Genomic DNA, 142,777 nt, shown 5'->3' with positions numbered 1-142,777 from the left:
CTAGACCCCAGGCCGGGCAAAAGGAGACAATCCCAGTGTCCAAGGGCCTAGAAATAGTCTGTTTTGTGGGAGTAAAGGCCACCAGGGACTGTGAAAGTGGCCACCGGACATGTGAGAAATCCTTGGTGTCTGATGATGGGTTCTTATCGAGGGCAAATGACCACAGTGGGCGGCCTGAGAGAGGCCAATGCTCAGCTGGCTTTGATGTCACACATCTTGTGGCCTCTCTACATGGATGCAGTGTTTCTCTATGCAGCACCCACTGGCCGGGCCTCACGTCCCCTGTAAGCAAATGCTTGAAAGCCACTCTTGACAGCAATTGTGAGAAGCCCCCACCGCAGGCCGCCTTTGGGGCAGGCCAAGATTCAGCATTACTCAGAGCTTCCAGTACCTGCATAAGTTCAAACAGGAAGCCTGGTTTTTCCTCTTATGTCAACAACAGCCTGTATTCTCTGTTCTGGCCTCTGAGCTCCCTCATGGAGTGGGTTTCTTGGGGTGAAAGTTAGGGTATCAGTGGCCCTTGAGGCCCCACCAGCAGATGCCTCTGCCAAAAGCAACTCACCTGGGAAGGCCTGGGGCTTTGTGCTGCCAGGCCTTGGAAATGATCTAGCAATCTAAGGCTTTGCAAACAAAGGGAGGATCTGGCTGGGCACATGGTAGGCCTCCAACTAATTTACATTGAAATGCAACCTGTCCCAAAACAAATGCCACTTCTCCCAGATTCCTGGCTCAGCAAATATCACCTCCACCTGCTCCCTTGAACCAGACACCCTGAAGGCACCTCCCGGGCTTTTTTGCTCCCTCATTCTCCACCCCGAGTGGAGACTAAGTCCATCTGTCCTTCTCCCTCAGTTTCCCAAATCCTCCCCCTCCTCCCCCTGCTCTCTGTCATGGTTTTCGTCCAGACCCCTGATCCCCCTCAGACGGTGATGCCACTCTCTCCTCACTGTGTCGCCTGGTCCCATTCCACGTATGGGCCACACAGTGGCCAGAGCATCTTTCCTAGATGCTTGAGGGGGCCAGGCGTGGTGGCTCATACCTGTAATCCCAGCACTCTGGGAGGCTGAGGCGGGAGGATCCCTTGAGCACAGGAGTTGGAGATCAGCCTGGGCAACATAGTGAGACCTGGTCTCTACAAAAAGATTAACAAAATTAACCGGGCATGGTGGCATGTGTCTGTAATCCTGGCTACTCTGGAGGCTGAGGCAGGAGAATCAATTGAGCCTCGGAGGCAGAGGCTGCAGTGAGCCAAGATGGCACCACTGCACTCCAGCCTGGGCCACAGAGTGAAACCCTATCTCAAAAAAAAAAAAAAAGAAAAAAAAAAAAATAGACTGAGCACAGTGGCTCATGCCTGTAATCCCAGCACTTTGGGAGGCCGAGGTGGGCTAATCATCTGAGGTCAGGAGTTTGAGGGCAGCCTGGCCAACATGGTGAAACCCTATCTCTACTAAAAATACAAAAACTAACTGGGTGTGGTGGTGGGCACCTGTAATCCCAGCTACTTGGGAGGCTGAGGCAGGAGAATTGCTTGAACCCAGGAGGTGGAGGTTGCAGTGAGCCAAGATCGTGTCATTGCACTCCAGCCTGGGCGACAAGAGCAAAACTCTGTCTCAAAAAAAAAAAAAATAAAAATAGATGCTTGAGGGACGACATCACAAATGGACCTTCTTACTTATTATCTTGCACACCTGCTATGTGGCAAATGTAAAGCCCCTACTGGGCCCAGGGTGGCCTTCCATCTGTCAGAACTCATCCTTGCTCCCCAGTGTGCTCTCTTTGCTCATTCTGTGAACACCCAGGTGCCTTGCGGTGGTGGGTCCCTAAACAAGCCCCAAGTCTTCCTGTCCTCCTGGGCTTTGTGCAGTGCTCTGAATAGGCACCTGCTCCCAGCTGCTGCCTGCCCCTGGGCCGCACAGTGCACCAACTCTCACCTTTCAGCCGAATCCCTCACCTCCCCCCTGTCCTGCCCCACCCACTTCACCTTTCCTGACCACAGCTGGAGTGGGTCTCCCTCCTCTGTCTGTGTGTGCAGCTCAGTTTTGCATGCACCTCCCACGGGCATCTCTAGCCTGTCTGAGGGCAGGGGTCCAATTTGGCTCTGTGTCTGCAGGCCAGCCCAGCCCGGCCCTGCTCAGTCAAGGAGGGTCTGGCATAGAGCAGGTGTTGGGCAGTGTGTGCTGGATGGCCACCTCTCTGTGCCTTTCATAACCTCAAGGGATCAGACTGGGCCTGGAAGCATCTTGTAGCATGTGACAGACTCCACCTCTCCCCTGCCTCCCAGGCTCTCTGATGCAGCTTGCTTTAATAAGGAAAAAGTCCCGTGGCATTGATAATTGGTGGGCAGGGCCAAACGGAAGGGTCTTTTTTCAGGGAATTTCTCTGAACATGGAATACCTTTCATATCCTTCTCTGGCTTTAGTAGGAGAGCTGACCTGTGGCCAAGGCTGGAACACTCAGGCAACCCACATTCCATTTTTGTGGAGCTCTGAAGAACATATTACTGGACTCCTAGAAAAATGCCTTCCCTGCCCCGGGCTGGGTAGGTGCTTGGGGGGCAAAAGGGAGGCCTAGCTCTTCTCTGTGCCTCAGTTTTCTCATTCTGTACAATGGAAAGTACCTGCCTCATAGGGTTATGATGATGATTAAATGAGCAAGTATGCATTAAGCTCTTAAACAGAGTTGGACACACATTAGTTCTGATCATGTTGGTTTATGGGGCATCCCAGCGTGATGGGAATTGTACAAGTCACAGTTTGGGAAGGTCAGATCCCATGCACATGAGAACAGTTCATAGATCCCTCTCTCCTGAGGAGTAGGCTCCATGAGGGTAGAGGCTGCATCTGACACATGGTAGGTGCTCAGCAAGAGTTTGCTGAATGGATTTTCAGACCTGGCTGAGCTGAAGTTTTTTTTCCTGTGGCAGGGAAGAAAGGCTTTGGTAGGCAATTGGGAGAGTAAAGAGGTTTAAGGGTGAATGTTTAATCCCTTTTTTTTTTTTTTTTTTGAGATGGAGTCTTGCTCTGTTACCCAGCCTGGAGTGCAGCGGTGCAGTCTCGGCTCACTGCAGCCCCCACCTCCTGAGTTCAAGCAATTCCTGTGCCTCAGCCTCCCAAGTAGCTGGGATTACAGGTGCACGCCACCACGCCTGGCTAATTTTTGTATTTTTAATAGAGACGGTTTTGCCATGTTGGTCAGACTGGTCTCGAACTCCTGGCCTCAAGTGATCTGGCCGCCTCGGCCTCCCAAAGTGCTGAGATTACAGGGGTGAGCTACCGTGCTTGGCCTTCTTAAATGAAGAAATACTTAAATTGCTTATTTACAAGGGTAGTGCTAATTAGTAATAATTATTATCTGGTCATTAAATTAGACCTGCCTCCGGATCTCCTGTTAGGTACCCACAGAGGCCCACATCAGGTGAAGAACAGGCAAACTGTACATGTTTAAAATAACCTGATCAGCTCCCAGAGAGCCAGGTGGTTATCTCTCCTGCCTCTTCAGCCTCCTGTACCTAAGGACTCTGGAGTCTTTGGATGGTATGATATTCTATCTGATCCAGCCCCCTGCCTTACAACTAGATGCACATAGCCACTGGGAGGAGGGCCGTGTCTTGAGCCCTTTGAAGGCTGTATGGTATAAGAACTCTCAGCGAAGGATGAGCCTGCCTGGGTATGGAGTCCCTCACACACACCATAGATCTTCCTGGGACCTGAATCCACTGGGTACTGGGCTGTGCTGGGTGCTGGGGTGAGAGCAGTGAGCTAAGCAGACTCAGCCTTGCCAGTACAAGACTCAGGGTCTGGGAGGGGAGATCGGGAGACAGACATGCACAAACTTTAGACACACCAAAACACATATGGCAACAAAGGAAATGTCTGAGGTGACAGTGAAGGCTGACCTTGCAGAAAGTGACCTGTGAGTCTGGGGCACTCAAGAAGGCCTCCACACGATGTGAGGATCCAGCAGAGATCTGAAGGGTACAAAGGAGTTATCAAGGTGAGAGAGGGCTGGGCGTGGTGGCTCACGCCTGTAATCCCAGCACTTTGGGAGGCCGAGGCGGGTGGATCACCTGAGGTCAGGAGTTCAAGACCATCCTGACCAACATGGTGAAATCCTGTCTCTACTAAAAATACAAAATTAGCCAGACATGGTGGCATGTGCCTGTAATCCCAGATACTTGGGAGGCTGAGGCAGGAGAATTGCTTGAACCCGGGAGGCGGAGATTGCAGTTAGCAAGATCATGCCATTGCACTCCAGCCTGGGTGACAGAGGGAGACTCCATCTCAAAAACAAAAAAACAAAAAAACCATGAGAGGGGTTGAGAGAGAGTGTTGCAAGCTCAGTAGTGCATGAGTAGTGTTGTCAAGAGTATTGTGAACAGTATGAAAACAGTAGCATGGGCTGGGCACGGTGACTCATGCCTGTAATCCCAGCACTTTGGGAGGCTGAGGCCGGCGGATCACGAGGTCAGGAGATCGAGACCATCCTGGCTAACACGGTGAAACCCCGTCTTTACTAAAATAATACAAAAAATTAGCCGGGCCTGGTGGCACGCGCCTGTAGCCCCAGCTACTCGGGAGGCTGAGGCGGGAGAATCACTTGAACCCGGGAGGTGGAGGTTGCAGTGAGCCGAGATTGCGCCACTGCACTCCAGCCTGGGCAACAGAGCGAGACTCTGTCTCAGAAAAACAAAAAACAAAAAACAAACAAACAAAAAACCAGTATCGTGTATAGTGTGTGAATAGTAGTCAGTAGTGTATGAATAGTAGTGTGAATAACAGTATGAAAGCATTGTGAATGTGATGTCAATAACAATGTGAATAGCAGTGTAAATAGTGTGTGAATAGTAGTCTGAATAGTAGTGTGAGTAGTGTGCTAACAGGAGTGTGACTAGTGTGTGGATAGTATTGTAAATAGCAGTGTGAAAGTAGTGGGAAAGGCAGTGTGGATAGCACTGTGAATTGCAGTGTGAATAGTGTGAATGGCAGTGAGAATAGCATGCAGATAGCAGTGTGAATCGTATGAATAGTAATAGCATGAATAGTGTGCAAACAGTGCAAATAGAAGTGTGAATGGTAGTGTGAACTGTGTGCAAATGGTATATAAATAGCATGTGGGTAGGAGTGTAACTAGTATGTGGCCAGTACTGTGAATAGTAGCAGCGATGGTAGTATGAATAGAATTATGAATGGTAGTGTGAATAGCATGTGAATTGTGTGCAAATCATAGTGTGAAGAGTGTATCCAGACTGTGTGCATAGTGTATGAAAAAGCTCTGTGGCCTGCTGAGAGTCCAAATGGCTGGAAGAGCTGCACCACTGAGCAAAGTTATGAGTAGAGAGGAGGGCTAGGACCCAGGTCTGGGGTCTGGGGCAGTCACTGTGGCATCCATGACTGTGCCATTTGCTCTGTCTAGGTTTTCCTGGCAAAGGAGCCTTTGATGGTGGATGTCTTCATGGCACATGTGAGGACCATCAATACCAAATCTCCCTTCATCTGCTTGGAGTTCCCTGCATCAGTACATGATCCCTTATAGGGCAGGGTAAGCATTGTTCCTCAGGTTTCTTTTTAAAACTCTAAGTGCTATTGGGAAAGGGAAGCCAATGGTCCTCCCACCACTGAGTGACTGGGGCTGGGTGGGCTAAATCTGGAGGAGCAGAGGCCTGGGAAGGGTGAGGCTGCCACAGGTACCTCATAGGTTGGTTGACCAGGCCTGACTGGTGGCCTGTAAGGCTGCTACCTGGCAACCAAACCTCTGTCCTGGACTTGCACTATGAGCCCCTCTTCCCTCTTCTCAGGGTGATCTCGCATTGGTGAGTCAGGGTCAGATCCCTGGGGCCCAACTCCAACCCAGGCTCTGTGTCTGACATGAGGTTACAGAACACCCCCATGCTAGCATGTTTGCTCCCAAGTTTAATGTCCTTTTTCAAAGTAGATGTAATTTCAAAGCTTTAATTAATTAATTAATTTATTTATTATTATTTTTTTTTTTGAGATGGAGTCTGGCTCTGTGGCCCAGTGTAACGGCAGGATCTTGGCTCACTGCAAGCTCTGCCTCCCGGGTTCACACCATTCTCCTGCCTCAGCCTCTCGAGTAGCTGGGACTACAGGTGCCTGCCACCATGACCAAGTAATTTTTTGCATTTTTAGGAGAGATGGGGTTTCACCATGTTAGCCAGGCTGGTCTCGATCTCCTGACCTCACGATCCGCTCTCCTCGGCCTCCCAAAGTGCTGGGATTACAGGCGTGAGCCACCGTGCCTAGCCAGCTTTTATTCATTCTTAGGTTGACTTTCAGTGACATATATAATACAAATAATGGGAAAAAACATAACATTGTTAAAGCTAGAGTTCTCCCATCTCTGTCCCCCACTTAGGGTTATCGGTTGGATGTGTCTTCTTCCAGTCTTTTTAAAATGGATTTTCACTGATAAGTATGTAGATATAAAAATAATTTTGTTTGGGATATACACACACACACACAAGTCTGAGTTATATGTATTATTCAGCAGCTTCCTTTTTCAGCTACTGGTACATGTTGGAGATCTTTGCACATCAATGTATGTAAACGTACTTCCTTCTTTTTAAATGACTGCTTAGTATTCTCCAGTGTGTATTCCATAGGTTATTTGCCATTCTCTCTCTGATGAACATTCACATTGTTTCCAGATTGTCACCATCACAAGCAACACTGTAGCAAACATCCTTGTGTGTGACTCAGCCTAGGTCAACTCAAGGATGGCTGTTTTGTTTGGTGATGAGGTCTGCATCAGAGGAGGTATTCAAGTAAAAGGTGAAATAATATGTCTTCCTCAACCCACAGCAGTGATGCTCAAACTTTGTTGGATATGGAAACTACCTGGAGAGCTTTTTAAGCTATACATTGGCGGGCCAGACCCCTGGAATTTCTGATTCAGGAGGACTGGGATGAGGCCTGAGAATTTGCATTTCTAGCAAGTTCCCATGCAATGACCCTGGTTTAAGGACCTGACTTTGGGAATCTCTGCCTCAGGGTGTTAGCTGCTCAGTCTCTACTTACTTGAAGAGTCACATCATCCTAGGAAGACAATATTCAAGGAGAATTAATCCTGGGCCCCTCCCTCTACTAAGAGGTAGGCGCCCTACCTGGCATCCCTTTGGGAGGCAGGGGCTTCAGGGCACTGGTAATGGGTCCAGAGGTCTGGCTAGCACGGCTGCCGGGTCAGATGTTCCAGCTAGGCCTAAAAGCCTAGGACCTCTTGACTCTTGACATAGCCTGCAGGACCGTCCTTTTCTTGGCATCCAACTGCCCACCCCCGTGCAGTGAGCGACTCACCGCATTCTTCCCTTTGGAGCCAAATGAAGGGTTCTGAGGCTGGCAGCGAGCTGTTTACACAACATGATTGGGAAGTGCTCTGGGGTTTTCATAACAGAAACAATGGGAGACCACATCCCCAGAGAAGGTCTTCTAAAAGTCTTGAGGTTTCAAGACCCTGATGTTCTCTTTGTTCCCAGCTGGACTGCAGGAGGTCACGATGGGGTTGGAGGAGATCATCACTGGGGCAGAGGTAGGAGGAAACTGGAGCTTGGACCCTTGGAACTAAAGACCATCCAGAAAGACTTACTGCCCTTCCTGGGCTTACTTGGTGGCTTGGACACTTCTGCACCTGAGGATGGTCCAGTTGCAGGCTGAGGGTCAGACCCAATGGGCATTTGTCCGGTGTTTCTGCCCAGAGCAGAGCTGTGTCACCCTGCAGTTCACAGAACTCCTGGTCCTTTCCCCGCAGTGTGCTGTCCATGAACATCAGCCACCTTGATCATGAGAAAGAGGATTCCCGTCAACTTTAGGTTCCTCTGTTTGTTGCAGGTAGCAAAGGGAGGTGGGAAGGAGGCTCTGTTACCTACCACAAAGTGACCACAAATCCCGTGAGATGGATGGAAGCTCCTTTGGAGCTCCTGAGAGCTGCAGCAGGTCCTGCCCCTTCAGTGGGACAGAGTCTGGCTCCAGTTATAATCCTGGGCAGTAATGTTTGGGGTACCCTCTCTCTCTCTTTGGGTAATGTATAAAGTCTTGTCTCTCTTGACTATTGTTCATGGTTGTAAGCCCAACATCTAATATATAGTAGGTGCCTAACAGTCCCTGTTGAATAAATAATGAGATGAAGTTCTTAGAAGGTGTCTGCAAGATGGACTAGCCTTTGCATTCCCTGGAATCGGTGGGCTGGACCCTAGGGCGAGCTGCTCAGCTACTTGAGAACCCCTTTGCATCGCTGCTGCTGTGGGGCACTGGGTTCCACTACCAGAAACAACTTCCACGCAACCTCAGATGCCAAAGGAGCCCTGGGGGGAAACTCCAGCCTCCTATCCAGGGGTTACCCTGGGACAGGCCCACCACAGAGGAGCTTGTACAGAGAGGGGAGACTGGCTTCTCCCTTCCCAAGGAGGAGTGGGGGGAGTGGATCTGTGACCATTATGTCAGCATTTCGCAGACCCCAGGTCCTCCCACACGGGCTAATGGCAAGGCCATGCTGTGTCCAGGATCCAGCACCCCACCCCTCAACCCACAGCCACCCTCCAACTCCGCACTAATACTGGAACTGGGTGGGGGTGGGGGCAGAGAATTTTAATTCTTTCAGACTCAAAACTTAACTTCTCATTTCTTTCAAGACACTCACCCCTCACCCAAAAAACGAAAGTCAAGGCTAAGGGGAATTCTGCGTGGTGGAAAAGCTTAAGGTGTTACTTTTGGTCTGGGTGAGGCTGGTCATCCGCATTTACCACACGCAGCCAAAAGTGCCGGAGGCTGAGAGCCCTGAGGCTGAGGGTCTCTAGGTGGGAATGACAGGGTGGGGTGGACGCATGGAGAAGGGCGCTCCCCCGAGGCTGGGCGAGGAGGATGTCGCCACCTGCACAGCTGGCACGGCTGGGCCCGGGGTTGGGGAGAAGGGGCGAGTCCCTCTGTGGGCCTCCAAGTCCAGCCCTTCCCCTGCCGCCCTACACGCGGCGCTTTGAAGTGGCCGCGCTGGCTGCCCCCTCCCGCACGGCGCCGCCCCCGCTGCGTCCGCACCTTGGCAGTGGCTGAGCGCCTTCCAGGGGAAGGGGAGGGTGGCACCCGCTGGGAACTCTTTGCAAACTCATCCCCCAGGAAGGCTGGGCCGAGGAGCCCCTTGGGGGAATCCGCCTCTGGGGTCGCGGGGTCGAGGTGTGTTGGGTTAACCCCTAACACTTCCTGAAAGATTGGTCACCCCTCGGGACTCAGGGTGGGACATGAGAGCCCCCACCCCTAGGTTCCTCTGCTGGGCGGGGTTTACGCCCCTGGGAAGCGGCTGGGGATGGTGACGCCGGCACCAGTTTCCTGTGAAAATCCTACGAGCCATTTTGGCAATAAATTTGTACAAGTTCTTTAAAACTGTGCAGACCTCTGATCCAGCACCTCCTTGCTGCCTAGAAAATAATCGCAGATACGTGCAAAAAGGTATGTGCTATGACGCATTGGAGCATTGCTTAGAACTGGGAAACGGTGGGAATATTCAGCAGTAGGGATTATTATATTCACTAATAAACTAATAGTTTACCACTGGCCAGACAGCATTGGAGAAAATCCGAGACTTCAGATCATGAGTAATGATGACATAGAATATTTACTATGAACAAAAAAAATGCTCTTGACATTGTTAACCAATAACTATATAAGCCTGTATGGAAAAAAGACTGGAAGGAAATAAGACAACACATTCTTAGTAGTGGTTCTCTCTGGGTGCTGGGAGTAAAGGATGACTGTGATTATCTTAGGCGTTTCTGAAATGTTTAATACTCTACGCCATAATCATGTATTTAAAAATAAATGCTGTTTAGATAAAACCTTAGTTCAGCCGGGCGTGGTGGCTCAAGCCTGTAATCCCAGCACTTTGGGAGGCCGAGGCGGGCGGACCACCTGAGGTCAGGAGTCCGAGAGCTAGGCTGCTTTCGGACTAGGGTGACTAGATAGGGTGAAACCCCATCTCTACCAAAAATTAAAAAATTAACGGAGCATGTTGGGAGGCACCTATAATCCCAGCTACTTGGGAGGCTGAGGCAGGAGAATCTTTTGAAACTGGGAAGCAAAGGTTGCAGTGAGCCGAGATCACGCCATTGCACTCCAGCCTGGGCAACAGAGTGAGGCTCCACCTCCAAAAAAAATAAGAAAGTAAAGGAATAAAAGAATGGCTACTTCATAGACAGAGCAGAGGGCTGCTGGTTGCCCATTTGTATGGCTATTTTTTTTATTACATGCTAAACAAGGGGTGGATTATTCATGCCTCCCTTTTTTAGACCATATAGGGTAACTTTCTGATGTTGCCTTGGTATTTGTAAACTGTCAGGGTGCTGGTGGGAGTGTAGCAGTAAGGATGAAGACAGGTCACTCTTGTCGCCATCTTGGTTTTGGTGGGTTTTGGCCAGCTTCTTTGCTGCAAACTGTTTTATCAGCAAGGTCTTTATGACCTGTATCTTGTCCCGACCTCCTATCTCATCCTGTGACTTAGAATGCCTTAACCATCTGGCAATGCAACCCAGTAGGTCTCAGCCTCATTTTACTCAAGATGGAGTTGCTCTGGTTCAAACACTTTTGACACATCCATCAGCATGCAAACCAGCCCTAACCCAACCCAAACCCTCAAAGGTAGAGAAAAAAAGAGAAACGCTGAGAAGCAGGAGTGAGACCCCCTCACTCCCCAAAGGCCATAGTGTGTTGTCCTAGAGGTTCTGGGTCTGATGATTCAACCTTTCTTCGATGCCATTCAGGAGGCCTGGGTGGTAGAGGAAGCTTCCAGGACTTGTCAGACATTCAGCTTCCTTCCTAATAGGTGGTGATCAGCTGGCTATGGGAGAGACCCCTCACCTCTGAGGGGATCAGCATTCCTTCTTCCTGCCCTGCTCCACCTTCACATGTTCCTCTGATTAAGAACAGTCCTGAATTATTAGGTGATGGCTGGTGGAGAAGTATTGAGAACTATATTCTCCCAGGATTTATTCAGAGGGTTTGGACTATTGCCCATTGAAATGGGCCCCTCCATCCTGCACCATAAGGTTTAGAGAACACTAAAAAAATTTCCCTTATCTCCAGTCAGCTCTGGTGATCCTTTGAAGTTTTTGTTTCTAATTTGGCAGATTATTACTGTAAGTCATTTTGTGCTTCTGATTTCTTTAACATTCATTTTTTTTCTTCTGAAAGCACAGTAAAACATGGGGGGTGGCTGTGTGGGTGGGAGTCTTGCTGGGACTCCCAGAGAGGACTGCTACTAAGTAAACTTTGCTTTTACTAAAATGGGCATGCGAACACACATACACACACACACACACACACACACACAGAGTCACCTCCCAGAGTTTTTTTCTGTTCTAAATTCACTTTAGATAAGTGTACTGATTCAGCCTAGAGATTTTTAAAAGACTGAAAAGAAATGAGAAAAGAAGACCAAGATGCACAGAGGATAGAGTAAGTGGAAGAAACACCTCTACTATTAATTTCGGCAGAAGACAATGGAGAGAATGGGGAAGAAGCAATATGCAAAGAGCTGACAGCTAATAATTTTCCAGAACTGATGGGTCTGTGACTCCTCAGGCTGAAGAGGCACAGTGGTTTCCGAACAGAGAAAATATAAATCACTTTATACCTAGCCACGTTGTAGTGAAACTTCTTGACACCAAAGACAATGAGAAAATCCTAAAAGAAACCACAGAAAAAAGAAAAATTACCTACAAAGAAATCATAAGTAAACAGCCTTCTCTTAGCAACAAAAGAGATCAGAATAATATCTTCAAAGGGCTGAGGGAAAATAATTGTTATCCCCAAATTCTAAACTAAAATACGTGTTGTTCAAGAATGAGTGCAAAATAATGACGTTTCAGACAAAAAAAAAAAGCATTGAGAAACATTTTCACATACATCCCCTCATTGAAAAAATTGCTGAAGAGTATTCCTCAAAAAGAAAAAAAAAAACTGATAGGAGTGGAATGGAAGACACAATACTAAGGAGAAAAAGAATATATGTTGGGTAAATCTCATAATCCTTGTGTGTAAAACAACAACAATAATGATAGCAACTAATTGGGAGGGTTTAAAATGAGAAAAAAAATAAACTGATAGGTAACAATAATCAAGAAGATGGAGTAGAACAATTGAAGTGAAGCATTCTGTTTTTGTTTTGTGTTTTTTTTCTTGAGATGGAGTCTCCCTCTGTCGCCCAGGCTGGTGTGCAGTGGCGCGATCTATGCTTACTGCAACCTCCACCTCCCAGGTCCAAGTGATTCTCCTGCCTCAGCCTCCCACGTAGCTGGTATTACAGGCTCACACCACCACAACCTGCTAATTTTTGTGTTTTCAGTAGAGACAGGGTTTCACCATGTTGGCCAGGCTGGTCTTGAACTCCTGACCTCAAGTGATCCGACTTCCTTGGCCTCCCAAAGTGCTGGGATTACAGGCCTGAGGTATCATGCCCAGCCAAAGTGAAGCATTCTAAGGTTCTTTTGTTGTTTTGGAAGAGAGTGTAACATAAAGTGAATTGATCATGAAGCTAGGGAAGTATAAGCTGCAAGAGCAATTTCTGTCTCCTTCTCCTCCTCCCTCTTCTTCTCCCTCTCCCTCTCCCTCTCCCTCTCCTTCTCCTCCTTCTTCTTTTTTTTAAAAAAGAGAGCTTCCAAATTGAATAAGCTTCAGATCCCATAAAACCTGGATCTGCCTCTGAGGTAGCATTAATATTTTATATTTGGACTTTATTAAGACAGTTCTATGAGTTAAAAATATAAGGACAACTACTAAAAGTATAAAAAACAGAATATATAACTTTTTTTTTTTTTTTTTTTTTAGAATATATAACTTCTAACCTGCTAGGGAAAATAAAGATAAGAACATTTGATCTGGCTGGGAGCGGTGGCTCACGCCTGTAATCCCAGCACTTTGGGAGGCCAAGGTGGGCATGTCACCTGAGATCAAGAGTTCAAGACCAGCCTGACCAACATGGAGAAATCCTGTCTCTACTAAAAATACAAAATTAGCCAGGCATGGTGGCATATGCCTGTAATCCCAGCTACTCGGGAGGCTGTGGCAGGAGAATCGCTTGAACCCGGAAGGCAGAGGTTGCAGTGAGCCGAAATTGTGCCATTGCACTCCAGCCCAGGCAACAACAGTGAAACTCCGTCTCAAAAACAAAACAAAACAACTTTTGATCAAACCAATCAAAAGCAGGAAAGGAAAAGAAGCAAAGAAAACACATTATAAACAAAAAATACAAACTAGAATGGCAGATATGGCAAAATTTATTACTTAACCCTAGATATCTGTTCTCCCTTTCTAGCATGGGAATGGATATTTTTGGCCAAGCAGATTTAAAATCTATTATACATCCCTCAGCCTCTCTTACAGATAGATCTGGCCAGTGGTATGTGACCAGAAGTGACATTGCAATTTCTGTGTTGCCATTAAACGGGGAAATTCTCTTCTATTCCCTTCTCTTTCTCCTTTTCCTCTTCTAATTGGCTGGAATTCAGGTGTAATAACAGGAGCTACATCATTTATCTTGCACCAAAAGATGGAAGCTGTGTATTGAAGATGGCACAGCAATAAGAAAGGAAGAGAGTGGGCCCCTGATAATTTTGTGGAGAAGAGCTATCACACTAGCCAGGACTTTTATGTAAGAGTTAAAAATTTCATCTTGTTTAAGCCACTTTTAATTTGATTTCACTGCAAAAGCAGCTAACCAATATACTAACACATGTAGCAGGTATAAATTATGTTAGAAATTACAGTAAAAGTAAATGAAGTAGACTATTTAAAAGATAGTGATTTTCAGGTTAGAATAAAACAAAAACAAAACAAAATAAACACAGACATGCTCATTTGTTACATATTGTCTGTAGCTGCATTCACACCTTACTATCAGAGTTGAATAGTTACAACAGAGAATGTAAAACGTCAAAACTATTTACTATCAGCTGGGCACAGTGGCTCCTGCCTGTAATCTCAGCACTTTGGGAGGCTGAGGTGGGTGGATCACAAGGTCAGGAGTTTGAGACCAGCCTGGCCAGCATTATGAAACCCCATCTCTACTAAAAATACAAAAATTAGCCAGCACTCTCCAGCCTGGGCAACAGAGCGAGACTCTGGCTCAAAAAAATAAATAGATAAAAATATTTACTATCGACCAGGCGCGCGGTGGCTCACGCCTGTAATCCCAGCACTTTGGGAAGCTGAGGCAGGTGGATCATGAGGTCAGGAGTTCGAGACCAGCCTGCCCAACATGGTGAAACCCCATCTCTACTAAAAATACGAAATTAGCCAAGCGTGGTGGCGGGGGCCTGTAATCCCAGCTACTCGGGAGGCTGAAGCAGGAGAATAACTTGAAACCAGAAGGCGGAGGTTGCAGTGAGCCAAGATGGCACCACTGCACTCCAGCCTGGGCAAAAGAGTGAAACTCCATCTCAAAAAAAAAAAAAAAAAATTTACTATCTGGCCCTTTACAGAAAAAGTAAGTTTGATGACCCCTGAACTAATTCATAAAGCAAATTTTAACAAATATCAAAGAATAGCTATCATACTGACTATATTATCTCATCTTAATGAAATAAAACTAGAAGTTAAAACAAAAGAGGCAGGGCACAGTGGCTCATGTCTGCAATCCCAGCACTTTGGGAGGCCGAGGTGGGTGGATCACAAGGTCAGGAGTTTGAGACCAGCCTGGCCAATATGGCAAAACCCTGTCTCTAAGAAAAATACAAAAATTGGCTGGGTGTGGTGGCGCATGCCTGTAGTCCCAGCTACTCGGGAGGCTGAAGCAGGAGAATTACTTGAACCCAGGAGGCAGAGGTTGCAGTGAGCCAAGATGTGCCACTGCACTCCAGCCTGAATGGTAGAGTGAGACTCTGTCTCAAAAAAAAAAAAAAAAAAAATTAAAACCAAAGAGATAGCCAAAATAACCCCATTATATTATATTTGGATGTGTGTCTAAATAATTCATAGGGAAAAGAGGAAACCACAGAGAAAATTACAAAACATTTGGAAGTGAAGGTCATTAAAACATCATATAAATTTTTTTTGGAATCAGCTAGAACAATGATTAGAGAGAAATTTATATCCTTTAAAGAATATATTAGAGAAAGAAAAAGACTAAAAATTAATAAGCTGAGTATCCAGTTCAAGAATTAGAAAAAGAGTAACAGGATAGCCTGAAGAAAGTAGTAAAAAAGGAAATAAAAAAGGAAACTAAGGCCGGGCATGGTGGCTCATGCCTATAATCCCAGCACTTTGGAAGGCTGAGTTAGGCAGATTGCTGGAGCTCACAAGTTCAAGACCAACCTGGGCAATATGGCAAGACCCCATCTCTACTAAAAATACAAAAAAATAGCTGGGCATGGTGGTGCACGCCTGTGGGTCCCAGCTACTTGGGAGGCTGAGGTGGGAGGATCACTTGAGCCCAGGGAGCAGAGGTCACAGTGAGCTGAGATCACGCCATTGTACAGTAGCCTGGGTGATAGAGCCAGAACTTGGCTCAAAAAAGAAAAAAAAAAAAGAAGTTACAGAAAAACTGAATAGTTCTATGTTAGTTCTATATCCCTTGTATCAGTTATCTATTGCTGAGTAACAAATCACCCCCAAAACATAGTATCTTAAAACAATAATCAGACTAGGTCCGGCAGCTCACACTTGTAATCCCAGCACTTCGGGAGGCCGAGGTGGGCAGATCATCTGAGGTCAGGAGTTCGAGACCAGCCTGGCCAACATGGTGAAACCCCATCTCTACTAAAATACAAAAATTAGCCAGGTGCGGTGGCAAATGCCTGTAATCCGAGCTACTTGGGAGGTTGAGACATGAAAATTGCTTGCACCAGGAGGCGGAGGTTGCAGTGAGCCGAGATCGCACTACTGCACTCTAGCCTGGGTGACAGAATAAGGCTCTCTCTCTCTCTCAAAAAAAACCCAAAAAACAAAAAAACAATAATCAGTCAGCTGGGTATGATGGCTCACGCCTGTAATCTCAGCACTTTGGGAAGTTGAGGCAGGAGAATCGCTTGCCCAAAATTACAGTGGAAGAAAAAAATTGCAATTTTATATTCAAGATGCCATGATTGTCTATATAAAAAATTCATGGGCTGGGCACAGTGGCTCTTGCCTGTAATCCCAGCACTTTGAGAAGCTGAGGCAGGAGGATCACTTGAGCCCCGGAGTTTGTGACCAGCCTGGGCAACATAGGGAGAACCTGTCTCTAAAAAAAAAAAAAATTAGTACAGGTGGTATGCGCCTATAGTCTCAGCTACTGGGGAGGCCGAGGAGGAGGGGGAATCGCTTGAGTCTGGGGGTTTGAGGCTGCAGTGAGCTATAATTGTGCTACTGTACTTCAGTCTGGTGACAGAGAAAGACCATGTCTCTAAAAATAAATAGATAAGTAAGTAAATGAATAAATAAAAATAAGACAACAATAATTTTATTTGCTCATGATTCTGTGGTTAGCAGTTCAGGCCAGGCACATCTGGACAGTTCTTCTGCTGGTCTTACCTAGGGACACTCTGGCAGTGACCACCATCTGGCAGCTCTTCTGGCTCTGGACAATCCAGGATGCCCTCCCTCACGTGTCTAGCAGTTGGTGCTGGCTGTCAGCTGAGTCACATGTTACCATCAGGTTATTCCAGACTTCTTGTGTTAGCAGAAGGATTCCCAGCAAGCAGCAAAATAGAGCAAGCCCCAGTGCACAAGTGTTTTTCAAGCCTCTGCTTGTATCACACATGCTAATGTCTCATTGGCCAAATTATAACAAATCTTGGCCAAAGCAAGTCACTGAATCAATGTGGGAGGGATTATACACAGGTAAGGATACAGGGATAGAGACAGGGATGAGGGTAGGGAGGCTGTTACTATAACAATCAACCAAGACTGTTAAGTAAACATATAAATCAACCCTCCCTAAATACAATGTGGTAGTCCACACTGGATGTTGGAACGGAAAAAGGACATTAGTGGGAAAACTAATGGTGGTGGTGAAATCCAAACAAAGACTGGAGTTTAGTTAATAGTAATATATCAATGTTAATTTCTTATTTAGAGAAATATACCATGGTTATATATTCATATATTAACTTGAGGGGAAACTAGATGACAGATATAGGGAAACTCTGTTTACCATCTTTGAAACTTTTTTGTAAGTCTAAAATTATTCCAGAACTAAAAGTTTATTTTAAAAAAGCAACAACTTTCCAACATACTGGGAAAATATAGGCCTATGTAATTTTATGGGTGATTTTTGCCAAATTATTCAAGGAACAGATATCCCTCTCTTATTTAAACTGTTTCAGAAAATTCAGGCTGGGGGCAGTGGCTCATGCCTGTAATCTCAGAACTTTGGGGGGCCGAGGAGGGCAGATCATTTGAGGTCAGGGGTTTGAGACCAGCCTGGCTAACATGGTGAAACCCCATTTCTACTAAAAATACAAAAATTAGCTGAGCATGGTGGTGGGCGCCTGTACTCCCAGCTACTCAGGAAGCTGAGGCAGGAGAATTGCTTGAATCTGGGAGGTAGAGGTTGCAGTGAGCCGAGATTACGCCATTGCACTCTAGCCTGGGCAACAGAGCAAGACTCCCTCGCAAACAAAGAAACAAAAACAAAACAAAAAACAAACAAAAGCTGTTTCAGAAAATTGGAAAAGAAGGAATGCTTCTTAATTATGAGATTAGTATAATCTTGTTTGGTCAAGGGCAATATGAGAATATTATAGGCAATCTCATTTGTGAAGAGAAAGGCAAACTTCCTGAATGTGTTAGCAAATTGTATATAGATACACACATGCAAACACACATGCACACACCAGGGATACAAGGACCATTTAAAATTAGAAAACCTAAGGTAATTTGCCAAATTAACAAAGTAAAGAAGAACAATCATATAATCATCTCAACAGATGCAAGCAGAAAAAGCATTTGATAAAAATTTCGTATCACTCCTTGTAAAAACTCTTGACCAGCCAGGCACAGTGGCTCCAGCCTGTAATCCCAGCATTTTGGGAGGCCGAGGCAGGTGGATCACGAGGTCAGGAGATCAAGACCATCCTAGCCAACATGGTGAAACCCCATCTCTACTAAAAATACAAAAATTAGCCGGGCATGGTGGTGGGCTCCTGTAGTCCCAGCTACTCAGGAGGCTGAGGCAGGAGAATCGCTTGAACCCAGGAACCCGGGAGGCAGAGGTTGCAGTGAGCCAAGATCATACCACTGCACTCCAGCCTGGACGACAGAGCAAGACTCTGTCTCAAAACAAACAAACAAACAAAAAACAACAAAAAACAACTCTTGACCAATCCAGAATTTAAGGAAACTTCCCAAACCTGAGAAAGGGTATCTACCAAATACCTACAGCAAACAATATCCTTGATGGCAAAATATTTTAAGCATTTCCGTTAAAATCTGACATGAGGAAAATCTACCTGCTACCACTGATACCACTCAACATTGTGCTAGATGTTTTAGCTAGCATAGTAAGATGAGAAAAAGAAATTCAAAGAATAAAAATTACAATGGAAGAAAAAATTGCAACTTTATGTGTAAGATGACATGATTGTCTTCATAAAAAATTCAGGGGCTGTGTGCAGTGGCTCTTGCTTATAATCCCAGCATTCTGGGGGGCTGAGGCAGGAGGATCCCTTGAGCCCAGGAGTTCAAGACCAGCCTGTGCAACACAGGGAGACCCCATCTCTACAAAAAAATTTTAAAATTAGCTGGGTATGGTGGTGTGTGCCTGTAGTCCCAGCTACTTGGGAGGTGGAGGCGAGAGGATTGCTTGAGTCTGGGAAGTTGAGGGTGCAGTGAACTGTGATCTTACCACTGCATTCCAGCCTGGGCAACAGAGTGAGACCTATTCCAAACAACAATAACAAAAAATTCAGGGACTTTACAAGTGAGCTGTTTGAACTAAGAACAGTTTAGTTAGGTGGCTGGATATAAAGTCAGTACACAAATGTGAAATAAAAATATTTAACAATTATATCCAGGAGGGAAGATGAGGAACAGGAAGAACAGGATGGAGGATGGGGCTTTAGCCATAGGTATAGTTTGTTTCTTTAAAAAAAAAAAAAAAAAAAGGAGGCTACATGTGGTGGCTCATGTCTGTAATCCTAGCACTTTGGGAGGCCGAGGTGGGCAGATCACTTGAGGTCAGGAGTTCGAGACCGACAAGGTGAAACCCTGTCTCTACTAAAAATACAAAAAATGAGTCAGGTGTGGTGGTGTGTGCCTGCAATCCCAGCTACTCGGGAAGCTGAGGTGGGAGAATTGCTGGAACCTGGCTGGAGGTTGCAGTGAGTTGATTGCACCATTACACTCCAGCCTGGGTGACAGAGTGAGACCCTGTCTCAAAATAAAAAAAAAAAGAAGAGGAGGAGATCTGCAACAAATAAAGCACAAGTATGTCTACTATATTGTTTTCATTTGTTGAATGTTTCCATGTAATATACATAATACGTATAGAATGATATGTGCAACATATATATGATTTATAAGGTATAATTTCAAAATAAGCCTCATGACCCTTACAACTAACTTAAAAACTAGAATTTTACCAAGACCATTTTACTATCGTATCCTCCTTCCCCATCCTTTGTCTTCCAGCCTACAGGCAAGCTCTATTCTGAATGTTGCAGTTATAAATTCTTTGATATTTTAAAATAGGGTTTGAGCTATCATATTATTTTCTGTACTTTTCAATGTGTTTGAAATGCTTCCAAATTTTAAAAAATGCAAAATATGTCTATTCACAAGTGTATCACATATCTCTAATAAGAAACACTATTATTGGAAAAGAAATGTTTGGAAATGACTAGGAAGCTTTTTGGTTTCCTAATGTGTACCGACCTTACTATTCATTCATTCATATTTCCTGAGCACCTTCCTGGTGCCAGGCACTGTGCCACGTGCTGGGGATGCAGACACCTGCATTGGGCGGGTGGTCGATCCCCGGCTGGGATGAGGTGCGTGCAGCACATCAACATGGTAGCTGGAGCACAGTTGCACTCAGTGGTGACTAGTATTATTATTATTAGTTCCTAAGAAATGGCACAAAGCTTCCAGCTGCTGAAATCAGGATCAGTTTCTGACTCTTGGCTTTACTGTGCCCAACATGTGTTCATTAGAGTCTGTATCTGGCTTGTTCCATGTACTTGATGAGGCCAGCATCACTAGCAGGGGCCCTGGGGTGTGGGAGAGGATCTCTGTGGAACAGCCCTGGAGAGCATGCAGTGTGCAGAAGGCCTGTGGATTTTAGAGATGCTTAGAGTCCTGGGGGTGGGTGTGATTGCTCCTGAAGGAGACACACAGTCTCCCTGGGCCTCTGCCCAAGCCTGGCTTTGGCTCTCATTCCTTGCTGTTTGTGCCTCTCTGCGTCACCTTCAGCCACACAATCAAACATGTATAACAAAGAAACCCAAACAAGACATCAAATTCGGGTAGCATTTAAGTTTGCTGTTGCTGAGAATGAGTTCTTGAACCGAAAGGAATTTTGTTGGGGGCAGGATTGAGGTGGGGGTTATAGGGTGTGGTTGGCTTCCTTATACTAACACAAAATAATGACCCAGTTCTCTGAAAATTCTGGAAACCCTGCTGTCATGGACAAAGATGCCCAAATGGCTCGGGGGTGTGCTGATGCTCAGAGGCCTGTGGGGTCAGCTCCTGTTTGGTAGGAGCTCATGAAACAGTGCGACGGGCTTCTAGCTTCCTGGCCCTATGAACAAGGCTGCTCCAGGCCCTCCCTGGGTGTGGGGATGTCTTAGAGGGGAGGACCACTTCCCTGGGGCCACCGCCTACAGCATGTGGGAGGCTCTCCCATAGTTTCACTTGAAAGATGCAGACTGAAAGTGTGCCAGGCTCTGATGCCAGCCGCTTCCTCTTGGTCTAGAGCCAAGGAAGCCCTGGGTCAGAACATGTCCAAGCCTTTCTCCTGGGATCACATCACTGAAACTGTGCCTTGGCTCTGTGTCCTGGGAGCCTGGGAGCCTCACGTTGGCTGGTGGGGAGGGAAGCTGTAAGAGTGCCCAGTCTGCTGCTCCTGTCTGGGCCTTTCTTTCCTTACAGCCCTAAGCCTGGAGCTCTGGAGCTCCTTGCCAGCGTTGCCACCCCATAGGCTGGCAAAGCCTGCTAGGACGGAAGGCCTGTAATTTGTGACTCATGGCCTGTCGCCGACCATGGGTTGGCAAGCCACAATCCAGGCGGTGCTGAATCACTCTGGCTTGCCTGTTCTGCTGTCATGCAGGGTGCATAGACTCTGCATTGGCACGCGGGCATGAGGAGGCGGTTATTGTAAAGCCCACCCTTGATGGCTGGGTGGAGTTGGGCTCAGCTCCTGGGGAGAGGGCAAGGTGGGGCCAGGGACTGTTTGCTGGGGCTGCAGCTCCCTGCAGAGAGGCTTGTGGAGAGGCCTTGGAGTGCCGGTCACGTTGCTGTGTCAGGTTCAGACACCCTCTGCCTCAGGAAGGTCGTGCTTGCTCAGGTCCCCTCAGTCCCTGGGAATGACGGGCTCCGTCTTTGCTCTGTTCCCTATCTGGCCCTGATTAGAATGCAGTTTGCATGATCAAGGCTGGTGCAATGCATGGTCTGCCTGAGGTCTCTCAGGTGGCCTTAAGAGTCAGAGTCCCTGGGCTGGGCGCAGTGGCTCACATCTGTAATCCCAGCACTTGGGAGGCCAAGGCGGGTGGATCACGAGGTCAGGAGATCGAGACCGTCCTGGCTAACACGGTGAAACCCCTTCTCTACTAAAAATACAAAAAAAATTAGCCAGGTGTGGTGGCGGGTGTCTGTAGTCCCAGTTACTTGGGAGGCTGAGGCAGGAGAATGGCATGAACCCAGGAGGCGGAGCTTGCAGTGAGCCGAGATCGCACCACTTCACTCCAGCCTGGGTGACAGAGTGAGACTCTGTTTCAAAAAAAGAGTCTGAGTCCCTGGCTGGCCAGGGACAGCCCGGCTGCTGACCTGGGCCCACTGGCCACTCACTCAGCCTTTTTTTCATCATCAGCTTACAAAACAAGGACAGAAGTCAAAATAGTGAGAAGCGACCGGGCGTGGTGGCTCACACTTGTAATCTCAACACTTTGGGTGGCTGAAGCAGGCAGATTATTTAAGGTCTGAGACCAGCCTGGTCAACATGGTGAAGCCCCATCTCTACTAAAAATACAAAAATTAGCTGGGCATGGTGGCAGGCGCCTGTAATTCCAGCTACTTGGGAGGCTGAGGTGGGAGGATTACTTGAGCCCAGGAGGTGGAGACTACATTGAGCCAAGATCATGCCACTGCACTCCAGCCTGGGTGACAGAGCAAGAACTTGGTCTAAAACAAAACAAAACAAAAAACAGTGAGAAGCACCTTTTATTTTTTTCTGCCAATCAGACTGGCAAAAAATTTAAAGGACTAAAAATATCCAGTGTTGAAGCAAATGTAGGGAAATGGGTACTGCAATGTGGCAGGGGCAAGGGGGTCAAGACTGTTTCTGAAGGGCCATTTGGCAGTATCTGTTAAAATTCAAAAGACACATATCCTTTTTTTTTTTTTTTCCAGATGGAGTTTCGCTCTTGTTGCCCAGGCTGGAGTGCAATAGTGCAATCTCTGCTCACTGTAACCTCTGCCTCCCGGGTTCAAGCAATTGTTGTGCCTCAGCCTCCCAAGTAGCTGAGATTACAGGCATGAGCCACCACACTTGGCTTATATATATAGATATAGATATAGTTTTTTTTTTTTTTTTTTTTTTTTTGAGATAGAGCCTCACTCTGTCGCCCAAGTTGGAGTGCAGTGGCGTGATCTTGGCTCACTGCAACCTCCGCCTCCCAGGTTCTAGCAATTCTCTGGCCTCAGCCTCCCAAGTAGCTGAGATTAGAGGCATGTGCCACCACAGCCAGCTAATTTTTGTATTTTTAGTAGAGATGGGGTTTCACCATATTGGCCAGGCTGGTCTTGAACTCCTGACCTCAAGTGGTATGCCCATCTTGGCCTCTCAAAGCGCTGGGATTACAGGCACGAGCCACCGTGCCCAGCCTTCACTTGGCTAATTTTATATTTTTAGTAGAGACAGGGTTTTACCACGTTGGTCAGGCTGGTCTCGAACTCCTGATGTCAGGTGATCCACCTGCCTCGGCCTCCTAAAGTGCTGGAATTATAGGTGTGAGCCACTGTGCCCAGCCAAAAGACACATACACTTTAGACTCAGCAGTAAACTTCTGAGAACACTTCATATAGAAAAACTTGGGCCGGGCACGGTGGCTCACGCCTGTAATCCCAGCACTTTGGGAGGCTGAGGGGGGCGGATCACCTGAGGTCAGGAGTTCGAGACCAGCCTCAACATGGAGAAACCCCATCTCTACTAAAAATACAAAATTAGCCGGGCGTGGTGGTGCATGCCTGTAATCTCAGCTACTCGGGAGGCTAAGGCAGGAGAATTGCTTGAACCTGGGAGGCGGAGGTTGCGGTGAGCCAAGATCGCACCATTGCACTCCAGCCTGGGCAACAAGAGCAAAACTCCATCTCAAAAAAAGAAAAAGAAAAACTTACACAATAATACAAAAACATTTTGCAATCCCAAGAATAACACAAAACACAAAAAGTTATGTTCAAGAATGTTCACTGGGGCCGGTGCAGTGGCTCATGCCTGTAATCCCAGCACTTCAGGAGGCCAAGGCTAGAGGATCACTTGAGCCCAGGAGATGGAGGCTGCAGTGAGCCATGATCGCACCACTGTACTCCAACCTGGGCAACAGAGAGAAACCCTGTCTCAAAAAAAAAAAAAAAAAAAAAAAAAAAAAAATTCACTGCAGCTTTATTGGCAATTGTAAAAAAGTAAAAAAGGCAACAGCCTTAATGTTCATCAATACAGTGATGTACACACTCAGCAATACAGTGATGTACACACTCAGCTACTCATAGCTGCACATCTTTATGTACTGATTTATGTGAAAATCATATCTTGTAAGGTAAAAATCACAGACCCCTAGATCTTTTTTTTTTTTTTGAGATGGAGTTTCACTGTTGTCACCTAGGCTGGAGTGCAATGGTGTTATCTCGGCTCACTGCAACCTCTGCCTCCCCGGTTCAAGCAATTCTCCTGCCTCAGCCTCCCGAGTAGCTGGGATTACAGGTGCACGCCACCATGTCCAGCTACTTTTTGTATTTTTTTAGTAGAGATGGGGTTTCACCATGTTGGCCAGGCTGGTGTCAAACTTTTGACCTCAGGTGATTCACCCGCCTCAGCCTCCCAAAGTGCTGGGATTACAGGCATGAGCCACCGCGCCCGGCCGATCTCTGGATTTAATATGATCTATTTAGGTAAGCAAGTTCTCTCTGTGTGTGCATGCATGTGTGCTTGCATGCCCATAGGAAAGGTCTGGAAGGATGTTAATGGTGCTTGTCTCTGGGAGGGGCTGATAATAATTGAGATAATGGGAGACTTTCACTTTTTAATCTATATAGTTTACAGGCATGTATTTACTTTTAAAGAAAAAGAAAAAGACAATTAAAAACAAAATAAGCAGCCGGGCGCGGTGGCTCATGCCTGTAATCCCAGCACTTTGGGAAGCTGTGGCGGGCGGATCACCTGAGGTCAGGAGATTGAGACCACGGTGAAACCCCGTCTCTATTAAAAAAAAAAAAAAAAAAAAAAAAAAGATGCAAAAAATTAGCTGGGCGTGGTGGCGGGTGCTTATGGTCCCAGCTACTCGGGAGGCTGAGGCAGGAGAATGACGAGAACCCGGGAGGCGGAGCTTGCAGTGAGCCGAGATCGCACCACTGCACTCCAGCCTGGGTGACAGAGCGAGACTCCGTCTCAAAACAAACAAACAAACAAACAAACAAAATAAGCACTTGTCCTCACATGTCATGAGGACCAGAATGCATGTACATGTATTTGTGCATGCCTGAGACACAGGGAAATCTCCTCCAAGCCTGAAAACTCTTGCCATGCCCACCTTCCTCAGATCAAATCACCCCATAGCCACCACAGCGGGGTCCAACTGCCATTCCTAAGAAACAGACATCCCATATCCACCCTACACCCCACCCCTGTGGCTTCCTGGGGGCCACCTGCCCATCTCCCAGAGCTGCCAGCCTGTCTCCTTTGTGGCTGCTTCCCACTCTATCTATCCAGCATTCCCACCCCATGCAGCTGAGCTGTGGGCACCACCAGGGCAGCCATCCTGCCTTCTTTGCTTTCCATTTATGTGCACAGAGAGGGGACTCAATCAATGTCTGGTGATCGACATACTACTGAACAATAAAGGAACCACCAGAGTTACACTGGGTGGGGACGGACCTCTGAGGTCACCTAGCCCACTTGCCTACCCGATGCCCAAATGCCCTCTGCTCGCCACCTCTAGCAATGGGGCAGTAACCACCTTCCCAGGCAGCTCAGTGCCCGCTTCCTGTGGTAAGTGGTTTGTCGGGTTAATCAGGAGGAGGGCCAGTAACTGAGGCACTTCCCAGTTTGGTTGAAAGACTGTGGTCCGGTCGGGCGAGATGGCTCACACCTATAATCTCAGCACGTTGGGAGGCCAAGGTGGGCGGATCACCTGAGGTCAGGAGTTCAAGACCAGCCTGGCCAACATGGTGAAATCCTGTCTGTACAAAAATACAAAAAAATTAGCTAGGCATGACGACAGGCGCCTGTAATTACAGCTACTCCGGAGGCTGAGGGGGAGAATTGCTTGAACCCGGGAGGCAGAGGTTGCAGTGACCTAAGATGGCGCCACTGCACTCCAGCCTGGGCAACAGAGCGAGACTCCATCAAAAAAAAAAAAAAAAAAGGAAGGAAGGAAGAAGGAAAGAAAAGAAAAGAGAAAAGAAAAGAAAAGAAAGACAGACTATGGTCAGTTCTCAACAGGGAGAGTCTAGAAGCTTGCCAGGGTGAAATGAACTACCTTCATTTCTCCAGCCAGGAGAGCCCTGAGCCGCTGCACCTTGTTCCTGCCCGCTGGAGATTCATCCAGTTCCAGCAGAGCAGCCCTGCCCTAGCCACCATGCTGGCAGAGTAAATCAAGCATTAAAAACAAACTAATTAGTACTTCAGGGCAGTTTCATTCAAAAAATTACCACACTGAGAAGGTGTCTCATTTAGAACCGACTTAATTAAAAGACACTTTGTAAATTCCTGCAACAGATGAGGACAGTACTTTCCAGAAACGCCATAATTGAAGTGTTTTACTGCATATACCAAATGGTTATTAAATCCTTAATATCATAATTCCTTAAGAATGCCATTGTCAGTGACAAACAGCAACTCGCACAACAAAGGAGCTGATTGTTCCCTCCTCTGGCCCGTAACCCACAGGAAGTCATAACGTAAGACTTCCCTGTTGCTGTACTTGGTTCTTTGCATTTTTAATGAGTAGGAGTAAATGCCAGCTCTGGGAGGAATCCACCATAAAGATAAAGAATGGAAAGAAGCCCTGTTTCTGACTTGTTGACTTGTGGTTTAGGGAAAAAGGCATCTTCCCTAGGTGAGGGCAGGCGCTGGTTGACTGTCTGCCGTATGGGTGGGCTGCCCTGACTGGGTAGCACAGAGATGCTGAGTAAGTTGCCCAGCAAAGTGGAGTCTGGAGAGAAAGTCCCACCCATGCAATGTGGAATGGCCTGGAATGTGGCTGAGGGGGACAGGATGGGGTGTCCATAACCTGTTCTGCTTCCCACCAGGCTTCCTCCCAGAGCAGCTGCCCTGGGGCGAGGTCCTCCAGGTGTGACTCCATGCAGGCTGCGCTCAGTGCTTCCTCCTGCAGGATCCTCCTTCCTGGTGCCTGCCCCTGGCACGGCTCACAGGAGCCCTAGATAGTGATGGAGGGTTGGGCAATGGGTCCATTGACCCACAGCAAACTGACAAAATGCAGAGTATCCCCAGGCATGGTGGGTGCGGATTGGAAGGGGATTGTTTGTAGAATGGAGGGCTTTTCAGAAGGAACTGAAAGCCATCTTTTTTGCTGACTTGCTGGGTGACCAGGCAAGTGGCATGGCCACTCCATGCTTCATTTTCCTCATTTAAAAAGAAGGTGGTGTTACCAGGGCCTGGATTTGGAGTCAGTCTGATCTGAGTTCAAACCCTGCTCAGTTATGCATTGTGGTATTTGGGGCTTCTGTTTCTTTTATTTCTTTCTTCTTTTTTTTTGAGACAGAGTTTCACTCTTGTTGCCCAGGCTGGAGTGCAGTGGCGCTATCTCAGCTCACCGCAACCTTCGCCTCCCGGGTTCAAGGGATTCTCCTGCCTCAGCCTCCCAAGTAGCTGGGATTACAGGCATGCACCACCACACCCGGCTAATTTTGTATTTTTAGTAGAGATGGGGTTTCACCTTATTGGTCAGGCTGGTCTCGAACTCCCGACCTCAGGTGATGGCCCACCTCGGCCTCCCAAAGTGCTGGGATTACAGGCATGAGCCACCGCATCCGGCCAGGGCTTCTGTTTCTTAACCTTGCAAAGTTGGGGGAGCAGCAGTAGCTCCCCACGGCATGGTGTCGGGGCTAAATGAGCATGTGTGTAGAGCACCTAGCACAGCGCCTGGCCCATGGCAGTGCTCAGGAAGTGGACTGAATAGGGGAGGGAGAAACATCTTTCCTTTTAACCTTCTAGGTTCTCAGCAGGGACCCATAACAAAAGACAGCTTAAGAAGAGAAAAGCATGCATACTTATTTAATATAAGTTTTGGCTGAGCACGGTGGCTTATGCCTGTGATCCCAGCACTTTGGGAGGCTGAGGTGGGAGGATCACTTGAGCCCAGGAGTTCGAGACCAGCCTGGACAACATGGAGAGACCTTTGCCTCTACAAAAAATACAAAAATTAGCCAGGCGTGGTAGCACGGGAGGATTGCTTGAGCCTGGGAGGTCGAGGCTGCAGTGAGCCAAGATCAAGCTACTGCATTCCAGCCTGGGTGACAGAGTGAGACCTTGTCTCAAAAAAAAAGTTTTACATAACACAAGAGGCTTCATAGAGAAATGAGGACCTGAAGACAGTTAAACCTGCATTTTGTACCAGGTTTAATGAAGAGTGGAGAGTTGTGGGAAAAGGTGACAGGACAAAAGAGAATGAGGTCAGTCAGAGTAGCAAACTGGGCAAAACCAGGAAAGCTTGACCCTTCAGATTTCTCTTTGTCTTCAGAGGTAAGAAGACACATCTTCCTTTCCTGCTGGTGGAGGGAGGGTGCCTTTCACATGAGGGGTTATGACCTGCTTCAGGGGAAGGTCAGAGCGTCCTTCTTGCTTGTACCCGCTGTTGCTCAGATTCCTTCAGCTTAAAATATTCGGCATTATGTAGTGGCTCACCCCTGTAATCCCAGCACTTTGGGAGGCTGAGGTGGGCGGATCACCTGAGGTCAGGAGTTCAAGACCAGCCTGGCCAACATGGTGAAACCCCGTCTCTACAAAAATACAAAAATTAGCTGGACATGATGGCAGGTGCCTGTAATCCCAGATACTCGGGAGGCTGAGGTGGGAGAATCACTTGAACCTGGGAGGGAGGTTGCAGTGAGCCGAGATCATGCCATTGCACTCCAGCCTAAGCAACAGAGCAAGACTCCATCTCAAAAAACAAACAAACAAACAAAAACAAACAAAAAAAAAACCTTCCCAGGCACCAGGAGTAGGGTGTCCTGAACCCTGTTGATTGGTATTGATGATTAACATCATTTAATATCTGTAGGAAGAGAGATATGGAACAGATGGTGTCACATCCAGGTATTGAGCAAGTAGACTGGCTGACTCACTCAACAAGGTTCTTACAAATGATCAAGCTCACAGAAGGGCACTGCCTGAAAGGGAAAGGCAATGGAAGAAGCTCTGGCCCCAAACCAAAATGCAAGTGACTCTGGAGCAGTCTTTTGTTTGAAGAACATTGGTTAGTCTGGTTGCCCTAACCTGCAGAAGCATCCCAGGGTGCCTTCTTCACTGTAGCCCAGGCCTAGCCCACTGTGGGTGCTTCCAGAGCTGCTGTGGACTCTGAGAGCGGGCTCAGCATCAGAGCTGGGTTGGGACCATCGAAATCTGGAGGGCTGTGGCAGAGTTGGAGTCAGGGCCTGGCCCCCCTGGCTCCTGGGCAGTGCTCCTTCTCCATCTCACTGTCTGTACAGTCCAGGCAGCTGTTGGCCCACAGGGTGCCTTTGAGGAAACTGGAAGAAGGTGCTCTGTCCTCCTCTAGCTGGAGGGCATGGGGTGGATTTCAGCCTCACTGGTTCCCTGGGCCAGGTGCCTTTGTGCAGGGCACAACACATACAACTGTCTAAGGCCTAATACACTGCCAACTCTTCCCTCAGCCAGGAGTTCACACATGCCCTCAAGAAACACCAGAGGCCTCTTCACTTGCAAGGCCCTTCCTTATCCCCAGAAACTCCTGATGGCTTTTTTGCTGGGAAGGGGTGGATTGTTTTATCCACCTGAGCCCCTGCTCCCATCCCCACCTTGACCGTCACACTCGCCCAAAGCCAACTCAGCAAACACAGACATGCCCAGTGACACCCTCGTCTCCAATTTGACATGTTTTTAATATTCCACTTGAAGAATTTTTGCATCCTTTGAGTTTTTCAAGAAGTTTCTTAGGCTAATTCCCATTAGGAGAATTCTGTCTTAACTTCAAGTCAACCAGTACATTGTGGAAGCTTCTAAGAAGTGGAAGACTTTGAGAGAAAGTCATTCATGTGGAGAAGAACGGGCAATCATTCCCCTGTAATTTAGGAAGACATCGGCCTCTCTATTTCACACTCTCAGTATTTTGCATTATCTTTCATCTCTCCCCCTGCCCAGAGGAAACAGTTGCCGGGGGGGCTTGGAAGTGTAAATGGGGCTTCTCTTCAGTGCATCCCCCAAAGGATGTGCTGAAGAACTAACGCATTGAATAATTTAAAAGCAAACTGTACAACCACTAGAAAATAGAATTATTAACTTCTGTAGAAGGATAAAGTACTTCAAATCAGGAAACACTGAATAATATTGAACAAGAGAAGGTGGTGGATTGATTGATTGATTGATTGATTGATTGATTTTCTTTTAGATGGAGTCTTGCTCTTTCACCAGGCTAGAGTGCAATGGCGTGATCTTGGCTCTCTGCAACCTCCACCTCCCAGGTTCAAGCAATTCTCCTGCCTCAGCTTCCTGAGTTGCTGGGACTACAGGCACCCGCCACCACGTCTGGCTATTTTTTTTATTTTTAGTAGAGACAGAGTTTCACCATGTTGGCCAGGATGGTCTCGATCACTTGACCTCATGATCTGCCCGCCTCGGCCTCCCAAAGGGCTGGGATTACAGGCGTGAGCCACCGTGCCTGGGCGGTGGTGGATTTAGTATATCTAAATTTTCATATGTAAAAGCTAAACTAAACAAAGTTGAGTGGAAAAACACACCTCAAAAGCTTTAGGCCAGGAATGGGGTGGCTCACACCTGTAATCCCAGCACCGTGGGAGGCCAAGGGGGGCCAATCACTTGAAGTCAGGAGTTTGAGACAAGTCTGGCCAACACGGCTAAACCCCCATTTCTACTAAAAATACAAAAATTATCCAGATGTGGTGGTGGGCGCCTGTAATCCCAGCTACTTGGGAGGCTGAGACAGGAGAATTGCGTGAACCTGAGAGACGGAGATTACAGTGAGCTGAGATCACACTACACTCCCTCCTGGGCAACAGAGTGAGACTCTGTATTAAAAAACAAAACAAACAAACAAACAAAACTTTAGAAATGTTTGTACCAATTGAACTAGTAATTAACTTTCTGGGGAATTTTTGCTAATGAGTAACCCTTAAATATGGAGTTGGGTTATGCATCAAGTTGTTTATTGCAGAATTACTTATGACAATAAAAAATAAAACCAGAAAATAATCTAAATTTGCAGTGATTGAGGAATATCAAGAGGTGGGCGAGGTGGCTCACACCTGTCATTTCAGCACTTTAGGAAGCAGAGGTAGGACGATTGCTTGAGGCCAGGAGTTGGAGACCATCCTGGGCAACATAGAAAGACCTTATCTCTATTTATTTAAAGAAGTTAAAAATTAAAATTAAAGGATAGTATGAAATCATTTTAAATGCTATTTCTGAAAATATTCACAGAGAGTCAGTGATACGTACTATTAGGAAAACAGTCTTGACATCAGCCAGACCTGGGTTAGAAATCCAATGCTACGCGTGTGTTTTGGGACTTAATCTCTCTCTAAGCCTAAGTTTACACATCTGTAAAATGAGGATAACAGTAGTGGCTACCTCATAGGATTACTGCATCACGTGAGATAATGCATATAAACTACTTAGCACACAGTAAGCCCTCAATTGCCACATATCATGATTATTATTACTTTTGTGTGACATAGAAACATTATCCATGTTGGTTCATTCATTCATTCACTCAGCAAATATTTACTGAGGTACCATTTGTGCCAAGTACTGCTCTACGTACTGGAGCTGCAGCAGTAAATAAATTAATGCTAAATGAAAACAGAGAAGGTATGCATGCAGCACGAGCACAGATATGTTAAAAAAAAAAAAATGCCTGGTGGGGGATAAGGACTAGAAGAAAGATGTCCAGCGGGGGATAAGAGCTAGAAGGAAATAGATAAGACACTGTTTGATCTGGATTGTCTTTGAATAATGAGGGCATTGGGTGGTGTTTCCTTATGGCCCAGTTTTCTTTAATGAGTATTTCTCTTATGAGTAGTAATGAAGTTTCCATACATTTAAAAAGTCAGGCCAAGCACGGTGGCTCATGCCTGTAATCCCAGCACTTTGGGAGGCTGAGGCGGGTGGATTACTTGAGCCCAGGAGTAGGAGTTCGAGACCAGCCTGGGCAACATGGTGAAACCCTATCTCTACTAAAAATACAAAAATTAGCCAGGCGTGCTAATGCACACCTGTAGTCCCAGGTACTTGGGAGGCTGAGGCAGGAGAATCGCTTGAAACTGGGAGGCAGAGGCTGCAGTGAGCCAAGATTGCACCACTGCCCTCCAGCCTGGGCGACACAGCGAGACTGTCTCAAAAGAGAAAAAAAAGGCCTGATGCGGTGGCTCATGCCTGTAATCCCAGCACTTTGGGAGGCCGAGGCGGGCAGATCACGAGGTCAGGGGATCAAGATCATCCTGGCTAACAGGGTGAAACCCCGTCTCTACTAAAAAATAGAAAACGTTAGCCGGGCGTGGTGGTGGGTGCCTGTAGTCCCAGCTACTCGGGAGGCTGAGGCAGGAGAATGGCGTGAACCCGGGAGGCGGAGCTTGCAGAGAGCCAAGATCGCGCCACTGCACTCCAGCCTGGGCGATGGAGTGAGACTCCGTGTCAAAAAACAAACAAACAAACAAAAAGTCAGAGAAAAATGATGGTGCTTGTTGACTAGCCTCTTATGACGCAATATCATGCCGTCATGTTCATGTGGATGTCGTGAAAAGCAGGGCACTGTGGTGAACTGTGCCTCTGGGACCCGCCTCTCGACATCCCCTTCAGTGTGCAGCTAGCCTCACTTGCCCTGTGGTGACAGCACTGGGCCATGTGCAGATTTGCTTTGCCCATCTCTGCATTGCACAAACAGGTACACTGAACCAAAAAGGAAAACAGAAAAAACAGAACAAGAAACACCCCAATGGGTTGCAACTGATGGATGGTGCCTGCAGCACCGTGAGCTGACAAAATACTGCTTAGCATATGGCAGTGAGGAGGCAGCACCAAGAGGGGCCCAGGAGGCCCAGCAGCCTCTGCTGCCAGTTTCCTCCTGTGCAGGCTGAATGGAGTCTCTGGGGTCTGGAGTTGGACACGAGAGCATTTGTCCTCTCTCCTATAGGAATGGTCCTTTTCTGAGGCCCCACTCATGGCTTGGGCTCTGGAAGCCTTTCCAGTCCTTTGGCAACCATCCCCACCTCCTGTGTGGAGATGCATGGACAGCACCTCTGAAGTGGCCCTCTTTCTGTGGCCTCTCTGTGGGTGCCCCTTCCCTCAAGGTACCACCTGCCTGCGTCTCTGCAATCACTTGACACCCAACCTTTTATTAACCAGGGTTTCTGCCCTCCCCCAGCAGGCAGCTTTTCATGCAAAAAGCATCCCTTTGTTCCCTTTCTATGACCGACTTAAGTATCAAAGGCTTCATTCACTGGGGAGTTTCCAGGAAAGTGACCCCCCTGGCTCGGTCTACTGCTTTGGGAGGGGCAGGAGAAAGGTCAAGGGCATTATCTCAGTTACCAGCTCTGCTAGTCCGAGTATAGTTCCTTCCCTCTCCCTGCCCTCACTTCTCCCATTTCTACATGAATTAGGGTGTGTCTCTGGGCAGGGTGGCAAAAACATTGCCAAAGCTCTAACAGTGCAGCCACAAAACAGGCTCCTTGTACCCTCGAAACAGGCCACATAATGGCTCCTTATCATTGTCCCCACTTTACAGATGAGAAGATCGAGGCCTGGAGGCACTAAGCCACATGGCCAAGGTCACCCCACTGGTAGGTGTAGAGTGGAGATGAAACTCAAACCAGGTGCTATTGACCACTCTGTGTATAGCATTTTTTAGGAGACAAGCTTAAATGTGTGTTGTGGGGTAGTCCTTTTCCTTTCCCCTGAGGCGCTGCCCAAAACAACCCAGAACTGGGGGACCCGCAGCCTGAGTTCTGGCCCTTGGTCAAGCCCATCAAACCTTGGGCATTTTCCTCCATTTCTGGTGTGGTAGGCAAAACACTGTCCACCTGCCCCAAGATGTCCACATCCTAATGCCTAGACCTGTGAATATGTTGTTACCTTATATGGCAAAAGGGACTTTACAGATGTTTGCAGATGTGAATACATTAAGAATCTTAGGGCCAGGCATGGTGGCTCATGCCTGTAAACCCAGCACTTTGGGAGGCTGAGGCAGGCAGATCACTCGAGCCCAGGAGTTCAAGACCAGCCTGGGCAACATAAGGAGAGCCCGTCTCTATTTTTTAAAAAAATTAAAATGAAAAGGCTGGGCATGGTGGCTCATGCTTGTAATCCCAGCACTATGGGAGTCCGAGGTGGGTGGATCACGAGGTCAGGAGATCGAGACCATCCTGGCTAACACGATGAAACCCCATCTCTACTAAAAAATAGAAAAAAATTAGCTGGGCGTGGTGGCAGGTGCCTGTAGTCCCAGCCGCTTGGGAGGCTGAGGCAGAAGAATGGCGTGAACCTGGGAGGCGGAGCTTGCAGTGAGCCGAGATTGTGCCACTGCACTCCAGCTTGGGTGACAGAGTGAGACTCCGTCTCAAAAATAAATAAATAAATAAATAAAATAAATAAAAATGAAAAAAAAAAAAGAAGAATTGCCGGGGTCGGTGGCTCATGCCTGTAATCCCAGCACTTTGGGAGGCTGAGGTGGGCAGATCACCTGAGGTCGGGAGTTTGAGACTAGCCTGACCAACATGGAGAAACCCTGTCTCTACTAAAAATACAAAAATTAGCCAGGCGTAGTGGTGTGCCTCTGTAATCGCAGCTACTCGGGAGGCTGAGGCAGGAGAATCACTTGAACCTGGGAGGCAGAGGAGGCAGAGGTTGCAGTGAGCCGAGATTGCGCCATTGCACTTCAGCCTGGGCAACAAGAGTGAAACCCCATCTCAAAAATAAAAAAAGAATCTTGGGATGGAGATACCATCCTGGATTATTCAGGCAGACCCAATGTCACCCCAAGGGCCCTTCAAAGAGGGAGGCAGAAGAGTCCGTATTAGAAGAGATGAGACAATGGAAACAGAGGCCAGAGACAGATTTGGAGATGCTGCTGGCTTTGAACACGAGGATGACGTCCTGAGCCAAGGAACGTAGGTGGCTCCTGGAAGCTAGAAAAGGCAAGGAAATGATTCTTCCCTAAAGCCTCCAGAATGAAGGCAGCTCTGCAGGCACCTTGGTTTTAGGACTTCTGACCTCCTGAACTGTCATAGAAGACATTCTGCTGTTTTAAGCCACTAAGTTTGTGGCACTTTTTCCAGCAGCAGTAGGAAGCTGATACACTGGACTTCAGCTGTCCTCTCTGTAGATAAGTTGGGTGGCTGGCCAGATGGGCCACACGCACTGTGCTTTCTTGACTGAAGCTGATGAGTCCAGGCCAGCAGGGCCTAAAATTGTTCTGATTTTGTGGACTTTCTTTGGGAATCTGGTTCTCTGGCTGTTCTTCCTCCCCCATGGAAGGAGATTTGTCCGCTGTGGCTTTGAAGGGTTTTGACCTGTGATGTGATTGGGAAGCACAAGGAATGGGAACTTCACAGGGCCAACCTTGTTGGGAGTTTCTGGGCCCCCTGCTCTGAGCCTTGTCTTGGAACCAGCTGCCCAAAAGGCCAAAACTGCCCTCTGGCTCCCAGGCCTAATTACAGCCCCTGCCTAGGCCTCCCTTCCCCAGGATGGCCAGGGTTGAGGGGGTTTCACATGGTGATGAGCTCCTTGAAGGCTCTGAGCTCTAGGCAGCCAGTCTCTTCTGTGCCCCTAGCTCTGGCGCAGTACCTAACATGGGGTAGGAGCTCAAGAAATATTTGCTGAACGAATAAATAATTCAGTAGCACACATACACAGACACACACACAGCTTGGCACATCACACAGTCTTTTCTATACCTAGATGCATACCTAGATAAGCACCTACATACCTGTGCACACACACACACAGATAGCAATATGCACACACAAACACACACAGATAGTTATGTGCACACACACGTGCACCAATGGGTATGTGCACACAGACACATACAGATATGCAAATTTGCCATGGAGCCCTATTCTGAAGGAAGAGAGGACACTTCTGTCTACTAAGGGAACTGAAATGCCAACTGGCTTAGCAGGGCCTTGGAAGTTTTTATTAATCCATAAAAATCCCTCAGCTGTCTGGGGAGCCTCCCAGCAGCTGAGGAGGTCCCCCGACAGGAAGGATGGGGCGGATCTCCCATTGATGGGGAGGAGACCCAGGTGTTGGCTGCTGTTGGAGGGGCCGTTGTACAGACACCTGCATATGATGGGAGCTGGAGCTAGGGCGGAAGGGGCTGGGAGCACAGATGTCTGAGTTGGCCCCCAGCAAGGGGAGATGGGCCTCTGAAGTTCAGGCTGCCAATCATAACCTACCTTGGATCTTGGAGGAGGCCCAGCTTTTGGACAGCTATACAGAAACGAGGGGGTGTAAGCTCAACATTCCATTGGTAAAGGGATAGGGATGGGAGGCAGGCTACTGAGCAGAAAACAGCGCCTGCTCTGGAGTTGGAAAGGCTTGGTATGAGTCGCAGTCTGTACTCATCAGCTGGGTTACCTTGGGCTGGTTGATCAGTGTCTCTTTGCGTCAGCTTCAGCGTCTCTGAAATGGGCGAATGAGGGCACCTACCTGTCAGGGCTGGAGTGAGGATTAGGTGACAGAATGGAAGTCAAGTGCTCCATTTATCACCAAAGAACTAAAAAAATGGGAGCTTAAGAAAAATGGAGGCACTGGATAAAAGTCTACCTAGGCTGGGCGCGGTGGCTCACACCTGCAGTCCCAGCATTTTGAGAGGCCAAGATGGGTGGATCGCTTGAGCCCAGGAGTTCAAGATGAGCTTGGGCAACATAATGAGACCCCATCTCTACAAAAAATACAAAAATTAGCTGGCCATGGTGGTGCACAACTGTAAGTACCAGCTACTCAGGAGGCTGAGGTGGGAGGATCACTTGAGCCTGGGAGGTCGAGGCTGCAGTGAGCCGTGATTGCACCACTACACTCCAGCCTGGGCAACAGAGTGAACCTTGTCTGGGGGCGGAAAAAAAAGAAAAGTCTACCCAGCCCATCCTAGGGCAGAATAACCAGAGAGGAGGAGGTGAGAGTCCTTTCCAGCCACCTCCTAGGTAATCCCGCAGTCTAGAATTTTGCTCTGGTTGGGCTAATTCCTGGGACGGGTGTGGCCCAGCGCTGCCCTGGTCCTAGCCCTGCCTCTGGTGCTAGCTTGCTGTGTGACCTGGAGTATGTTGCTTTGCTTCTCTGAACCTCAGCAGCTCCTTTTCTCTATCATGGATAGTTGTGAAGCTCACATGAGACTGTGTATCTGAAACTATTCGGAGAGGTGAGAAATCCTCACTCAGAGGGGAGCATCTCTGGTCACCCTTGGACAGTCGAAATTGATGATATCTCTTTGCTAGGCCGACAGGCCCACCATTCACCCTGAAGCCTCGATCACTCTTCTCCTGCCACTCCTGCCCCAGGATCATAGTGTTCCCTGAGGCTCTTGGCAGGATCCAGCGGCATCAGTTGGACCTCCCTGGATCTGCCCCTGCTGCTCCCATTCTTTCATCCAAGCTCAGGAAAAGAAAGGCCCAGGCAGGGTTTCCACCAGTCTGTCTCCCACAACCCACATACTCAGTGCCAAGGGGGAGCCCCAGAAGTCTGGAGCACTCTGGTTTCTGTCCCACTGTGTGCTTTCCTCTGGAGGTGGGGGACCTGGGGGAGCCCAGTTTCATTAAGAAGCATAAGTTCAACAGGCAGGTAAGATGGTGCCTGGCCGAACTCCCATTAAAAGACCCAAAGCCAGGCACAGTGGCTCACGCCTGTAATCCCCAGCACTTTGGGAGGCTAAGGCAGGCGGATCACTTGAGGCCAGGAGTTCAAGTTGGCCAAAATGGTGAAACCCCGTCTCTACGAAAATAGAAAAAGTAGCCAGGCACGGTAGTGCATGCTTGTAGTTCCAGCTACTTGGGAGGCCGAGGCAGGAGAATCGCTTGAACCTGGGAGGCGGAGGTTGCAGTGAGCCAAGATTGCACCACTGCACTCCAGGCTAAGAGACAGAGCAAGACTCTGTCTAAGAAAAAAAAAAGAAACAAAAACAAAACCAAAAAACACCCAGTGCTGAATGGGCCCTTGTGGTCATCTCACCTACTGGCTAGGAGTTACCACGGGGCAGGTCACCTAGCCTGGGCACCCAGCATAGGCCTGTGGGCAAGGGATGGCAAGACAGGATGGGTGGGGGCCGTGAGGTCCAGGGTGTCCCCACACTCCTCCATGGTGAGGAAGGAGGTCCGGACTAGTGACTGGAAAGCTTGTCCCTATCAGGGCCTGGTCCCCTCCAAGCCCACAGTGCCCAGGATGAGTGAGTGTGGCCATGACCCTGAGCCCACCATGGCAGCTGTTGACCCCAGGCCATCAGTGCCTGGTCAGTAGACAGCCCTGCTTCCGACCTTCCCATGCTGCCCCTTGACTCATTCTGAGAGCATTGCCACAAGGGGTTCTGGCCTCCAAGTTCACCTTTGGTTTGGTTTCTGCTCGGGCAGCTCAGAGCAGTTTTGTTTTCAAGTGCAAACCCACAGAGCTGCTTTCCCCTTTCTCTGATCCCCCAAAACAAACAAAGGATGTTGGTCTGCATTTTGGTTTGTTTTGAAGCTGCAGAGGAGAGTGAGGGAAATGGGTCACCTCAGGAGCTTCGAGGGTGGCCAGGCCAGCCAGGGAGTGTGGGGTGGTGGCCAGGATGGCGCCTTCCTCTGGAGGACTGACTGGCCAGCCCACCCTGGGTGGGCCCTGCTCCCAGGGAGCCACTCACCAACAGGGATGCTTGGAGCTGGGGGCTCCTCATGGGGCCATGCAAAGCGCCCTGTGTGGAAGGCAGGAGGCCCAGGTCCCAGGCATGGCTCCAAGACCCCTTGCTGTGTGATGTTAGGCAAGGCCTGCCTTTCTCTGAGTTTGAGTCTGGTGAAATGAGGCGCACCAGCTCTGTTCCACCATCTCTCCCATCCCTGCTGGAGTGGGGAGGGGGCACTACAGAGTCCCATGCCACTCACAGCGCTGATGTCCATGGCTCCCTGAGCAGCTGGTCCTGGGACCATTGGATAAGCACCTTATATTCTGCTAGGAATTTGGCCATCAGGGCTGGCCTTCTCTAGCCCCAGACCCATTCCTTCACCTTCCCACTGGTCAGCAGAGGCCCCTACACTGCTTGGTTTACATGATCCATGGATGTGCCCCTGCTGGGTCTGTGGCCCCTCCCATAGTGGGTGTAGGTACCTGAAGCAGTAAAGATTAGGTCAAGGAATTTTCAGCAGCAACCTCTTTTCTGACATCCCCCAAAGAAAGAAGTCCCCTGAGCAAGGTGAGCTCTGTCATTCCCAGAGCCTGCAGGTGACCAAAGATGTTCGGAAGGAGCCTGTGGGTCAGCCAGGTCTTTGAAGCATCAAGAGAAGGAGGTGGTAATGTTTTCCCTTGAGTAGGATCAGTAGCAGGGGGTTGAGCAAAGTGAGTGCATTTATTCCAGAACAACTGAACTGGATCCCAAGGACAATATTTTAAATTTCTTCATTGAAGTCCATCTGTTTCGACAGTTCTTCATCTTTTGCATTATTAATCCTTTTAGTGAAAGCTACAGATTCTCTTCTTGGGGGAAAAACACACACACAAAATTTTGCACCACATTTAAAAAGGTTCGCAGCCCTCCATGTGTAATTCTTGGGAAGTTAAAGTAAATCAGGGAGAAATGACTTCATAGAGTGACCCCTTTCCCAACTGGGGAGGAAACACTATTGGATAGCCTGGGTTGTTCTTCAAAGGATGTTTTGGAGAGACACAGAATCAATTGCTCCTTTTATTTTTTAATTTTATATTTGAGACAGAATCTCGCCCTGTCGCCCAGGCTGGAGTGCAGCAGTGCGATATTGGCTCACCGCAACCTCCACCTCCTCAATTCAAGCAATTCTCCTGCCTCAGCCTGCCTCCACAGGCACGTGCCACCATGCCCAGCTAATTTTTTTTTTTTTTTTGAGACGGAGTCTCACTCTGTCACCCAGGCTGGAGTGCAATGGCGTGGTCTCGGCTCACTGCAACCTCTGCCTCCCGGGTTCAAGCGATTCTCCCACGTCAGCCTCCCGAGTAGCTGGGACTACAGGCACGTGCCACCACACCCGGTTAATTTTTGTATTTTTAGTAGAGATGGGGTTTCACTATGTTGGCCAGGCTGGTCTCGAACTCCTGACCTCGTGATCCGCCCACCTCGGCTTCCCAAAGTGCTGGGATTACAGGCATGAGCCACTGCTCCTGGCCTATGCCCAGCTAATTTTTATATTTTTAGTGGAGACCGGGTTTTGCCATGTTGGCCAGGCTGGTCTCCAGCTCTCGACCTCAAGTGATCCACCAGTCTTGGCCTCCCAAAGTGTTGGGGTTAGAGGTGTGAGCCACCGCGCCTGCCAATTGCTCCTTTTAGAATGGGAGTGCTAACCTCAGGGGTCTCTCTCTCAGGTGCCAAAAGAGGAGATGCCTTTTGTGTGGACCCATGGAACTGAAGCCTCCGTCCTTGTCCCTGGAAGGGCCCAATTTTGGGGTTCCAGGAGCTCCTGCGCCTAACAGGGTACTGTCACCCTGTGGTTTTTCTTAGTTGACAGCTCATAGGTGCTTGGGAATGTGCTGTGTCTGCGTTCCAGACTGCGGGAGCAGTCTGGAAACTTGGCTGTAGACAGACATGCCACCCTCCTAAGGTGAAAGAAACCTGAGTGGCCAGAGCCTAGTGTTTGCTCCCCTAATCTGAGAGCAGGGAACTCTGCCTCCTCCTGGAGACTGCAGGGTTTGGGAGCCGGGAGATGGCCCATCTCGCTTCTTTGGTCAGCTTCTGGCGCCACCTCGTGGCTAATTCTCTAATAGCAGCCAGGTCTCATTCTGGCACAGAGGGTTCTCAGTAGAACCACCAGAGGGAGCTTTAAAAATACGCATGTCTGCCGCGCGCGGTGGTTCACGCCTGTAATCCCAGCACTTTGGGAGGCCGAGGCGGGCGGATCACGAGGTCAGCAGATCGAGACCATCCTGGCTAACACGGTGAAACCCCGTCTCTACTAAAAATACAAAAAATTAGCCGGGCGTGGTGGCAGGAGCCTGTAGTCCCAGCTACTCGGAAGGCTGAGGCAGGAGAATGGCCAGAACCCGGCAGGCGGAGCTTACAGTGAGCCTAGATTGCGCCACTGCACTCCAGCCTGGGCGACAGAGGGAGACTCCGTCTCAAAAAAAAAAAAAAAAAAAAAAAAAAAACCACGCATGTCTGGGGCTTCCAGACCAATGAAACAATCATCTGTTTCATTGGGGCCTAGCATCAGTATTTTATTAGGGCTCTCCAGATGACATCAATGTGAAACCAGGGTTGCGAATCACTGTAACAGCAATAGGTTGGTTCCTTGGTCTTGGCCCACTGGCAAGGGAGGACGGTTGAGGTGGGGAGGAAAAATTACAAGGGCTTTAATGGAGAATGTGTTTCACTTTGCTTGCATGGACCTACTTGGCGCTCTGGAAAGCACGGAGGTCAGCGAGTAATGAATGCCGCAATACAGAATGTTGTAAATAAAGCGCCTATTGTAAATAAAGTGTCTATTACTGGGCGTTTACATTAGCATCTGTGGGCATTTCCATGGGCCCTCTATGGGCATTTGTTCGTTTTGTGTCTATCTCAATGATAACATTTAAAAGTCAACATATAAACACAACTTGGCTTACCTGGAAGGCTATTAACTGACTTTCTCTCCTGGTTTTGGTGTCCAAAATGACTTTGGAATTTACCATCCTATTGCTGCAAAGCAGAACTACTTTAATTGTCACGGGGTAATTAGCAAAGTGTAAAAGGATTTACTTGGTGAGGGATGTGTTTGAGCCAGACAAAGACAAAAGACTTGGCAGAATTGAGTTATCTTTTCAAAATATTTTCATGTTCACAAAACAATGCTGTAGCTGTTTTGAACTCAAAAGTACCTGCCCCATGCTGTCCCACACATATTACATTGAATGATATTTGTGGGGGGTGGGGTTGAGGGAGGGGGTCGTGGATAGGAAATAAAATCCCAACTCCTGGCCAGAGCAGGCAAAACCCTGTATGCTCTGCCTCTGCCTTCCTTTCAATCCCCACTCTTACACTCCATGCTTACTGGCTCCCCTCCAGCCACACTGGGCTTTTTGCTGCCTCTCAAACATGCCAACTTGTTCCCATCCCAGGGGCCTCTGAACCTGCTGTTTGCTTTGCCTGGGGCACTCTTTCCCCAGATATTTACGTGGTTTGCTTTCTGAGTTCTTTCAGGCCTTAGCTGTAATGTCAGAGGCCTTTCCCAATCACCCTCATTAAATTAGGACCCCTGCCTAATTCTTCTCCCCATTTTGTATTCTCCATTGCACTTTTCACTGCTTGAATTGTATTGTTTATGTGCTTGTTTCCTTGTTTATTGCTTGGGAACCCACATGTGTTGTAACTCCTTGAGGGTAGAGGCCATGTCTAGCATTTACCATAATTTCCCCAGTCTCTGGCACATTGACATGATTTAATAAGTATTCTTTTACAAATTCTTGTATTTTGGAATAATTTTAGTTGCAATGATATTACAGAGTTATGGTATATTTTCACTCTGATTGCCTTAATGTCAATATCATATATAACTGTAGTACAATGATCTATAAAAGGAGTTAACATTGATACAATATGATTCACTAATCTACAGGTTTTTTGTTGTTTTTGGGGGCTTTTTTTGCAGTGAGAGAAAGAGGCATTTATTGCAGGACATCAGGCAAGGAGGATGGGGAGCTCACGCTTAAGACCCAACCTCCCTGGTGGCTTACAAGCAAGGATTTTTAAAGGCAGGGGTACATTTCAGGAAAGGAGAAGTTACAGGCCAATGTGTAAACAAACATGGAAGCTATACATTGGTTTAGCCCAAAAAGGTGGGATATCTTGAAGCAGGGGCTTACAGGTCATAGGTAGATTTAGAGATTCTTTGATTTGCAATTGGTTGAGGAAGGAAGACTTTGTCTAAAAAACTTGGGGTCAGCAGAAAGGAATGTTAAGGTTTGGCCTTAATATAGGCTAGTTAAGATCAGGAAACCCATTAATCATCAGGGGTGCTATGCCAGTCAGGTCACCACAGCAATCCCTAATGCACTAGGTCAGAGTGACCAGTTTAGCAAATTGATGGCCTGCAGGTGTCACTTTCTCCAAGCACCTTGGGAAGAAATTTAGAACACAGGGCAGCCATCAGAGTTCGGTCCTCAGTTCCCCCTTATCTGAGGTCCACATGACAGCAATGGGCATTTTCCATCTGGTGGGCGTCCAGGTTTCTGAAAAACAAATCTGTTAGGATTGTTGCTTTATTGGGCCTCGTTTCTTCCATCTGACTTTCACTTCTTGTCCTGCAGTGTCCATCTTGGTCTGTGGATGGTTGCCTGTTTGTGCTGTGGTCGTTCCTCTGTTCTCCTGCACTTGGTTACTTGTTAAAGGGCACCTTCTGCATCCTCATCAGCCTGAGGAACTGCTAATAATGTCATATTAACAGTCTGTGTATTTGCTTCAGTTTTTTTGTTTGTTTGTTTGTTGTTTTTTGGTTTTTTTTTGAGACAGAGTCTCACTCTGTCGCCCAGGCTGGAGTGCAGTGGCGTGATCTAGGCTCACTACAAGCTCCACCTCCCGGGTTCACGCCATTCTCCTGCCTCAGCCTCCCGAGTAGCTGGGACTACAGGCGCTCGCCACCATGCCTGGCTAATTTTTTGTATTTTTAGTAGAGACGAGGTTTCACTGTGTTAGCCAGGATGGTCTTGATCTCCTGACCTCGTGATCCGCCCGCCTCAGGCTCCCAAAGTGCTGGGACTACAGGCGTGAGCCACTGCACCCGGCCTTTTTTTTTTTTTTTAAAGACAGTGTCTTGCTCTGTCACCCAGGCTGGAGTGCAGTGGTGTGATTATAGCTCACTGCAACCTTATACTCCTGGGCTCAAGGGATCCCTACAGATCTTACTAGAAGTGCACTTAACCTACTAATGTCCTTTTTTCTCGTTGGTGTTTTAGTCCAAGGATCCCACATTATGTTTAGTTGTCATGTCTCTTTAGTGTCTTCCAATCTGGGACAGTTCCCCAGTCTTTCATGACCTTGACACTTATGAAGAGTGTTGGCCAGTTATATTTTGAATGTCCCTCAATTTGTGTTTGATTTTTTTCAGGATTAGACTGAAGTTATGCATTTTAGCAGAAATACCACAGCTGCTATTCTCAGAGGACGGTATCAGGAAGCACATGATGTTTATGTGCCTCCTTTCGGGTGTTATTAACTTTGATCACTTGGTTAAGGTGGTACCTGCCTGGTCTCTCCACTGTGAAGCTACTATTTTTTCTGTTTGTGATCAATTAAATATCTCGTGAGGAAATAGATGGAGATGATCCAAATATTATATTTCTTGTCATATTTTGGCTCACTAATTTCAGCATCCATTGATGATTCTTGCCTGTAACAATTCCTGCACTGTTTGGCAAATGGGAATTTTTTTTTTTTTTTGAGATGGAGTCTCACTCTGTTGTCCAGGCTGGAGTGCAGTGGTGCGATCTCGGCTCATTGCAACCTCTGCCGCCAGGGTTCAAGTGATTCTCCTGCCTCAGCCTCCCTAGTAGCTGGGATTTCAGGCACCTGCCACTGCGCCAGGCTAATTTTTGTAGTTTTTAGTAGAGACGGGGTTTCACCATGTTGGCCAGGCTGGTCTTGAACTGACCTCATGACCCACCCGCTTCAGCCTCCCAAAGTGGTGGGATTACAGGCGTGAGCCACTGCGCCCGGCCTGGCAAATGATGATTTCCTATTTGCATTATTCCTTCTGCATTTATTAGTTGGAATTTGAATGTAAGGAAGAGCTGTCCCTTCTCCATTTATCTAATTGATTTTTAATTTCCATTAGTATGGACTTATGGACATTTATTCAGTGGGTTATCATCCTTTATTATTTATTTTGTTGCTCAAATTGTTGCTGGTGTGTTGGCTTAAGCCTGTAATCGCAGCACTTTGGGAGACCAAGGTGGGCAGATTGCTTGAGCTCAGAAGTTCAAGACCAGTCTGGGCAATATGATCAGACCCCTTCTCTACAAAATGTATATTTTTAAAAATTAGCAGGGTTTTGTTGTGCATACCTGTAGTCCCAGCTACTTGCGAGGCTGAAGTGGGAGGATCACTTGAGCTGGTGAGGTTGAGGCTGCAGTAAGAGGTGATGGCACCACTGCACTCCAGCCTGGGTGACAGAGAGAACTTGTCTCAAAAACAAAACAAAACAAAAATTGTTCCAGATTTGGCTTATTACTTTGTTTAGCACATCCTTAATTCCCAGGACGGCAAGATGTGCCAGGTTCATCTTGTACTTCTCCTGCCTCAGCCCAGCGACCAGCCATTTCTCCAAGAGCCTGGTCCTTGCTATTGCAGCACAGTGCTTGGAAACCGAGATCTGGGCATTAGATGTCCTCATTGTTGGGAGTGTCATTGCTCCTAGGCCCTCTCGGTGGACAGAACTAGGAAGTCTATGTTCAGACAGACATATACATGCACATCTATATCCATTTCTACATATCTCCCATCTCTCCATCTACCATAAAAACCATGAGTTTTTCTCCCTATGATCAGTTGTCAGAGGAAAACATCATGAATGCATACCGATACCTCAGATTCCAATTCAACACCACAGGGTTCATTTTAACCTTGCTCCTTTCCTTACTCGCAGCTCCTTTCCTCCATAGTGGAAACCGGGTTCTCACTGTCCGCCATGTTTATTCACCAGCTCGGTCCCAGCATGCACCTTGCATTAGTGTCCCAGGGCCGCACAAGTTACCACAAGCTGGGTGGCGTCAAACACAAAATTTTATTTTCTCACAACCCTCGAGACTAGCAGTACAAAATCAAAGTGCCCGAAAAGGCGTGCTTGTTTCCTGCTGCGGGATCTGGGAGAAAACCCTATCCTGGCCTCTTCCTAGCGTCCGGCGCCTGGCATTCTGGGCATCCCCGGCTAGTGGACGCGTCGCTTGGATCTCTGCCTCCACCTTGGCAGGGCCTGTGTCACGCCTCTCCTTTCTCTCCGGAGAACACTGGTCACTGGAGTTAGGGGCCCACCCTCGTTTCAAGATCCTTTACTTAATGATAGTATCTGTGAAAATCCTGTCTCCAAAGAAGGTCACCTTCACAGGCTCTAGGGGTGAGGACTTAGGCTTGTCTTTTGGGGGACACAATCTACTCCACACAGAAAGTAGCTTCAAATTGCTAGCCGATATTCTTCTGAAAAACAAATATACTAACATATATGTGTAGAGTTCTTTTTATTTTTTTTTTTGCCGGTGACACAGCCCTCAGGAGATCCTGAGAACATGTGCCTTGATCTTTTTGTCTTTAGTCTTACCAATGCATAATCAAATAATGCTTTCCAAAGTTACATAGATTAGCTTTTTTCTTCCCCACCTTTTTCATCTGGCTGGTTCTATTATTTATTTCTAATACATTTCGGTTCTTTTTTTTTTATTTTTTGAGACGGAGTCTCGCTCTGTTGCCCAGGCTGAAGTGCAGTAGTGCGATCTCGGCTCACTGCAAGCTCTGCCTCCCAGGTTCACGCCGTTCTCCTGCCTCAGCCTCCCAAGTAGCTGGGACTACAGGCGCCCGCCACCACGCCCGGCTAATTTTTTGTATTTTTAGTAGAGACGAGGTTTCACCGTGTTAGCCAGGATGGTCTCGATCTGCTGACCTCTTGATCTGCCCGCCTTGGCCTCCCAAAATGGTGGGATTACAGGCATGAGCCACCGCGCCCGGCCTATATTTCGGTTCTTTTTTTACTTTTTTTTTTTCTTTTTCCATTTTGGGCTCACCCACTTCCTGATTGATTTTAATTAATTAATTAATTAGTATTATTGGTATGTGAAATACTGCCATGGTTTTAAGACCCGGAACTACAAAAGTGGAGCTCCCCCAGCGTGACTTCTATCCATTCACATTTCCTCATTCTTGCTATTCTATAAGCACCTGCCTGCCCCTCTAGGCCAACAAACCTTATTTATATTTAGCTTCTCCATGGCCAGGCGCGGTGGCTCATTCCTGTAATCCCAGCACTTTGGGAGGCCGAGGCGGGCGGATCACGAGGTCAGGAGATCGAGACCATCCTGGCCAACATGGTGAAACCCCGTCTCTATTAAAAATATAAAAATTAGCTGGGCATGCTGGCGGGCGCCTGTAGTCCCAGCTACTTGGGAGGCTGAGGCAGGAGAATCGCTTGAACCCGGGAGGTGGAGATTGCAGTGAGCGGACATCATGCCATTGCACTCCAGCCTGGGTGACAGAGCGAGACGCCATCTCAAAAAAAAAAAAAAAAAAAAAAAAAAAAATTAGTTTCTACTTCCTAGATTTCCTTGAGCATATACATGTATATTTTCTTTCTATTTTTCCCTCTCCTCTCCTCTCCTCTCCTCTCCTCTCCTCTCCTCTCCTCTCCTCTCCTCCGCTCTCCTCCCCTCTCCTCCCCTCCCCTCCCCTCCCCTCTCCTTTTTTGAGATGGGGCTCTCATTCTGCCCCCAGGCTGGAGTGCAGAGGTACAATCATAGCCTTGACTTTCTGGGCTCAAGCAATCTTCCTATCCCAGCCTCCTGAGTAGCTGGAACTACAGGCATGCACCACTGCACCTGGCATTATTTTGTTTTATTTTGTAGAGAAAGAGTCTCACTCTGTTGCCCAGGCTGGACTTGAGCTCCTGGCCTCAAGTGATCCTCCTACCTCGGCTGCCCAAAGCATTGAGATTACAGGTGTGACCCACTGCTCCTGGCTTTATTTCTTTATGTCCTCTTCTTTCTTACATGAAAAGGAGCATACCATAGATACTCTTTTGTATTTTTCTCTTTCCAGTTAATATCTCTTGGGAATCAATTTGTATTAGTTTCCTCTTTCTATTTATAGCTACATACTACCCCATTGTGGGGTCATACCATGGCTTATTCAACCATTCTTCCATGCATGGACATTTGGATAATTTCCAGTGTTCAGCAATTATAAACAATTTTGCACAGAATAATCTTGCACATGTATGTTTTGTACTGTTGGAGGTGTATCTTCAGAGTGAAATTCTAGGAGTGGGTTGGTGGGTTAAAGGTAAGTGCAGATGTGGATTTGTTAGGTAATATATTGGTTTCCTATTGCTGCTGTAACAAATTACCATACATTTATTGGCTTAAAACCACACACATTCATTGTCTTGCTGTTCTTGGGCTACAAGTCTGAAATGGTTTAACTTGACCAGAACCAAGGTTTGTCAGGGTTTGTCTGAGGCTCTAGGAGAGAATCTGTTTCCTTGCCTTTTCTAGTTTCTAGAGCTGTACTCCTTGCATTGCTTGGCTCTTAGTTTCTTCCTGTGTCTTCAAAGCCAGCAGAGTAGCATTTTTTTTTTTTTTTTGAGGCAGAGTCTCGCTCTGTGGCCCAGGCTGGAGTGCAGTGGTGCAATCTTGGCTCACTGCAACCTCCACCTCCCGGGTTCAGGCAATTCTCATGCCTCCCAAGCAGCTGGGACTACAGGTACATGCCACCACACCCAGCTAATTTTTTTGTTCATTTTTTTTTTTTTTTTTGAGATGGGGTCTCGCTCTGTCGCCCAGGCTGGAGTGCAGTGGTGTGATCTTGGCTCAATGCAACCTCTGCCTCCCAGGTTCAAGCGATTCTCCTGCCTCAGCCTCCCAAGTAGCTGGGATTACAGGCACCTGCCACCACACCCAGCTAATTTTTGCATTTTTAGTAGAGACGGGGTTTCGCCATGTTGGCCAGGCTGGTCTCAAACTCCTGACCTCAAGTGATCCGCCTGCCTCAGCCTCCCAAAGTGCTGGGATTACGGCATGAGCTACCGCGCCTGGCCTAATTTTTTGTATTTTAGTAGAGATGGGGTTTTGAGGCTGGTCTTGAACTCCTGAGCTCAGACAATCCACCTGCCTCGGCCTCCCAAAGTGCTAGGATTACAGGTGTGAGCCACTGTACCCGGCCCAGAGTAGCATCTTAACTTTCCTGGTCACATCGCATTCTGTATAGAATCTCCTGTCTCCCTCTTATAAACAGACTTGTGATTGCATTTAGGGCCTGCTGGGATAATTTCCCTATTTCAAAATTCTTACTTTGTATCAGCAAAGTCCCTTAAGCCATATAAGGCAGCATTCACAGATTCTGAGGATTAGGACATAGATATCTTTGGGGGTCAGTATTTAGTCTACCACAGGTAACACATTTTTTTTTTAAACTAAGTAAATTTACTCCCTGTAGACTTACTCTAAGTCTTCATTTTCCCATATATGAAAGGTAGGGATAAAACCAGGAGGTCTTCAATGTTCCTCACTGTCTAAAATCCTATGCTGGGTTTAGTTCTTTCTTGATCACCTGGAATGGGCTGCAAATGGCTGCTTCCAAGGCTAACTTGATCCCCACACCAGGTGGTCATCCAGGACCACCTGAGGGCAAAAGTGTGAGATCCGTGTAGTCTGTCTCATGTGTGGCAAGTGATGGTAATGGAAGTGGTAGCTGCTGGAACATTACTGTTGTTGGGTCCCTTGGGATCCCTAGGGAAGGGGCCTTGTTCCAGCAAATCCAGGCATAATTCACGATTCTAGCACAAACAGAAAGTTGAGGAGAGGCCGGGAGCAGTGGCTCACGGCTCTAATCCCAGCACTTTGGGAAGCCGAGGTGGGCAGATCACTTGAGGTCAGGAGTTCAAGACCAGCCTGACCATCATGGTGAAACCCCGTCTTTACTAAAAATACAAAAATTAGCCAGGTGTGGTGGCAGGGGCCTGTAATCCCAGATTCTCAGGAGGCTGAGGCAGGAGAGTCACTTGAACCTGGAAGGTGGAGGTTGCAGTGAGCTGAGATCGCTGTCACCACTGGACTCCAGCTTCCAGCTTGGGCGACAGAGTGAGACTCCGTCTCAAAAAAAAAAAAAAAAAAAAAGAAAGAAAGAAAGAATGCTGAGGGGAAAACTTTTCTACCCTTACTGAAACCTTCTTGTCTGAGCTTTCTTATTATTAGAGCTTTCAAACAGAACCTTGTGAGGTGAGCTCTCTGCCATTGGAAGTTCTGAATGACTAGGAGATTTTGCAGAGGGCTCTATGTATTATTGGGGCCTCCCTGTCCAACATGATGGGCACTAGCCATATGTGCTATGTAATACTTATTTCACATTAACATTTTTTTCTCTTTTTTTTTTTTTTTGAGATGGAGTTTCACTCTTGTTGCCCAGGCTGGAGTAAAATGGCACGATCTTGCTCACTGCAACCTCCGCCTCCTGGGTTCAAGCGATTCTCCTGCCTCATCCTCCCGAGTAGCTGGGATTACAGGTATGCACCACCACGCCTGGCTAATTTTGTGTTTTTAGTAGAGATAGGGTTTCTCCATGTTGGTCAGGCTGGTCTCAAACTCCTGACCTCAGGTGATCCGCCAGCCTTGGCCTCCCAAAGTGCTAGGATTACAGGTGTGAGCCACCGTGCCCGGCCTTTTTCCTTTTTCTATTGAAATAATTATAGATTTCCAGGAAGTTGCAAAAAGTAGTTGAGAGAGGTCTCATGTACCCTTCACCCAGTTTTCCCAAGGGGTTACACTTTATATTACTGTAGTGCAATATCAAAACCAGGAAACTGATGTTAGTACAATGTGTGTGTATAGTTCTGTGCCATTTTCTCACATGTGTAGATTTATGTAACTACCACCTAATCATGATACAGAACTATCCCAGCATCTCAAAGACCTCCCACAGGCTATCCTTTTATAGTCACTCCCACCGCCCTTTTCCCACCATCCCTAACCCTTGGTAACCACTAATCTGTTTTCCATCTCCCTACTTTTGCCATTTCAAGAATGTTACATAAATGGAATCCTACACATATGCTATTTAAATGTCAAGTTTAATTTATTAAAATTAAATCAAATTAAAAAGTTAGTTCCTCAGTCATATCAGCCACATTTTGAATGCTCAATAGCCACGTTTGGCTAGTGACCATCAAATTGCACAGCACAGATACACAACTGTTCTATCATTGCAGAAAGTTCTATTGGAAAGTGCTGCTTTAGGGAATAAGACCAGATCTGTGGTTCACAAATGCTGATTCATAAGCCCAATTACCCAACAGTGTGACAAAATACAGATTCCTGAGTGTATTACTTATATATTGTGGCATCATAAATTACCCCAAAATGCAGTGGCTTAAAACAATGATCAACCTTTATTACCCCACATATTTTCTGTAGGTCAGGAGTTCTTGGGTGACTCAGCTGTGCTATTAGGCACAGAGTCTCTCATGAAGCTGCAATCAAGAGGTTGGTCAGGGGCAGCCATCTGAAGGCTTGGCTGGGGCTGAAGGAGCCTCCTCCAAGGTGGCTCACTCACATGGCTGGCCACTTGGTGCTAGATGTTAGATGGGCACCCACTTCTGTTTGCCTGGGACTAAGAGGTTCCCTGGGATGTGGGACTTTCAGTATGAAAACTGGAACTGTCCTAGACAAACCAGAACTATTGGTCACCCTACTGCTGCCAGGAGGGCTCAGTTCCACCCAACATGGGCCTCTTCCAGGGCTGCTTGAGTGTCCTTATGACATGGCCGCCATCTTTTCCTAGGATGAGGGATCCAGGAGAGTGCTCTGGTCCACATTCAAGGACAGGGGAATTAGCATCTGCCTTCTGAAGGGAAGATTGTCAAAGACTATGTGGACGTATTTTAACCCTTCCATACTGTCCCATCTGATTAGGCAGATGATACAGGGCCTAGGAATCTGTACTTGGCTGAGGGATCAATGATCCCTGATGTACAGTCACATTTGCCCACCAGTGATTTGGCTGGCCGCAAGGTCCCTTCCCACTGTGAAATGACGGTCATCCCACCTGCCTCAGGAGGCATTCATGGGAGGGAAGGAGGGGGAAGAGCAATGCCAGGCCAGAGGAATTAGTGAGCTGAGCATTGTTAGATGACTGGATGTTCCTTCCCACAGAAAAAATGAACAACAATTAGAGAACCATTTAGAAAACCCCCAGTGCAATGAAACATTGAACACTGTTATAAACGATGATCACCAAGCCTATATAGCAACATGGAAGAAAAAACTCACAATACAAAATACACACTCAGGGCGGGGTGTAGTGGCTCATGCCTGTAATCCCAGCACTTTGGGAGGCCAAGGCAGGCGGATCACCTGAGGTCAGGAGTTCGAGACCAGCCTGGCCAACATGGTGAAACCCTGTCCCTACTAAAAAGACAAAAATTAGCCAGGCATGGTGGTGGGTGCCTGTACTCCCAGCTACTTGGGACGCAGGGGCAGGAGAATTGCTTGAACCTGGAAGGTGGAGGTTGCAGCGAGCCGAGATGGCGCCACTGCACTCCAGCCTGGGCAAGAGAGTGAGACTCTGTCTCTAAATAAATAAATAAATAAATGTATACACACACTCAAAGGATGGCTAAAATGCTATAGAAATACCTGGACATGGCCAGGCACAGTAGCTCACGCCTGTAATACCAGCACTTTGGGAGGCCAAGGCAGGCAGGTCACCTGAGGTCAGGAGTTCGAGACCAGCCTGGCCAACATGGTGAAACCCTGTCTCTACTAAAAATACAAAAATTAGCAGGGTGTGGTGGTGGGCGCCTGTAATCCCAGCTACTCGGGAGACTGAGGCAGGAGAATTGCTTGAACCTGAGAGGCGGAGGTTGCAGTGAGCCGAGATCACACCACTGCACTCTAGCCCAGGTGACAAGAGCGAGACTCCATCTCAAAAAAAAAAAAAAAAAAAGTAGACAAGATCTGGAAATGAATTTATTATACCAAAAATAACAGAGTTGCAGTCATGGTAGGTGGGCAGGGAGAAGATCACGGGTAACTGAAACAAATGAAAGTTAGTGTTGGTTGTGTTGTCTTTTCAATTAAAGTGGGTGGCTCCTTCTTCAGACCTTAGCTCAGCAGTCACCTTTTCAGAGGCTTTTCCAGTCTTCTTTGTTTAAGTTGGTCCCCTGTGTATTATTCTGTGTCTCAGTCCCTTTTTTGTCCCACCCTGGCACTTGTCACATTTGCAAATACTTTGTCTCTCCCTGCAGCCTGAGCTGCTGGAAAGAAGGCAGGGAGGGGCTGTCGCTCTCTTGTCCCCCATGTTCTCTCCAGGGCCCGGCACAGCGCCTGCACACCTTGCTGCTCAGGAACTGGTCATGAAGCAGTGGGTCTGAGGGAGGGAGAGGGAGACTTGCAGGTGAAGGAGGCAACGGGAGCCCCTCTCATGGCTGCTGAGGGGGCGGGAGAGGGAGGAGGGCTGGGATCGTCCTATCCAGTGGCCCTTGATCCAGGGATGTCTCAGCACTTTGCAGGCCATTGACTCTTGAGAATCTGATTAAATCAGTGTTTCTCAACCTCATCACTGTTGATATCCTGGGCTAGACATTTCTTTGTAGGGCAGGGTTGGGGCCTGTCCTGTGTAAGATGTTTAGCATCATCCCTGGCCACCACCCGGCAGATGACAGTAGCACCACCTCTTCCCCAAAGTTGTGAAGTTAAAAACATCTCCAGATATTGTCAAATGCCCCTGGGAGTCCAGGGTCAGATTGCCCTTGGAACTGGGTCAGAAAACCAGCCTAACGCTCTAGTGGGAATGAAATCTTTGCAGCTCGGGCTTAGAAGCATTTCCTCAGCAGCCTCAGTTTCCACATCCGTAAATGAGGGAATCTGATGCCAGTTTCACACAGGGGAAAATCTGTCTTGAGAATTTACCTTTGTGCAGATCCATGCAGGCTTGGGGTGACGGGTTTGGAGAGTGCTGCACTTGTTGGTGAGTAGGTTGGAGTGCACCCATGGCTCATTCAGCTCCAGTCCACAAGGAGGCAACTTGCCAGCCAGGTAGAATGCAGCTGGCTTGGCTGGTAAAGGCCTGGCTCTAAGACTGGGCCAGGGAAGCCGCAAATAAGGTGTGTGGCAGCCAGGGGAGTCAGTGGGGATGGGACATTTTTCTATCATTTTGATCAAAAGTTTAGTGATTTTTTTTTTTTTTCCTGAGACGGAGTCTCGCTCTGTCGCCCAGACTGGAGTATAGTGGCGGGATCTTGGCTCACTGCAAGCTCCACCTCCCAGGTTCACGCCATTCTCCTGCCTCAGCCTCCCGAGTAGCTGGGACTACAGGCGCCCACCACCATGCCCGGCTAATTTTTTGTATTTTCAGTAGTGACGGGATTTCACCATGTTAGACGGTTAGCCAGGATGGTCTTGATATTCTGACCTCGTGATCCCCCCACCTCGGCCTCCCAAAGTGCTGGGATTACAGGCGTGAGCCACCGCGCCCAGCCGTTTAGTGATGTTTAAAAAAAGTTGGGCCAACTTTGTTTATTTCCCTCTCCCTTTTCCTGCAGATGCAGAGATCCCTCTCCCTTAGAATCTCTCTAATTCAGGGCTTGGCTGTTCGGATTTGCATGAGGGCAGGGAGTCTGAGTGTTGGAATCATGTCTAGCTGCTTTCCCGGCAATGACTCCCCATGGCCAGACTGGTGGTGATTCCAGGCAACTCCCTCCCCCAGGCTAGGCTCCGTGGAAAAGGCAGAAGGTTGGCACTGCCCATGGCAACCCAAACTCACGTCTTTCCCTAAACCTGCCGCTCCTCCCACCCAGTAGGGGCTGGACCAGACCCTGAGTTCCACAGCTAGAAACATCACCTCCATTTGGGAGGCTGAGGTGGGAGGATTGCTTGAGGCCAGGAGTTCAAGACCAGCCTAGGTAACAGAGTGAGACCCTATTTCTATGAAGAAAAATGAAAAGAAACTTAGCTGGGCATGGTGGTGTGTGCCTGTAGTCCCAGGTAGTCGGGAGGCTGATGTGGGAGGATTGCTTGAGCCCAGGAGTTTGAGTTGCAGTGAGCTGAGATTGAACCACTGCACTCCAGCCTGGGTGACAGAGTGAGAACTCAAATAAAAATAAATAAATAAATAAGAGAGAGGGAGAGAGGGAAACATCACCTCCATCACTGAATCCTACTGGCTCTGCTTCCTAAATAAGTCCAATTCATCCATTTCCGCCACCCCTACTGCCGCCCTCACCTCAATTTGAGCCTCTGATATGGTCTAGATATTTGTCCCTTCCGAATCTTATGTTGACATGCGAGTCCCAGTGTTGGAGGTAGGGCCTGGTGGGAGGTGTTTGGCTCATGGGGGTGAACCTCTTATAAATGATGAATGGCTTGGTGCCCTCACCATGGTAAAGAGTTATCATGAGATCTGATTGCTTAAAAGAGACCACAACCCCCTCCCAACCCCATGCTCCCTCTTTCGCCATCTGATGTGCCTGATCCCCCTTCACCTTCTGCCATGAGTGGAAGCTTCCTGAGGGGTGTGCCAGAAGCAGATGCTGGCATCATGCTTCCTGTACAGCCTGCAGACTGAGCCAATTAAGGTGTTTCTTTATGGCAACACCAAAACGGACTAACACAGCCTCCCTCATCCCACGCCTGGGACAGGGCAGTGGCTTGGCTTCACCATGCTGCTCCGTGTGGTGTTGGCTGGGGCCACGCATGTGGCTACCTTCAGCTGGGAGCTTGGCCAGGGCTGGAATCTTCTAGATGGCTTCACTCACATGTATGGTAGCTCAGCTGGCTAGCGGGTAGGGGAGTGGGTGCAGAGGCAGCTGAGCCTCTCTCTCCAGCAGAATAATTGGACTTCTTACTACCAGTGTAGGTCTGGGCTATAAGAGCAGAGAACAGAATCTACCTGGCTTCTGGGGTCTAGGCCTAGCACTGGCACAGTGTTCCTGCAACCACATTCCACTGGTTAGAGCAAGCTCTAAGGGCAGCACAGCTGCCCAGTGAAATGTGAGGTAAGTAGACTCCAGCTCTTAAAAAATTTTTATTTTGCTGCAGTCATTTTATTTATTTTCTCTTTTTTTTTTTTTTTTTTTAAGTTTCTACCTCTTGAAGAGAGAAGTGGTTGGGAGGAATTGGCCACTTTTTTTTTTTTTTTTTTTTTTTTTTGAGACAGGGTCTCACTCTCTCGCCCAGGCTGGAGTGCAGCGGCGCAAGCTTGGCTCACTGCAACCTCTGCCTCCTAGGTTCAAGCAATTCTCCTGCTTCGGCCTCCCAAGTAGCTGGGATTACAGGTGTCCACCACCACACCTGGCTAATTTTTGTATTTTTTGTTAGAGACAGGGTTTCACCATGTTGACCAGGCTGCTCTCAAACTCCTGACCTCAGGTGATTGCCCTCCTTGGCCTCCCAAAATGCTGGGATTATAGGAGTGAGTGACCGCACCCGGCCTGGCCACCATTTTTGCAGGCAATCCACCATGCCCACCTTCTTCAAGTCAGGTCAGGGCTGTCCATGAAATACTTGCTCACTTCATTTTTTTTTTTTTCCCCCTCTGGAGATTGAGTCTTGCTCTGTTGCCCAGGCTGAAGTGCAGCGGCACGATCTCAGCTCACTGCAACCTCTGCCTCCTGGTTCAAGCCATTCTCCTGCCTCAGTCTCCTGAGTAACTGGGATTACAGGTGTGCATCACCATGCCTGGCTAATTTTTTTTTTTTTTTTTTTTTGTATTTTTAGTGGAGACAGGGTTTTGCCATGTTGGCCAGGCTGGTCTCAAACTCCTGACCTCAGGTGATCTGCCTACCTTGCCCTCCCAAAGTTCTGGGATTACAGGCATGAGCCACTGTGCCCAGCCCACTTCATTCATTTCTGCTTATAAGTCACCTCTTTGGAGAGGCCTTCCGTGACAGTCCTGAGTAACCCTCACCCCTTATGCCCACTCTGCCTTATCAACACTTGCCATCATACTCTTTTTGCTGTCAGTCTTGCCCCCTAGACAGTAAGTGCCAAGAGGGGAGGAACCACATTTATTTTGTGCATTCCTGAGTCTCCAACACCTAGCAGAGGGCCTGCCCCATGGTAGGAGCTCAATAAATATTTGTTGAATGAATGAATGTTCTGAAGAACGTTTCTTCCAAAGCAGTTATCAAAATCCATAATTACATATTTATTTATCTGCCATGGAGAGGGGGCCCAGAAGAGGGTTGTCTTTTTTTTTTTTTTTTTTTACTTTAAGTTCTGGGATACATGTGCAGAACATGTAGGTTTGTTACATAGGTGTACATGTGCCATGGTGGTCTGCTGCACCTATCAACCTGTCATCTAGGTTTTAAGCCCAGTATGCATTAGGTATTTGTCCTAATACTCTCCCTCCCCTTGCCCCCATCCCCGACAGGCCCCGGTGTGTGATGTTCCCCTCCCTGTGTCCATGTGTTCCCATTGTTCAACTCCCACTTATGAGTGAGATCATTCGGTGTTTGGTTTTCTGTTCCTGTGCTAGTTTGCTGAGAGTGATGGATTCCACCTTCATCCATGTCCCTGCAAAGGACATGAACTCATTCTTTTTTATGGCAGCATAGTATTCCATGGTGTATATGTGCCACGTTTTCTTTATACAGTCTATCACTGATGGGCATTTGGGTTGGTTCCAAGTCTTTGCTATTGTAAATAGTGCTATAGTAAACATATGTGTGCCTGTGTCTTTATAGTAGAATGATTTATAATCCTTCAGGTATACACCAAGTAACGGGATTGCAGGGTCAAATGGTATTTCTGGTTCTAGATCCTTGAGGAATCGCCACACTGTCTTCCACAATGGTTGAACTAATTTACACTCCCACCAACAGTGTAAATGCGTTTCTATTTCTCCACAGCCTCACCAGCATCTGTTGTTTCCTGACTTTTTAATAATCATTCTAACTGGTGTGAAGGGCTTGTCATTTTTACAGTTGAATGCAAAGAATTTTATAAGAAACTGATGAAGGCTGGATGTCTCATTTGCATAAGGCACAAATTTCTGGTACCGCCACCCCCATCCTCGTAGTGCTCATGTGGGCCCTTAACTTGAGTTTCTCCATATTGCTTTGTTCCACTTACTGAGCATGTGTTAGGGGATGGAATTTTCCATTGTGGGGAGGTAGGACCCTTAAGAGATGATTAGGTCATTAGGGCAGAGCCCTCATGATTGGATTAATGCCATTATCTTGTTATTTTGGGAAATGTGTTGGCCTCCTCTTTCTTTCTCTCTCCCTCTCTTTGCCCTTCTGCCAAGTGATACTCTTCCACTATGGGATGATACACAAGAAGGCCCTCGCCAGATGGCAACATCTTAATATCAAACTTCCCAACCTCTAGAACTGTGTGCCAATAAATTTCTGTTTATTATAAATTACCCAGTCTGTGGTATTATTATAGCTGTACAAAATGAATGAAGACATGGATGTAAATAATAATTTTCTGAATTGATTTTTTCAACACCCCAGGGAGCTGGTGTTTACAGCAGCCACATCCTGAACTTCTTTCCATGATATTATGTAAGATCACAGCCTTTCAGCCGGGCACAGTGGCTCACACCTGTAATCCCAGCACTTTGGGAGGCTGACATGGGCAGATCACCTGAAGTCAGGAGTTTGAGACCAGCCTGACCAACATGGAGAAACCCCGTCTCTACTAAAAATACAAAATTAGCTGGCGTGGTGACACTTGCCTGTAACCCCAGCTACTCGGGAGGCTGAGGCAGGAGAATCGCTTGAAGCCGGGAGGCAGAGGTTGCAGTGGGCCAAGATCATGCCATTGCACTCCAGCCTGGGTGACAGAGTGAGACTTCGTCTCAAAAAAAAAAAAAAAAAAAAAAAAAAATCACAGCCTTTCTCTGAGCCTACTGCTCCAGTATTACTTGGGTGCTTGTGAAAAATACAGGTGCCAGCCCCACCCCAGAAGTATTAATGGGGAACCTCCAGGGGCTAGGGGCTAGGCCCCCCCACCTGCACATCCCAGCAGCCATGCAGGTGATTCTCATGTGCACCACATTTTGTGGTGAGGTATCATTGCCTTCCCATTTCTATGCTCTAAGCTGGAAATTTCTTGGGCTGGTTTTTCCTTTAAGACATCCTGTGTCTCTTAAGACCTTGGTAGCTTTATTTCCCCAGAAGGCTTATTTTTTCTTTTTTTTTTTTTTTAAGACAAGGTCTCAATACTATGCAGCCACAAAAAAGAATGAGTTCATGTCCTTGCAAAGGACATGGATGAAGCTGGAAACCATCATTCTCAGCAAAATATCACGAGGACAGAAAACCAAACACCACATGTTCTCACTCAGAGATGGAAACTGAACAATGAGAACACTTGGACACAGGGTGGGGAACATCACACACCAGGGCCTTTCGGAGGGTGGGGGGCTGGGGGAGGAATAGCATTAGGAGAAATACCTAATGTAAATGATGAGTTGATGGGTGCAGCAAACCAACATGGCGCATATATACCTATGTAACAAACCTGCATATTGTGCACATGTACTGTAAAACTTAAAGTATAATATTAAAAAAAAAAAAGACAAGATCTCATTCTGTCACGCAGGCTGGAGTGCAGTGGTGCGATCACAGCTCACTGTAGCCTTGACCTCCCGGGGGCTCAGGTGATCCTCCCAGGGCTCAGGTGATCCTCCCACTTCAGCTTCCTGAGTAGCTGGGACTACAGTTGCACACCACCGTGCCTGGCTATTTTTTTTTTTTTTAGAGACAAAGTCTCCTTATGTTGCCCAGGCTGGTCTCAAACTCCTGGGCTCAAACAATCCTCCCACCTTGGCCTCCCAAAGTTCTGGGATTACAGGAGTGAGCTCCTGTGCCTGGCCTCCCCAGAAGGCTTTGTAAAGAAGCCTGTTCTGTAGCCGGGCATGGTGATGGGCGCCTGTAATCCCAGCTACTTGGGAGGCTGAGGCAGGAGAATGGCGTGAACCTGGGAGGTGGAGCTTGCAGTGAGCCACTGTACTCCAGCCTGGGTGACTGAGCGAGACTCCGTCTCAAAAAACAAACAAACAAACAAAAAAGAAGCTTGTTCCATAATCCCTGAAAAATGCAGCATGTTTATATACCTTTCAAGGCTTGTGGAGAGGTTATATGGCCCAGGGCCTCATGACTGGGCAGGATGACTCCCTCCACACCAAGTAGGGAGGAAACAAAGCTGGATTCTCTCCCTCTTCAGATTTACTGTGTGCGGAATTGGGAAGTTTATGTTTAGGGTTTAGGGAGACAAGGGGTGGGGTCCTTTGCTGTGGTGATGGGGAGGAGCCTTTAGCACAGTTAAGGGGAAGCAAATATTTCCTCAGGAGTGAACAGGAGCTGGGGAGGGGTGAGTGGGGGAGTCATGGAAGAACCTCTTTTGTAACAGGTTGGGTGGCACGCTGCTAGGTTTAGATTTGAACCTGAAACTTCTGGACTTTGAGAGGCATCTGAGGCTGTTGCTGCCTCTGACTATGCTGGCTCTGGCAGGAAAGGCTTTATCTGTGGCTTGGCGAAACAGTGGCATTAGTAAAAGGTGGGACTGAATGAGTTTTAGGAAAGCTATGATATTTCCAGAGAAAATCCTGATGGTCAGCGTACCCCTCCCCACACAGTCTCTCTTCGAGCAGGAAAGGCTAGAGAGTAGGTCATGGGGGGTATGAAAGGATGGGGTGAAGACAAAGGCAGGGACACTTGTGGGCTCATTGGCCAACCTGGCTATTAATTTATTGTGTATCTACCTGTCATTGCACATGTCAGAGAGAAAGTCCTTCCTGGCAACCAGGACAGAGGAGGAGGTGTTGGTGTGGGGCCAGTGATGAAGCAAGTCCTCTCCAGATTCAGGAGGCTAGAGAAATAAGAGCCCATAGGCAGTGTGGTCTCAGACAGGCCAGGTGCTTGGTCTGATACCAGGCCTCAGTCAGCCAGGAGAAGCCAGTCCTCATTCAGGTGCATGTGCGTATGTGATGGGGGTTGGGGCAGCTGTGGGATAGGGCAACGTTAGAGTTGTTGTAGCCTTAGGTAGAGAAATGTGGCTTCTGTTATGTTGCTGCCTGGAAGGATAGGAGGTGAGGAAATAAATACTCCATTTTTTGTTTGTTTGTTTGTTTGAGACAGAGTCTTGCTCTGCCACCCAGGCTGGATCACAGTGGTATGATCATGGCTCACTGCAGCCTTAATCTTCTGGACTTAAGTAATCCACCTACTTCAGCCTCCTCAGTAGCTGGGACTACAGGTGTTCACCACCATATCTGGCTAATATTTTCTTATTTTTCATAGAGACGGAGTCTCACTATGTTTCACAGGCTGGTCCTGAACTCCTGGGCTCAAGCAATCTGCCTCCCTTAGACTCCCAAAGTGCTGGGTTTACAGGTGGGAGCTACTGTGGCTGGCCAAAGTTGTGGTTTTTGCAGTCTTTTGTGATCATTCTTGTAATTAGGTGTACATGCAGGAGAACCTTCCCTTCATGGCCTTCCCTGTGTCTACTTGTAGGGATTTTTTTGTTTGCTTGTTTTTTTGTTAACACAAATGACTCCATTTTCATTCCAACGCCTTCACACATTTTATAAGTCACTGGAGGGACTCAGTGCGATCTTATCATAACAGTTACATTTTATTACAGGGGAAGGATGTAGATAAAAATCAGCCAAGCAGGGAGATGTATGGGGCAGAGTCAAGGAGGGTTCCAAACACTGAGCTTCCATTGGCCTTTCCTGATGGAGGCATACGGAGGGTGTGCATTCCTCCCAGCGATGATGTGTAGGGGTACACATGGAGTCTTGCCAACCAGGAAAATTCACCCGAGCCTTAGGACCTAGAGTTTTTACTAGGGCTCCCTGGTCAAATGCCCACAGGGCTGACATCGTCTCCATTCTCCAGAGATTCAGCTGAGCATACTTGACTCAAAGTCCTCACCCTGAATCACATATTAGTTTATCCAATGTGGCCAACCCCACCCTAAATCACATTGTTCGTTTATCTGGTGTGGCCAGCCTCTGCCCTAAATATCCTCCTATCTGGCATGACATTGCAAGGGCTTAGAGATTACCTTCTGGAAGCTGAGGGCAAAGTCCAGGCCTCTCCTTGGGCAAGGTTAAATTATTTACTCCACAGGCAGACTAAACAGTCCCCACCCCACGCCAAGAATGTGAGTCCATTGTTTCTGGCAGATTGACAACTGAAGAGGCATGATTCCTATAGCTGTCCCCCAGGTGTGTGATATGGTTTGGATATGTGTCTCCTCCAAATCTCATGTTGGAATGTGAGCCCCAGTGTTGGAGGTGGGGCCTGGTGGGAGGTGTTTTATTCATGGGGGCAGATCCCTCGTGGATGGCTTGGTGCCCACCGCAAGGTAATGACTGAATTCATGCTCTGTTAGTTCATGCTGGAGCTGGTTGTTTGAAGGAATCTGGGACCTCGTCCTTCTCTCTCTTGCTCCCGCTCTTGCCACATGATGTACCTGCTCCTTGTTGGCCTTCCGCCATGATTGGAAGCTTCCTCGTTAGGAGACACTCACAGGCCTCACCAGAAGCCGAGCAGATGCCTGCACCATGCTTTTTGTGCAGCCTGCCGAAGAACCGTGAGCCAATTAAACCTCTTTTCTTTATAAATTACCCAGCCTCAGGTATTTCTTCATGGCAACACAAACACAGACTAACACAGTGTGCAACCTGCATAGAGGGGTGATAAGCCCCTCTACGTCAGTCACCTGCCTTTATGCCACACATCATTCATCATCTATTCAGTTATTTGTTTTTATTTATTTATTTTTTTAAGATGGAGTCTCACTCTGTCGCTCAGCTGGAGTGTGGTGGCACAGTCTCGGCTCACTGCAAGCTCCGCCTCCCGGGTTCATGCCATTCTCCTGCCTCAACCTCCCAAGTAGCTGGGACTACAGGTGCCTGCCACTACACCCGGCTAATTTTTTGTATTTTTAGTAGAGACGGGGTTTCACTGTGTTAGCCAGGATGGTCTTGATCTCCTGACCTCGTGATCCACCCGCCTTGGCCTCCCAAAGTGCTCAGATTACAAGCGTGAGCCACCGCGCCCAGCCTATTCAGTTATTTGTTTACTCACCATTCATTATTTATTAGGTATTAGTAATACCTAAGATGTGGCAGGCACTATGGAAAGGACACAAGCATGGACAAAGCAGAGCCGGTCCCTGCCCTCACGTCCTCACTCTAGCGAGGAAGCCAGAGCAAACCAATGATGAAATACTTTTTTTTTTTTTTTTTGAGATGGAGTTTCGCTCTTGTTGCCCGGGCTGGAGTGCGATGGCGTGATCTCGGCTCACTGCAACCTCCACCTCCCAGGTTCAAGTGATTCTCCTGCCTCAGCCTCCCGAGTAGCTGGGATTACAAGCATGTGCCACTACACCCAGCTAATTTTGTATTTTTAGTAGAGATGGGGTTTCTCCATGTTGGTCAGGCTGGTCTCGAACTCCTGACCTCAGGTGATCCACCCGCCTCAGCCTCCCAAAGTGGTGGGATTACAGGCATGAGCCACCGCACCCGGCTTGAAATACTTATAAATTGCTACAAGCTATGAAGGAAACAGAGGGCTGAGCTCAGAATAAAGAAAGAGAGGAGAAAAGAACTTGTGTTAGATTTTGTGGCAAGGAAGGTAGATTCAAGAAGGTCCCATTTAAGCAGAGGCCAGAGAATGAGAAGGCACCAGCCATCTGGGAAGAACATGCCCAGGAGAGGGGCACATGGGCCTTGCTGCCATGCCCCCTACAGACTGTGAAAGCAGAAACACAGCCCTTTCCTTGTGGCTGACATAGTCTGGTCAGGATCCAAGCTTTGCAAGTCGTGCATGGCCAGGGTCTCAGCCCTACACATCCCCTGTGCTGATGCAGTGTGTAAGCCACACAACCCTACACAGCAGGTTTGGACAGACAGTGCCTGAAAGCCAGCACCCTGTGCAGCTCTACCAGGCGGGCACCAAGACGCCAGGCCATTTTAATTGCATCTGGCCTTGTCCACATTTTATTTTTATCTTTCTATTTTTCATGCTCCCTGTCCTTGCATTTGTCCACATTTTAAATAATAAAAAACAAAGTGGTGCCCGTTAGCAGAGGCCATGGTGACAGAAACTGGGACATTCTTCAAGTCCCAGCCACTTAGGCATAAATGCAAGTCAAGTGGAAGAGACAGCTCCATTTTTGGCTCGAGGAAAAACTGCTTGGGTCCACTCACTGGTGGGGTCTGGAGAAGGGGTTCCATGTCCCTTGCAATACAAAGGGATCCCAGCCTAATTTTTTCCTGCTTTTCTTTAACCTTTATCAGGGACCAGAGTGTGCTGAGCAAAGGGGGAAGCCCTTGCCTTCTCAACTCAGAATTTTCTGGTAGGATTCCAGCCCCAGGCCAGTTCTCCTTATAACACCCACTCCCCATCACAGCCATGTGCACAGGCACACACAGTCCCTCTCAGAGAATGTCACAGGTACCAGCACTGGGCCCGAGTTTGCTGTACAATAATAATGAGATCTGCACTTACCCCAAATTGCAATCTGTCTTATGCAGCAAGAATCCCTGCCTCTTTCCTGATCGTTTGATTTTAATACCACACCCGGCCTCCTTTAAAAGTTGGAGGCCAGGTGTGGGGGCTCATGCCTGTAATCCTAGCACTTTGGAAAGCCGAGATGGGCAGACTGCTTGAGCTTACAAGTTTGAGACCAGCCTGGGCAACATGGCAAACCCCCATCTCTACAAAAAATACAAAAATTGCCTGGGTGTAGACGGGGCACCGTGGCTCATGCCGGTAATCCCAGCACTTTGGGAGGCCGAGGCAGGCAGATCACAAGGTCAGGAGTTTGAGAGCAGCCTGGCCAATACGGTGAAACCCCGTCTCTACTAAAAATACAAAAATTAGCTGGATGTGGTGGTGTGTGCCTGTAGTCCCAGCTACTCGGGAGGCTGAGGCAGGAGAACCACTTTAACCCGGGAGGCAGAGGTTGCAGTGAGCCGAGATCGTGCCATTGCACTCTAGCCTGGGCGACAGAGTGAGACTCCGTCTCAAAAAAAAAAAAGCGATTCAAAAAAGAAAAAAAAATCGGTCAAGCGATTCTCCTGCCTCAGCTTCCCGAATAGCTGGGATTACAGGTGCTCCTTACAACCTTGCCATTTGCCTTAGTTCATTCAGGCTGCTATAACAAAATGCCATAGACTGGGTGGCTTATAAATAACAAAGTTATTTCTCACAGTTCTGGAGGCTGGAAGTTCAAGATCAATGTACCAGAAGATTCAGTGTGTGTTGTGGGCTTGCTCTCTGGTTCATAGATGGCACTTTATTTTTCTTTTTTCAATTTTCTTTTAGATTCAGGGGTTACGTGTGCAGATTTGTTACAAGGGTATATTGCATGGTGCTGAGGTTTGGGGTATGATTGAACCTGTCATCCAGGTATTGAGCATAGTACCCAACAGGTAGTTTTTCAACCCTTGCCCCCCTCTCTCCCTCCCTCCCCTCTCTTGTAGTCCACAGTGTCTATTGTTCCCATATTGATGTCCATGTGTATCCAATGTTTAGCTCCCACTTATAAGTGAGAACATGTAGTATTTGGTTTTCTATTCCTGCATTCATTCAGTTAGAATAATGGCCTCCAGCTGCATCCATGTTGCTGCAAAGGACATGATTTCATTATTTTTTATGACTGTGTAGTATTCTGTCATATATATGTACCACATTTTCTTTATTCCATCCACCACTGACGGGCACCTAGGTTGACTCCATGTTTCTGCTATTGTGAATCACGCTGTGACAAACCTACATGTGCATGTCTCTTTTTGGTAGAATGATTTATTTTCTTTTTTTGAGATGAAGTCTCACTCTGTTGCCCAAGCTGGAGTGCAGTGGCACGATCTTGGCTCGCTGCAACCTCCACCTCCCGGTTTCAAGTCATTCTTCTGCCTCAGCCTCCCAAGCAGCTGAGACTACAGGCGTGCACCACCATGCCGGGCTAATTTTTGTATTTTTAGTAGAGATGGGGTTTTACTATGTTGGCTAGGCTGGTCTTGAACTCCTGACCTTGTGATCCACCTGCCTCAGCCTCCCAAAGTGTTGGGATTACAGGCGTGAGCCACCGCGCCCAGCCATGACTTATTTTCCTTTGGGTGGAATGGTAGTTCTATTTTTAGTTCTTTGAGAAATATCCAAACTGCTTTCCACACTGGCTGAACTAATTTACATTCCCACCAGCAGTGCATAAGCATCCTCTTTTCTCTGCAGCCTCTCCAACATCTATTTTTTAACTTTTTAATAATACCCATTCTGACTGGCGTGAGGTGGCACTCACTGTGGTTTTGATTTGCATTTATCTGATGATTGGTGATGATGAACATTTTTTCATGTTTGTTGACCACTTGTATGTCTTTTTTTTTTTTTTTTTTGAGACGGAGTCTTACTCTGTCATCCAGGCTGGAGTGTGGTGGCACGATCTTGACTCACTGCAACCTCCACCCCCCTGGATTCAAGTGATTCTCCTGCCTCAGCTTCCTGAGTAGCTGGGATTACAAGCGCGTGCCACCACGCCCAGCTAATTTTTGTATTTTTAGTAGAGTCGGGGTTTCACCATGTTGGCCAGATTGGTCTCAAACTCCTGACTTCAGGTGATCCGCCCACCTTGGCCTCCCAAAGTGTTGGGATTACAGGCGTGAGCCACCATGCCCGGCCGTATGTCTTCTTTTGAGAAGTGCCTGTTCATGTCCTCTGCCCACTTTTTTTGGGGGGATGGGATGGGGGATGGAGTCTCACTCTGTCACCCAGGCTGGAGTGCAGTGGCACGATCTCAGTTCACTGCAACCTCCGCCTCCTGGATTCAAGTGATTCTCCTGCCTCAGCCTCCTGAGTAGCTGGGATTACAGGTGCCCGCAACCATGCCTGGCTAATTTTTGTATTTTAGTAGAGATGGGGTTTCACCATGTTGGCCAGGATGGTCTTGAATTCCTGACCTCAGGTGATCTGCCTGCCTCGGCCTCCTAAAGTGCTGGGATTACAGGTTTGAGCCACCGTGCCCAGCCCTCTGCTGGGCTTTGTTTTTAATGGGGGTCTTTGTTTTTTGCTTGTTGAATTGTTTACATTCCTTATAGATTCTGGATATTAGAGCTTTGTTAGATGCATAGTTTGTAAATATTTTCTCCCATTCTGCAGGTTGTCTGTTTACTCTGTTGATAGTTTCTTTTGCTGTGCAGAAGCTCCTAAGTTTAATTAGGTCCCACTTGTCAATTTTTTTTTTTTTTTTTTTTTTTTTTTTTTTTGAGACACAGTCTCACTCTGTCACCAAGGCTGGAGTGCAGTGGTGCGATCATAGCTCACTGCAGCCTCGACCTCCTGGACTCAAGTGATCCTCCCACCTCAATTTCCTGAGTAGCTGAGACTACAGGTGTGTGCCACCATGCCAGGCTAATTTTTGTATTCTTTGTACAGATGGGTTTTTGCCATGTTGTCCAGGCTGATTTTTGTTTTGCTGTAACAGCTTTGGAGGACTTAGTCATTTATAAATTCTTTGCCATGGTTGATGCCCAGGAGGGTATTTCCTAGGTTTTCTTCTAGGATTTTGATTGCTTGAAGTCTTACATTTAAGTCTTTAATCCGTCTTGAGTTAATTTTTGTATATGGTGATAGGCAGGGGTCCAGTTTCATTCTTCTGCATATGGATAGCCAGTTATTCCAGCACCATTTATTAAATAGGGAGTCCTTTCCCCATTGCTTATTTTTGTCCAACTTGTTGAAGATTAGTTGGTTGTAGGAGGGTGGCTTTACTTCTGTGTTCTCTATTCTGTTCCATTGGTCTATGTGTCTGTTTTTGTACCAGTACTATGCCGTTTGGGTTATTGTAGCCTTTTAGTATAGCTGGAAGTCAGGTAATGTGATGCCTCCAATTCTGCTATTTTTGCTTAGGATCCTTTGGTTATTCTGGCTCTTTTTTTTTGTTTAATATAAATTTTATAATAGTTTTTTTTCTAATTCTGTGAAAAATGATGTTGTTAGTTTGATAGGAACAGGATTAAATCTGCAGATTACTTTTGGCCGTATGGACATTTTAATGATATTGATTCTTCCAATCCATGAGCATGGAGTGTTTTTCCATTTGCTTGTGTCACATCGATGATGCTTTCTAACTGTGTCTTTACATGGTGGAAAGGGTAAACAAGCTCTCAGGCCTCTGCCCGAATGATAATTACATTTCAAAAGCTCTGCCTCCTAATACCGTCATCTTGGGACTTAGGATTTGAACATATCAATTTTGGGAGATAAACATTCATACTATAGCCCCATTCTAATAAATCACTTCTAGAATTGTCTTTTAGAGGTTGTATAGTAGTTTCCTATTGCTGTTGTAACACTTCATATTGTGTTGTAACTGTGAACCACATACTCAGTGGTTTAAACAACTCAGATTTATCATTTTACAGTTCTAGAGGTCAGAAGTCTGAAATCAGTCTCTCTGGGCTAAAATTAAGTGGGCATCAGGGCACCTCCTTCTGGAGGCCTTGGGAGGAGAATCTGTTTCCTTGTCTTTTTCAGCTTCTATAGGTTGCCTGCATTCCTTGGCTCATGGCTTCTTCCTACATCTTCAGAGCTAGCAGCGTAGCATCTCCAATCTCTCTCTCTCTCTTTCTTCTTTTTTTCTTTTTCTTTTCTTTCTCTCTTTCTTTTCTTTCTCTCTTTCTTTCTTTCTCTCTCTCTCTCCTCACCCCTGCCCCACTCTGCTTCTGTCATCAAATCACCTTCTCTCACTCTGACCCTCTTGTCTTCCTCTTATAAGAACTGTAGGCTGGGCATGGTGGCTCATGCCTGTAATCCCAGCACTTTGGGAGGCCGAGGTGGGTGGATCATCTGAGGTCAGGAGTTTGAGACCAGCCTGGCCAACATGGTGAAACCTCGTCTCTACTAAAAATACAAAAATTAGCCGGGCCTGGTGGCGGGCACCTGTAATCCCACCTACTTGGGAGGCTGAGACATGAGAATTGCTGGAACCCGGGAGGGGGACATTGCAGTGAGCTGAGATTGCACCACTGCACTCCAGCCAGGGTGACAGAGTAAGACTCTGTCTAAAATAAAAAAAAAAAGAACTTGTGATGACATTCTTGTGATTACATTGGGCCCACTTGGATGATCTAGGACAATCCCCCCATGTCAAGATCCGTAACATCTGTATGATCTCACTTAAATGTACAATCTAAAATAATCACACTCATAGAAGCAGAGATTACAATGGTAATTTTCAGGGCTGGAGGGAAGGGAAAATGGAGAGGTGATGATCAAAGGGTATAAGGTTTAGTTACGCCAGATAAATAAATTCTGGAGATCTATGCATCTGACAAAAGGTACAATATCCAGAATCTATAAGGAACTTCAACAGTTCAATAAGCAAAAAAACAAATAACCCCATTAAAAAGAGGGCAGAGGGGGCCAGGCGCAGTGGCTCACACCTGTAATCCTAGCACTTTGGGAGGCTGAGGCAGGCAGATTGCCTGAGCTCAGAAGTTTGAGACCAGCCTGGGCAACATGGCAAAACCCCATCTCTACTAAAAACAAAGAAAAAAATGTGGGTAGAGGACATGAACAGGTGCTTCTCAAAAGAAGATATACAAGTGGCCAAGAAACATATTAAAAAATGTTCATCATCACTAATCATTATCTACTATACATCACAGTGCCTACAGCTAACAATACTGCACTGTATACTTAGATTTGCCAAGAGGATAGATCTTAAGTGCTCCTACAAAAAAAAAAAAAAGGGAATGGGGGTCCGGGAGGAAACTTTGGGAGGTGTTGGGTATGTTTATATGCTTTATGGTGGTGATGGTTTCATGGAAATATACTTATCTCCAAACTCATCAACATATATATATATTAAATATGTACAGCTTTTTGTATGCAATCCTATCTCAATGAAGTAGTTTTTGTTTTGTTTTGTTTGTTTGTTTTTTACATTCACAGGTTCCAGTGAGTAGGATGTGGATATCCTTGAGGGGCCATTGTTGTACTTACCATAGTTTGCCTCCACAGTTTTTAATATTGGGGTTCCAGTAATACTGAACATAGATTGCCTTCCATTAACATTGTACCAGAAATATTTCCCCACAGGAAATTTGTTGTTGTTGTTGTTGTTGTTTTGAGACAAAGTCTCGCTCTTGTCCCCCAGGCTGGAGTGCAATGATGTGATCTCGGCTCACTGCAACCTCTGCCTCTCGGGTTCAAGCCATTCTCCTGCTTCAGCCTCCTGAGCAGCTGGGATTACAGGTGCCTACCACTACGCCTGGCTAATTTTTGTATTTTTAGTAGAGACAGGGTTTCATCATGTTGACCAGGCTGGTCTCAAACTCCTGATCTCAGGTGATCTGCCTGCCTCAGCCTCCCAAAGTGCTGGGATTACAGGTGTGAGTCACTGCACCCAGACCCCCACAGGAAGTTTTTGTAACCGTATTTCCTCAAGGTTGTGAGTGATTCAATATGCCCAAGCTGGAAACCAGGTTGTGTTCCGTCCTGGGCTGCTGTCCATTTTCCTGCAGCAGGCATTCCCCATACTTATAATGATGGTCTTAGCATGGGTTCCTAGCAGCAGGTCAAGGGAGGTGGAATAGGATTATGATTCTGATCGCATATAGCCTAATTGCTTTTCAGAAGGATTGTATCACTTTACACATCTTCTGATGAACCTCATATGACTTTCTTAAAGCTGAAAAAAGTTCGCTCTTTTTGTAATCAAGGGATTATGTCCTCATTAAAGCATATTTAGAGACCGGGCATGGTGGCTCATGCCTGTAATCCCAGCACTTTGGGAAGCCAAGGCAGGTTGATTACTTGAGGTTAGGAGTTTGAGACCAGCCTGGCCAAAGTGGCAAAACCATGTCTCTACTAAAAATACAAAAATTAGCCAGACATGGTGGCACGCACCTGTAGTCACAGCTACTTGGGAGGCTGAGGCATGAGAATAGCTTAACTCGGGAGGTGGAGGTTGCAGTGACCTGAGATGGTGCCACTTGAACTCCAGCCTGGGTGTCAGAGGGAGGCTCTGTTGCAAAAAACAAAACAAAACAAACCAAACAAACAAAAGAATATTTGGGAAATGTAAAAAGAGCCAAAGGAAAAAATCACTCATAGTCTCATAAATAGAAACACAACTTAATAATTATGTTTCAATTTATAAGAATTGATCAATTCTGGCTGGATGCAGTGGCCCACACCTGTAATCCCAGCACTTTGGGAGGCTGAGGCCAGCAGATCACAAGGTCAGCAGTTCGAGACCAGCCTGGCCAACATGGTGAAACTCCATCTCTACTAAAAATACAAAAATTAGCTGGGCATGGTGTCGTGCACCTGTAATCCCAGCTACTTGGGAGGCTGAGGCAGGAGAATTGCTTGAACCAGGACCTGGGAGGCGGGGGTTGCAGTGAGCCAAGATCATGCCACTGCACTCCAGCCTGGGCTACAGAGCGAGACTCCATCTCAAAAAAAAAAAAAAAAAGAATTGATAAATTCCCACAAATACTTCATTAATACTTAATACATTTATTTCCAATATTTGTCTCTCTGCGTATATATATACAAAATTCTTAAAAATCATAGCTATGATGTTGGAACTTCTTGGAATTGTTTTAGATTAGATCTAGGACACCTCATGTTTTGGGATATGCAGGAGAACATTATCAGTTGTGTTTACCTTGGGATGGTTTCTGTCCTGTTTCCCCAAGAGATTACTGCTGTCACTCAGAATCTGGAGGCCTGGCTGGGTCCTTCCCTGGATGCTGAGTGTCAGGGCACAGTGTGGGGAGTGTGGCCTGAGATCCCTGACCACAAACACACCATCTTGATTCTTCCTACCCAGACTCTAGTCTGAGGAGTTCACTGGAAAATGATTGGAAGGTTAGGTTTTATGACAATGCAACTTTATAATCTAATTAATTGATGCTGGTTACAAGCAGAATATTTTTCTCTTCAAAAATTAATTTACATAAATGACTACCATTTCTGCCTTCATGAACTTCATCTTCAAGCTCTGGTACTTGGCATAGACATGCTAAGAAACCACATAGAAATCCAGGGACATCTGGCTCTGAAAAGAGAAGAGTTGGGAGTGTTTCAACCTATGTTCTTGAAAGGGGGGTGGAATAGGTTTATGATTCTGATCATAAATTGGCTGCTTTCCACTTTGATAAGTATCTACAGTAGAAGCCCTAAGGCTGTAAGTTAGAGATAAGAAAAAAACCAAAAACTCCCTAAAATGAAATAGTCTTACATTGGTAACCCATTCCAATATTAACAATGAAAGAAAAATCTCATTTTCCCTGGATGTTTTACATTGTTCTGCTTGAATGGAGGAGAGGAACTGAGTTAGCATCTGGAAGAAAACAATCCAAACTGGACTAGGCAAAACAGGAGTCCGTTGGCTCGGGCAAATGGTAAGTATACCGTGTAGTCTCCGGCATGGCTAGATTCAGGACCTCATCTCTGCCTTTCTCTTATGGGCTGACTTCATTTTCAGGGAGTCTTTATTTCTGTAGCCCCAGGAATTCTCATCTGGTCTCATTGGTCCATCCCTGCCGGGCGGGGATCGGGGGCGGGGGGAGGCGAGGATGTGGGGGTGGGAGAGGTATACAGGGCTCTAATTGGTCAGACTGGGCCATGTGGCCATGTGGCCACTCCCAGGAAGGCTTTGGAGTCAGGGATGGAGTCAGCTCCATGAAACCTTGCTGACCGAAAGGAGAGGGAAATAGGGTCATTCCCCCAGAGAAAAACTGAGGTTAGGATTGTCCTGTCCCCACAAACCTCCTTCTCCACCCACCAAGATTTGACTGTCTTCGCCAGGGACTTGCTCTAGCTGGGTCAAGCTCAAGTGGGGTTATCGAAGTGGCACAGGGAAACCCACGCATGGCAAGAACAGGGGGCACTCAAGGAACAGGGACCCAGAGCCACCCTCTGCAGCGGCTGCTCCATTCTCTGTTCTGTGAAACGCCCTCGTTAGCTTCCCAACGCCGACAGGGATGCCAGACCCAGGTCTACCCAAGGGCCTTGAAAGCTCCCGTATTTTCCCCTCTGCCGTACTCATCTCTGGGTTTCTCAGTTCAGATTTGCAAGAGAGGATCTGATTGACCTGGCTTGGGTCAGGGGCCCAACCCTGACCCAATCAGCTGTGGCACATGGAATGGAGGTGGGGCTCAGGGGATTTCCCTCTCCCTCAGGGTTGTGGTGGGTCAATGGATTCTAGTGATTATGGGACCTGCAGATCTCAGCTGATTTTCTTTTTAAAAAAATTACTAATACTATTTCTTGAGATAGGAACTTGCTCTGTGGTCCAGGCTGGAGTGCAGTAGTGGGATGCTAGCTCACTGCAGCCTCGACCTCCTGGCCTTAAGCCATCCTACCTCCTTGGTCTCCCAAACAGCTGGGATTACCCGCATGTGCCTCCGAGCCTGGCCCAGTTACTGAGTGCCTACTTTTTTTTTTTTTTTTTTTTGAGGCGGAGTTTCGCTCTTGTTGCCCAGACTGGAGTGTGATGGTGAGATCTTAGCTCACCGCAACCTCCGCCTCCCGGGTTCAGGCAATTCTCCTGCCTTAGCTTCACAAGTAGCTAGGATTACAGGCATGTGCCACCATGCCCGGCTAATTTTTGTATTTTTAGTAGAGACGGGGTTTCTCCATGTTGGTAAGGCTGGTCTCGAACTCCCGACCTCAGGTGATCCACCCGCCTCCGCCTCCCAAAGCGCTGGGATTACAGGAGTGAGCCACCGCACGGGGCCGAGTGCCTACTCTTTATGTGTCCCATTTTAAACTTACACCAACACTCTGAAGCTGAGGCTCTTAGAGGCCAGCCTTCTTGCCTGGGTCACGCAGCCACTAAGTGAGTGGTTAATCTGAAACTAGCACGTAGGGGAGCTGGCGAAGGGGCCCAGGATAGCAGAGGCCATGAAGAACTCTTTCCAGGTTTTTTTTTTTTTTTTTTGGGGGGGGGGACAGTGTCACTCTGTCACTCAGGCTGGGGTACAGTGGCTCGATCTCAGCTGACTCCAGCCTCCTCCTTCCAAGTTCAAGCGATTCTCGTGCCTCAGCCTCCTGAGTAGCTGGGACTACAGGTGCGCGCCACCACGCCCGGCTAATTTTTGTATTTTTAGTAGAGACAGGGTTTTGCCATGTTGCCCAGGCTGGTCTTGAAGTCCTGGCCTCAAGTGATCTGCCTGTCTCGGCCTCCCAAAGTACTAGGATTACAGGCTTGAGCCACTGCGCCCTGCCCAGATTGGTTCTAAAGCGGAGTCGAGAGGTGGCGCTGGAGGGGAGGAAGCCCTTCGACATTTGCTGCCAGCCTCAAAACTCGGCTGCACTGGCATCTGTTCCTAGTCCTGTGAGGTTCCTGGAGCCCCGCCTTGTCCCGCCCGGCCTCCCTGAGTTCTTGTCCTCCTCCTGCCCACCAGTCTCAGTGTGCGGTGTGGGGACCACCAGGCTGGGAAGCCCAGAGTCCCCAGGCAACTCGTGGGCCTGGGAGGGTCATAGAATCCATCCTACGCTCCCCACGATCTTGAAGGGGGCTCTTCCTTACATTCCCAGTCACCCCTCCCCCAGCCCCTACATAGGGCCTAGGCACCCTGTCTGTACCCCACTCCCACTGTATCAGCTGCCCTCTTCCTCAGCACCCTATCCCACTGGAGCACCTTTTCTAACTCGAGTCGCCACTTTCACATTTAATCTGCTGCCTCTTTCCAGCAGCCAGTCCTGATTGCCTCCTCCGCAGCCCCAGTTGCCCACTGCTTTAGCTAGTGTCGCAGCTGGCTGTGAGGAGCGTCCTGATTCTGTAACCCGGCACCTCCTCCACAGGGCCCTAGAGCCTCAAGCCTTCCAGGACGTTTGTTGATCAAAGGCGAAGGGTGTGCAGAATCTTCGTCCATCTACGAATTAATTCTCGAAACCTGCTTCGAGTGGGCCTCGCGCGGAACACAGGGGACACTCAGTGGTGAACGAGACCACTCGCTTAGGCCTAGCAGCGAGAAGGTGACCGTTCACTCAACACACACTAACTGGGTCCCGCAGGACAGGCCCAGGCTGGTCGCGGGGGTTCCCCGGGGCGCCCTCAGCCGGCCGGCCGGTCATAACCGGCGTGATCTCCTCGCGCCGAGAGACCCAGCAGGGACCTCGCAAAACCCAATTCACGTTTTATTTTATCTTTTTTACCTCTCAAATGCATGGAAATTGGCTGCTAGTAGCTTTGCTACAGGAGAAAATCGCTAATCTGTAGTGCAAAATCGGCGCACAGCGGTTTTCTCTGCGATTGTCTAGACGCGGCGCGGGCGGGTCGGAGGCGCCAGACACATTGTATCCGGAGCGCGGAGCTCGGGAGCAACAGTCGCCGCCTCTACTCTGTATCTGCGCCGCCCCAGGCGCCCAGTGTCCGCGCTGGGCCTGGGACTGCCCTCGGGGGATGGGGCCCACGCGGGCTTTGATGGGGGGCCGGGGGCCACTTCGTCCCCCCAGGCGAGGCTCGGGTCCAGCGCCGGCCACATCAACTCTCGGGGGATCTAGCAGCGCGGAGGCCGAGCAGGAGGCCCAGGAGCCCCGCGCGTCTTCCATTAGCGCAGGGACCTCCGGGCCACAGCTCAGAGAATCGGAAGGCCTCCTCCCCCTTCCCGAGCGCTGCCACTGGGGCCGAGGTTTCCAGCAAGAATCCGTGTGTCCCTGCGCACGCACACACGGTGCACACGTCAGTCCGGCGCCTCCCCGTGCCCCGACTGACGCAGGTCCTCCCGCGCGCCCGCAACACGCCCGCAGGCTCCTGTGTCTGCTGCCGGGGCCGCGGGGCCCGGAAGGGTAAGAACGCGGCTCGCTAGCGGGATGGGGACCCCGGCCCAGCCTGGACGCTGTCCCGGGCGGGGCCTGGGGGCGGAGCGCGCCGGGCCGGGCGCGCAGGAGGGGAGGCGGGTCCGCGCCGCCGCCGTCCGCGCCGCCCCGCCCTTGGCCCAGCCGCTCGCTCGGCTCCGCTCCCTGCCTCCGCGTCGCAGCCCCCGCCGTATCCGCCTCCGAGCCCGCCGCCACATCCTCTGAGGTAGGCGCAGCGGAAAAGGACCCCGTCTCCCTTGCGCCCTGGACGGCGGGGGCCGGGTCCCTGGGGAGCTGAGAGGGAGGCGCTGAGGGAGGAGTGGGCGAGGGGCCCCGGCAGCCCGGACCCGGGGAGGGATCGCGAGCGGCCGGCGCGGGCCTGGCTGGTCAGCGGGCGGGCAGAGAAGGCCGCGCAGGCGGGCGCCGAACGGGTCTGGGCTGGGGAGCGCGAGGCCGAGGGTCCAGAGACGCCTGCGGCTGGCGGCGAGAGGCGGCCCGGGCTTGCGGGCGGAAGGGCAAGGGCGGCCGCGTGGAGGCCCGGAGGGCCGCGCGTCTAGGTGACCTTCCCCGGCGGCGCCCTCTGGCCCTGGATCCCACCAGCGTGCATCCGGCGGGGACCCGTTCGCCGCCCACGCTCGCCGGACCAGGCCAGCGGGCGGGTGCCGGCCACGCTGCAGCCTCGGGGATGAGCTCACGTGACGACCGTGGCCCCGAGTCCCCAGGCCCACGCGCCCTGGCCGGCCCACGCCCGCAGAAGCTGGCGCCCGGCACCGCCCGCCTGTGCCAGAGCCTTCTAGAGCGGAACGCGCCGGCCGAGAGTCGACTTAGGCGGTAGAGGCCGGAGCTCGGGCCTGGGCTGAAGGTTTGGCCTCGGAAAAGGAGGCCCCACGGGGAAGGATGTGGCCTTTTTGGTCTTAGGAGTGATTACTGATTCGGTCGTTCATTCATTCGCCAAATGCGGCGGTGCATTCTGGAAACTGTTTCGGAGCCTGACTTTGGATTAGAGGCCCGCAGTCCTAGTGGTTTGTACAAGGTCACACAGCTAGCTGGGAAGACCCCAAACCTTCGTTTTCTCATCTGTAGGATGGGAGCAATTATACCTCTCCTTCGTTGAGTTTTGGGGAATAATAAAATGAATTGATTAACATGAAACCTTTAGAATAGTGCCGGTATGGAGAAGGGCTAAGTAGAAACCCTGACACCCTTGGGGCTTTTTGGGTGAATCCAGCCCATGCCCTGCAGACCATTTTGCTACACGTGGCGTTGTGGAAAGGGTTCAATAAATGTAGCTCCTGTTTTTAAACATTCTTTCACTATTATTGACAAGCATTTGTATACCAGGTATTGAGTAACTTTCAGCTTAATTTATGAAAAATCTTGTAAGTTTACAAATGGACATTGTCAAGCTCGAGCAGTAAGTTTGCATGTGGAGATCTTGAATGCAGGAGCAGACCCTGGTTTAGAGGCCCGTTCCGCCCAGGGTCCCTGTCCCCTTGACTAGCCTCCCCTCTCCTGGGGAGATAGGGGAAAGGGCTCCTCTGTTGCCTAAACTTCTCCACTGAGGCAGGAGAAGGCCAGAGCAGACTACCGAGGGCCAGCCTTCATTCTTCCCACCCCAGCTCTGGACCGTCTCAGCTCCTAAGGGTCAGACTGAGGCACTGAGGCCCTGTGCTACTTTGTCTTCAGTGCCTGGGGTGGTGCTGCCTGGCACACAGTAGGTGCTTGAGAAGGGTCTGTGGGGGTAAATGCACTCTTGTATCAGAATTCACCCACCTTTATTGACAGAGTTTTACTATTCCAGTACATGGCACATAGTAGGTGCTTATTAGGTATTTGTGGAATTATTGAATGGGCATATGAAGGGCTGCAGGCCCAGACCATAGTCCTTTGATCCTGGACTTTTTTTTTTTTTTTTTTGAGACAGGTTCTTGCTCTGTTGCCAGGTCTGGAGTGCGGTGGCACCATATCGGCTCATGGCAACTTCTGTCTTCTGGGTTCAGGCAATCCTCCCACCTCAGCCTCGCAGAGTATCTGGGATCCCGGGCACACACCACCACGCCTGGCTAATTTTTGTATTTTTAGTAGAGTCAGGGTTTCACCATGTTTGCCAGGCTAATCTCAAACTCCTGGCCTCAAGCAATCCACCTGCCTCAGCCTCCGAAAGTGCTGGGATTACAGGCGTGAGCCACCATGCCCGATCCTGGACATCTTTTTGAGGGACACAGACATCTTACTTGTGGAAAACAGCCTCACCTAGCAGAGAGTCACAAATATTTAAAGAACGGTAACAGTATGTATAGTCTCTTGAAATAAGTGCTTTAAACACATCGTCTTCATTCTCTGATTTTCCAAGTCCCGAGGGAAACTTGTTGAACTGGTGTTTCTGGTCTTGCAGGGAGGGTGACAGGGGTGACTGGGATTCTACAGAAGGTGTTGGGCCTGTTACCCCTTCCCTCATGGTGGGTGGATGGACAGCTTGTGCTGGGGTTGTCCTGAGTAGGGTGCCTGCCTGTGGGTAGTGGGGACTACTCATTGTTGATTATTTAGTTTTATTTCTGCTATTCTAGAGTGGGGCTGTAGGCAGGGGTTATTTGTAGCTCAGAAAGTGGGAGACCATACAGGGATGAGGTGCCTGTGGGCCCCTGGCCTTGCTGAACACTAGGCAGGTGTGGACAGTGAACTCCATGCTGGGGTGGTGAAGGGCATCCAACCTCCACCCTTACCAGGAAGATGCTCCTGAAGCACTGAAGTCCACTTTGCCCTTGATGGAATTTCCCATGGTGCAGTGTCTTCGGTGGTAGTGACTGGGAGAGGCGCATGTGTGGTTGAGGACCAGCCGAAGCTTGGAGGCAGCCCCTCCTGGTGCTCAGAGATTTTGTAGTCTGCGGCTTTGGGTTTTCCATGGAGTACTGTGGTAGCCACTGAGAAAAGGTGACCAGTGGGCTCCTCAGCTGGGTCTGGGCGCATTTCTCCACATTACCACGTACTCGTGGGGTTTGCGATGAGTGGGACTTTAAGTTCTTTACTCAGAACTGTGCTGGAAAGAGCACTGGAGAGTAGCTTAGGCCCACAACAGGTCTGATGAGCCATAGGGTCGGTCTCATACAGGTCAAGTCACTGTCTTGTACCTCAGTTTCTCTCTCTCTTTTTTTTTTTTTTAGATGGAGTCTCGCTCTGTCGCCCAGGCTGGAGTGCAGTGGTGCAATCTCGGCTCCCTGCAATCTCTACCTCTTGGGTTCAAGCAATTCTCTGCCTCACCCTCTCGAGTAGCTGGGATTACAGGCGCCTGCCACCATGCCCGGCTAATTTTTTTGTATTTTTTAGTAGAGACGGGGTTTCACCATCTTGGCCAGGTTGGTCTTGAACTCCTGACCTCCTGATCCACCCGCCTCGGCCTCCTAAAGTGCGGGGATTACAGGTGTGAGCCACTGAGCCCGGCCCAGTTTCTCTGCTATAAAAGTATGATTGTTGTCATTACAGTGATTGCTGATTGAGGGCTTGCTCAGCACCTTTCTAGGGGCTCAACGAATGTTCTGTGATGTTGAGTTCACCACCCTATACCCTGGGAGAGAGGTAGTGTGTTTCCATTTCACAGGTTAGCAGACTTGAGCACAGAGAGGTGAGGTAACCACTCTGAGGTAACACAGCCTGGCAGGAGTGGAGTTGGGATTCAAGGCCTGGTCTGAATGGTGGTGCTCTCACATTGCAGTTGCACTCCAAGGGACCCTTGCAAGGTGCTAACAGATGTGAATGCCTTTTGGAAAGTCAAAATTGGTGTTCAGATGGGAGACATTATTTTTCCACACCAGTCAGAGTGAACTTGTGCATGGCTGCTTGTGGGCCAACTGGCAGTGGACAATGGAGTCACCTCTATTTCTTGCAAGGACAGTGGTGCTGAGTGTCTATTATAAGGGTCCGTTTTCCCTGGGATCTGGTGGGAGGCATTCTTTCAGGACCTGGTCAGCTAAACAGTGCCTCATTGTGGACATGAAGGACTCTGGACCCTGTGGTTCAGGGTGACCTTTTGAACATGCTTAGCAGCCATTATTATAATAAATATACAAAATGAAAACTTGTGATAAAATACTGTGTGTGTTCCCTGCTTACCAAGCGCCAGCCACTGTACCAAGTGTTGTATATTAACGAGCTAATTCAGTCCTCACAGTGATGCCAATCCAGGCTCTTTCTCCATATTAGAGCTGAAGAAAAAGGAGTAGAGAGGTTGCGACTTGCCCAAAGTCACATACCTAGAAAGTGGTGGGGTGGGTTAGAACTCAGGTCTATTTGATTCCCGAGGCTTCCTGCCTAAGCACTGTCTGTCTCAACCCCACCTGGTCAAGCCAAGCAGTGAGGCTCCAGGGAACTTGAGGTGCCTGAGGTCAGGTAGGAGCCCCAGGTATGCCTGGGATCCAGACCATAGTGTACTGGCTGCCAGCGCAGGCCATCTCCCCTTGATAGGTGGGTGGGCAGGCTGCCCTGAGTCAGCAACCTTCTCCTGAGCCCAGGAGCTCAGCATGGAACTCAGCTGTGCTGGTGGTGGCCCAGCTGCCAGGGTGTTTCAGAATAGAAGCTACCCCTGGAAAGCTCTACTGCCCACTGCGAGACTGTTGTGGAAGAATGGAGGGAGAGAACAGCTGCATTGGGTACACAGACCTGCTACCAGAGCACAGGGCCATCAGCCTTTGCCAGCATCCTGGAGCTCGAACCAGGAACTGTTCCCCTGGGTTGTTTCTTCCTGGCAAGAAAGAGAAAGTGCTGGAGCGTATGTGTGTGCATGTGTGCTGTGTGTGAGCGAGCTGCTGATTGTGTTCGCCCTCATGTTGGCTTTTAGAGCTAGGGTTGCCTTCTGCTGGGGAAGTTGCTTTTCCTCGTCCTCAGGGCTAGGAAGAGGTGCTGTTGCTGTGATCCCTGGCTGGTCTGATACCCCTCCTATAGGCTGGCCTAGTTCTGCCCTGACAAACCACCTAGGATGGTGTTGGTGAAACAGCAGGGCCAGAGACTTTTCCATAGTACTCTCTTCCTTGGCAGAATCATAAGATGATGGCAATGATGGTGATGATGGTTGTGATTGCTCTGTTGATTAGCGTCTTTGCAGGGATCTGGTGCACACTTACACTTGGTAATCCAAGAGAGTTTAATGAAGACATCATTTGCAAAGCTGTGGACAGGGGGTCAGGTCTGGTCTGTTAACACCCTGAGGCCTACAAGAGAGGGAGCTTCTTGGCAGGAGCTGTGGCCTTGGGTAGAGGAAGGTACTCATTGCCCATCTGAAGCCCAGCCGGGAGGGAGACTCGGGATGAGTACCCCAACTTCATTCTTCCCTAAACTCCCATCTTCTGCAAGTACCTCACGTTGAAAGGCTAAACCCAATCATAAGCCCATGGATAGCAGTCCATAATGATCAGTTCTGGGGGCACAGAGCAGGGTGGAAGAGAGGAGAATGGATCTGGAGGGGCAGACAGAGTATCTAGTGTAGTGGATTATGGTTATTACTGCCATTTGTTGAACACTTACTCCATGCCAGATACTTCTGCTGTTCTGCCTGTTTCACTTATTCCTTGTAACAACTTCCTTAGGCCTAAGGCCTTTCCTCCCAGCTGTTCTTAGCTGAGTCTTGGAGACCCATGGCCACCCTGCTCCTTGTATCAACCATTGCAGTAGTTGTTGGCTCTCCAGGGGTGCAAAGCTCATCTGCCTGAATCCTTCTATTATTATAATTTATTTCTTTTTATTTTTTATTTAAGAGAGACAGGGTCTCACTATATTGCCCAGGCTGGTCTCGAACTCCTGCATTCAGGCGATCCTCCTGCCTCGGCCTCCCAAAGTGCTGGGATTAGAGGTGTGAGCCACCATGCCTGGCACATGCCTGAATCCTTTTTTGAGGGAGCCTCTGCAGAGAAAAGAACATATTTCTACCAGGTGGGGGCCTGGTAGGTGCTTAGTGCAGGGACTGCCCTGAGCTGCTGCTTCTCAGTGGCATCTGGGGGCAGCCCTGCCTGTTAGGCACAGGCTGAGAGGTAGGGCAGGAGGAGTTCCATCTCCTCTGGCAGGCTTTTCTTGAACAAGCGCCTCCGGTGATTCTTGTGCACCCTGAAGTTAGGGAGCTCTGCCCTGCTCATGATTTCTGGCAGGGTGGCCAAGCCACTAGTGGTCACCTGGGAGTGAAATGTGCCCCGACGGACCTTGCCTGATAACTCTTCCACCTCAGTGTAGTTTAAATCTGTTCTCGCAATCTGTATGGACCCTCTAGGTAGCCTTCTGGCATTGCTATGGCAGCAGCCTTGGAACGTGATTTGGGACACAACACAGCTCAATTTCAGGCACAGTGGTTGGCTTTTAAAGTGCTTTTTTTTTGAGAGGGAGTCTTATTCTGTCACTCAGGCTGGAGTGCAGTGGCACGATCTCGGCTCACTGCAGCCTTTGCCTTCAGGTTCAAGTGATTCTCATTCCTCAGCCTCCCAAGTAGCTGGGATTACAGGCACTTACCACACCCGGCTAATTTTTGTATTAAAATTCTTTATCCTTAAACAAATTATCAGTATACACAAACAGCTTAAATAATGAAGCAGAACAAAAAATGAAAATTCAATTTGAAGTCCATTCCTTCCCTAAACCTCCTTCTCCAGAAGCATATCTAAGCCAGCCCCAATTTGCAGATTGGCTTGTATCCTTCCACATGCTTTCCCATCCATTCATGAACATAGAAAGATGTGTAAAAAGGTTTTCCTCCAATTACATGGAATTACAAATTTTCTGACTTTTTTCATTTAACTGTATCATAGCTAGCTAGCTAGCTTTCTTTTTTTTTTTTTTTTTTTGTTTCGAGATGGAGTTTTACTCTTGTTGCCCAGGCTGTATTGCAATAGCGCAATCTCAGCTCACCGCAACCTCCACCTCCCAGGTTGAAGCAATTCTCCCACCTCAGCCTCCCGAGTAGCTGGGATTACAGGCATGCGCCACCATGCCTGGCTAATTTTTTTTTGTATTTTTAGTAGAGATGGGGTTTCTCCATGTTGTTCAGGCTGGTCTCAAACTCCTGACCTCAGGTGATCCGCCCACCTCGGCCTCCCAAAGTGCTGGGATTACAGGCATGAGCCACTGCGCCTGGCTATCATAGCTTCATAGCTAGCTTTCTATGCCACCACATACATCCACCTTCTTCTTCTTCCTTTTTTTTTTTTGTGAGACAGTCTCGTTCTGTCATCCAGGCTGGAGTGCAGTGGCATGATCTTGGCTCACTGCAACCTCTGCCTCCTGGTTTAAGCTTGTGCCTCAGCCTCTCAAGTAGCTGGCATTACAGGCATGCACCATCACTCCTGGCTGATTTTTTTTTTTTTGTATTTTTAGTAGAGACGGGGTTTTGCCATGTTGGCCAGGTTGATCTGGAAGTCCTGGCCTCAAGTGATCCACCCACCTCAGCCTCCCAAAGTGCTGGATTACAGGCATGAGCCACCCACCTTATTCTTTTTGATTACCATATGGTACTCCTTAGTTTGCAAGTATAGTACCTTAATTTTTGTTCATTCATTTTCCTTTTGATGGACTTTTAGGTTGCTTGTGGGTTTTGTGTTACAAATACTGCTGCAGTGAGCATCCTCATGTACACATCTTTGAGTAGTGCCTTGGTTGCCACAGTGGAGCAGGTTCCTAGAAGTGGAATTGCCACTAGGGTTAATGCTGGGTTAATTGCTTTCCAAAAAGAGTGTACCTGTAGTACTCTCCCTTGGCGTGAACGAGAGTGACTGTTTTCCACACCCTCACTGACACTGGATATTATTTACGTTTTTGCCAGTCTGCTGGTTAAATGAGCTTCTGAAACACAGATGTGGTAGTCACTCAACAGTGGCTCTTGGTGGCTCTTAGAATAAAATCCATGCATGGTATTGAGGTCAGAAGCAACCAGTGTTTCTGATGGCACTTGGTCTCCTCAGCCTGAGTTCAGCTCTCCTTAGGCCGAGGTGGGAGCAGGCAGGTAGTGGAGGTCATTGCTAGTTGAGGGTCTCCCCAACTCCCCCACTCTTGGTGATGCTGCAACAGTGACCCTGCAGAGGGAGCTCTTACTTCCTGGTTGCATTGTAAAGGGTTCCTATTGTCAGATTCCAAGTTTCTACTTTTTTCCCCGCTGCTAAATAATACTTTGATGCTCATTGCTCATTCACTCATCAAACACATTTATATTGAATGCCTATTATGTGCCAGGGCTTAGCATCTTTATATACATAACTTTTTCCATATTTTGGATAAATTTATGCATGACAGGCTCTGGGGTGCTTTGAGTTCAAAGGTGTGATTTTGGGGGTAGGTATATGAGGGTAGGGTGGGGTGGGGGCACAGTGAGCACAGCAGCTGTCATTGCCATGCAGCTGATGAGCCAAGAAGGATGTGTACCCCCAAGACAGAGGTTATGTAAGTATTATGCAGACTGTGCTGGGTGATAGATACACTATCCTTCCCCTCTGAGCTTCCAGTATGGGCTGGATTTTCATTCCTCAGCTGGAATGGGGCTTGCATAATTTGTTCAAGGTCAGCCAAGGAAAGGTTGGGTAGGTAGACTGGCAGGCTGTGGAGGGGAACCAGGGACTCCTGTATCCTGGTGTGACTTGCTGGTCCTTCTCAAAGTCTTCAGTGACTGCAGGCAGGTCTGCTCAGCCTGGCCTTGCCCATCCCTCTGTTTCCTATCAACCAGTGGGAATGAAGCCCCCAGGCTCTGCCCTGAAGCCATCACTCAGACAGAGAACCCTGTGGTTCTGTCTCCCCCAGGACGCCCTCTGACTTCTGTCTGTCCAGGGCTAGCTGCTTTGCCGATGCCAGACTGCCCTGCTTCATGCACAGCCTCTAGAGGCTCAGCTTGTGAAGGCCCCTGGGGGGTGGATGCTGCAGAGACAGCTGTGTGTCAGTAGCTAACTGTACAGACTCTGATTTGGAGCAGATCTGGGTGGAAGGAGTGACTGGGAGGGGTGGGGGCCAGGGTTCAGCTTTCAAGTCAGCACCCTGGCAGGGTGTTAAGTGAAAGCAGGTTGCCGACTTTTCTTTCCTCCAGTCCTCGCCTTAGAAAACTAATGCAGATTATTATTTCTGTCATAAAATTGTCTCTGAAATGGGTTCAAGAGCTGTGTAAAAATGGGCATTTTGGGGGTGCTGTCTGTAGCTATAAGAAAGCTGAACTTCTCAGGGAGCGGCAGAGCTGTCTCGGGCCTTCCTTAGTTCCGTCAGATCAGTGCAGCAGGGGATGGGCCGAAGTGCACAAAAAGCAGGAGGGGAAGCTACCACTACCTGGCAGTTGGGGGCCTTTAGTGAAAGGGCGAGTCATCCTTTTGCTGTCCTCGGTGGTGTCACTTCAGGCCCGGGAGTGGACTTGACTCCATTCAGCCAGTGGTTTCTGTGTGTCTTCCTTGCCAAGTGCTGTGCTGGGTAGAATGCTTACCTGGGGGCCCAGAACTGGGGAGATTATGCTTCATTGTCGGTGTTCAAGGAGATGGGGAAGAAAGCAAGACACAGATGAGAAAGCCAGCATCCAGCATGTTTACAGTGAGGCGTTGGATAAGGATATGTTTTAGTGAACCAGCAAGTTCACTTGTGTGCTGCTGGTACCAACGACATGGTTGTGTTGTGGAACCCCACAGCCCCAAAAGAGCTTGGCCGTGTCAGAGCTCCTAGAGGCCCCAGGAGGGGTCCTGTCTGCTCTTCTGAGCTCTGCTCTCTGAGTCCCTTGTCCTTGGGTGGTAATCTCCTTAGTGGCCTTGTACTTTAGGCTGATGTTTGCTGTGGGTGGGGTGTTTTTTGACAGGTGGCTGTGCTTGTTGGGTTTTGGGGATTAGTGATGAGAGAGGGCATTTGGGGAACATTTAATGGATGAGTGCTCTGCCTTTATCCTGAGCGGGCACCAGTCCAGATGTGAAGGCTGCTGTGTCTGGGAGGCGTCTCTTCTGTGGGGTCAGGGCAGAGTCGTGGGGAAGGCTCTGGCTCCTAAGGTCCAGGGAGGTCTCAGCTGACCCACAGATATTACCACTGGACTGCTTCTCCTCCTGCCTCCCCAACCCCCACCCGCGGCTGAGTTTTTGGCCCCCCTGGGAGGGATAGCACTGAAGAGGGGTGCTTGGTTCACTGATTGTTTGTTAACCCTGTCGGGTGGAGAATGTTCTGGGCCCTTTACTGTTATGTTCTGTGTCTGCCTGGGGTTACATTGCCTCAGCTTTCAATCCAGAGTTGTTCTCCTAGGAAGGGGTCAGGTAAAGGGTATTTCTTGAGGATCTGGTGGGTGGTTTCCTGGTCTATCCTGGGGGGAGGCACCTACAGGGTTAGTTTGGGAGGGAGGAAAAAGTGGGGAGAGGGGAGCCCCCAGACTTGAAAGAGCCAGTGGCGGGCAGTGTAAAATGGATCTTCCCCCCTCATCTCTCTACCCTGATACTAATGTGGGCCGACCTGTCCATGGTTTCAGCCTGATCATGTGCAAGAAATAACACAGCAGTGACAAAAATAGGACAGAGTAAACAGCTCGCTGCTCTTCTGTCTGTGCTTTGACACAAAAGTGAGCTGGGATAAAATTAACAAAGCATCTGGAAAAAGTAAAGTAGGACCTGGATCACAACTTCATAATTTAAAATTGTAGAAGTTTATACTGTTTCTTTTACAACATACTCAGTGAGTCTGTGGCCTCCTGCAATGCCTTTGAAGTTAAAGCTTTGGCCAAGAATGCAACTTCCATTTGTGATATTGTTCCCCTGGGATCACCTGAACCACTTTTTAGTGGGCTCCCTCCCACTCACCAGGAGCATGTCATACATGTGTTTATTTGTGTGAATATATATACATGTAACTTCAGATGGTATATATGCAGATGAATTTTGATAATTTAGGTATACTTTATTTTAAAACGAATGGAATGGTCCTTCTGGTTGAGACTAATGATTCTGGGGATGGAGAAGGTGCAGGAGATGAGGCTTTCTCATGCATGACCCCCTCTCCTCCTGGGCAGAGCACACCGTGTACAGTCCCAGATTAGGATATTAATCTTGTGTACACAGCATATACAGCATGCCAAAGCAAAGCCTTCCAGGAATGCAGTGTGGTCCTTAGGGCGAAGACTATTTGAGTTACTCTCCTTCCTTGAACACCGAGGTGCTTAATAAATGTTTGTTGATTGACTTAGCGATATGCAGCAATCCCAAGTAGTCCTTTGATGGTTGGTTTTAAAAATAAAGTTACACTGGAGCGCAATAAATGTTTGTTTAAATTAATGTATTTGGAGGATGTATTTGGGTTTTTTCCATGTGAAGAGTTGCCAAACTGGTTAGGTTTTACTGTGTTCTCTATGAGAAATATGAAGTGGGTTCTCATAAAGTCCAAAAGTTTTGTGAAAAGTTGGGCCCATCCTGGCATATAGTAGGTACTCCATAAATATTTGTTGAATGAATGAAATCAGAGCCACATGGAAAATGATGTTCCCATGAAAAGCTCTGATTTCTATTCGGTGCATTTAATGTCCTAATAGCTGACATTTTGTAAGATGATATGTTTTATTGGCAACAGTCCTACAATTCAGTAAAGTCACTGGCTCATGGAAATGTGTCTTTGATAGTTTATTCATTAAGCAAATATTTCCTGACTCCTACTCTGTTCTGGGCCTGGGCTCAGTCCTGGGGATGCTGAGAAGGAGAGGTCTAAATTGTTGATCCTCTGTCAACAAAGACTCATTGAGTGTCTCAAGCTCTGGCCACAGAATGAAGGACAAGACAGCAAGGGCTTCTTGGCCCATCTGGGAGGATAAGCTACCTGGAAGTCTTAGTGCTAGGTGATTTTTATTGGTTGCTAATTACATCTAATAATTGTTATTGATGGAAAGCTAATTTCCCTAATTACCAATGCATTTATTCTGGTGATTCTTTTATCGTAGCAGAAGATGGCTGTGCCACCCACGTATGCTGATCTTGGAAAATCTGCCAGGGATGTCTTCACCAAGGGCTACGGTGAGTGTTGCAGAGAGGGAGTGCCTTTCAGCTCACAGACTGAGTTGGCATGTTTGAGACTTTACCGATAACTGTTTAGGAGACCCGGGTAGGTCAGCTGTTCTGAACGTTCACATGAGGGAAAAAAGAAGCTTTCATTTGTGTGGCAATTGAAGCAACTTTGGTTGTGCACCCAGTTGGACAGGCTCCTGCATTGGTGCTGTCAAGTGGGTATTCTTGTTTTCTCTTCCAAGTATGGAGCAGCCCTGTAGAAGCTGCTGCAGTGGAGGGCGGCTTCTATATTTAGCCTGTGCTTAGGCACATGCCCACAAGGCCCAATGACTGTGTCTCTGCCAGCTGTCAGGCGTCTTCTTATCAGACCCTGCTGGGAGTGCAGGTGGGACCCAGGTGGGGGTGCCCATTCTGTGCCCATTCTGTCTGCTGCTGTTCCATGGCAGCTGAGCTCACCCCACAAGCAGCAGCAGAGACTGGGTGCCCTCAGCCCTTGTGGCAGGAGTGTGCTTCTTTTAAAAAAGCATTTCGAAGCAACTGTGAGGGGGGCAGAGGTGCTGTTCTCTAGTTAGTTATTTAACCTATTGACAGTTGTCTTCTTCTTTCTTTAGGATTTGGCTTAATAAAGCTTGATTTGAAAACAAAATCTGAGAATGGATTGGTAAGTTGTCCAACCCACATGGAACATGAGTATTTATTTATTTTTATTTTATTTTATTTTATTTATTTATTTTTGAGATGGAGTTTCGCTCTTGTCGCCCAGGCTGGAGTGCAATGTCGTGATCTCAGCTCACCACAACCTCCACCTCCTGGGTTCAAGTGATTCTCCTGCCTCAGCCTACCGAGTAGCTGGGATTACAGGCGTCTGCCACCATGCTCGGCTAATTTTGTATTTTTGGTAGAGACGGGGTTTCTCCATGTTGGTCAGGCTGGTCTTGAACTCCCGACTTCAGGTGATCCGCCCACCTTGGCCTCCCAAAGTGCTGGAATTATAGGCCTAAGCCACCGCACCTGGCTTATTTTTATTTTTAAAAAAGATTTTAGATTCAGGGTGTACATGTGCAGGTTTGTTACATGGATGTATTGTGTAATGGTGAGGTTTGGGCTTCTAGTGTTCCCATTACCCAAATAGTGACCATTGTATGGGACGTGGGAATTTGTTGTAGATCAACAAATAACTGTCGTGACCTGGCCGGCAAAGCCAAAAGAAGGTACTTTGTTGTTGTTTTTTTTATTCTGGCAGTTTGTGGTTTTCACATTCATTCAATTTTCTACATGATGGGTGGTCCAGGGGAACCATGCCAGTAGGCCCCCAGTTCAGCAGCAGGTAATACTCAGAGGAGAATGGGGCAGGTCTCAGTTTTAGTTTTCCTTGTGCTTCTTATTTTCAAATTCACCTGCGTTCAACCACATAAGTGTTTTTAAAGTAATCTTAGTAGTCCCTTTTAAATTGGTGTGCAGTAATTGTTGGAAGGAAGAAGTTTTGGGTTTGAATTACTGCTGTGTCAGCTTTAGCTCAGTGCTTTTTCTCTGTACCGGGCTGGAGCCAGGATGGAAGGGAGATGCTTTTCTGTCCAGACTGAAGAGTTACAGAGAGGAAGGAAGCTGTCTGCTGACAACAAATTCCCCATAAGATTTCTTTACATAGCAGGCTCCTTTACTCCCATCTGTACTTTAAATATCTATTTGAATTGTAGAGTTAGCCTTGGCCCCCCCGCATTCAGGGTCTTGCCTCTTGCAGAAAGGCAAGTATAGTGTTTAGGAGTAAAGTGAAGCCAGGTGAGTGCTATGGTGCAGGCTGTGACTCTCTCTCTCCTTTGAAGGAATTTACAAGCTCAGGCTCAGCCAACACTGAGACCACCAAAGTGACGGGCAGTCTGGAAACCAAGTACAGATGGACTGAGTACGGCCTGACGTTTACAGAGAAATGGAACACCGACAATACACTAGGCACCGAGATTACTGTGGAAGATCAGGTAATGGCTGCTGTGAAAAGACACGCATTTATTAATTCACATCTGCCGGCCTGCCTTGTGACTAAATCTACTGGCATATTTCTTTTCTGTTCAGCTTGCACGTGGACTGAAGCTGACCTTCGATTCATCCTTCTCACCTAACACTGGGTAAGAGTTTCATCTGTTTTCTCCACAAGGATGTTCTCTGATGTTGCAGGTGGTGGAAGCCCTTTGTGACAAAATGTTTTGGGGGCTGACAGCACCTAAAATATGGCCTCCAAGACCTGGCGATTTAAGTCCTCTGGTTTTGATTTGGTCCCAGGGGTCGTATCCACATCTATGCACTAACAGACTATGCTATAATGAGCACTTCCTAATTCAGGATTGGTATTTACCCAACAAACAATTTCTAAGTGCCACCTGTGCTTGGCCCTGTGCCCATCTGGAGATCTAAGGGTGCCCAGGCCATGATTGTTACCCGCCAGGGAGCTCACTTTCTAATAGAGGATTAAGACCAGTGTTTAGCCGTGTTTTGTAATAAGATTCTGCATTTTGTTAGTGTTCTCCTAGTTTCTGCCATGGAGGTTGCAGGATTTCTGTTCAGTAATAGCCATTTCATGTGAGTTAGGCTGCTGGTGATGTAAGTGGCCATGGCCAAATGGGAGTGGGTGACATTTGGAAGCAGGGCCTAACTGGTCACTGTTGCCAGCCTCATTTCTTCAGGCGTGGAAGTCCTTCTCCCAGCTTCCTGCTTAGGGACACTGAGACCCTGTGGGTATATCTGCAAGGTGGCTCCTGAGGCTGCACTTTCCCCAGGCCTTCTGGCTACAGATGTATTAGGCTTGTTAGTTCTTCACCCATCAGTTGGCAAGATAGCATGGTGGTCTGCCTCAATTCCTGGGTGCTTTTCAAAGTGCCTAGAAGGAGTTATTCCCTTTTAGAATATACCCTTGTTTTTTTCCACTCATATTGGTGGGTCTTCTAAACCTGGGGAAGATTGTTTTGTATACTGATGTTAGGATCAAGGGCATGTACTGAATTTCAGTTTTTAAAAATTGTGGGCCAGGCGTGATGGCTCATGCCTGTAATCCCAATACTTTGGGAGGCTGAGGCAGGCAAATCACCTGAGGTCGGAAGTTTGAGACCAGCCTGACCAACGTGGAGAAACTCTGTCTCTACTAAACATAAAAATTAGCTGGGCATGGTGGGCGCATGCCTGTAATCCCAGCTACTTGGGAGGCTGAGGCAGGAGAATCGCTTGAACCTGGGAGGCAGAGGTTGTGGTGAGCCGAGGTGGCGCCATTGCGCTGCACCCTGGGCAAGAAGAGCAAAACTCCATCTCAAAAAAAAAAAAAAAAAGAGTCGGATGCAGTGACTCATGCCTGTAATGCCAGCACTTTGGGAGGCTGAGGTGGGTGGATTGCTTGAGGTCAGGAGTTTGAGACCAGCCTGGGCAACATGGCAAAACCCCATCTCTAATAAAAATACAAAAATTAGCCAGGCATGGTGGTGCGTGCCTGTAATCCCAGATACTTGGGATGCTGAGGCATGAGAATCGCTTGAATCCAGGAGACAGAGGTTGCAGTGAGCTGAGATCGCACCATTGCACTCCAGCCTGGGCTACAGGGAGAGGCTCTGTCTCCAAAAAAAAAATTGTGGTAAGATATACATATAAAACTTAGCATTTTTAAGTGTGTAGTTAAATGGCACTATGAATTTTTCAGTTTTGCCATTTCATATTTTTTTTTCTTTCTTCCTTTTTTCCTTTCCAACAGATATTTATTAGAGGGAGGATCTACCAAGTCCAGACCTGTGCTGGGTGTGCAGTGCACACAAGTGACTGGGCACACAGGGTTCCTACCCTCTGGAGATGTCTTCTTATAGCCTGGCTATAGATGATCTGAAGAGACCATTGTTACGGGGTTGATTTACTCTCAATTCCTCCTCGCTGCTGTAGTTTCTCCTGCAAGAGCACTGCCTTCTTGCAGTGCTGTGCACTCTACCCCGAGGAACTCTGCCATGGTATCAGGGAGGGGTTATCCAGAAAGATCCTGGGATAGGATGAGGGGCTGGAGGATGTGCCCACATGCTTGAATTTGCTGCCTGGGACTTTGCCTGCTGCCCTGGGATAGCACACTTCAGAATTTGTAGACAATTTCCTTACCATGACGTTAGGGACGTTTGCAGAGGTCTCCAGGCCCTGCAGTATAAAACACAAAGTAAGTTTTTTGTTTTTTTGTTTTTTGGGTTGAGGGGGACGGAGTCTTGCTCTGTCGCCCAGGCTGGAGTGCAGTGGTGTGATCTCAGCTCACTGCAACCTCCTCCTCCCGGGTTCAAGTGATTCTTCTGCCTCAGCCTCCCAAGTAGCTGGGACTACAGACACGGGCCACCATGCCTGGCTAATTTTTGTATTTTTTAGTGGAGATGGGGGTTTCACCATATTGGCCAGGCTGGTCTTGAACTTCTGACCTCGTGATCCGCCTGCCTCGGCCTCCCAAAGTGCTGGGCAGATTCATGTGTTTCTCCTGCCTCAGCCTCCCGAGTAGCTGGGATTACAGGAATGCGCCACCACACCCAGCTAATTTTGTATTTTTAGTAGAGACAGGGTCTCTCCATGTTGGTCAGGCTGATCTTGAACTCCTGACCTCAGGTGATATGCCTGCCTCAGCCTCCCAAAGTGCTGGGTTTACAGGCATGAACCACCGCACCCGCCCTTTTTTTTTTAAATTTACTTTTTATTTCAAAATAATTTTATACTTAGAAAAAAATGTGGTAAAGATAGTATGCAGAGTTCTCCTGTGTTCTTCACCCAGCTCCTAATGTTAATGGCTTACGTAACTATAATGATCAGAATCAGCAAGTTAATGCTGATATCATATAGTTAATTAATCTGTTGTCACAATGACATCTTTTTTCTGATCTATGATCCAGTTCAGGTTCCTAAATTGCATCTAATTGTTAAGTCTTCTCTAATCTGGAATATTTTCTGACTGATACTTTTGAAAAAGAGTGACCAATTATTTTGTTAAGATGTCCCTCGGTTTGGATTTGTCTGATGCTTCCTTATGATTAAATTTAGGTTATGCATTTTTGGCAACTGTAGAAGTTATTGTATTATATTCTCAGCATGTGATGTTAGGAAGAATGTATCAATAGGCCTCATTTTTGGTGATCAGTTTTGAAGGGGTGTCTGCCAACTCTCTTCACTGTAAAGCTACAATTTTTCTGTTTGTAATTAGTAAGTATCTTGTGGGTGGACACTTTGAGATTATGCAGATATTCTATTTCTCATTATACTTTTGCTCACAAATAGTAACATCCATTGGTGATTCTTGCCTGCAACAGTTACGCTTCGTAAATGGTGACTGGAGTGCAGTGGTGGGATCCTGGCTCACTGCAACCTCTGCCTCCTGGGCTCCAGCAATCCTTCTTCCTCAGCCTCCCAAGTAGCTGGGACCACAGGCACGTGCCACCAAGCCCAGCTAATTTTTGTATTTTTAGTAGAGATGAGGTTTCACCATGGTGGCCAGGCTGGTCTAGAACTCCTGAGCTCAAGGGATCCACCCGTCTCAGCCTCACAAATTGTTGGGATTACAGGTGTGAGCCACCACGCGGTGATTTTCTTTTCTTTTTTGTTTTTTTGAGATGGGGTGTCACTCTGTCACCCAGGCTGGAGTGCAGTGGTGTGATCTCAGCTCATTGCAACCTCTGCCTCCCTGGCTCAAGGGATCCTCCCTCCTCGGCCTCCCCAGTAGCTGGGACTACAGGTGCCTGCTGCCACCCCTGGCTGATTTTTTATATTTTTGGTAGAGACGGTGTTTCACCATGTTGCTCAGTCTGGTCACGAACTCCTGTGCTCAAGTGATCTGCCCCCTACCTTGGCCTCCCAAAATTCTGGGATTACAGGTGTGAGCCACCACACCCGGCCTCAAATGGTAATTTTCTATTGCCATCCTTCCTTCACTTGTTAATTGGTATTCTACTGTAAGGAAGAGCTATTCCTTCTTCCCCATGTATGTATTCAATCAATTATTTATTTATATTAGTATAGATGCATGAACATTTACTCTATGGGCTATAATCCCCAGTGTCATTTATTTTGTTGCTCAAGTTGTCCCAGGTATGGGCTTTGGGAGAATACATTCTGTGTGCTTTTTGACAAACCTCTGTCATTTTTCAGAGCATGTCTTTATTTCTGGTTTTAGAAAGTGTACCACGCTCATCTAGTACTTGTTTTTCCCCAGTCCTGCTATCCGCCATTTCTCCAAGGAGCCTTGGTTCTTTATGTTGGAGAATGATATTTAGAAACTAAGATTGTGGGCCTGGCGCAGGGGCTCATGCCTGCAATCCCAGCACTTTGGGATGCCGAGGCAGGCGGATCACGAGGTCAGGTGTTTGAGACCAGCCTGGCCAACGTGGTGAAACCCTGTCTTTACTAAAAATACAAAAATTAGCTGGGCGTGGTGGCACGCACCTGTAATCTCAGCTACTCAGGAGGCCAAGGCAGGAGAATTGCTTGAACCCAGGAGGTGGAGGTTGCAGCGAGCCGAGATCATACCACTGCATTCCAATGTGGGTGACAGAATAAGACTCCATCTCAAAAAAAAAAAAAAAAAAAAAAAAAAAAACTAAAATTCTGGCTGCTAGATGTACATATTGCTACTGGGTATTTGAGGAAAGTTCTGGTGATGCATGATGGAGATTAGAAATGAAAGCTGGCTTTCCAAAGTGACTGAGGGTACAGCCTGGGAAAACACCTGGCCCCCAGGAGGAGCTGAGTGTAGACCACATCTGGATGAGGCTGCAGACCTCAATAAGGACCAGCACCCACACTGAGTATCCACCACAAATAAAGCTTGCTTGTTAACCACAAATCAGTCAGGCCTCTCTCGGGTGCTTGTCAAATTAGCACTACTGTTGAAATAGCTTAAAAATAAATCCCAATAATATCTGAAAGAGGAAGACTCCACAGACATGGTGTGCAGTGTTAGAAAGAGACCTGGAGAGAAGCCTGAGCCACTCCCCAGCACTGCCCTTTCTCTTGGGGATTGTGGGCCCTGGCCAGAATCCAGTGAGACAGTGGGTGGGGATGCCATGTAAACTGGTGCAGGTGGTGCACACCACTGGTCAGAGGCCCTGCCATAGGCATCATAGTTTGTGATCATCAGCAGCTTTTTATTAAAAATTGAAAAAGGTAGTGGTTAGAAGATGCCTGATTTTATTTCTTTTTCCCTTTGTAAATGTCAGCCTCTCAACAGCTGTCTAATCATCAGTCATCTCAGCCAGCCTGGTGCCAATCACATACTTGGCTGAAACCCAGACTTCTTTCCCCAAAGAGCAGGCAGATGAAGATAGGTTTCTTTTTCTTTTTTCTTGAGACATCTCACTCTGTCGCTCAGGCTGGAGTGCAGTGACGTGATTTCAGCTCACTGCAACCTCCACCTCCCAGGTTCAAGCAATTCTTGTGCCTCAGCCTCCTGAATAGCTGGGATTACAGGCACATGCCACCACGTCCTGCTAATTTTTGTATTTTTAGTAGAGACAGGGTTTTTCCATGTTGGCCAGGCTGGTCTCCAACTCCTGACCTCAAGTGATCCCCCCTCCTTGGAGTGCTGGGATTATAGCTGTGAGCCACTACGCCTGACCAGTTTTGGATTTTTCTTATTGAGAGAGAATTTGGTTGTTACTCCTTTCCTTCAAACCTTGCCAAAATGTACAGAAGTAACTTGAACAAAGTTGAGGTTCCAAGGCATAAGTTTCATTGTCACTTGTTCTGTTGGTGAGCAGGTCTGTGCACACCTACCCCCAACTGCTGAGGGAGCTGAGCGGCCAAAGAAAGAGACTGACAAATCCAGTTTCTCAGAAAGAAACATTTAATAGAGACTTACAAATAGAAGCGATGTCTCAAGCAGCCAAGAGACAGTGGATCCCTGCATTCATCCTCCAGAAAGTATTCTTTATATAGCAAGCTTTTAGAGTAAAGACATGTGCATGTCTTAGACCATCTTGCAAAAATCTCTCGCAAAACTTGTGACCACAGGGAGGTTAGATAAGTATCTTTACTTTTTAAATTTTTATTTTAATTTATTTTTTTGAGATAGAGTTTCACTCTGTCACCCAGGCTGGAATGCAGAGGCGTGATCTTGCCTCATTGTAATCTCTGCCTCCCGAGTTCCAGCGATTCTCCTGCCTCAGCCTCCTGAGTGTCTGGGACTACAGGTGTGCGCCACCACACCCAGCTAATTTTTGTATTTTTAGTAGAGATGGAGTTTTGCCATGTTGGCCAGGCTGGTCTTGAACTCCTGACCTCAAGTGATCCACCTGCCTTGGCATCTAAAAGTGTTGGGATTACAGGTGTGAGCCACTGTGCCCAGCTGGCATTGTTTCTTTTATGGGATTGTCTGTGATGCATTCCTTGGTTGTCATGGCTGTATTAGGCTGTTCTTGCACTGCTCTACTTGCATTACTGCTCACGCCTGTAATCCCAGTATTTTTGGAGGCTGAGGCAGGCAGATTGCTTGAGCCCAGGAGTTGGAGACCAGCCTAGGTAACATGGTGAAACCCCATCTACACACACACACACGCACGCACGCAGGCATGCACGCTGGTCATTGTGGTGAGTGCCTATAGTCTTGTCCTTGCATTGCTCTAAAGAAATACCTGGCCAGGCGAGGTGGCTCACGCCTATAATCCCAGCGTTTTGGGAAGCTAAGGCAGGCAGATTGCTTGAGCCCAGAGTTGGAGACCAGCCTAGGCAACATGGTGAAACCCTGTCACACACACGCACACACACACTAGCTGGGCCTGGTGATGCGCACCTATAGTCAGTTCCAGCTACCTGGGAGGCTGAGGTGGGAGGATCACCTGAGCTCAGGAGGTAGGGGCTGTAGTGAGCCATGATCACACCACTGCACTGCCGCCTGGACGACAGAGTGAGACCTTGTCTCAAAAAAAGAAAAAAATACCTGAGGATAGGTAATTTATGAAGAAAAGAGGTTCAATTGGCTCATGGTTCTGCAGTCGGTACAAGCATAGCACAGGCATCTGCTTGGCTTCTGGGAAGGCCTCAGGAAGCTTTTTAGTCATGGAGATTGATGAAGCAGGAGTAGGCGCATCACATGGCAAGAGCAGGAGCAAGAGAGAGAGAGTGGTGGGGAGGTGCCACACGCAAACAACCAGATCTCATAACTCATTATTGTGAGGACAGCACCAATCCATGAGGGATCCACCCCCATGGTCTAATCACCACCCAGCAGGTCCAACACTGGGGACTGCATTTCAACATGAGATTTAGAGGGTACAACATCCAAACTGTATCAGTGGTGGTTTTGTTTCAAGACGGTGTCACTCTTGCCATGGAACAGGCTATTTTCCTACATCACTTGGGAGGGGTGCTGGCTTTATTTTCAACTGTGACCTCTAAAATTCTTATCTCATTGAGAATTTGGAATGTTTAACCTTTATTTATTTTTTTTTAAATGAGAAACCTGAAACATACAAAAATATACAGAAAAATATGTTTAACCCTCATTCTATTCCTATCACACAGCTTTCATAGTTACCAACCTGTGGCCAATCATGTTTTATTTATACAGCCATAAATATAACAGTCCTCCACACACATATTATTTTAAGTAAATAACAGCATTTAATTTCAGCTGTAAATATTTTATGTATCTTTAAATGGCAAGATTCCATTTTAAAGGAGCATAACCATGATATTATTATTATATTGAAAAAAGTTGATCATTTCTTTTTTTTTTTTTTTTAAGATGAAGTTTCACTCTTGTTGCCCAGGCTGGAGTGCAATGGTGCGATCTCAGCTCACCACAACCTCCGCCTCCCGGGTTCAAGTGATTCTCCTGCCTCAGCCTCCCGACTAGCTGGGATTACAGGCATGGGCCACCACACCCGGCTAATTTTGTATTTTTAGTAGAGATGGGATTTCTCCGTGTTGGTCAGGCTGGTCTCGAACTCCTGACCTCAGATGATCCACCTGCCCTGGCCTCCCAAAGTGCTGGGTTTACAGGCGTGAGCCACCACACCCAGTGGATCATTTCTTAATATTGTCAAATCTCTAGTCTGTTCAAATTTATGTGATTGTTTCATGATTTTTTTTTTTTTTTTTTTTTTTGAGACTGAGTTTTATTCTTGCTACCCAGGCTGGAGTGCAGTGGCATGATCTTGGCTCACTGCAACCTCCACCTCCCGGGTTCAAGCGATTCTCCTGCCTCAGCCTCCCGAGTAGATGAGATTACAGGCATGCGCCACCACGCCTAGCTAATTTTTCATTTTTAGTAGAGACGGGGTTTTGCGACGTTGGCCAGGCTGGCCTTGAACTCCTGACCTCAGGTGATCCACCTCGGCCTCCCAAAGTGTTGGGATTATGGGCATAAGCCACCGCACCTGGCCTTTTGCTGTTTTTTAAAATAACAGGTTGGTTCTCTAGTCTCTAAAGATGACAGCTATGTGATTTGAGTGTCGTTATAATTCTTTTTTTTTTTTTTTTTTTTTTTTTGAGATGGAGTCTTACTCTGTTGCCCAGGCTGGAGTGCAGTGGCACGATCTCAGCTCACTGCAACCTCTGCCTCCTGGTTTCAAGCGTTTCTCCTGCCTCAGCCTCCTGAGTAGCCGGGATTACACGCGCCCCCCGCCACGCCCAGCTAATTTTTGTATTTTTAGTAGAGACGGTGTTTCACCATATTGACCAGGCTGGTCTCGAACTTCTGACCTCGTGATCCACCCGTCTCAGCCTCCCAAAGTGCTGGTATTACAGGAATGAGCCACTGCGCCCAGCCCCGAGTGTCATTATAATGCCTAGAATAAACATATTGTTTAATATGTTTCAGCCTATTGCTGATATTTTTCTTATTGAGGCTCACATTGCTCCATTGTCAAAGCCCTTGGGAGCCTCTTCAGGTTAGCTTGTAAGTCCTTTTGCCTCCACCCCAGTATTTTTCAATAGTTTTGATAGATGTTTTAGGTCACTGTGTACATTTCCTGCATAAGATCTATAGTCGGCCATTTCTCCAAGGAGCACTGGTTCCATTTAGGAGGAAATGGTCTAGGTGCTGAGGATGAAGTGTTAATCTCAATGTGAATAAAGCTAGAAGTGAACAGTGCCATGTAGTCCTTGAGGCTCTAAGCGGATCTGGTTCCTCCTGTGGTCTCTGCTGAGAATGCAGCTTCCTGTGGGAGATGTCGATCTTGTAACTGAATGATAGAAACAATCAGATAAAAACGGTCCATGTTTTATTTGTTCAATGTGATCTTGTTCTCCAGTGTGTACTTTTGGTAAAAGACATGTAATAATAGGTCTGCAGGTGACACTATTCACCTGCTCTTCCTAAGGGATGCTGGGTCTTGAGGAACAGGCAGTAGAGACACTGAACTTCTTATAGACTCACATCTGGTATCATCAGGTTGGACCTGGGGTACTGTCTGGCTAACGAACACTTCCTGGCCCCCATGACTGCAGAGTTCCAGGTTCTACATCAGTACCCGGTTCTCTGAAATATGTACTCACTGGGATCTCATGAATATGGAATTGAAATCCATTTTACTGTTGTATTCACTTAGAAGGAACATAGCCTTTGTTTCCTTACTTAACCGTGTGAGCCACAGACTAAGAAGATAACGTCTCTTTAAAAGCTGCTATTTAGGTAGCTGCCTTCATGACAGATAAATCTTTTCCACAGGTTTGGAAAATATCAAAGATGCATCTGTTTCGTAATTACATGGTAGCTTTCTACCTAATGAATGCCTGTGTAGGCTGCTACATTAAGCATACAAAGAGGATAGGAGAAGAAAGTTACTTCGTATTTATTTTTCAGGCTTTTCCTGTCTGTGTTCTCACTTCATTAGTGTGGGGTTTCTGCAGACTGAGTCCCCGTGGAAGAGAGGTTGTATCCTGCTCGTGGTGGTATGGCAGTGGCTTAAGGGAGAACTGGAGCCCTGACTTCACCCCCACTCTGCTCCCTTTATTTGACCTGGGATTAAAAAAACAAACAAAAAAGACAACTTGCATTTCAAGGTGAGTTAGCTTCTGATCTTAATACAACTTCTTTTCCTTCAGGAAAAAAAATGCTAAAATCAAGACAGGGTACAAGCGGGAGCACATTAACCTGGGCTGCGACATGGATTTCGACATTGCTGGGCCTTCCATCCGGGGTGCTCTGGTGCTGGGTTATGAGGGCTGGCTGGCCGGCTACCAGATGAATTTTGAGACTGCAAAATCCCGAGTGACCCAGAGCAACTTTGCAGTTGGCTACAAGACTGATGAATTCCAGCTTCACACTAATGTGTAAGTGTACATGGGGGCAGCGGAGTGGGAGGGATGGGGTTGGAGTGTGTGTGGTAAGGGGATTGCTTTTCACTATTTTTTTTTTAAAAGAAAGCCCAATTTTTAACCACTGTAAAGTGAGTTTGTTGGCATTAGATGAGCCACGTGGCCTGCTGCTATCTTTTGTTTCCCACCTACCCATTTCCTGGAGTGTCTTAGATCCTTTCCACTCTATGAACAGTAAATATTGCCACAGGTACACGAAGTGGCTGATTAATTACAGCAGGGACATGGTGTCAGTCCAGAGCATGTCCGTTCCCTAAAACAGCTCTCTTTCTCTGTCTGATGCCTGAGGATTAGCCTGCTGGGCTTGACGACATGTAGAAATGGTAGACAAATTTAAGAGCTGATTATCTCAGTTACAAAGTATCTTCTCTGTACAGCGAAGCATATAAAAGTAACTATTGGACAGTATGGTGAAGGGAAACAGTGATTATAGGTTAGGAGAGAGCTCCTTGAGAATTGAAGTAGATTGATGATTTAGGTTAAGGGAAACACATTTCATTCATGAATCTTGTTTTATCCATAAACCTTGTTTTATTTAGTTTCATGAGGAATTAACCTGTGACAGGAACAAGCTGGGTGCAGGGTTACCATGTTTCTTTCTTTCCACTAGAGGTCACTAAAGAAGTAACTTCTTAAGGCAAATCAATGATATTAATGTGTAAACTAATATTATTTCCATTAATAAATTTTTTTGATGAATTTTTATCATTAATTTGGAATCTGTTACAGCTAAAAAGTCACAGGAAAACTATAGAGATGGACAATCTAGTGGTTGGCAGGGGGCGGGGAGGGTACGACTACAAAGTGGTGACTGAGGGAATTTGGGGGAGGGAACTGTTCTATATTCTGACTGTGGTCATGATTACATTAATCTGTGTACGTGTGTTAAAATTCATAAAAATGTATACCAAGAAAATATCCATTTTGGCCGGGCGTCGTGGCTCATGCCTGTAATCCCAGCACTTTGGAGGACGAGGCGGGTGGATCACGAGGTCAGAAGTTCAAGACCAGCCTGGTCAAGAAGGTGAAACCCCATCTCTACTAAAAATACAAAAATTAGCTGGGCGTGGTGGTGGGCGCCTGTAATCCCAGGTACTCGCGAGGCTGAGGCAGGAGAATCACTTGAGCCTGGGAGGTGGAGGTTGCAGTGAGCTGAGATCACGCCACTGCACTCCAGCCTGGGCTACAGAGTAAGACTCCATCTCAAAAAAAAAAACAAAAGAAGAAAATATCAATTTTATTGTATGTTTAATTAAGAAGAGGTGAAACATACAAAAAAAAGCTATAGGAAACATACCACATGCATAGAAATGTTTTTGAATGTAGAATGCTGATTGGCACGGGAAGTGTTTTCCTTGGTTTGAAATTGGGCATTGGCACCAATTCTTCGGCATCAATTCTAGGAGGAACGATGGCTGTTAGCCATTTCCCCCACATTACCTGAGCTTCAGCATTTTAAATAAGCAACAAGTGGGTATGGTTTATTTTTGGAACCAGCATGAAGGCAGCTGATACAACTCATCTGGGTTGCCCTGGTGCTTGCAGGGGCCCAGATGCATAACAGAAATTCTTTGTGCTTCATATAGATGAATTTGAACAGTTCCACCTGTTTATTTATTTATTTATTATTATTATTTTTTGGTGACAGGGTCTCTCTCACTCTCTCACCCAGGCTGGAGTGCAGTGGCACGATCTCTGCAGCCTCCACCTCCTGGGATTAAGTGATACTCCCACCTCAGCCTTGCAAGTAGCTGGGACTACAGGTGCATGCCACCACACCTGGCTAATTTTTGTATTTTTTGTAGAGGCAGGATTTCACCACGTTGCCCAGGTTGTTCTTGAATTTGTGAGCTCAAGTGATCTGCCCGCCTTGGCCTCCCAAAGTGCTGGGATTACAGGCGTGAGCCACTGCATCTGGCCTCTGTTTATGGTTTTGAAAGCTCTGTACAGGAAGGCAGTATTGTGTTCCTGGTTTTAGGATATTCTGAAAAGTCTGGCCTTTTTAAAAACATGTAAGCCCAAGAAACTTCCCCATTTGAATATATTACTAAAGTCATTCAAAAATCTGTTATTTTTGACAGGCTGCTGTTTTATTGTAGCATACATGGGCTGTCTACAGAAGACAGGATTCTCTGTGAATCAGGCGGTGCCTGGGTCTCCCTGTACTTTCTAGAAGCATAATGTCTGTCTCGCTGAATTTCATGGGGAAACAAAAATTTACAATGTGTGGCTCATACATGTAATCCCAGCTACTTGGGAGGCTGAGGCAGGAGGATCACTTGAGGCCAGGAGTTTGGGACCAGCCTGGGCAACATAGAAATACTCTGTCTCTAAGAAATTTTTAAAAAATTAGCTGGGCATGGTGGCAACATGCCTGTGATCACTTGAGCCCAGGAGTTTGAGGTTGCAGTGAGCTATGATTTTGCCACTGCTCTCCAGCCTGGGAAACAGAGCAAGATCCCATCTCGGGGGGGAAAAAAAAAGAAAATTTAGAATGTGTTCTCTGATTTAGGGAGAGTGTCTTGTGAAGACTAGAGTTTTTGTTCTTAGGTCCTGAAGCCCTTTGCTGGATACCAAAGTACGTGGGCTCTGACTCACAGTTACCAATGCCATTTCCACTGGAAATGCCCACAATGATGAGGCAGAACTCAGACACTGATTTTATGTTAAAGATGTTTGAGAGGGTCTAGGCAGGCTTGAAGACCATCTGATGCAAGGAGGATGGTCATTCCTTTTTAAAAAATTGCAGCATTAAAATTTTTCTTAATTTTTTTAATCAAAGGAGTCTGAACCCATGGTTGTAAAATCAAACAGTACAGATGGGCTTATGAAAAGCAGTGATTCCAGCCTGCCTCAGCCTGCTCATCCCAGCTACCCGGTGGCAGCCACTTTAACTGTTTTTGTTTTCTGTGGTTCCCTCCACGGAGAAGGTTGCTTCTGACCAGGCACCAGTATGCACTTTGCGTATAAACAGCAATCTGAAAGCAGTAATGAGAGACAGTCTGTGATCTGTGCAGACCCCAGCCCGACAGAGGACACAGTGTAGACTCTGAGCTCTTTGTATGCTTTTTTAGGGGTGGCAGTGACTGCCGTGTTTGTATAGGCTGTTCAGCTGGGTGGGGCAGACTTTCAAATTCTGAGAGCTTAAGCAGGGTCCCAAAAGAGGAAGAGGAGAATTTGAATGACTGAAGAAGGGAAAGGGATATTCTCAGCAACTGGAGTCATTCAATGTGTTTGTAACAGAGGAAGGAGCTTGGCCAGCTGGGGTTTCATTCTGAATGTTTTTGAAAGAGGGAGACATTTTATGATGTAGCAAAAAGCTCCCTTTCAAATCCTGCCGGGCTTAGATGTTGCGGCATGGGTGAGGAGTATGCACAGGTGGACGAGATGAATTGTGGATTCAGCTCTTTTGAAGTGCTGCTCCTCCAAGAGTCTGGGCCAGTGCCAACTGTATCTCCCCAGCAGTGGCTGCAGCAGGTTGTGCCAAGGGCTCTAACTTGCCTTCTGAGGCATATGTGCAGCCCCACCTTTCTTGCCATTTCTGGCTGTGTTCTCTTCTCATTTTCTTCTCTTTCCATACCAGTTTTTATTTTTACTTTTATTTTTTGAGCCAGAGTCTCACTGTGTCACCCAGACTGCAGTGCAGTGGTGAGATCTCAGCTCAATGCAACCTCTGCCTCCTGGGTTCAGACGATTCTCCTGCCTCACCCTCCCAGGTTGCTGGGATTACAGGCACCCGCTACCATGCCCAGCTAATTTTTATGTTTTTAGTAGAGACAGGGTTTCATCATGTTAGCCAGGCTGGTCTCAAAACTCCTGACCTCAAATGATCTGCCCGCCTTGGCCTCCCAAAGTGCTGGGATTATAGGCATGAGCCACTGCACCCAGACTTCCATGCCATTTTTCTGGTAGAATCATTTATAAAAGTAATAACATCAGTAGCAGTAAAAATAAATCACTCAGAATCTCAGTGCTCTACTTGCTGCTTCTTTTTTTTTTTTTTCCTTATAGAGACAGGATCTCGCTCTGTTGCCCAAGCTACATCCTGGGCTCAAGCAGTCCTCCTGCCTCGGCCTCCCAAAATGCTAGGATTACAGGCGTGAGTCACCGCGTACCTCCTCTCCCCTGGCTTTTTCTTTTTTTGTTTGAGACAATGTCTTGCTCTGTCACCCAGGCTGGAGTGCAGTGGCGCGATCTCGGCTCACTGCAACCTCTGCCTCCCAGGTTAAAGCGATTCTTCTGCCTCAGCCTCTTGAGTAGCTGGGATTACAGGCGTGTGGCACCAGCCCGGCCAATTTTTGTATTTTTAGTAGAAACAGGGTTTCACCATGTTGGCCAGGCTGTTCTCAAACCCCTGACCTCAAGTGATCTGCCCATCTCGGCCTCCCAAAGTGCTGGGATTACAGGTGTGAGCCACTGTGCCTGCCAGGTGCCTGTTCCATACTTATCAGACTTCCTGTAATTTAGTACCTGTTTTGTGAAATTTGGTGAACTTCTGACTTCCCTTAATACCAGTATTGGTTCAGTCCGTTTCTGGCATCCCTGTGTTCTGGGAGACTTGGGTGGATTTGTCTGGGCTGCAGCTCACCTCCCTGGGAAGCTCAGCATCTGTGCTGTGCTTGTTTGCAGGAATGACGGGACAGAGTTCGGCGGCTCCATTTACCAGAAAGTGAACAAGAAGTTGGAGACCGCTGTCAATCTTGCCTGGACAGCAGGAAACAGTAACACGCGCTTCGGAATAGCAGCCAAGTATCAGATTGACCCTGACGCCTGCTTCTCGGTGGGTATCTGTGGAATCACGCATTTCACAGGCAGGCCCATCTGCTCTTTATGTTGGAATCCTTCAGGTTTGCTGGAGTGCTGTGCTTCAGCTTACTCAAAGTGAGAGATACTGCTGGGCACCGTGGCTCACGCCTGTAATCCCTGCACTTTGGGAGGCCAAGGCAGGCAGATCACTTGAGGTCAGGAGTCTGAGACCAGCCTCGCCAACATGGTGAAACTCTGTCTCTACTAAAAATACAAAAATTAGCCGGGCGTGGTGGCGTGTGCCTGTAATCCCAGCTACTCGGGAGGGTGAGGCAGAAGAATTGCTTGAATCGGGGAGGCGGAGGTTGCAGTGAGCTGAGATCGTGTCACTGCACTCCAGCCTGGGTGACAGAGTGAGACTCCATCTCAAAAAAAGAAAAAAAAGACTCCGTCTCAAAAAACAAAAACAAAGTGAGAGATGTTCTCACTTTGAAAAGAGTTCCAAATGAGTACAGTGATCGTACTACTAGTACTTCTTATGGGTACCAGGCACTGTGCAGAGCCTTTTATGTAGATTACTGTGTTTAATCCCATTTGAAATAGGTGCTTTGTTTTTTTAATCATCTCTGGGTTTTTTTATTTTTTGTTTTTTTGAGACAAGGTCTTGCTTAGTTGCCCAGGTTGGATGCAGTGGTGTAATTACAGCTCACTGCAGCCTCATCCTCCTGTGCTCAAGTAATCCTGCCACCTCAGACTCCCAAGTAGCTGGGACTATAGGCACACCACCATGCCTGGCTAATTAAAAAAAAATTTTTAGTAGAGACAATGTCTCACTCTGTTGCCTGGGCTGGTCTCAAACTCCTGGGCTCAAGCTGTCCTCCCACCTCAACCTCCCAAATGTTGGGATTACAGGCATGAGCCACCATGCCTGGCCAATCATCTCTGTTTTTTTTTTTTTTTTGAGACGGAGTCTTCCTCTGTTGCCCAGGCTGGAGTGCAGTGGCACGATCTCAGCTCACTGTGCAACCTCCATCCCCCAGGTTCAAGTGATTCTCCTGCCTCACCCTCCCATGTAGCTGGGACCACAGGTGCCCACCACCACACCTGGCTAATTTTTGTATTTTTAGTATAGATGGGGTTTCACCATGTTGGTCAGGCTGGTCTCGAACTCCTGACCTCAGGTGATCTGCCTGCCTCGGCCTCCCAAAATGCTGGAATTACAGGCATGAGCCATGGCCCCCAGCCAATCATCGCTGTTTTTACAAATGAGGAACTAGAAGCTTAGAGAGGTGAGTAACTTGCTCAAAGGTACACAGCAGGAAAGTGCCGGGGACTGGATTTGAACCAGACTGGCTTACTGTTGAGCCCCTTCCATTAATACCAGTTCAAGGGGCACTCTGAAATCTAGGGTTCTAATTGATAATTCCCCCCCGCCTCACTTTTCATTCTCCTTTTCAGCTCCTGCATTGCATATTAAGAAATCAATAGTCAGTTGGCATCTTGCAGAGTCTCTGGCATTGCTCACAGGCCCTCGAACTACTTCATAGTTTTTACAGTAAATCCTATTGGGCTCATTTCTGTTGTCACAGGGCACTGGAGGTTGTATCTCTTTGGGGGGAAATGAGGGAATCTCATGTTGCAGAATGGTGTTTGTACAGCCCTTTTTAAGTCTCCTAAACTAGAACCAAATTTGGCTCCCTTAACAGCAAGCACTTAAAAACAAGAGAAAAGGAGCCTCATTATTAATACGAGCAAAGGACACTGGCCCCTAAGAGGCCTACCTTCTCTCTGCTTTGTTCTTATGAGGGGTGTCAGATCTCAGCACACCATTTGAACAGGAAAGTATGTACCTAAAATTGATGTATTTTGTATTGAATTTAATGACTTCATGAACAAGATGGTCATAAAAAATTTTGATTCTAAAGTCCAAGGTTGGTTGAGTAAAAAGCTCTAATTTTGGAGATGGAAGTGCAAAGTATTATACTTAATGTTTTCTCTGTTTTGTCATTTCCTTGATTAGGCTAAAGTGAACAACTCCAGCCTGATAGGTTTAGGATACACTCAGACTCTAAAGCCAGGTATGTGTTGTTGCTTGTGTGTAAAATCGGTTCTTTATCTTAAAAAAAATTGTGGTGCTGGTTTGCTGATTTATGTCATTGCTTATAAAATGTTTATATAATACAGTGGGTATATATAAATGGATATATGTAAAGTATAATTAAATGTTTATAAAGGAGTATGGGGTCATAAAACATTTGGAGAATATGAGATGTAGCAAGCAGGAGGAAGAAGGCTGAGGCTAACATATATTCTTTGCTATTTTCTTCCATCCTTTTTTCCAGTGTGTACATAATGCTTGATACTTATTTCTGGCAGATTCTCAAAACTAACTTATAAATCAGCCCCACTGTAAAAAGACAAATAGGAAAAGTGGTTTGCAGGTTTCCTCTGCACAGTTGGCTAGGCCAGTCCACGGTGTATTATAGTTCTAGCGTATAACCACCTTTGAACCCTGGAAATCTAAGATTACCAGCTACTCCCTGAATCAGGTTATTCCAGGGAATGTCAGTTTGTTGTGTGCATCTGTGGATGTACATGCACACTACACGTGTGTGTACACTATGAACATGAACATGTAAGACCTTAGGTTGGATTCACGATTGAGGTTTCATTTAAAGGGATGATTGCCAAAGAAGCTTACTGCATGCTACCAGTGCTAGAGACTAATTGTACCAGGGGAACAGTGAGAGGAAAAAGGAAAGTGGGGTTCCAGAAGTAGATTTGGGTAGGCTCTCTGGGCAGTGGGATAATTACAGTTGTTTTATAAGCCCACTTAGGATACCTGTTGGGTCAGATAGTGCTAAGTAACAAGGATTGAAGGGCCATGTAGTTTGGACCCTGCTGATAATACCTGGAACAGGTTCTGAATTTGGTGTTAATCTTTCTTGTCATTTCTTTTCTCCATTCCTCCTCCTTTCCTCTCCCTCATTTTACTCCCTGCAGGTATCAAACTGACACTGTCAGCTCTTCTGGATGGCAAGAATGTCAATGCTGGTGGCCACAAGCTTGGTCTAGGACTGGAATTTCAAGCATAAATGAATACTGTACAATTGTTTAATTTTAAACTATTTTGCAGCATAGCTACCTTCAGAATTTAGTGTATCTTTTAATGTTGTATGTCTGGGATGCAAGTATTGCTAAATATGTTAGCCCTCCAGGTTAAAGTTGATTCAGCTTTAAGATGTTACCCTTCCAGAGGTACAGAAGAAACCTATTTCCAAAAAAGGTCCTTTCAGTGGTAGACTCGGGGAGAACTTGGTGGCCCCTTTGAGATGCCAGGTTTCTTTTTTATCTAGAAATGGCTGCAAGTGGAAGCTGATAATATGTAGGCACTTTGTAAATTCATATTGAGTAAATGAATGAAATTGTGATTTCCTGAGAATCAAACCTTGGTTTCCTAACCCTAATTGATGAGAGGCTTGCTGCTTGATGGTGTGTACAAACTCACCTGAATGGGACTTTTTTAGACAGATCTTCATGACCTGTTCCCACCCCAGTTCATCATCATCTCTTTTACACCAAAAGGTCTGCAGGGTGTGGTAACTGTTTCTTTTGTGCCATTTTGGGGTAGAGAAGGTGGATGTGATGAAGCCAATAATTCAGGACTTATTCCTTCTTGTGTTGTGTTTTTTTTTTTTTTGCCCTTGCACCAGAGTATGAAATAGCTTCCAGGAGCTCCAGCTATAAGCTTGGAAGTGTCTGTGTGATTGTAATCACATGGTGACAACACTCAATCTAAATTGGACTTCTGTTGTATTCTCACCACTCAATTTGTTTTTTTAGCAGTTTAATGGGTACATTTTAGAGTCTTCCATTTTGTTGGAATTAGATCCTCCCCTTCAAATGCTGTAATTAACAACACTTAAAAAAACTTGAATAAAATATTGAAACCTCATCCTCCTTCTGTTGTCTTTATTAATAAAATATAAATAAACAGGGCATTTGTTTAGATTTGTTTTCTGTCTTCATGCTCTGTGTATGTATTATATATTATTCGTTTTCACTCGCTGTACAACAGATTACTATAAATTTAGCAGCTTAAAACAACACTCATTTATTTCACAGTTATGCAGGTCAAAGCGAGGCAGGTGTGCATGCCTGCCTGGGCTCTGCTTAGCGTCTCACAATGCTGGAATTAGGGTGTCAACCAGGCTGTCTTCTCATTTTATCTGGGGGCTTGGCGTTCTCTTCCAGGCTTTCAGGGTTGTGGTGGAATTCAGTTATTTTCAGTTGTAGGATAGAGGTCCCTATTTCTTTGTTGGCTGAGCCACTCAGTGCTCAGAGGATGCCAGCATTCCTTGCCATGTGGTCCCCTCCATCGCCAAAGCCAGAAACAGAAAAACTCCCTCAGGTGAAGTCCCTCTCACTTCCAGTCTCCTCCAGGAAGAGCCCCAACCCTTTTAAGGACTCGCCTGATTAGGTTAGGCCCACCGAGGGTAATCTGCCTTCAAGTTAACTGCCAGGTAAAGTAACCTAATCACTGGTAATATCCTTTTGTATTTGTAGGTCCCTCCATATGGGTCATGGGAAGGGGTGATTTTGGAATTCTCCCATATATTTATATGTTTTTAATAACTTGATTGTGGATTTTTTTTTTTTTTTTTTTTTTTTTTTTGAGGCAGAGTTTCATTCTTGTTGCCCAGGCTGGAATACAATGGTGCACAATGTCTGCTCACTGCAAGCTCCGCCTCCTGGGTTCAAGTGATTCTCCTGCCTCAGCCTCCCGAGTAGCTAGGATTACAGACATGTGCCACCACACCCGGCTAATTTTGTATTTTTAGTAGAGACGGGGTTTCTCCATGTTGGTCAGGCTGGTCTCAAACTCCTGACCTCAGGTGATCCACTCACCTCGGCCTCCCAAAGTGCTGGGATTACAGGCGTGAGCCACCACGTCCGGCCTATTGTGGAAACAAATAGTAATAAACTATGCATGATCCAGCTTCAACAAATATGAACATTTTTTTCCATTCATGATTTTTCAGCAGAATTCCTTTTTTTCTATGTTTGAAAGTGACATTCAAAACAGGAACCATCTATTTTTAGCATTTTATGCAACTGATCACCCAAAAACTGTGGGCCTCAGTATTTGTCATACTGTCTTCAGGGACTTGCAGCTATTTCTAAGTGAATGTTCATAGAATTTATCCAGAGATGATGGCATATAGTGGTTGCTGGGTACATCTAGTCAGATGTCAGGTACAATATTAAGATATTTTACTTTTAGAGACAGAGTCTTACTCTGTCACCCACGCTGAAGTGCACTGTCATCATCATAACTCACTGCAGCCTTGAACTCCTGGGCTCCAGTGATCCTCCCATCTCAGCCTCCCAAGTACTTGGGATTACAGGCATAAGCCACCAAGCCTCGCCCTAAAATATTTAAAAATGTATAAAGGGTTCTCTTGAGTATGAGGGAATATTTCCATCACTAGTTACCTATTGTCTGCCTGTTGCATGCAGCATGTTGGAATATTGTGCAAAATGCTTTGAGTTCGTAATACCTCAGCAGTTAAGAGAATTGAGACAATCTGGTATGAGGACACAAATGGACAAAGTGGACAATGAGTCAGGGAAGAGGACTGCAGTGTGTTTATTATAGATGAACTTCAAAGTCAACAAGCAGAAACTAAGATTGAGAAGCTCATTTGTTGAGCTGAGTGGTTTTACAGAAAACTTAAGTACAGCTCAGAGAAGGGAAGCTCTTGGGGGACGGGGAGGACTTTGCACCTTGGCTAAGGTGGAGAGTTTGCAATAAGGAGACCATTCAGTCTAATATGGGCTTCTGGGGGATTTCGGGAAATGTGCAGATGAATGACTTCTTAGTTTTCTTAACACAGAGTTTGTGTGTTTCTGAGCTGTCACCAGGGTGAGATAAAAAAGCTTAGGGGAAACCAGATTCAGGAGTAGAACACAGGCCCTTTAGAGAGACAGCTCAGCTGTGTCTCTGGGGGATAACAGCAATCTTCGCAGGGAATCATAGAGACCAGAATGGTGAAGCTGTGGGCACAATAAATGTCTTGCTTAACGTCACATTGATTTTCCTGAAATTGATCAAATGGAACTTTTATGAATTGAAGACTGTATCTGTTTATTAAGGAGACATTCACAGAACGTACACACAGAGCAAAGCATGGCGCCAGGGCCCTAGGTGAACCTGGAAGTTTGGAAGTTTGCATTTTTATATACTGGGGATTTGAAGTAGCAAAATTTAAAAAAAAAAAGCTTATTTTAGGAAATCTGGAAGTTATTTTCAATGGCAGCCCCTCACCTCTACTTCCTAGCTACCTTCCTTTCTTTTCCTCCATAATTTTTTTTTGAGACGGAGTCTCTGTGGCCTAGGCTAGAGTGCAGTGGCATCTCGGCTCCCTGCAGCCTCCACCTCCCGGGTTACAGCGATTCTCCTACCTCAGCCTCCCGAGTAGCTGCGATTACAGGCACGCGCCACCACGCCTGGTTAATTTTTGTATTTTTAGTAGAGACGGGGTTTCTCCACGTTGGCCAGGCTGGTCTCGAACTCCTGACCTCAGGTGATCCGCCTGCCTCGACCTCCCAAAGTGCTGGGAGCCACTGCACTAGGGCCAGTCCATAATATCTTTATCATCTTGGATAGTGTGTATTTTACACCATAGTCGCCCTCACAAGAAAACTGCCAGGGCGGGGGGGTTCTTTTTGTTCACTGCTGTATCTTAAATAGGGACAGGTGCTAAATCTTTGCTGAAAAAAATAAATGACTGTCGGGAAAGATTTTTAAAAATTACTCATAATCCCATCACCCAAATAGGACTACTTAACATTTGTGTTTCTTTCGCCTTTGAGAGAAGAGCAGTTACTTCTTTTTCGTGATCTGTCTATTCTACAGCTGGATCTTCGTTTTTAAAACGGCCAAAAACGCTATTTTTGGCTGTATAGTACCCAATCATGTAGGCGGCAGGGAGGGGCTCGCTTTGGCCTTCTTCAGCACGTCACACCCTACCTTTAACCCGCAGCCAAGTGTGTGGCGCTCCCTACTTTCGCCTAGCTATAACTCCCTCCTCCCTGCAATCCTTCCTTCTTATTCCGGTTTCCGGAGCACGTCTCCAGGCTTCGACGTCACCACGCTGGGACGTAAGTGCCGAGGGCCGCGGCGTCTGACCTCATGGCGTAGAGCCTAGCAACAGCGCAGGCTCCCAGCCGAGTCCGTTATGGCCGCTGCCGCCCTGAAGAGGATGAGGGGGCCAGCACAAGCGAAACTGCTGCCCGGGTCGGCCATCCAAGCCCTTGTGGGGTTGGCGCGGCCGCTGGTCTTGGCGCTCCTGCTTGTGTCCGCCGCTCTATCCAGTGGTAAAGGGGGCGCGGCGGCAGTGCGGGCTTAGGAAGGCTAGGAGGGCTCGGGCGCAGGGCAGGAGACAGGCCGGGCCAGGGAAAGGGCGCTTCCAAGTGTCAGGAGCAGACGGCGGTGTCTGGTTGGGGCAGGGTCTCCGCGGGCCTGAGGACAGAGGGTATGGTGTCTGAAGGGGTCCAAGGTGGTAGGATCTCCAAGGGGTCTGAGAAGTGGGGTCCCTGAGAGATGCAGGAACCCAGGGAGCAGGGAGCAGGGTGTGTAGATGGGCGGGGAGGGAGGAGTGGTGTTGGCGCCTAGAGATCGTTGAAGAATGGGCTGCCACAAGGAATTGGGGTGGTGGGGTCTCCAAAATTTCTTGGATCGGAAAGTTAGGAGGCTCTAGAAGAGAGGGTGGCGACAGGGGCTGAGGAGGTGGCCGGGGCTGGGGGTGAGGTGTCTGGAAAGGGTCCTGAGTTTGGGGGACTCAGGAATCTTGCAGGACCAAGGAAAGGTGGGGGTTTCCAGAATGGGAGAGGTCAGTGGTAAAGACCGAGGCGGGCAGGGGCAGTAATCCAGTGACTGGACTGAGCCAATGGAATATTTCCGAGAGGGAAAGTGAAAGGGAAAGAGCTGTCTTCGGGTACTGGTGCATATTTGAAGCCTGGGAGGTTCTGGTGTTTGATAAAGATTCAGAGTACTGGGGCGTTGGGCCCCTGAAGGCTTGGGAGGCAGAGAGGAGTTTGGAGACAAGGGAGATCATGATTCCTCTTCCCTGTGTTCCGAGTTAACCAGGATAACCCTGCCTCATTTTAATGGATCTGTAGGATTTAATTGATAGAAGATTTCATTTCTTGCAAATGTTGCATGGTGAAATCAAGAGATTGAAGGCTTTTATTGAGAAATTAGGATATCTGTAAACCAGTGCCTGATACTTGGTGGGAAAAATCCACTATTAAGAACTTGTAAGGATTAAACGGTATTTTGGTTAGTAGTCCCATTTTTCTTTCAGGCCAAGACACAATCCTGCGTTTCTCCCTAAATTTGAATTTTCAGCTGCAAAACAGTGTGACCTGCTATAGTGTTTTCTTTCTTGCCAACAGGGCCTGTCCAGCCCTACATTCCTCTGCGACAGTACTGTGGGTACATACTTATGTTTCCTCAGCAACATTTCAGTGTTGCTAACTGGACGCCCTCCCAGAAGTCTTTGCAGTCTCTGAGGAAGGACTGCTGTCCATTTCCTAAGGCCCTTTCATCATTAGTGAAATGTAATGAGGATTTCCCTGGTTGATGCAGATATTCCCGTTCCTAAAGTACTTAAGTAGCTTAATTGTTTTGGCCATTTAATCATCTAAGAAAAATAAAACACAAACATTTATATTTCCTGCTGGAATGCTTAAGGGATATATATCTGGCAACTGTAGTTTCAGAAACAGCTTTTTTCCCCTAAGAGATGGTTGAAAATTGGGCAAGAAGTGAGGCAGAATGTGGAGTGGTAAGTGTCCTTTAGTTTCTGCTTTTATTTGTTAGAGCCCTATAAATATTGTTCTAACTATACTGAGACATTTTAGAGAATCTTTATCTTTTAAATTAAGTCTTTACATACACCAGTTTAAAATGTCATAAATTCAGATTATTCTGTCCTGAAAAGAACCTAAATGAAAACGAACATACATGTCTTTAATAGGCGAGCAGCTCCATTGCACTACAGTGTACTTGGGATATAAGTATTTTTTGTAAGCATACCTTATAATTTCAAAGTAGTCCTGTAATAAGAAAATTAGTCTAGAATGTGTTGAGTTCCAAATTTCAAGTGAGTTTACAAAGGTAGAAGGTTACCACATTAGATTTATTCAAATTTGTTCCATATTAGGTTTTAAAAACTGTCAGTGCTTGGTTATATGCTTGTCAGTCTGTAAGAATTTTTGTTTTGATCAAGTCTAAAAAATTTAACATAAGCAGTTTGGATCACTGGGTGACTAATTCTTGGTCATGCCATTTCAAAAATGCCTGCTTCTCTACATTTGCCATTATATTGTCCCCAAATGATCACCTAAACTTAAGGTATAATGCATTTCATTTTTAAGGCATTGTTTCTCAAACCAGTGTGTGAATGAGTTCTCGGGGTCCTCTGCATTCTTAAGTTTAAGAAATGCTGTTATAGTTTTATTTTAGGGCAGTTTTTAAAAAGGGACCAGTAGAAGGGGAGAATTACAAAGTGTTTTTTTTTTTTTTTTTTTTTTGAGTCTGTCGCCAGGCTGGAGTGCAGTGGCGCGATCTCGGCTCATTGCAACCTCCGCCTCCCGGTTTCAAGTGATTCTTCTGCCTCAGCCTCCTGAGTATGCTGGGACTACAGGCGCGCACCACACCTGGCTAGTTTTTGTGTTTTTAGTAGAGACGGGGTTTCACCGTGTTAGCCAGGATAGTCTTAATCTCCTGACCTCGTGATCCGCCTGCCTTGGTCTCCCAAAGTGCTGGGATTACAGGCCTGAGCCACCGTGCCCGGCGTTTTTTGTTTGTTTGTTTGAGACAGGGTTTTGCTCTGTCGCCCAGGCTGGAGTGCAGTAGCACAAACTTGGCCCATTGATACCTCCGCCTCCTGGGCTCAAGCAGTCCTCCCACTTCAGCCCCCTGAATAGCTGGGACCACAGGTGCCTGCCACCGTGCTCAGCTAATTTTTGTATTTTTGTAGAGATGGGGTTTTGCCATGTTGGCCAGGCTGGTCTTGAATTCCTGTGCTTAAGTGATCCGCCCGCCTTGGCCTCCCAAAGTGCTAGGGTTACAGGTGTGAGCCACCGTGTCTGGCCTAAGCTTTATTTTTAAAATGTTAAGCTTCAATTAGAGAGGTAATATCAATTAGGAAAGGAAAGATTTAGAAGTCTTATTTATATGCTCATAGAAGGTCAACAGTTAAATCCGTAAAGTCAGAGTTGTACCTTTGTTCAGAATACTCTTCATATCTGACTTAATCAACTTCTCTGATTTGAAGGAGAGGAGTTTGAGTAAGTTGATAGCCTTTGTATTACATGTTTCAGATCAATTATTTGTTTTTTCTTGTGCTGTATTTGTGTATTACTTCCAAGATTTTACTGCTTGACTAATACATATTCTGCTCCTACTTGGTGCTAGGTATTGGAGTTAAACAATGAATAGGGTGATATTGGGGGTGTCCTTAGAAGAATGAGTGGCGTTTTGCTGAGAACCATGGGATGGGCTCTTGAGGGAGTGCAGTAGGTGCATAGATGCTATGTGGGATGTGGTGTGGGATTTGTGGTGAGAGTTGAATCGAGAGCATATTCAATAAATATTTATTGAGTGCCTGCTATCTATTAAGTAGGTAATGGGGATAGAGCTGTTAGGGAGATTAGTAAGATAATGAGGGTGAGGTAATGGGGGCCAGATCATGTAGGATCTTGAAGGCTATTATAAAAACTTTCACTTTTGTGAGAAATGGATGGCCCTGGAGGGTCTTAAGTAGAGGAGTAACATTTGATTTAGGTTTTTACAGAATGACTGTGGCTGCTGTGTTGAGTATAGACAGTAGAAGTTAGGGTGGAAGCAGGCAGATTAATTAGGAGGCTATTGTAATAATCCATGTGAGATAATGGTTACTTGGACCAGGCAGGAGCAGTGGAGGGTGAAAAGCCCTCAAATGCTGCATATGTCATAACAGATTGGATGTGGGATGTTAAAAAAATGACAACTCCAAGGTTTTTAGTTTTAGTAACTAGAAAGATGTAGTTGCCATTAATTGAGATGGAGACTAGGTAGAACAAGTTTTTTTGTTTTTTGAGTGGGCCATAGGAATTTATTTTAACTTTTTATTTTGAGATAATTATAGATTCACTTGCAGTTGTAAGAAATAATATAGAGATCCTGCATATCCCCTACCCAGTTTTCCTAATAGTAACATCTTTCAAAACAATAGTGCAATATCACGACCAGGATATTAACATTGGTACAGCCAAAATACGGGGCATTACCATCACCACAAGGATATCTCATATTGCCCTTATAAAGCCACCCCACTTCCCTCCTACCTCACCTCTCCTGAACTCCTGGCAACCACAAATTATCCATTTGTATAAGTTGGTAATTTTGAGAATTTTACATAAATGGAATCATACAGTATGTAACTTTTGGGATTGACTTTTTTCACTTAGCATAATTCTCTGAAGATTCACCTAGGTTGTTGCATGTCTCAATAGTTTGTTCCTTTTTAAATTTTAACTTTTATTTTTTCAATACAAGGTCTTGCACTCTAGGCTGGAGTGCAGTGGCACAATCTCGGCTCACTGCAACCTCCGCCTCCTGGGTTCAAGCAGTTTTCCTGTCTCAGTCTCCAGAGTAGCTGGGATTATAGGTGCACACCACCACACCCGGCTAATTTTTGTATTTTTGGTAGAGATGGGGTTTCACCATTTTGGCAAGGCTGGTCTTGAACTCCTGACCTTGTGATCCACCCGCCTCGGCCTCCCAAAGTGCCCGGATTACAGGTGTGAGCCACCGGTCCTGGTCGTTTGTTCCTTTAAATTGCTGAGTAATATTCTATGGTATAGGTAGACTACACTTTGTTTATTTATCTGTTGAAAGATGCCTGATTGTTTCCAGTTTTTGGCTATTATGAATAAAGCTGCTATGAATATGTTTGTGCAGCACTCCAGCCTGAGTGACAAAGCGAGACCCTGTCTTAAAAAAATAAATTAAAATGAGCTTTCTATGGACATCATGTAGTTGAGTCTGCCAATCTCTGTTTTTTAATTGATGTATTTAGGTCATTTACATTTACTGCACTATGGATATGTTAGAGCTGAAGTCTGCCATTTTTATTTTTTGTCTTTAGCCTGGGATATATGAGGTAAAAAGAAAAACCTAAGGAAGTCACCACCACGTTGTTTCACATATCCTGAGGTCTCTAACAGTTCTACCCAGTTCTTTCCACCTTTCAGAGTGTTCTTGTGTTATTTTATACATAATGTCCAGAGCTTTTAGTTGTTATTAGTGGGAGAAATAGGGAAGTGTGTGTTTGTCTTCCTGAAAAGCCAGCCAGAATTCATTTTGAACATATTAATGTGAATGTCAGACATCTAAGAGGAGATGTCAAGTAGGTGGTTGGATTTATGAGTCTAGAATTCTGGTAGTTCTTGGAAGTTCTTTTAATTTTTCTCAGAAAAGTCAGGAAGTGATGTCATCAGTTGAAAATGAGGATAACAGAGAAGGCATTTGAGGTTTGTGGATAGAGGAGAATGTGATTGGTGTCCTAAGAGAGTAGAAGGGTAAATGGACTAGGAAAATATAATTGCTAACAATTTTAATTGCCAACAGCTTTAAACATACACCTGAATCTTTGGCATTGAATTTAAAATGAAATGAAAACAGTGGCATGTGTATATTTTTTTCCAGCCATGTTCAGCTGCTGGGTGCAGATGTGAGTAGTCAGAGAGCTTGATTTATTAATAACTAGGGATGAGTGTAGTCTCACCAAGTGAATGGGTCAAAGTGGACAAGGGGGAAGGGAATTGAAGATGGATTTAAGAGAGTGATTATAAAGCAATTATAATAGCTGACACAGAATTGAATCTGAATAAAGGGAGAAGAGAGTGTATTGGGCAAGTTTGGATGGTGACCGTAAGGGAATGAAAAGGATTAGAGGGTTGTAGGTGTTGATGGATTGAGAATACCAGGGAATGAACTGGAAGGATAGGAGGTCTTGCCAGCAAGTAGAATGCATGAAATTGAGATTATGGAAGAATTGTGATAATAAATAATGACTGTAGGAGTGAGTGGCTGAGGTAAAGAGGAGGGCTAGCTCATGAGAAGAGAGGAGGTCAAAGATTTGAAATCAAGGCGGGAGTACTTGTCTTAGATGGAGTGAACTCTAGAGCCAGGAGCTAAAGATCATTAAAAATTAGGGGGCATGACTTTGGAGTTGGTAGATGAAAGTAAGTTAGTGCATTATAGCTTAAGATAAGAGAATCAAAGCTAGAGGCATTTAGGGAGAAGAACGGGAGAATGGTCTGAAAAGGGCAATGAGGAGGAGAACTGTGCCTCCTCGAGACTCAGTGGTTCAAGGATGTGGGAGAAAAAACAGCTATTATTTAAACAGGCTGAAAGGAAAATGTGTCCTTAAGGAAGAGTCAGGTTTCAGTAATAACAAGAAAGCGAAGGCTGAAAGAAGGGATTTGCTGATGACTGTGAATTCTATACCGCATGGTGGAAGTTTCTTTATAATCATTCCCACCCTATCAGCTTGTGTCCTTTAAAGGTACTCACCCATAGAAAAACTGTTCTTTTAAAAGTTAAGTTTAGTTAGTTGGCTCCCACTTATTTCAATTTTAAATTTTATTTTAAAACATGTTTTTTGTACTTTGGCAGGAAAATTAAATATATCAGAAAATAATAATTTTTAAATTCTTGAATTATAACTAAGTTGAAGTGATAAATGCAAAAATTATTTTCAGAAATTCCTGTTAGTAGTTTTCTGAGTAATGTACTCAGTTGTAGGTCCTGTTTATTTCTCTTTTCTTCCAGTAAAAAATTTCAAGGAACTCAATTATTGAAAATGTTTTAAGAGTTTTACTGTAATCCCAGCACTTTGGGAGGCCAAGGTGGAAGGATTTCTCGAGCCCTGGAACACAAGAGCAGCCTGGGCAATGTGGCGAGATGCTGTCTCAAAAAAAAAAAAAAAAAAATTGCATGTGGCATTGGACAAATATATGAAAAATAAAAAAAGCCGGGCAGGGTAACATGTGCCTGTGGTCCCAGCTACATGGGGGGGTTGAAACCAGGAGGTCGAGGCTACAGTGAGCTATGTTTGTGCTACTGCATTTCAGCCTGGGCAACAGAGTGAGACCCTGTCCAAAAAAAAAAAAAAAAAGGGAAAAAAGAGTTTTACTAATTCATTGTTTTTTGTTGTTTTTTTTTTTTTTGAGGTGTAGTCTTGCTCTGTCGGCCAGGCTGGAGTGCAGTGGCGCCATCTCGGCTCACTGCAACCTCCACCTCCCAGGTTCACGCCATTCTCCTGCCTCAGCCTCCTAAGTAGCTGGGACTATAGGTGCCTGCCACCACGCTTGGCTAATTTTTTGTATTTTTTAGTTGAGACCAGGTTTCATCATGTTAGCCAGGATGGTCTCGAGCTCCTGACCTGGTGTTCTGCCTGCCTCGGCCTCCCAAAGTGCTGGGATTACAGGCGTGAGCCACTGGGCCTGGCCTTTTTTTTTTTTTTTTTTTAAACTAACTTACTACATTATTTTTCTGAGATCCTCTGTTCATTCTAATTGACACCAGCTATTTCTTTTTTTTCTACACAAAATGGATGTCAACTGTGGTACACAAACCAGAGTGTATTCACATGAAGAAAGGGTTGTCTGTTAGATTGTTAACTTGTGTGAATGCACATGTTTGTGAAAGCACTAGAATGACTTGGTTTAATCTTACCCCTATAAAATATTTTACTTTAATGTGATACACTTTAAAATATTGTCTGAATATGTTTAGATCTCACATGACAGAGGTGTTTTTTTAATTATTTTTTTATTATTTTTTTTTAAGTGTAGTAGATGTCCTTGAAGTTCTTCAACAGATGCTACATTAGATTATAAATTAGAGATGGTTAAATTTCTGCAGGGATTCGTCTGTTGAATCTTCCTCTATTCATTCTTCTTGGTAAAAGAATAATAAGAATTCTTATGTAAAGAATTTTACCTTTAGTAAACTATGCTGAGTAGGTAGCAGCACAGGGAAATAAGAATGTGTATGTATTTGGTGTCATTTCCCATACCTAGATGCCTTCCCCCATCTTCAAAATAGTCTAATTGTCACTTAGCTCTCAGGTTCCCGTTTCGGATGCTTCTCCTTTAGAAGTTTTTTCTTCTTTGTAAGGATCCTTCTTTTTTTTTTTAATTTAGGAGAGGGAGTCCTGTAGTTCAAGTATCACTTAGAATTACTGTCTACAGCATGCTTATAGCTTCCCCTGAATTTGTTATGTTGTGTTGAAAGTATTTAGGTCCAAACTCCATATCTTTTTTGGGACCTACTTGAGTGAGAATCAGCCACTTTTTGTTCTGTTCTAGGGATCAGGTAGAGTCTGGACAAGGTAACTGAAGTCCACACCCTTTATGAAATGAAAACAGAGGGGATGGGTGAGGGCTGTATGTGAACTTTGCCATTGTGACCTAAAGTCAGACCTTTTTCTTTTCTTTTGGTGGCAGGCTGTATAATGCAGTAGGTCTTTTATGCTGCTTAAGTTGTTAGTATCTAGCAAAGCAGTTATTATCTGAAGAATAACTAAGAAGAAATGTAACTGATTGCTGGCCATTGAGACTTAATAACTAGTTTTTGAGAAAGTTATAGGAATGTAGCAGAGAGGAATGCTTAGTGTAAAATTTGGGTAAATATGCTTTTTTAGCTTGGTGGAGATAAAGTTGGAGATTTCAGTTTGATATTCTTTGTTTGTTTCAGTTGTATCACGGACTGATTCACCGAGCCCAACCGTACTCAACTCACATATTTCTACCCCAAATGTGAATGCTTTAACACATGAAAACCAAACCAAACCTTCTATTTCCCAAATCAGCACCACCCTCCCTCCCACGATGAGTACCGAGAAAAGTGGAGGAGCATCTGTGGCCCCTCATCCCTCGCCTACTCCTCTGTCTCAAGAGGAAGCTGATAACAATGAAGATCCTAGTATAGAGGAGGAGGATCTTCTCATGCTGAACAGTTCTCCATCCACAGCCAAAGACACTCTAGACAATGGCGATTATGGAGAACCAGACTATGACTGGACCACGGGCCCCAGGGACGACGACGAGTCTGATGACACCTTGGAAGAAAACAGGGGTTACGTGGAAATTGAACAGTCAGTGAAATCTTTTAAGATGCCATCCTCAAATATAGAAGAGGAAGACAGCCATTTCTTTTTTCATCTTATTATTTTTGCTTTTTGCATTGCTGTTGTTTACATTACATATCACAACAAAAGGAAGGTAGGTTTGGGATTTTTTTAGCCCTTTATTATTTCAGTCATAATGCTTTTGATGATTCATGGTTCTTTTTTTTTTTTTTGCAAAAAAAAGTGTAGTGGGTTTCACTCTGTCACCCAAGCTGGAGTACAGTGGCACAATCACAGCTCACTGGAGCCTGGACCTCCTAGGCTTAAGTGATTCTCTTGCCTCAGCCTCTTGAGTAGGTAGGACTACAGATGCACACTACCGCACCTGACTAATGTTTAAAAATTATTAAATTAAAATTTTTAAAATTATTGTTATTTGTAGAGACGGGTCTCACTATGTTGCCCAGGCTGGTCTTGAACTCCCAGGCTCAAGCAGTCCTCCCGCCTTGGCCTCCCAAAGTGTTGGGATTACAGACATGAGCCACCATGCCCAGCCCTCTTTCCTTTTTTTCAGTGAAGTTTAAATTCATAGTAAAATATTGCGATGTCTAATCAGCATGTACATCTATTGTGTATTTTAACACACTGCAGACAGAATGCTTGAATGTATGTACTTCTAAAAAAAGAAGTAGTCCTATTTCTTAATGAGTAATACCAAAACCCAGTGATTTTTTTTTTAAGAGTTTATGTCTTAATTTGGCATCATTACTTCAGCAGGAATACTTGTGGAGAAAGTGTTAATTTAATATTTGTCTTTTAATTTATTAACATTGAACTTAATCTTTTGATTTTTTTTCTGGTTATAAAGTGTTACATATTTATTTTAGGGAATTCAGAAAACAGAAGAGTTTAGAAAAGAAAATTTAAACTACTTCTCAGCATTAATATTTTGGTGTATTTCTGGTCTATAAATGTGCATATAATTTATACATATAGGTGTATGTTATGATTTTTAATGAATTTTATCTCACAGAGTTGTGTTTTTTTTTTTTTTTGAGACAGAGTCTCACTTTGTCTCCCAGGCTGGAGAGCAGTGGTGCGATCTCGGCTCACTGCAACCTCCACCTCCCAAGTTCAAGCAATTTTCATGCCTCAGCCTCTTGAGTAACTGGGACTACAGGCGCAGGCCACCACGCCCGGCTAATTTTTGTATTTTTAGTAGAGACAGGGTTTTGCCATGTTGGCCAGGCTGGTCTCGAACTCCTGGCCTCAAGTGATCCACCCACTTCGGCCTCCCAAAATGCTGGGATTACAGGCGTGAGCCACCGTACCCAGCCTATCTCATAGAGTTTTATGTCCTGACCAATCATGAGCATTTTCCATATCCTTAATATTCTTTAAAAACATTATTTTTTTTGAGGCAGGATCTTGCTATGTTGTCCACGCTGGTGAACTCCTGGCCTCAAGTAATCCTCCCACCTCAGCCTCCCAAGTAATTGGGATTATAGGAGTGAGCCACTGTGCCTGGCTAAAAACATAATGGATTCATGGTTTACAATTTTTGGTTCAGAAATAATATTGTGATGAACATTTCTGTGCTGTTACCAGTTTGCTGGATTACATGAGGCACAAGAGACATCTATAGGACAGGATACATCACATTTAGTGTGAGGGTACATGTTGGCACTGTACAGTCCCAAAGCTGAATAGTTAAGCCTTTTAAAATACTTAAAGGGAGATCAAACACACAGTTCCTTTTTAATACTTACTGGTCAGGAAGTCTCCGTTCTTGACTTTATTGTAACTTGCTTTGTAACCCTGAAAGCCACCTTCCCCTTCGGGGACTTGATTTCCTTACCTGACAAATAGTGAAACTGGACCTGATAATTTCGAAATGCCTTCCTGCTTTGAGAATCAGTGACTCTAATAATAGTTCAAAAAAAAGCAAACCAACCAACTGTTCTGGTTATTTGTATTTAGTGATATATTGCTAGCTTTGTAAGTGTTTATGGGTAGACAGAACCTTGAGTGGTGCTGATATTATATCCCACTGTTTAGTGTTTGGCCATCTCTATTATGAACATCTAAGGGACTTGTTAAACAAGTAGGTTCCTGGGCTCCACCTCCAGTACTAACTCAGTCTCTGAAGATAGAGCCTAGGAATCTGAGTCTTTAACGAACATTCCTATATATATTGAAATTTGAGAAGCATTGTTTAGCCTTGTTTACAAGATGGAAAGCAAAATAGCTTTTTTTTTTTTTTTTTGAGACAGGGTCTTGCTTTGTCACCCAGGCTGGAGTGTTGTGGTGCTGTCACAGCTTACTGTGATCTCTGCCTCCTGGGCTCAAGTGATCCTCCACCTTAGCCTCCTCAGTAGCTGGGACTACAGGCAAGCGCCTCCATGCCTGGCTGATTTTATATTTTTTGTAGAGATGGTGTTTCACCATGTTTCCCAGGCTGGTCTCGGACTCCTGGGCTCAAGTGATCTGCCTGCCTCGGCCTAAAATAGCTTTTTTTGTTGTTGATATTTTGTGTTTTATATTTAGAAACCTAGAAGAGAGATATTTTACTTGTTATAAAAATGTTTACCATATTCTCTGTTTTCTCTTTTGCCTATTTAATGACTTTTGTTTTCCAGATTTTTCTTCTGGTTCAAAGCAGGAAATGGCGTGATGGCCTTTGTTCCAAAACAGTGGAATACCATCGCTTAGATCAGAATGTTAATGAGGCAATGCCTTCTTTGAAGATTACCAATGATTATATTTTTTAAAGCACTGTGATTTGAATTTGCTTATGTAATTTTATTTGCTTGACTTTTTATATGATATTGTGCAGATGTTTGCCATAGGCAATTGGTACTTAAATGAGAGGTGAGTCTCTCTTTTGCCTTGGTGCTTCGGAAATTAAATGTCACAAACGAGTATATAATTTTTTATCTGTACTTTTAGAGCTGAGTTTAATCAGGTGTCCAAAATATGAGTTAAACATTACCTTATATTTACACTGTTAGTTTTTATTGTTTTAGATTTATTATGCTTCTTCTGGAAGTATTAGTGATGCTACTTTTAAAAGATCCCAAGCTTGTAACTAAATTCTGACATATCTGTTACTGCTGACTCACATTCATTCTCTGCCATTCAAATACTATTTTTTATCCACATTTTTTTTTTTGTTCCCAAACTGTAATGTACAGGGATATGTGTGATAATGCTTTGGATTTGTGTAATATTTTTTTTTCTTCTAAGAAAACTGCTTTGGATATTTTTAGATAATTTAAACATAATTTAGGATAATGATATTGCTCAATCTGACCACAATTTTAGGTAAAACATTAAATGTGTCAAGAAATCTTGGCAGCAGAGACTCTGCAGCTTGCAGTGGACATAGATAAAATGTTACAGAGATACTATTTTTTTGGTTGGAATTACTATACTAAATTTAGAAGCAGAAACTGGAAAATGTTAAATACATGTACAATTGCTTTTAGTTAGCAATTGATTATAGCATGGGTTCCTCCAAGGTTTCAAGCAATGGGCAGAGTTTAAAATTATATCAGATTCGTTTACTTTGTTTATTATTTTACAGTAAATTTGAATAAATCTTAGGGGCCATTATCACTTAAATAATACTGTATCTAGGTCTTTCAAATTAAAATTATACCTGAATGAAGTTGTTTGTATACATAAAGGATATTTGTGTACAATGACCTTTTTTCCCCCACACTTGTTTTCTTTGTTTTTGTTTTTTATGGCAACTGGAAAGTATTTACTATGGGATTCATTTATGTCTGTCTTTCTATCATAAAGAATTGATCAATATGTAAATATGTGATTTCAACCATGGTTGACTTACAAGTGTCACTACAGCTTTTTAGAAAACATAGCCCTAATATATGTTAAGCAGGACCCGGGTGAGCCAGTGGGCTTGCGCTTTATGTAGAGCTGGAAGAAGGCCGTCCAGCCTGTCTCTTGGGCGGACAGTGTACTTTCCTAATAGGGAAGGGAAGCACAATGGAAATACCCCTGAACCGTTTTATTGCAGTAATTTTTTTCATATCCGAAACTATTATTTAATATTTTGAATAAGATTTTAAAAAATAAATGGCAAAGATATAAATCTGTGATTTCACGAATGTGTTTCATTTCAGTGATGACATTTAGGTGGTGACAGGGAGTAGCGTATGTCTGCGAGCAATCTAACCTGACTCACTTGCAGGTGTCACTCTCAGCAGTGCAACTCTGCCTCTATGAATTCCACTTACATTTCTAAATTCTTGTTTAGGTCCAACTTACTGCTAGGTACTGAAGTTTATTGAAAACTGTAGCAAAGTAGGATGGCAAAGAAAAGCAAAGTGGCTAAATCAGTGTGCTCTTTCTAGCATCCTGGGGTCCCTATCTGGGATGGAAGGCTCCCCAAGTGTGGAGGCTCATCCCCCTTAGTGGATTGGGGATTCTTGGGTACTTGTGGTGGTCCAGCCACCTAGGTCACATTGCTGCAATTAAGTAGCCTCAGACTTTTGGAGCATCAGATCATACATTGATTAAAAATGCCGCTGGAGTCTCACAGAGGCACTTGAGCACTAGGCACTAGTGCTAGGGACTAGGCACCCAGGGGCCACGGTTGAGCCTTGCAACCTCATGCCACCTCCTCCTGTGTGATGTTGTCTGCTCCTTTCTCCTAGACTCACTTTCTGGACAGACCAGAAGCTCTGCACCTGATTTTGGTACTAATGATATAATAGATTACCTTTTAGCTCCCGTTTCTGTGTCTTAGCTGAAAAGGAATGTGTTGAAACTTGTGGGGCAGACAGAAACAGACATTTAGAATTTGGGCAGTCAGGCAGGCATGTTGTATTAGTCTGTTCTCACGTTGCTATAGAAATACCCGAGACTGGATAATTTATAAAGAAAAGAAGTTTAATTGGCTCACAGTTTTGCAGGTTTTGGGGGAGCATGATGCTGGCATCTGCTCAGCTTCTGGGGAGGTTTCAGGAAGCTTACCATCATTGTGAAAGGCGAAAGGGGACCAGGTGTCTCATATGACAGGAACAGGAGCAAGAGAGAGTAAGGGGGAATGTACTACAGAGTTTCTTTTTTTTTTTTTTTTTTTGAGACAGAGTCTCGCTCTGTCACCAAGGCTGTAGTGCAGTGGTGCAGTCTTGGCTCATTGCAACCTCCACCTCCTACACTAGTTGTATGAGATATCACCCCTTCCTCCAAATCCCAGGTTCTTATCAGGGCAGGTGCTGCCTGTTGAAGGTGAAGGCGGTCACTGCCGGCACTGCTCCTGAGTTCAAGTGATGCTCCTGACTCATCCTCCTGAGTAGCTGGGACTACAGGCACCTGCCACCACTCCCAGCTAATTTTTGTATTTTGTATTTTATTTTTTTTTTAGTAGAGATGGGGTTTTACCATGTTGGCCAGGCTGGTCTTGAACTCCTGACCTCAAGTGATCCACCCACCTCAGCCTCCCAAAGTGTTGGGATTACAGGCATGAGCCACTGTGCCTGGCCTTACTATACACTTTCAAATCACCGGATCTCATGAGAACTCACTATCATGAGAACAGCACCAAGGGAGATGGTGTTAAACCATGAGAAAACCACCCCCATGATCCAGTCATCTCCCACCAGGCTCCACCTCCAACACTGGGGACTTCAATTTGATGTGAAATTTGGGCAGGACACAGGTCTAAACCATACCACATACCTTGACTGGGCTTTCTTGATTTTAAATGTGATCTCCTGAGGGGGAGTGCAAGCTTTTGTGGAACGTGTGTAGTTTGCCCCACCGAGTGAGTTGCTTGAGAACAGGAACTGGCTTTTACTCCTCTCCAGCCCCAAGCTCATTACTCTACCTGGCACCTGCTAGGCCCCTTTAAATTGTTATTCAATGAAGTATTTGAGAAATTAGATGAGGAGAAAACCAAGACAACTCAGGCTCTGCACAAGATCACATAGTCTGCATAGAGTCCAACACTACTAACGTCCTGGGTACACAGATGCATGTGCAGGATCTGAGCCGAGTATAGCGTGTCAGTCCTTATGTGCACATCCACAATTCTACAGGAAGCTAAAGCCCACACTAGTTGTATGAGATATCACCCCTTCCTCCAAATCCCAGGTTCTTATCAGGGCAGGTGCTGCCTGTTAAAGGTGAAGGCGGTCACTGCTGGCACTGCTGCTGATGTTCCAGTTCTCCCCCATCCTGTGTGTAGGGTGGGGTGAGCAGGGCTGGCTTTGCCCTTCGGCCTTCTTTTCAGCCTGGTTTGCTGGTGCGACAGTTTGCCTCCCTTCTGGGTTCAGCGTGAAGCAGTTCATTCTTCTCAGCTGAAGTTCAAAAGGTTAAAAGTCTTTTGAGGACCAAATGTCTTCCAAGGGAACAGAAAGGAAGGCTGTCCTGAGGTTGTCAGTCTGGCCTGACCCAGCACAGCTTGAGCCAGGATATATGGGATGGTTCCCTTCAATTAGCTGGATTCTGTTTTCATTTTGACGTTAGGAGCGGAAGTTGCTGGGACAGATTCCGGAAATGGAGCCAGGGCTATTTCTGTGTAAGTACCACGCACTAACCAATTGCATCACTGGGGCTCAGAGCTGGAGCTGTTTCTGACTCACATCTCAGTAGCTGTCTGTGGTAATGGTCTGCTGTCTAGGCTGTTTAAGTGGCTCAAGGGAGCCTGATTTTGGACCAGTAAGCAGCAGCTTCTACCCCATGAGGTCTAAGCCCACCTCTTTTCTAGCTCCATCCTAAAGAGTCCCAGACCCATCTGTACTAGCTGGTACCAGTGGGCACTATAGAGGCAGAAACAGCACCTGGCTTGAACCATTCTGTCATCCCAGCACGCAGCACAGGGCCTGAGTAAAAGGAATCCAGGTGTTTTGCTTTTAATGCACTGCCTATCCCATGAGGGATTTTTTTTTTCTTTTTTGAGATGGAGTTTCACTCTTGTTGCCCAGGCTGGAATGCAGTGGCACGATCTTGGCTCACCACAACCTCCGCCTCCTGGGTTCAAGTAATTCTTCTGCCTCAGCCTCCCGAGTAGCTGGGATTATAGGCATGCACCACAATGCCTGGCTAATTTTGTATTTTTAGTAGAGATGGGGTTTCTCCATGTTGGTCAGGCTGGTCTCAAACTCCCGACCTCAGATGATCTGCCCACCTCGGCCTCCCAAAGTGCTGGGATTACAGGCATGAGCCACTGCGTCTGGCCAAGGGTTTTTTTAATCTAATGAGGCTCTAGATTAAAAAACCCCTACTCCTTACTTAGGAAGCCTTTCTCCACCTATCCTAATAGTTCCGCTCTGAAACCCTATGCTTCTTTCTCTCACTGTCTCATTTCTCTGCTGGGAAACCCAGAGATGCCATGTTCTGGGGATCCTTGACTTCCTGGATGCCTTTCTTCTCATAGGGTCCTTTGTGCTTCTCTCCCCTTGGCATGTGGATTGGACAGCACTCCCACCTGAGGAGGCCATGCTTTGCAGCGGGCCCTGCAAGAGCTAGGATGGGCCATGAAATCATAACAGGCCTGGGTTGGAATCCCTCTCTGGACCTAACCCCTAGGCTGAGCGTCCTTGCCAGGCCATTTTTCCTGACTGTTCCTTGGAAATGAGGAAGGGTCAAGGGTCTTGAGGGCTAACTCGAATGTCCTGCCCCTTGCTGGGACTAAGGTCATCCTGGCCCATGTGGCACCTACCTGGTCTTCTAGGAAGACAGACCTAGGGAGAAATGGAGGGAAAGAAGGGTATGGGTTGAGGTCAGGGCTGGATGACCATAGTCTGAGCTTGCTGTGCCTGTTGCAGTATCCTACCTTATAAAATGAGTGATTGATTAGCTTGCTAGTCTGTTAGGAAGAGTAAATGGATTGATGTTTGTGGAAGGACTTTGTGCATAGGAAGGAGTTTTCACCATGTCACTGACCACAGAAGAGCGAGCTTGAGCCTTGAGTCCACCAAGGAGGGATAGCCCACAGTCCTGAGGCTGCCTTCCCTAGTCCCCTTGGGACTACCTTGAGGCACACAGCTGGTCAGAGCTGGGTTTCTCCTGAACCACCCAGGCATGTATGGTCCTATTAGGGAATAGATGGGTCTCCTTTGGAGCCTCTCAACCCCATTCCCTGTTCTCCAGCCTCATCCTTTCCCAATAAAGAGGCCAAGGGGTCCTTCCCATCATCCCCTGGACTGTTCCCAAGAATAGACAGCAGAGAGGCAAGGGGACCGAGGACCCCAGAGAGGTGGCTACTTTTAGGCTACATGGTATGTATGCCTGAGCCTCTCCTCAGGGAGCAGGGATGGAGGCAGGGCTTGGGCTGTGGAGGGTCACTCTCAGGGGTCCACACTCTACTATGACCATGGCACTGCATTAAAAGGAAAACACCTGGACTCCTTCTACTCAGGCCCTGTGCTGCGTGCTGGGATGACAGAGTGGTTCAAGGCAAATGCTGTCTCTGCCCTTGTGGTGCCCACTGTCAGGTAGAGAAGAAAAAGAATCATAGTGAAGTGTAATGAATGCTATAGGCTGAAAACTGCATTTTACTTTTTTTTCCTTATAAAGGTAATTTAGACATTCTGATAACAGCTAACACAGGGCTTACTACGGATTGAGTATTTGCCATTTCTGTGTGTGCAACCAACCCAATAAGGCAGTTACTATTATTATCCTCATTTTACAGATAAGGAGCCAGGAGCATGGAAAGTTTAAGCAAAGTTGCCCAGGGTCATGGAGCTGATGAGAGAGAGCTGGGATTTGAATTAGGGCATGGTCTATTTCCATACTCCCTGCTCTCTCTCACTAATTCCCCATTACTCTAGAAAATGAAACAGCTACAGAAGGTAAGAAAAAGAAATTATTCAAAGGTTCTCTACCCTTAGGCCCTCAACAATTGTGTGTATTCTCCTTTTTTTCCTTTTAAACTTTCTTTTATTATGTTATGACATAGCATACTACAGAAAAATACATCAAACAAATGTGCAGCTTAACAAATTATTATAAAGTAAACACTGTTTAGCCACCACTCAGGTAGAGAAATAGAATTTTGCCAGCACCCTCAATCCTCACTTCCTAATTATTACCTTCAGTCTCCCCCACAGGGAGTTATCATTTTGATCTTTATGGCAATTATTCTTTCACTTTGCTTTTTAGATTTACTATCTAAGCATATATGTGTAAAACCATCGTTAGTAGGTTTTGGAATTTTAGGTAAATTGTATCATGCCGCATGCATTATACATGTTTGTGCTGGCTGTTTTCACTCAACGTTGGATTGTGAGTTTCATCATGGTAGTTGAGTGTGTAGCTTCAGTTCAGTCATTTTCATAGCTACATTGTATTCTATTATAAAAATATACTCACTGTGCTTATCTAACCCACATTTGATGGACATTTGAGTTGTTTCTAGTTTCATACTATTATGGGTGATACTGTTAAGAATATTCTTACACATGTCTTTTCTTGTTTGCAGGGGTATTTGCATCTCTGGTGGGTATATACTTGAGTGGAATTGCTGGATGTATATGTCCAGCTTGAATAGCTAACGTCATACAATTTTCTAAGGTGACTGGACCAATTTATATTTCTTTAAAAAAATTTTTTTTTGAGATGGAGTCTCGCTCTATCGCCTAGGCTGGAGTGCAGTGGTGTGATATCAGCTCATGGCAACCTCTGCCTCCTGGGTTCAAGCAATTCCCCTCCTTCAGCCTCCCGAGTAGCTGGGGCTACAGGTGTGCACCACCATGCCCAGCTAATTTTTGTATTTTTGTTAGAGACAGAGTTTCAGCATGTTGCCCAGGCTGGTCTCAAACTCCTGAGCCCAAGTGATCCGTCCACCTCAGCATCCCAAAGTGCTGGGATTACAGGCATGAGCCACTGTGCCCAGCCCGATTTATATTTCTTCCAGCCTGTGCAAGTTCCTGTTGCTCTCTACATCTTTGCTAACACTTGGCATTGTTAGTGTTCTTAATTTCAGCTATTCTGGTGGATATGCAGTGGTCTCTCCTTGTGGTTTGACTTTGCCTTTCCCTGATGACTAATCATATTGATAATTTTTCATATGTTGATTGGACATTTGCATATCTTCTTTTGTGATGTGCTTGTTCAAGTCAAGTCACTTGCTTATTTTTCCATTGGGGTGTTTGTCTTTTTCTTATTCGTGTGAGTTCTCTGTTCTGGATGTAAGCCCTCATTGGTTCCATATGCAATAAACAGCCACTCGTATATTGTGACTTGCCTTGTCACTTTCAGAATGGTATCTTTTCATGAACAGTTTTTTTTTTTTTTTGGAGGAAATTACAGCTCTGTTTTATTGAGGTATATTTTACATACATAAATTCATAGATTTTAAACATTTAATCAGTTTTGACAACTGTATATATCTTTGTAACTGCCACCCCCAAACAAGATAAAAGATATTTCCATCACTCCAGAAAATTCCCTAGTGCCATTTTCTAGGCAATTCTTCACCAATCTTCCAGAGGTAACTACTTTCTGATTTCTATCACAATAGATTAGTTCTGCCTGTTCTAGAATTTCAGATAGATAGAATAAAAAGTATGTGTTCTTTTGTGTCTAGCTTCTTTTGGTCTGTATAATGTTTTTGCTTTTAATTTTTAGATTCATCTATATTGTTGAATTGTCAATAGTCCTTCCTTTTTATTGCTGAGATTCATCAATAACACTGAGTAGTATTCATTGAGTGAATAAACCAGAATTTGTTTATCCATTCTCCTGTTGATGGATGTTGGTGGTGTTTCCAGATATTGATCTAGCTATATATGAATTTAATATTATAAACATTTTAATATATTAATCATATATTTTAATATTTAATAATTAACGTATAAAATATGAGTATATATAATTAACCTTTTTACTTTGAGATAAACTGTAGATTCACATGCAGTTGGAAGAAATAATACAGGAGTCCTATGTACACTTTACCCAAGTTCCATCAATGATAACTTTTTTTTTTTTTTTGAGATGGAATCTCCCTCTGTCGCCCAGGCTGAAGTGCAGTGGCGTGATCTCGGCTCACCGCAATCTCTGCCTCCTAGGCTCAAGTGATTCTCTTGCCTCAGCCTCCAGAGTAGCTTAGCTGGGATTACACGGGCACACCACTACTGCCCAGCTAATTTTTGTATTTTTAGTAGAGACAGCGTTTCGCCATATTGCCTTGGCTTATCTTGAACTCCTGACCTCAAGTGATCCCCCCACCTTGGCCTCCCAAAGTGTTGAGATTACAGGCGTGAGCCACTGTGCCTGGCCTGATATAGTTTGAATCTCCAAATCTAATGTTGAAATGTGATCCCCAGTGTTGGAGATGGGGCCTGGTGGGAGATGTTTGGGTCATGGAGGCAGATCCCTCATGAATGGCTTGATGCCCTCCCCGTGGTAATGAATGCATTCTTGCTCTGTTAGTTCATGCAAGAGCTGGTTGTTTAAAGGAGGCTGGCACCTCCTCCCACCCTTGTTCCCTCTCTTGTCATGTGATGCACCTGCTCCCCACTTGCTTTCTGCCATGATTATAAGCATCCGGAGGCCCTTACCAGAAGCAGATGCTGGCACCATGCTTCGTGTTCAGCCTGCAGAACCGTAAGCCAAAGTAAACCTCTTTTCTTTATAAATTACCCAGCCTCAGGTATTCCTTTATAGCAATAGCAAACTAATACGTGGTGGGAGGGCTAGACTGGTACCAACTACTCCATCATAGTTGGAAGCAGAAGTTTCCCTCTTTCTTTCTTGATGAAGTGAAGCATGTGTTGGCAAAGATGTTGAGACAGATGCCAGGCAGAGCTAGCCACTTTCTCTGACCCTTTGTCAGGTCTCTATGAGCATTATGGCAACTACTTGTTCGGCTCTGTAAGTGCATAGCTGTAATGTCTCGCAACCCCCTGCCTTTAGCATACTCCAAATGAAGGAGCTTCTACTACATAAACACTGGTGTAAGATTTTCTCGGATCCTGGAAATGTTTCATCTTACCGTTACCACCAAATAGAGTGTGTTCATTTCTTATTACAAATCCAGTTCTGCCTATATTAGTCTGCCCTTTTACAGCGAAAAAGTTAAGGTTGCCCTGCTGCCTGGTTGAGAGTAGTAGACCCTTTCAAAGGTCTACTGGGCTTCTTTGCTGCTGAAAGTCATTAACTCATGGGCTAGATTGTTGGCCTTGGGCCTGTAGGCAGAAAGCCATGTAGTAAACAGTGTTCCAACAGAGGGAGACACACAAGGGATGTCTTTCAGCCCATTAGGAAGGAGGCATGGCCAAATCAAACACCAACACAGGAAAGTTACCCTGAGACATGCTATGCTTATAAAGAATGTGAAGCTTGGCGTCTCACTCTGCTCCAGGAGCCCACAAGCAACTCATTCATTCAATAGACATCTAGTGATTGCCTGTACTGAGCCAGGCCCTGTGCTGAGTTTTGGGGATACAGGGCGAGGGAAAGGTTCACCAAACACATGATGCTTGGATTGGCTCCTGGGGTCAAATCTTGGTTCCAAAGAAAATTGAGAAAAAATATTGCAGTGAGCTCATCTTTTCCACGTTTGAAGAAAAGAACATACAAATCAAGTTCATATTTTGGAAAGGAACCCAGAGATTTCATTTTGGAGCTCGGGAGCATTGCTTGGAGGGGGACCCCTGGCCTTGCCCAACCCATCCACAGGCTCTCAAGAACCCAGATCCAGTTGTATTTCCATAGTGGAAGATATGAACACACTTCTGTCCTTTTTGGAAACCTGAGGACTCCTTCTGATTCTCTCCTCCTTTTCCTCCTCTCTCTCAGAAACAGATGTCTGAGCTTGAGGACACCAATTTCACAAAGTAGGATCAGGTGTGGCCCTTTGGGATCCATCACTGGGTTACTCTGGGGGCTGGACCCTCCCTTCTTGCTCTTCTGGCACCCATAGTCTGTGGTTGGGTTTGTGATGGGTAGAAACGTGGTAGTTCTATTTTCGGTGCCCTGAGCAGGGAGACTGTTGGCCAGGGTGAACATTTATGGGGTCTGTATGTTCTTTGGATAAGTGAATCTACCTCCCTAAAGTCTCGATGTTTTCTCTGAAAATTCAGTTTCTGTTGAAGGGGAGGTCTCTGCAGGTTCTAAGATTCCAGAGACTTCCTAGGTTTCCAAAAACGATTTCTGGGCTTCCTTTTGTTAGTTTTATAAATATACCTCCGACTTCCTTTCTTGGTCATGTTCTTGTGAGCCCTCTGGCTTTGGGGCCTAAGGTCATGAACAAGGGAAGCAGGCAGAGCTACCTTGCTTACTGGGTCTGGTTTTTTGGGGTTCACTTGACCACATTGGTGGATAATACCTCGAGGCCAGGTAGGATGGTGTGCCTGGACACACCCTTGACCATATCTTGTCCTGATTCCCCCATCCCCTCTCTCTGCCCTCCCACCAGGTTGCAGAGTCCTTTTCTGCCTTGTATCCACTGTCGCTGGCAGGATGATGATGTTCCTTCCATGGACAGGCTTAGATTTTTGAGGAAACCCAGGTTTTTTTTTTTTTTTTTTTTTTTTTAAGGGAGGAAAAGTCTATGATATGATGGTCAGAATTAGTTACAATGAAATAATAAAAGTTTGTGGATTTAAAAATAAAACAGTTGGGTCTGGAAAACACACTGTAGAGGAGGTTCTCTAAGTGGAAATCTGTGAATGCTGTGGCATTCTAAGTTTTCAGTTGGAAAGGGATTACTGAGTTGGGAAGCTGTATCCTGCCCTGGAAGCTAAGAAGGCAGAGGGAAGCCTGATCTGCTACCAACTGAGTGGCCATCAGAAATGGGAGCTGCAACCTTCCTGGGTGATTGTATAAGGCCTCTTTGCTCTCTCAGTAGAGCAAGTATGAATGCCAATCAATGAAGGGCACAGTGTTTTCCTCATCAGCCCTTCTGCATGAAACAAGGAAACCATTTGATAACACGCCAAGGCTCACCAGACAGGGAGGGGACTGAGGCTTCAAAGTGATGTGTTAGATTCTTTGGGAATGTACCAGAAGGGTACAGCTTCCTGACTCAGTAATCCCATTCCAACCAGAAAACATAGCATGCCACAGAGTCCACAGATTCCAGTTAGGCCAGGGAGAAAGGGAGTCCATAATTACTTCCGATAAAAAGATACATGAATAGCCGGGCACGGTGGCTCACGCCTGTAATCCCAGCACTTTGAGAGGCTGAGGCGGGCAGATCGCCTGAGGTCAGGAGTTCAAGAGCAGCCTGGCCAACATGGTGAAACCCCATCTCTACTAAAAATACAAAAAATTAGTCAGGTGCGGTGGTGGGCGCTTGTAATCCCAGCTACTTGGGAAGCTGAGGCTGGAGAATTGCTTTAACCCGGGAGGCGGAGGTTGCAGTGAGCAGAGATCACGCCACTGCACTCCAGCCTGGGTGACAGAGTGTGACTCCGTCTCAAACAAACAAACAAACAAACGAAAAGATACATGAATAAGTAGGGAAAATTCATGAAGGTGTGGCCAGTATTGGATAAATGTATCCAAAGCTTTCTGATGGACCAGATTTTAAGAAAAGGATTTTCCTGGTACATAAACTGCTCAGAGCCTCCAAGAGTTTGATTCTTTCCTTCCAGCCCTCCTGGCACAGCCAGAGGAGGGTTTTGTGTAATTGGCCCTTGAAACATTATTACAATCACTTTGTGGCCTCCTTCAGCTTATTTTTAATTACAAGGTCTATTGCATTTTTAAATTATTAACTCTGACAATTACTTATCTTGGCATTTTCTTATCTTGATGAAAATGAAAACAGCAAGGTCATGTTAGCTCACTTGAGGTTTCGGTCTGCTGCAGCTTAAATTGAGCTGAATAGATCAGCAAATGTTTGCAGTGCAGGGACCAGCTGAGGTTGCAGAGGGTCTGTTCAGGGAACAGGGGCAGAAAGAACTTGGCAACACAGAGGCTAGTTCAAGGGCGTTTGGGGCCCAGGTGGTCGGAGCCCGTCTGTGGAAGTGGGAGATGCCCTTGTAGGTGATGATGGCCCACAAGCAGCTTCTTCACCTCAAGAGCTCTGCGTACATCTCCCCTGGGATAGACAGCCAGAGGCAGAGCCCGGAAGGAGATAGCGACCCTCTGCCTCACAGTAACTTCTTTCTCTGACCTTCTGTGGTGGTCCTCACTCTATGACAACAACAGCAACTAAACGATAACAATAAGTGACTGTTGCTGAGTGCTTACTGTGTGTCTAATGCCTTGCCCACGACACCTGGCAAATATCCATGGATGCTGGGCACGGCAGGCCCTCATCGCCATGCTGCCTTCTGTCCAGCAGGGGGTAGTGTGACTGCACCATAAAGGGGACCTCCTTCTTTACCTGGGTTCTCAGGAAAAAGTGTCTTCGAGTTTCTGCTGGATGCTGGAAGGATGCTTCTGGCAGTGAGTCCAAATCTCCGACAGTGAGGGCAAAAGAAAGTATGGTTATCAGCTAGGCACGGTGGCTCACGCCTGTAATCCCAGCACTTTGGGAGGCCAAGGCAGGTGGGTCACCAAGTCAGGCATTCGAGACCAGCCTGGCCAGCATAATGAAACCCCGTTTCTACTAAAAATACAAAAAATTATCTGGGTATGGTGGCGCATGCCTGTAATCCCAGCTACTTGGGAGGCTGAGGCAGGAGAATTGGTTGAACCTGGGAGGCAGAGGTTGCAGTGAGCTGAGATCGTACCACTGCACTCTAGCCTGGGCGACAGTGCAAGACTCTGTCTCAAAAAAAAAATAAAAATAAAAATAAAAATAAATAAATAAAATAAAAATAAATTAAGAAGAAAAGAAAGTACGATTGTCATACCTCCCCCAGTCTCAGGGCACCTGCGGGTCCATTAGTCCCAACCCGAAGTCCTTCGTTGTTCAGTCCCTGGCTCCACTGACTTCACCAAGGGCAAAGGGCAGGCATGAACTTGGAGAAATGGCTTCGGCTTCAGTGGACAATGCTGGTACCACAGTAGGGTCCTTGGCAACATGCCTTCTTAGAGATACACAGACGGTTCCTCAACCTGAGAACCACTTGGTGGGAAGTAGAGATGGGGTGCACCCATCCCCAGATGTGTTATATGCATTAGCTAATGGGCACTGCTGTTGAGAGACTGCTTGGCCATTTGGGGCAGCTGGCTCAGAAGGCACATCCCTCGGATGTCTGCAGCTTCTCAGCCAGAAACCTGCGAAAAAGTTCCATCTTTCCCACAGGCTGGGAGCCAGTCACACCCAGGGTATAATGCCGAAGGAGAAGGGAGCAAGACTGTTGGTGGGACAGGGCTCCGACTGCCCTGGCCCTCTGCAGAGCCTCCTGAGAAGGTAAGGTAGTGGCTGGCTCTTTGCTCTGGACGATTTCTGCTGACCCAGTTCTGGGAGCGGTTTCATGGCTTGGGGAACAGCCAAGAACTTCACAGAAAGGACTACTCAGAAATTTGTGACAGCCCCAAGGCCTGCTCAGGACTCTGAGGGCTGAATTTTTTTTTTTTTTAAATCTTGGGGAGAGAGTTTTGGTTATGGTCCCCAGCAAAGACAGGCTGGGAGATTTCTTCTACCAGCCTCCGTGAGGAGTTCAGATCCTGGGTCCTCAGCACAGTCCACATCTGAGGCTGTAGCTGTGATGAACTTGAAAATCAATGCCGCCGCCCAACCCCTTGGCTTCAGAAGTGCCCTTGGTTCAAATGTTCAGAGCAGCCCTGAGTTATCTTTGCAGCTTCTCCAAATTCCTCCACTACTCTAGTCCCTGAGAAAGGGAAATGTTTTTTTTTGTTTGTTTGTTTGTTTGTTTTTTTTAATTTATGATGTAGTTATTGATGATTCTTGGGTGTTTCTCGGAGAGGGGGATATGGGAGGGTCATAGGATAATAGTGGAGAGAAGGTCAGGAGATAAACACATGAACAAAGGTCTCTGGTTTTCCTAGGCAGAGGACCCTGCGGCCTTCTGCAGTGTTTGTGCCCCTGGGTACTGGAGATTAGGGAGTGGTGATGACTCTTAAAGAGCATGCTGCCTTCAAGCATCTGTTTAACAAAGTACATCTTGCACCGCCCTTAATCCATTTAACCCTGAGTTGACACAGCATATGTTTCAGAGAGCATGGGGCTGGGGGCAAGGCCATAGATCAACAGCATCCCAAGGCAGAAGAATTTCTCCTAGTCAGAACAAAATGGAGTCTCCTATGCCCACCCCTTTCTACACAGACACAGCAACAATCTGATCTCTCCTTCCTTTCCCCACACTTCCCCCCCCCTTCCTTTCAACAAAACCGCCATTGTCCTCACGGCCCGCTCCCGATGGTCGCTGTCTCTTCGGAGCTGTTGGGTACACCTCCCAGACAGGGCGGCCGGGCAGAGGCGCTCCTCACTTCCCAGACGGGGCGGCCGGGCAGAGGCGCTCCTCACTTCCCAGAGGGGGCGGCCGGGCAGAGGCGCTCCTCACTTCCCAGACGGGGCGGCCGGGCAGAGGCGCTCCTCACTTCCCAGACTGGGCGGCCGGGCAGAGGCGCTCCTCACCTCCCAGACTGGGCGGCCGGGCAGAGGCGCTCCTCACTTCCCAGACTGGGCGGCCGGGCAGAGGCGCTCCTCACCTCCTAGACAGGGTGGCCAGGCAGAGGCGCTTCTCACTTCCCAGACGGTGTGGCGGCTGGGCAGAGGCGCTCCTCCCTTCCCAGATGGGGCAGCCAGGCAGAGGCGCTCCTCACTTCCTCCCAGACGGGGTGGCGGCCAGGCAGAGGCGCTCCTCACTTCCCAGACGGTGTGGCGGCTGGGCAGAGGCGCTCCTCCCTTCCCAGATGGGGCAGCCAGGCAGAGGCGCTCCTCACTTCCTCCCAGACGGGGTGGCGGCCAGGCAGAGGCGCTCCTCACTTCCCAGAGGGGGCGGCCGGGCAGAGGTGCTCCTCACTTCCTCCCAGACGGGGTGGCGGCTGGGCAGAGGCACTCCTCACCTCCCAGACGGGGCGGCCGGGCAGAGGTGCTCCTCATCTCCCAGACGGGGCGGCCGGGCAGAGGTGCTCCTCACTTCCCCCCAGACGGGGTGACGGCCGGGCAGAGGCACTCCTCACCTCCCAGACGGGGCGGCCGGACAGAGGCGCTCCTCACTTCCCATACGGGGTGGCAGCCGGGCAGAGGCGCTCCTCACTTCCCAGATGGGGCAGCCGGGCAGAGGCGCTCCTCACTTCCCAGACCGGGCGGCCGGGCAGAGGCGCTCCTCACTTCAGAAAGGGAAATGTTAATCCATCTCAGACTGCCAACTTCCCCAACCCCAACCACCCTCCTACTGCTAGACTGGAAACTTTGCAAACTGGAAAATGTCTGTGTGCTGGAGGCCAATGCCCATGCTCCAGGCCTCTTGCTCCCCGAACCCAGGCCTCATCCCAAATCCAGTCCTCCCTGTAAAGTTCCAAAGCTCAAAAAGCTGCTTGCGTGTGTGCAGGCGGGCACACGATGGTGGTGGGCATGCACGGGTGCATCTGTGGGCCTCTCCTCTGGAGAGATTTGCCTTTCACTGCCTGAGATGCAGCTGAGGAGGAAATGTTTCCTGATTCCTAACCTGGTAGATCAGCTGGGGCCGTTGTGTGCTCTGGTTTATAATATTAATAGGAATACTAATAGTACCTGCCATTTCTTGAGCACTTTAACTAGGTTCTTCACCAGGGTTGTTCAATTTAATTCTCACAAGAGCCCTATGAGGTAGATGCTATATAGAATATAATATATATAAAATAACTTTTTTTTTGAGATGGAGTTTTGCTCTTGTTGCTCAGGCTGGGGTGCAATGGTATGATCTCGGCTCACTGCAACCTCCACCTCCTGGGTTCAAGCGATTCTCCTGCCTCAGCCTCCCAAGTTGCTGGGATTACAGGCATACCGGGCTAATTTTGTATTTTATGTAGAGACGGGTTTTCACCATGTTGGTCAGGCTGGTCTCAAACTCCTGACCTCAGGTGATCCACCTGCCTTGGTCTCCCAAAGTGCTGGGATTGCAGGTGTGAGCCACTGCGCCTGGCCACTTTTCTTTTCTTTTCTTTTTTTTTTTTTTTGGGGACAATGTCTCATTCTGTTACCCAGGCTGGAGTGTAGTGGTGTGATAACAGCTCACTGTAGCCTTGACCTCCTGGGCTCAAGTGATCCTCCTGCCTCAGCCTCTTTTAGTAGAGATAAGGTTTTGCTATGTTGCCCAGGCTGGGCTTGAACTCCTGAGCTCAAGCGACCTGCCCGCCTCAGCCTCCCAGTGTCAGGGTTACAGGCCCTGTTTTCTGAGATTCACTTGAAGACTCTAAACATGAGACACAGTGGGGGTAGATGGGAAGAGAAGAAAGGGGAGGAGGGGAAGGGAGGAGACAGGGTAGGGGGTACAGAGACACACACACACACACACACACAAAGCGAGAGAGAGAGAGGTGTGAGGCACATTTGGAGCCAACTGTGCTTCTACCAGTAGTAAGACCACTGATGCATAAGTAAATGTTTCTTACAGACATGGGCCACATGGGGCAAAGGGCTGGCCTCATAAAACTGCCCAGAAGGAAAAGGTGACCCTGAAGACAGATGGACCCCCAAATTCCTGGAGATTGAGGGAGGAAAGCAGCAGCCACACAGAGGAACCTGCAGCCAAGTGTTCCATTTGGGGTCCCCAAAGAATCCACAAAGCACCCATGAAGGGAAAGTTCAGGCCAGAGAAAACCCACCTTAAATGTCAGTTGTGAGCAAAAAAAGGCAATGCCGGGTGACACCGGTAACAGTCAAATAATACCGTTCCTGCCCTCTTCCTTCTCCCACTCCACACATACCCAGTGTGGGAATCAGAATGTCTTGACGGACGGGCACTTTGGTGGTAGCTGCTTTATGTGGCGCCTCTAGGATTGAAGTGGGTGGACAGCACACTGAACCATCCTGACAAGCACAATCTGTGGCCAGAAGCCAACTTCGGCCCCCACAATGGAGTCTTGGTCCCCCCCTTCAGTTTCCCAGACCTAAGCCGGTTCATGTCCTGGAACCACATGATCAAAGCGGTTCTTGGCCATCTTGAGAAAGAAATCTGCAAAATGCCACAAATACATCCATATATATACTGCAAAACTACTCCTAAGCCTTGACCACTGGGATCTGCAGACACTGGATCTGAGGAATGAGGAAACAGGCAGTCCTTTTAGGGGCCGCTAGACACTAGATTTTAATTTTTGCTAATTCCTGGGAACTCAAACTGCCCCCTTGGTCTACTACTCAAAGGAAAGTTTTATGGTGGTGAGCTGATAAATGGAGTTTGACCAAACTTCATCTCACACTGGGCCCATGGACTCACTCTTGTGATACTTCCCTAGTCTCTAGGTATTTAATTGGAATAGACATACTCTGCAATTGACAGAATCATCACATTAGCTCCCGACCTGTAGACTGAGAGCTATTATGAATTTTTCTCTTCCTGCAAGGATAGTAAGCTAAAAACAATATTGCATCCTTGGCAGGGGGATAGGGGAGGATTTTAGAGAATAGCGTCAAAATACAGGGATCCTGGAATCAAGAGGGTAAAAGTGGGCAGAGCTTCCTTCACTACTATACCTAATAACACACTCATAATTTTTGCTTCCTGACTTTGCAACTTTGGACTCAGCTAGTTTGGAAGTCTTGGTTTTCAAGGGAGAAACCAGGAAACACAACAATGACATCACAGAACTGGAAGTTGAGACTGCTACCTAGCCTCTAATGTTAGGCTGCTAACAGGCACAGATGGTGTTTACCATTTGTATTAGTTTTCGCATTGCTACATAGAAATACCTGAGGTCGGGCGCAGTGGCTTACGCCTGTAATCTCAGCACTTTGGGAGGCTGAGGCGGGTGGATCACCTGAGGTCAGGAGTTCGAGACCAGCCTGACCAATATGGTGAAACCCCGTCTCTACTAACAATACAAAAATTAGCCAGGCGTGGTAGAGCATGCCTGTAATCCCAGCTACTTGGGAGGCTGAGGCAGGAGAATCACTTGAACCTGGGAGGTGGAGGTTGCAGTGAGCCAAGATCGCACCTTTGCACTCCAGCCTGGGCAACAAAGGCGAAACTCCATCTCAAAAAAAAAAAAAAAAAAAAAAAAAAAAAGAAAAGAAATACCTGAGACTGGATAACTTATAAAGAAAAGAGGTTTAATTGGTTCAGAGTTTTGCAGGCCATGCAGGAAGCATAGTGGCTTATGCTTCTTGGGAAGCCTCATGAAACTTACAATCATGGTGGAAGGCAAAGAGGAAGCAGGCATGTCTTATGTGGCTGGAACAGGAGGAAGAGAGAGAGAGAGAGAGGGGAGGAGCTACACACCCTTAAACAACCAGATCTCACGATAACTCACTCACTATCACAAGAACAGCACCAAGGGGAATGGTGCTAACCCATTCATGGGAACTTCACCCCCCATGATCCAGTTACCTCCCACCAGGCCCCACCTCCAACAGCGGGGATTACAATTCAACATGAGATTTGGGTAGGGACACAGATCCAAACCGTATCACCATACTAGTTGGGATGATTGATCCTGATTATCAATACATTCATTGTTTTGCTTAAGTTAGTTTGAGTTGGTTTCCTGTCCTTTGCAACAAAGATATATAGTAGGAGCTCAATAACTACTAAATTGTGAGTTAGTTTCTCTTCCATCTCTTTAGGTTGCTCCATGAATGGGCCACAGAATAGCATGAATAATTCCCATTTTTTTCTATGGGTGGGAGGGTCCATTCTGACTTGGTTCCTGACTACACCTGGAAATGGAGTCCACTCTGAGGTGGGGTGGGGGCAAAGGGGGGTACAACCTGGAGAGAGCAGCAAAGAATGGAAACAAACTTTGGTTGTTTTTTAAAACATGAAAAAAAAAATGTAGCAATTTCAGTTCATGTTTAGTATCACTTTACATTTCATTCCTCTCCCCAAACACTCTCAGGGCCTCTGAAAGTTTTGCAGTGCACAATTTGAAATTGCTTCTTTGTTTCACAACTCCAGGGATAGCTTGAGGTAAGAGTCAGAGCTCTAAAGGAAGTCACCTTTGCGCCCCCCTTCTCTTTGTTACAATGCCCAGTGATGCTTACTTAATGGGTCGGAAATGAGGTCTCAGGTGTTTATGTCAGAGCTTTGAGAATCTTATCTGGTGGTGCAACTTTCACTCAAAATTAATGTGCTGCATGGTGAGGGAGATGAATAAACTCGTTAGGAGAGCCAACGGATTTCCTCATTGTCACCTAACAGCATTCATTGTGTGTGTGCTTAGAATGACGTCTTTTCTACAAACCAAATGGGAAAATGCTCTAATGTATTTCCCTGAATTTGGCCTGCCACTATTGTAAATTACCTTGCTTAATGGACTTTGATAT

At 46.7% G+C, this 142,777-nt stretch overlaps 2 protein-coding genes across 7 annotated transcripts; both read left to right on the top strand.

The window, feature by feature from the left end:
- Positions 1–74,927: 74,927 nt before the first annotated feature.
- Positions 74,928–108,233, top strand: VDAC1 (voltage dependent anion channel 1). Of its 5 annotated transcripts, none has more exons than XM_054488558.2 (9): positions 74,928–75,263; positions 87,169–87,238; positions 87,841–87,890; positions 89,053–89,205; positions 89,300–89,352; positions 99,260–99,487; positions 104,162–104,312; positions 106,299–106,356; positions 107,282–108,233. In XM_054488558.2, exons 2-9 carry the CDS (start codon positions 87,172–87,174, stop codon positions 107,371–107,373), a joined length of 852 nt encoding a protein of 283 aa, XP_054344533.1. In that variant the 5' UTR covers positions 74,928–75,263; positions 87,169–87,171; the 3' UTR covers positions 107,374–108,233. The 5 variants fall into 5 exon arrangements, with proteins under 5 accessions (XP_054344533.1, XP_054344531.1, XP_054344532.1 ...); XM_054488556.2 differs by having other exon boundaries at positions 74,961–75,263; positions 87,166–87,238; XM_054488557.2 differs by lacking the exon at positions 74,928–75,263 and adding an exon at positions 75,369–75,498.
- Positions 108,234–111,416: 3,183 nt separating this feature from the next.
- On the top strand, positions 111,417–124,585 carry C4H5orf15 (chromosome 4 C5orf15 homolog). Of its 2 annotated transcripts, none has more exons than XM_054488763.2 (3): positions 111,417–111,658; positions 120,096–120,622; positions 123,108–124,585. In XM_054488763.2, the coding sequence occupies exons 1-3, from the start codon at positions 111,520–111,522 to the stop codon at positions 123,237–123,239; spliced, it is 798 nt and encodes a 265-aa protein (XP_054344738.1). In that variant the 5' UTR covers positions 111,417–111,519; the 3' UTR covers positions 123,240–124,585. The 2 variants fall into 2 exon arrangements, with proteins under 2 accessions (XP_054344738.1, XP_054344739.1); XM_054488764.2 differs by having other exon boundaries at positions 111,474–113,130.
- The last annotated feature ends 18,192 nt before the right edge of the window (positions 124,586–142,777 follow it).

The sequence above is a fragment of the Pongo pygmaeus genome, chromosome 4 (genome assembly GCF_028885625.2).
Source record: "Pongo pygmaeus isolate AG05252 chromosome 4, NHGRI_mPonPyg2-v2.0_pri, whole genome shotgun sequence".
NCBI classification, from domain to species: Eukaryota; Metazoa; Chordata; class Mammalia; order Primates; family Hominidae; genus Pongo; species Pongo pygmaeus.
The sequence above is the reverse complement of the archived record's forward strand: the minus strand, read 5'-3'. Positions and strand labels throughout refer to the sequence as shown.

Excerpts from the sequence above, each read along its gene's own strand:
- VDAC1 (XM_054488558.2), top strand. The coding sequence starts at position 87,172 with ATGGCTGTGCCACCCACGTATGCTGATCTTGGAAAATCTGCCAGGGAT. Across the intron at positions 89,206-89,299 it reads AGATTACTGTGGAAGATCAG|CTTGCACGTGGACTGAAGCT; the intron begins GTAATGGCTGCT and ends TTTTCTGTTCAG. Across the intron at positions 106,357-107,281 it reads CACTCAGACTCTAAAGCCAG|GTATCAAACTGACACTGTCA; the intron begins GTATGTGTTGTT and ends TACTCCCTGCAG.
- C4H5orf15 (XM_054488763.2), top strand. The coding sequence starts at position 111,520 with ATGGCCGCTGCCGCCCTGAAGAGGATGAGGGGGCCAGCACAAGCGAAA. Across the intron at positions 111,659-120,095 it reads GTCCGCCGCTCTATCCAGTG|TTGTATCACGGACTGATTCA; the intron begins GTAAAGGGGGCG and ends TGTTTGTTTCAG. Across the intron at positions 120,623-123,107 it reads CATATCACAACAAAAGGAAG|ATTTTTCTTCTGGTTCAAAG; the intron begins GTAGGTTTGGGA and ends TTTGTTTTCCAG.